The 144,179-nt window shown below is 36.1% G+C and overlaps 2 protein-coding genes, 1 long non-coding RNA gene and 2 other non-coding genes across 5 annotated transcripts; 3 read left to right on the top strand and 2 right to left on the bottom strand.

Annotated features, from left to right (window-relative positions):
• The first annotated feature begins 31,952 nt into the window (after positions 1 to 31,952).
• On the top strand, positions 31,953 to 38,271 carry LOC112754915 (apyrase 2). The gene is made up of 9 exons (XM_025802739.3): positions 31,953 to 32,901; positions 33,002 to 33,130; positions 33,224 to 33,280; positions 33,366 to 33,458; positions 36,525 to 36,730; positions 36,910 to 37,001; positions 37,188 to 37,405; positions 37,503 to 37,692; positions 37,799 to 38,271. The coding sequence occupies exons 1-9, from the start codon at positions 32,590 to 32,592 to the stop codon at positions 37,909 to 37,911; spliced, it is 1,410 nt and encodes a 469-aa protein (XP_025658524.1). The 5' UTR covers positions 31,953 to 32,589; the 3' UTR covers positions 37,912 to 38,271.
• A 1,870-nt stretch (positions 38,272 to 40,141) lies between these two features.
• On the bottom strand, positions 40,142 to 40,897 carry LOC112754916 (uncharacterized). The gene is made up of 3 exons (XR_003178845.3): positions 40,708 to 40,897; positions 40,556 to 40,609; positions 40,142 to 40,477 (listed from the first exon to the last, which is right to left on the bottom strand). It is a non-coding gene; the product is annotated as an uncharacterized lncRNA (long non-coding RNA).
• Positions 40,898 to 50,711: 9,814 nt separating this feature from the next.
• Positions 50,712 to 50,818, top strand: LOC112761776 (small nucleolar RNA R71). The gene has a single exon (XR_003182153.1). It is a non-coding gene; the product is annotated as a small nucleolar RNA R71 (small nucleolar RNA).
• A 10,232-nt stretch (positions 50,819 to 61,050) lies between these two features.
• On the top strand, positions 61,051 to 70,002 carry LOC112754914 (nucleoside-triphosphatase). The gene is made up of 9 exons (XM_025802738.3): positions 61,051 to 61,351; positions 62,444 to 62,572; positions 63,015 to 63,071; positions 63,186 to 63,278; positions 67,151 to 67,356; positions 67,807 to 67,898; positions 68,398 to 68,615; positions 68,761 to 68,950; positions 69,684 to 70,002. The coding sequence occupies exons 1-9, from the start codon at positions 61,064 to 61,066 to the stop codon at positions 69,824 to 69,826; spliced, it is 1,416 nt and encodes a 471-aa protein (XP_025658523.1). The 5' UTR covers positions 61,051 to 61,063; the 3' UTR covers positions 69,827 to 70,002.
• A 16,547-nt stretch (positions 70,003 to 86,549) lies between these two features.
• Positions 86,550 to 86,657, bottom strand: LOC112761209 (small nucleolar RNA R71). The gene has a single exon (XR_003181615.1). It is a non-coding gene; the product is annotated as a small nucleolar RNA R71 (small nucleolar RNA).
• Positions 86,658 to 144,179: the final 57,522 nt, after the last annotated feature.

Below are 144,179 nucleotides of genomic sequence, written 5' to 3'. Positions count from 1 at the left end.
AGAGCTTCTTTCTGGCGTTTAACGCCCAGATGGCTATCCTTACTGGCGTTCAACGCCCAGTGGATGCTTCTGTTGGGCGTTGAACGCCCAAAACAGACTTTTACTGGCGTTTTCTTGCCAGTGAGCTCTTTTTCTCTGTTTTGTGTGCAGAATCCTTCTGTAACCCTGTGAACTTATACAATTGACTCTTTTACCTTAGGATTAGTGAACTTTATATAAACAAATAAAAATAAAAATAGGGCAAATTGCTTAGAGGATTGATGCCCCATGGCTGGGTTGCCTCCCAGCAAGCGCTTCTTTATTGTCTTTAGCTGGACCTTGCTGAGCTTTTAGTCTAGCTTCAGCCTTGAGCATTCTTGCTTAATATTGCCTTCAAGATAGTGCTTGATTCTCTGTCCATTGACAATGAACTTCTTATCAGAATCACTATCTTGAAGCTCCACATAACCATATAGTGATACACTTGTAATCACATATGGTCCCCTCCACCGGGACTTCAGTTTCCCGGGGAATAGCCTGAGCCTAGAGTTGAACAACAAGACCTTTTGTCCTGGTTCAAAGATTCTAGATGACAGCTTTCTGTCATGCCACTTTTTTTATTTTTCTTTATAAAGCTTGGCATTTTCGAAAGCAGTGAATCTGAATTCCTCTAGCTCATTTAGCTGGAGCAATCTTTTTTCTCCAGCTAATCTGGCATCAAAGTTCAGGAATCTGGTTGCCCAGTAGGCTTTATGTTCCAGTTCCACGGGCAGGTGACATGCCTTACCATAGACCAGTTGGTATGGAGAGGTCCCTATAAGAGTCTTGAATGCTGTTCTGTATGCCCACAGAGCATCATCCAAGCTTCTTGCCCAATCCTTTCTACGGGTATTTACAGTCCATTCTAGGATTCTTTTTAGCTTTCTGTTAGAGACTTCAGCTTGTCCATTAGTCTGTGGATGATATGGAGTCGCCACCTTGTGGCGAATCCCATACCGGACCATGGCAGAGTAAAGCTGTTTGTTGCAGAAGTGAGTGCCCCCATCACTGATTAGTACTCTAGGGACCCCAAACCTGCTGAAGATATATTTCTGGAGGAACTTCAGCACTGTTTTAGTATCATTGGTGGGTGTGGCAATGGCTTCAACCCATTTTGATACATAGTCAACTGCCACCAGAATATAAGTATTTGAGAATGATGGTGGGAAAGGTCCCATGAAGTCAATTCCCCATACGTCAAACAACTCAATCTCCAAGATTCCTTGTTGAGGCATGGCGTAACCATGAGGCAGATTACCAGCTCTTTGGCAACTGTCACAGTTACGTACAAACTCTCGGGAATCTTTATAGAGTGTGGGCCAATAGAAGCCACATTGGAGGACCTTGGTGGCTGTTCGCTCACCTCCGAAATGGCCTCCGTATTGAGATCCATGGCAATGCCATAGGATCCTATGTGCTTCTTCTCTTGGAACACACCTACGGATTATTCTGTCTGCACATCTCTTAAAGAGATAGGGTTCATCCCACAAGTAGTACTTTGCATCAGTGATTAATTTTTTCTTTTGTTGCCTGTTGTACTCTTTGGGTATGAACCTTGCAGCTTTATAGTTTGCAATATCGGCAAACCATGGTGTTTCCTGAATGGCAAATAAATGCTCATCCGGGAAAGTCTCAGAGATCTCAAGAGAGGGGAGGGACGTCCCTTCTACTGGCTCTATCCGGGACAGATGATCAGCCACTTGGTTCTCTGTCCCTTTTCTGTCTCTTATTTCTATATCAAACTCTTGCAGAAGCAACACCCATCTGATGAGCCTGGGTTTTGAATCCTGCTTTGTGAGTAGATATTTAAGAGTAGCATGGTCAGTATACACAATCACTTTTGATCCTACTAAGTATGATCTGAACTTGTCAATGGCATAAACCACTGCAAGTAACTCTTTTTCTGTGGTTGTGTAATTTTTCTGGGCATCATTTAAAATGCGACTAGCATAATAAATGACGTGCAGAAGCTTGTCATGCCTCTGTCCCAATACTGCACCAATGGCGTGATCACTGGCATCACACATTAGCTCAAATGGTAATGTCCAGTCTGGTGCAGAAATAACTGGTGCTGTGACCAGCTTAGCTTTCAGCGTTTTAAACGCCTGCAAACACTCTGTGTCAAACACAAATGGCGTGTCAGCAGCTAGCAGATTGCTTAGAGGTTTTGCGATTTTTGAAAAATCCTTTATAAATCTCCTATAGAATCCTGCATGCCCCAGAAAGCTTCTGATTGCCTTAACATTGGCAGGTGGTGGTAATTTTTCAATTACCTCTATTTTTGCTTGATCTACCTCTATCCCCTTGTTTGAGATTTTATGCCCAAGGACAATCCCTTCAGTCACCATGAAGTGACATTTTTCCCAGTTTAAAACTAGGTTGGTCTCTTGGCATCTCTTCAGAACAAGTTTCAGGTGATCAAGACAGGAGCTGAATGAGTCTCCATATACTGAGAAGTCATCCATGAAGACTTCCAGAAATTTTTCCACCATATCAGAGAAAATAGAGAGCATGCATCTCTGGAAGGTTGCAGGCGCATTACACAGCCCAAATGGCATCCTTCTATAAGCAAACACTCCAGATGGACATGTGAATGCTGTTTTCTCTTGATCCTGGGGATCTACTGCAATCTGGTTATAGCCTGAGTAGCCATCCAGAAAGCAGTAATAATCATGACCTGCCAGTCTTTCTAGCATCTGGTCTATGAATGGTAAAGGAAAATGATCCTTTATGGTGGCTGTATTGAGCCTTCTGTAGTCAATACACATGCGCCACCCTATAACTGTTCTTGTAGGAACCAGTTCATTTTTTTCATTATGAATCACTGTCATGCCTCCCTTTTTTGGGACGACTTAGACAGGGCTCACCCAGGGGCTATCAGAAATAGGATAAATAATCCCAGCCTCTAGTAATTTGGTGACCTCTTTCTGCACCACTTCCTTCATGGCTGGATTTAGCCGTCTCTGTGGTTGAACCACTGGTTTAGCATTATCCTCCAATAAGATTTTGTGCATGCATCTAGCTGGGCTTATGCCCTTAAGGTCACCTATGGACAACCCAAGAGCTGTCTTGTGTGTCCTTAGCACTTGAATAAGTGCTTCCTCTTCCTGTGGATTTAAAGCAGAGCTTATGATCACTGGAAAAGTGTTATCTTCTCCCAGAAATACATATTTCAGGGATGGTGGTAATGGTTTGAGCTCGGATTTAGGAGGTTTTTCCTCTTCCAGAGGAAATTTCAGAGGCTCTTTTATCTCCTCTGAATCCTCCAAATCAGGCTGAACATCTTTAAAGATGTCTTCCAACTCTGATTCGAGACTCTCAGCCATGTTGATCTCTTCTACCAAAGAGTCAATAGGATCAACTTTCATGCAGTCTTTTGATGTGTCTGGATGCTGCATGGCTTTGACAGCATTCAACTTAAACTCATCATCATTGACTCTCAGGGTTATTTCCCCTTGTTGGACATCAATGAGGGTTCGTCCAGTTGCTAGGAAGGGTCTTCCTAGAATGAGAGTAGCACTCTTGTGCTCCTCCATTTCCAGCACTACAAAGTCAGTGGGAAAGGCGAACGGCCCAACTCTGACAATCATGTCTTCAATCACGCCTGATGGGTATTTAATGGAGCCATCAGCAAGTTGGAGACATATCCGGGTTGGTTTAACTTCTTCAGTTAAGCCAAGCTTTCTGATGGTGGATGCAGGTATTAGGTTAATGCTTGCCCCAAGATCGCACAAAGCTGTCTTGGTGCAATTACCTTCTAATGTGCATGGTATCAGAAAACTCCCAGGGTCTTTAAGCTTTTCAGGAAAGCTTTTTAGAATGACTGCACTGCATTCTTCAGTGAGGAAAACTCTTTTTGTTTCTCTCCAATCCTTTTTATGACTCAAGATCTCTTTCATGAACTTGGCATAAGAAGGTATTTGCTCAAGTGCCTCTGCAAATGGAATCTTTATTTCAAGAGTCCTGAGATAATCTGCAAAGCGAGCAAATTGCTTATCCTGTTCCTCTTTCCGGAGTTTTTGAGGATAAGGTATCTTGGCTTTATATTCCTCAACCTTAGTTGCTGTAGGTTTATTGCCTACAGAAGTGGTTGAAGAAGCCCTTTTAGAGGGGTTGTCATCAGCACTTGTGTGTGTCTGATCCCTTACTGGCAGTTGAGTGCCAGAGTTAGAAGCTGGAGTGACGTTAGACGCCAACTCCTTGTCTGTTTCTGGCGTCTGAACGCCAGAACTGTGCCCATTTTGGGCGTTCAACACCAGATCCTTGCTTGTTTCTGGCGTTGAACGCCAGTTCTTGCTTGTTACCGGCGTTGAACGCCAGTCTTGGGCATGGTCTGGGCGTTCAGCGCCAGCCTTCCACCAGATTGCTGGCGTTTTAATGCCAGAATTACTTTTCCCTGGGCTCTTACTGTCCTCAGGTAAATTTTGGGTGATTTGCTCATTTCTTGGCTCTTTGCTGCTTTGAGGTGGGGTATTTAATGTTTTCCCACTTCTCAATTGAACTGCTTGGCATTCTTCTATTATTTGTCTTGATAGCTGCTGCTTTATTTGCTTCAATTGTTCTTCCATATTTATATTAGCCATCCTTGTTTCTTGTAGTTTATCCTTGAATTCGGCTAACTTCTTTGTTAGAAAGTCCAATTGCTGATTGAATTCAGCAGCTTGTTTTACAGGGCTGAGTTCAGCAGTTACTGTTTTAACCTCTTCTTTCATGGAAGGGTCACTGCTTAGGTACAGATGCTGATTCCTGGCAACTGTATCAATGAGCTCTTGAGCCTCTTCAATTGTCTTTCTCATGTGGATAGATCCACCAGCTGAGTAATCTAGAGACATCTGAGCTCCTTCTGCAAGCCCATAATAGAAGATGTCTAACTAAACCCACTCTGAAAACATTTCAGAGGGGCATTTTCGTAGCATCTCTCTGTATCTCTCCCAGGCATCATAAAGGGATTCCTTATCTCCTTTTTTAAAGCCTTGAATGTCTAGCCTTAGCTGTGTCATCCGTTTTGGGGGAAAGTATTGATTCAGGAATTTTTCTGTCAGCTGTTTCCATGTCCTTATGCTGGCCTTAGGTTGGTTATTTAACCACCTCTTAGCTTGATCTTTTACAGCAAATGGAAACAGTAATAGTCTGTAGACATCCTGATCTATTTCCTTATCATGTACTGTGTCAGCAATTTGTAAAAATTGTGCCAGAAACTCTGTAGGTTCTTCCTGTGGAAGACCAGAATACTGACAACTTTGCTACACCATGATAATGAGCTGAGGATTCAACTCGAAGCTACTGACTCCAATGGAGGGTATGCAGATACTACTCCCATACGAAGCAGTAGAGGGGTTAGCATATGACCCCAGAGTCCTCCTGGACTGTTCATTTCCACTTAGATCCATGATGGAGAAAGGGAGATGGTGTAAAATAAAAATTTTTATTTTTATTTATTTATTTATTTATTTATTTCGAAAATAAAATAAAATAAAATAAAATAAATAAAAATAGGTGAAGATTTTCGAAAAAATGAGGGGAGAGAAAGTGGTAAGGAAGTTTTGAAAAAGATATGATTTGGAAAAGATTTTTAAATTTTGAAAAAAAAATCTGAAATTTTTTTTTAAATAATTTTCGAAAATTTGTTTTAAAAATTAGAGATAAAAGATATTTTTGAATTTAGTGAGGAAAGAGAAAAACAATAAAATAGCACAAGATTTAAAATTTTTAGATCCAATGCTCCTTGTTTTCGAAAATTTTGGAGGGAAAACACCAAGGAACACCAAACTTAAAATTTTAAGATCAAGACACAAGGAAAACTCAAGAACACTTTGAAGACTCACAAGAACACAAGAACATGAAGAAAGAACACCAAACTTAAAATTTTTAGAAAACCAAACTAAAATTTTCGAAAATCAAAGGGAAATCAATAAGAAAACACCAAACTTAAAGTTTGGCACAAAATTTAATAGAGAAATTATTATTTTTGAAAAAGATTTTAAAAAAAAGTATATCAAACTGCCACGGACTTAGACCAACGCTCTAGCCAATTGGACAGTAAATGTAACACTTGTTTTGAAGAAGGATATTTTTAACCAAGAACATTAATAAGAGACTCTAAACCAAAAAGAAAAATTTTCCTAATCTAAGAAACAAAATAAACCGTCAGTTGTTCAAACACGAACAATCCCCGGCAATGGCGCCAAAAACTTGGTGCACAAAAATTACTTCACAATGTAATTTCGCACAACTAACCAGCAAGTGCACTGGGTTGTCCAAGTAATACCTTACGTGAGTAAGGGTCGAATCCCACAGAGATTGTTGGTTTGAAGCAAGCTATGGTTATCTTGTAAATCTCAGTTAGGAGGTCAATTATAATTATCAGTTGACTTGCAAATGAACAAGGGAGCATAAAATAAATACTTGGTATGTAATAATGGAGAATGCGTTGGAGTTTTGGAGATGCTTTGTCTTCTGAATCTCTGCTTTCCTCTGCCTTCTTGTTCACGCATGCACGTTCCTCCTATGGCAAGCTGTGTGTTGGTGGATCACCGTTGTCAATGGCTACCATCCATCCTTCCAGTGAAAAGGGTCCAAGTGCGCTGTCACCGCACGGCTAATCATCTGCAGGTTCTCAAGCGTACCGGAATAGGATTTACTATCCTTTTGCGTCTGTCACTACGCCCAGCACTCGCGAGTTTGAAGTTCGTCACAGCCATCCAATCCCAGAATCCTACTCGGAATACCACAGACAAGGTTTAGACTTTCCGGATTCTCATGAATGCCGCCATCAATCTAGCTTATACCACGGAGATTCTGATTAGAGAATCTAAGAGATATTCATTCAATCTGATGTAGAACGGAAGTGATTGTCAGACACACGTTCATGGATTGAGGAAGGTGATGAGTGTCACTGATCATCACCTTCTCCATAGTTAGGCGCGAATGGATATCTTAGATAGGAACACGCATGTTTGAATGGAAAACAGAAATACTTGCATTAATTCATCGAGACACAGCAGAGCTCCTCACCCCCAACAATGGAGTTTAGAGACTCATGCCGTCAAAGAGTACAAAATTCAGATCTAAAATGTCATGAGATCCAAAATGAATCTCTAAAAGTTGTTTAAATACTAAACTAGTAGCCTAGGTTTACAGAAAATGAGTAAACTATAACAGATAGTGCAGAAATCTACTTCTGGGGCCCACTTGGTATGTGCTGGGGCTGAGACTAAAGCTTCTCACGTGCCTGGGGCTGTTTTGGGCGTTCAACACCAGCTTTGGATCCTTTTCTGGCGTTGAACTCCAACTTGCAACTTGTTTCTGGCGCTGGACGCCAGAATTGGGCAGAGAGCTAGCGTTGAACGCCAGTTTACGTCGTCTATCCTTGAGAAAAGTATGGACTATTATATATTTCTGGAAAGCCCTAGATGTCTACTTTCCAACGCAATTGGAAGCATGCCATTTGGAGTCTTGTAGCTCCAGAAAATCTATTTTGAGTGCAGGGAGGTTAGAATCCAACAGCATCAGCAGTCCTTTTTCAGCCTGAATCAGATTTTTGCTCAGCTCCCTTAATTTCAGCCAGTAAATACCTGAAATTACAGAAAAATACACAAACTCATAGTAAAGTCCAAAAATATGAATTTTGCCTAGAAACTAATGAAAATAAACTAAAAACCAACTAAAACATACTAAAATCTATATGAAATTAACCCCAAAAAGCGTATAAAATATCCGCTAATCAGCATTGCAACATGGGATGATATGGTGAATAAGAAATATGGAGAATCTCATTATGAAGCTTGAGAGAGGTACAAAGAGATGTTGAGAAAGTGCACCCAAAATATGTTTGCCGACTGTGTGCAATTACAAATATTCTATAATGGACTCACACCTGCTTCTAGTACCCTATTAGATTCTTCAGCTGGAGGATCCATGCATATGAAGACCATTGAAGAGGCACTAGATTTGATTGAGATTGTGGCTAACAATTAGTATTTATACTCCTCTGAGAAAACAATGAAGAAAGGTGTGATGGAGTTGGATACTTTGGATACTCTTTTAGCACAAAATAAGATGATGTCCCAACAAATTGCCCTACTCACAAAGTAAATGGCGCACATGCAAGTCTCAACAGTGAGTTCATAAGTGAGTTGTAACTTATGTGGAGGAGTTCACAAAGATGAAGAAAGTGGGTTGTTCCAGAAGGAGCAAGTTAACTACATGGAAATTTTTCCAAAGCCACCACCTAATGACCCTTATTCCAAAGCTTATAACTAGAGATGGAAGAATTACCCTAACTTTGTTTGGGGGAACCACAACCAAAATAAAAAAACCAACGATTTTAATACCTTTAACTATCCTCACCAACCCCAGACACCACCCACACAACCACCACAAAATCCACCAAGAATAAATTCCCTGGAAAATGCCTTAGAAACACTCACCCAACATACGTCCCATTCATCCAAAGAAGCAACAATTTTTTGGAAAATACCTCCAATTTTATGAAAGAAACCATATAATTTTAAGAACCAAAAAGCCTCCATCAGAAACCTAGAGATGCAAGTGGGTCAACTTGCAAAGCAATTTGTGGAGAAACCAAGCACTAGCCTTCTCAGCGACACAATTCCAAAACCCAAGAGAAAAATACAAGGCTATTACCTTGAGAAGTGGAAAGGTATTGGGGAAAAAAGTCAAGGAGGATGCCATTGACAAACAAGAGGAGGAAGCCCAAGAGAAAGCCAATTCTCAGAAAGATTATATGACCACAACCCCTTAAGTACCACCAATTCAATCTTCAAAGGAGAAACCCAAAGAAAATTTTCTAGTGCCATAATAAAAGTCCAAGATCCCATATCCTCAAAGATTGCAAAAGGAAGCCAAGGACAATCAATTTTCAAAGTTCCAGAAGGTTTTTCACAAGCTACAAATCAACATTCCTTTTACAAAGGCTTTAGAGCAAATGTCTCTTTATGCCAAATTCATGAAGGAGTTATTAGCAAAGAAAACGAACTGGAAGGGGGTTGAGACAATGGTGTTTACAAAGGATTGTACTGCAATAATTCAGAAAATCTACCCCAAAAATTGAAAGATCCTGGGAGCTTTTTGATTCGTTGTATCATTGGAGAAGTTACTGTTAAAAGAGCTCTATGTGACCTTGGGGATAGCATCAACTTAATGCCACTTTCTTTGATGAAAAAAGCTCCAAATTAATGAGGTAAAACTGATAAACCACTATTTTATGGTTTATCTTGTGCTCAATTGAGTGGATTTTATCAATCTTTCATACACTTATTCATACTATTTGCATGGTTTTACATTTTCTTTCCTGATTTTGTGCTATGATTGAAAACATGCTTCTTTGGTCTTAATTTTGATATGTTTAATCTTCTCTTATTATCATTCGATGCCTTGATATGTGTGTTAAGTGATTTCAAAAACCCAAAAATTCTACCTTTTTCATAGCTAATAATAAGTCATACTTCCCTGCAATTCCTTGAGAAGACGACCCGAGGTTTAAATACTTGGTTATCAATTTTATTGGGTTTGCTTAAGTGACAAACAAAACTTTTGTAAGGAAGGAATTCTTGTTGGTCTAGAAGCTATACTTACAACAGAAATTTATTTTTAGAAAATTCTAGATCGCGTGAAAGTTTCGTTCTTCAAAATGGCGCCATTGCCGGGGAATCGCAAACGTGTGCCTTATTATTGATTATTATAAATATTTGCTTTTTACTTGTTTATTTGTTTTTATTTTTGCTTTTTCATAAATTAAGAGGTTATTGGTTTTTATTTAGTTATTAAAAATTTTTCAAAAATTTGTTCTTCGTGTTCATCTTAACCTTCAAGTTGTTCTTAGTTGTTCTCTTTGTTTTGATCTAAAAATTTTAAGTTTGGTGTCATTTTATTGTTTTTCTCTTTCCTCATTTAATTCAAAAATATCTTTTCTCTTTATTTTAATTGAATTTTTGAAATTTGCATAAAAAAATTTCAGATTTCTATTTTAAAATTTTTATCTTATTTTATCTTAGTTTTAAATTTCAAAATTCAAATCTTTTTCAAAAATCATATCTTTTTCAAAACCTTATCTTATTTCAAAATCAAATTTCAAATTTCAATATTTAAATTTCAAATTTCAAATTTTAAAAATTCAAAAATTCAAATTCAAAATTTAAAAATTCAAATTTCAAAATTTAATTTTCAAATTCAAAATTTAAATTTCAATAACCTTTTAATTTAAATTTGTTTTTATTTTCGTTTTTAATTTTTATTTGCTATTATGAGTTTTCACCCCCATCGCTTTAAGTTTGGTTCCAATGTTGTTGTAAGGAATGGAAACTATAATGAAAATAGGCATCAAGGTTGAAAGAATCAAAGATGGGAGGAGCCACAAGGATTTGATCAACCCTCTTGGCAACAACCCCCTCCAATGCACTATAACCAACAACCATTCTGTGATGCATACCAAAATGATGACTATGGTGGACCCCTTTGTAGTTACCAACAAGTCCCGCCATATGCTTATGAACCATCTCCTCAACACAACTCTGGACCACCATACTCACAAGCCCCTTACCACCAAACACCACCATATGACCCTAACCTATATCCACCACACCAACCACCATATAAACCACACCCAGAACCACCACCTCAATATTCACCATATCCATATCCTTATCAAGAAGAACCACTTTCTTATTATGAACCCTTTTTCCAAAATAATAAACCCTGATATCCACCCCAATCTCCAATGGATGACATCCTTCGTGATCTTCTTCAAGGGCAAGCGAAGATGAATAGGGATGTACTGAAATTAGTGACTGCCTTAACCGAGGTAGTAAATCAATTAGCTTCCCAACATCTGAGCACTCAAGGAACCCCCACGGTTTCATGTGGAGAATCTACTGAAGAACGCAGCATGAAGGAGACACTAGAAACTCCGGTGGACAGTGAGCAGCATGACTTGGTATTGGAGCAATTGGAGGAAGTCGTGATCGTTGAAGAGGAAGAAGTAGTTGAAGACTTGGGAGATGCGAAACCTCAATGGGAAACTCAAGTCATAGAGCCCCCTTCTAAGGAGTTTGAAATTGATGTTGAGGAGGGTGTACAACCTCCAATGCATATCGTGGTTGAAGACTTTGAAGAGGTTGATCAAGAGATGGATTCAATCATTGACGAATTCTTATCTACAATTGAATCCTCTCCCATGGGACTTGACATGAAGATTAAAAAAGAAGAAGGAAAACCTCCCATGCCCTTGGTGAGCAATGAAGAAGAGATTAAATTGGAAGAAAGCTACCAAGAGGAAGAGGTTGATATTGAAGAAGCTTGCAAAGAGGTGGAAGTTGTCAAAGAAGAGCCCAAGGGAATGGAGCTGGAAATCACCTTGCCAAAGCTGTTGGAGACCTCTCTCCCAAAGCCATCACCATCCATCCCTTTATTCAAGTGGATAAATCTCTCATCTCTAAGCTTAATTAGCTCACTTGAATATGCTTTGCTTGAGACAGATGGTCAACTTAGAGCTCTTTGTGGCTATAAGAGCAAGAGGGAGATGGTTAGTGGTAGGAATTGTCATGCAAGGTTCAATATGATTGCATGCTCCAAATTGAAGTACAATGGTTGGTGCAGATCTCAATTGAATGGGTCTAGGAAGCTGTTTGGATGTCTTAGTGAGAATTTTAATTGTGTGCCACCCGGATGGAATCATGATGATCAATAAGAAGACGGGTGCAAAGGCAAGGTCTGGGACCCCGGAATTCAGTCTAGAAATCAACACTCTTGGGGACTTGTCACTTGCTTTACCTTGCTTGAAGGCTTTCTGTGCCTAGTTTGGGATCTCGGAGGCTATTGGAATTACAAACATTGGTGGAGATTCCTGGATGAGTTCAAGCACAAGCCACCATGACAAGGAGCTCACCAAATGTCCAACTTAAGGACTTTAACTAAAAGTGCTAGGTGGGAGACAACCCACCATGGTATGATCGTTCCTTTTTTCAACCATAATTTTATTTAGTTTTGTTTGCTTTTGAATTTTATTTTATTTCATTGAACCTGGAATTATTCATAACATCTGCATACTGCATTCTTCATTTTGCATTAAAAAAAAGAAAAAAATTTGCACGCGACGCGGAAGCGTCGCTGACGCGTCCGCGTCACAAGTGCATTAGGAAGAAAAGAAAAGTGAATAGAGAGTCACGCAAGAGCGTGGCTGGAGGCGTGCCTTAGGCACAAATATGCCCACGCGACCGCATCGCCGACACGGCCGCGTCATTTGAAAATAGCTTCCCCACGCGTCCGCGTCACCCACGCGAACGCGTGGCTCTGTAAAATTGACGTAAAGAGGTGTATGGCAGTATGTTGGGCTGGAATGGGGCTGGACTCGTGCTGGAAGCCCAAGCCCCACCCTCCCCATGCAAACGCGTTCCCTACGCGGCCGCGTCGTTTTCCAAAAATGGCCATCCACGCGATCGCGTCAACCACGCGACCGCGTCACCCAAACAAATTTGGCAAAAAGAGTTTCGAACAGAGAGTTGCGCGAACGCGAGGCTGCACTCGCGCCAATCATCTTATCTTTTCTTTTTTAATCCTAATTTCTTCTATCTTTCCTTCTTTCTTCTTTCTTTCTTACTTTATCTCTTTCACTTCTCATTCTTTTTCACCTTCATTCTATTTTACTTAATTTATTTGCATACTTTCATCCATTGCATTTTAATTTTGGGTATATTTTTATTTTCTTTTCTAAAATTATTATTTTTTCATTGGTGTTAAAATTTTCTCATTCAACTGTTACATCTTTTTGAATTATTCTGGTGCTTCATAACTTGTTTTATTCTAATTGGGTATTATTATTCATAAGTCAATGCTAATTTTATAATACTGATATTCCTTTTGCATTGATATGCACTTACACTATTTTGCATTACCCACACCCTCTTCCCCATTGTTGCAATTCTTGCACTATTGATATGCCGTATGCTTCTACTGTTTTCTCACTGCATGTTGTAGCTACCATGTAATTGAGACCTTTATTATTTGACATTACAAACCCATATTTTATTTATTTTTCTTATCTTTTATTTCTGGGTTACTTTTCTCCCTTTTCCTCTTCTTTTAGGATGGCCACCGAGGAAGGGAAAAGGAAGAACTTCTATATGGGGAGACAGGCAAGTCAATCTGCACAATCTATAGAGAAAGGCATCAGTTGGAGCAGCTCATCCACTTGTACATCTTAGCATGCACCGAGGACGGTGCAACCTTTAAGTGTGGGGAGGTCGATACCGATCTCCATGGGTTAGTTATTCTCTTCTCAACACCAATGTCTTATTTTCTTCATTAGTTCATTGTTGCATTGCATAATAGATTGTATGTGTAGTTGATTGTCTGCATTTAAATACTACTTGGTTGAAAAATAATAAGTTTCTTTCTAGGACCCTATTTTTGAAAAAAAAAATCACTAATTTAAATAAAAAAATTAAAATTTTCTATGTGTTAAATTTGTTTGAAGTTGTATTTGGAACATGGTTTTTGAGCCAAAAGACACACAACCTGTGAGATTTTGAGCTTATTTACATGGTTACATTATTTAACCATAAATTTTTATTCTTGTGTGTTTCCTTCTCTATAACTGCAATCTAGATTTTGTTCCAGTCTATATGTCCATTATTTAGTATATTTACATGCTTGCATATGATTGAGGCCATTATTTGTATTTTTGCTCACTTATCCCAAATAAACCTACCTTTTATGCCATCTTTGTTAGCCCCCTTGAGCCTTTTAACCCCCGTCTATTTCATAACTACATTACTAGCCTTAAGCAGAAAAACAAAATAAAAATTCCAAGTTAAATCTTGGTTAGCTTAAGATAGATATTGTGTATAATTTAAGTATGGGGAATTTTATGGGAACATGGGATGATAGAAAAAAAAGGGGAATTAAATTGAATAAGTTATTTGAAAATTTGGGAAGCATGCTCATGTGAAATCAAAATAATTAAATTACCATGTGCATTGAAAAAAAAATATTAAGTAATTAAATAAGGGGATACAAAAAAAAAAGAAGAAGAAAAATAATATTACCCCAAATGCAAAATAAAAAGAATCAATGCACATGGGACAAAATTCAAAAATAAGTTTGATACATGAGCATGTAATACAAAAGTGAAAAAATTTGGGTAGCTAGGTAAAGCATTTTAAATTATATAAAGTATGTATATGTTAGGTGAGATCTTAGACTAATCAAGGATTCACTTTGTTAGCTCACTTAGCCTTATATATATATATATATCCTTACCTTTACCTCAGCCCCATTACAACCCTGAAAAGACCTCATGATGTTTGCATTGGTATACTAAATATTCCTCTTCACTCCTTTATAGCTTCTCTTGAGCTTAGCATGAGGACATGCTAATGTTTAAGTGTGGGGAGGTTGATAAACTACTATTTTATGGTTTATCTTGTGCTCAATTGAGTGGATTTTATCAATCTTTCATACACTTATTCATACTATTTGCATGGTTTTACATTTTCCTTCCTGATTTTGTGCTATGATTGAAAACATGCTTCTTTGGTCTTAATTTTAATATGTTTAATCTTCTCTTATTACCATTCGATGCCTTGATATGTGTGTTAAGTGATTTCAGAGATTACAGGGCAGGAATGACTTAGAGGATGGAAAGAAAACATGTAAAAGTGGAAGGAATACAAGAAACTGAAGGAACTGCTAAAGCTGTCCAGTCAGACCTCCTGGTACTAAATCAACCATAACTTGAGCTACAGAGGTTCAAATGACGCGGTTCCAGTTGCGATTCGCAACGATATATAATTTGCCATAGCTGCCCCGAAGCCAGGCAACGCGAACACGTGGATCACGCGGACGCGTGACCTGGCAAAAGTGCAATCCGCGCAAACGCATGGACGACGCCTCTGCGTCACTTTGCCGCGACCTGTACGTACCAGAAATCGCTGAGGGCGATTTCTGGGCTGTTTTTGACCCAGTTTTCAGCCTAAAAAACACAGATTAGAGGCTATAAAGTGGGGGAATGCATCCATTCATGATATACAACATACATTCATAATACACAATTTTTAGGATTTAGATGTAGTTTTTAGAGAGAGAGGTTCTCTCCTCTCTCTTAGGTTTTAGGATTAGGATTCCTCTTAAAGGAATTAGGATTTCTTATTATTTCAACTTACAATTTCTTCTGAGTTCCAGGTTTATTTATTTTTTCAATTTAATTTATGAACTTTTCCATGTTAGATTTGAATATTCTATTTAATATAATTTGAGGTATTTTCAGATCTATGATTTGTTTCTTTTATTTATGATATAAATAATTTAGAATTTTTCCTTTTGGCTTTGGTTAAGTGATTAGTAACACTTGAGTTGTCAAACTCAGCAGTGATTGAAATTGGCAGATTACTGATTGATTTGGATCGCTCTGAAGCTAGTCTTCCCACAGGGATTGACTAGGACTTGAGGATTAAATTAATTAGTCCACTTGACTTAACTAAGTGGGATTAAAACCCAATTCTCATCACATCTAATAAGGATAACTGGGATAGAAATTCTAATTCTTATACCTTGCCAAGAGATTTCATTATTATTAATTTATTTTTCTTGTCATTTAAATTACTTGCTCCTTATTTCAAAAACCCAAAAATTCTACCTTTTTCATAGCTAATAATAAGTCATACTTCCCTGCAATTCCTTGAGAAGATGACCCGAGGTTTAAATACTCGGTTATCAATTTTATTGGATTTGCTTAAGTGACAAACAAAACTTTTGTAAGGAAGGAATTCTTGTTGGTCTAGAAGCTAAAATTACAACGGAAATTTATTTTTAGAAAATTCTAGATCGCGCGAGAGTTTCGTTCTTCAAAAACCCACTAAAATTTCTCTACAAAATTAATGCCACTAAAATTCTTTATGTTGTTTTCCGTTGGTTTTAATTATAAAATTGTGTTGAAAGTCTATTCAATTATGCTCTAGCTCGTAGTTATTTATGTTTGCTTATTTATGTCTGTAGGAAAGAATTGTGGAGATTAAGCAATAGGATGAGTCCACTAGAGTGTTGTCTCAAAATGATTCACTTGCTCAAGTCTCGAAAAAGAGCACTTGGGTAGAATGTGTGACGTGGGTATTGGACCGACTCTTAGTCAACTCTTCGGCCTGAATTTGCATAACGGAGTTCAAACCCAAAGGGTATTGCTTGAATTACAAGTAGAGGTGTCAACCAAGAAATTGAAAAGGAAGGCGGTGGAGGATGAAGTAGCAGCAAAGAAAAAAAAAAGTAGGCAATGGAGAGTACTTTGAGATATCTAATTGAACGACATGGTGAGGAGCTGCCACCAGACATCGCTGCAGGGATGAATTCCTTGGAAGGACAGAGCAAACAATAGATATTAGGATAGAATGTTATTTTATTTGAATTATATATTTTTTTAAGGTTGACTATGCAACTCTTAACAAAAGATACACTTTATTGATACTTTTATAAAATTATTAAGTTGTTTCGTAGTTATATCTTCAGTTGTTTTTGCCGTTAATTTAGATTTTTAGATGAAAAATAATAAGATTTGTAATATTAAAAGAATAAAAAAAGGAAAAAATCTCTAGAATATTAAAAAAACAGTGGCAATTTGGGCTGCATGATATAACCATTTGCGGCATTTTATACTGGAATTAGCATAATTGCAGACAATAAGTTTAAAAATTGCGTGGTAGAATTTTCAACGTTTGGTAACTGCCGCAAAATATTTGAAAAAATTAGCCGGTTTGGATTGCGGCGGTTTGTGTCTATTGAAAAATATGAGGTTAATCCTGTCAGTTCTATATTGTAGTTATACCAGTGGTTGTTGAAAACTGCCGCAAAATATAATCCCTGCGCTACAAACCGTGTTGAATTGTGAACCGTTGGAATTGGGTTTTGTGGCAGTTTTAAATCGCCGCAAATAGCAAATAAAATTGCTGCAATTTCCGGTGTTTCTTGTAGTGTTGATTGTTTAAATGTATGGTTATTTCATATGTTAAAAGTGCACCAAATAAACTTATGAGAAAAAGATAAATATGTCCTAACTTTTTAATTAAAAGGCACATAGTCTTTGACTAATTAAAAATACAAAACATTCATGACTTTCTAAAATACGAGACATTTAATTCCTTTCGTCCAAAATATATAAGGATAAGTCAGTCCTCCAAAGGACTAAGATGTCTCGCGCTTTAAAAAGTGAAGAACGTTTTTATATTTTTAATTAGCCAATAATTATTTGTCTTAGAAATAAAAAGTTAAAAACACATTTATTGTTTACTCTAAACTTATTACGTAATAACTGGTGTATCAATAGTCATTAATATTTTATGACTCTACTTTTATATTTATTAAATATCTAAAAGAATAATAAAAATAAAATTCATCGAGATGTCAAGTGATTTATAACTTAATTAAGAGATTTTAGATTCAAATCTTAAAAATAGTTAAACAATATTTTTTATAAATTATATATAATAAAAAGGATTAAAAAGTTTGTAAACTGTTCCGGGGTTTACCTAGAACCGGATGATTAGACTCGAATGGATGGTCCAAATATTGGAAGAAGGTGGTCTCCGACTTGCCTTACGTCTGAGAGCCGGCGTCCGAGTTGTGTATTTGAAAGAATGGGGGGTGGTACCTGCAAAGATACTTCGATGCCTAAGTCAGCAAGGGGGCAAGCATGTTTTTAGAGAATTGGAACTTAGGTTTACCTGAGTGTTTCAGTGTATTTATAAGTGATGAACCAATAACCACTGTTTGAAGTAGTTCCACTTCTGATGGTGGATAACCGTCCCTTTATCTTAGGGTTGTTAAGATCTCTCTTCTAGAAGTGGGTGAGAGATTTAAGGAGGCAGTTACTTATTTGAATAAGTATTATCTGCCAGCTCATGACGAGTCCGACATCTTTGGGGAGGTCGGGTGAACGGTGAAGGCCAACCCTTTGGATTGGGCCTTTTTGATTTAATTGGGCCTAGCCGTTGCATTGGGCCAAGGTATGAATAGTGCCCCTACTCAAGTCCAATCTCTTGGTTACGAGTTGGATTCGAGTATTGTCTGAATTTGGCGATATTCAAGTCGTCGTCTTCCCTTAAGTCGGAAAACTGACGTGATTTTGGTTTTAGACCCAACGTGATTTTGGTTTTAGACCCGACGTGAGTTTAGATTATCAATCGTTGTGTCTTATCAACCGTCGCGTCCGTTTGGCTTTTGCATTTACACGTGGGGGGCAGTTACATTGGTAACGGCGCGTTCTTTTAATGATTGCATCGTTTTACCATTATGCCCCTAGTATATTATAAATACCTTTTGCCTCTTTCTCTTCCTTCTTTTCGAATTTTTGCCTCGTACTTTCTTCCCTATTCGATAGATCTTCGTGCTCTAGTGCTAGCTGTTTTGTTCCTAGAATTTTCAATACTTTTCGGCGCCTCTCTCATTCTTGCTGCCAGTTTTCTCCTCCAAGAAAGGTTAGTTTTTCTTTACTCTTTATTGGATTTCACTATTTGTACTGTATGATCGAGGGAGAGTTTTTAAGTAGGTTCTATGGCCCCTTCGTTATCTTGTAGTAGGAAATTTTTTTATTTTTCTTTTTGCAAAAGATTATTTCCTCTGATGTGGTTAACTGTTTTTGCTTGAAGAAGGACTGTCTTGTTTCAAAACTTGTTTTTTATGGTTTCTTTTTGCTTTGTGCAATGTAGGTTTTGTCACTTTTATATACATCTCCGACTTCCGAAAATGTCTTCTCGTGTTCCCGAGGCCTTATTGAGATGGGTAGATTCTTCTGTCTTATTTGAACACCCAATAGTGGATGATGTTTTCATAACCGAACTTAGGAAACACCATAGGATATGTAGCCTTGATGCTGATGAACCCAAATATGTATTAGTGGCCCCAAACTCTGAGGACCAGGTTTGCTGTGGGAGGGTTGCTGATTCCGACCCTCATTTTATCTTTATGTATGACTGTCTATTTACCCGTCAAGGGGTTACCTTCCCGTTCTCCAACTTTGAGATGGAGGTGTTGTCTCATTGTAGGGTAGCTCCTACCCAGCTCCATCCCGATTCCTGGGGTTTTGTAACACCCTACTACACAGAGTCTTATGCTTAAGTCATAAAACAGTGGTGGTGAGGTATTACACAACCTCTAGAAAAATAAAATTTAGTATATATAGTAGTGTGAAAATGTTTATAACTAGGAGCCTTTGAAGTAAAAGGGGTAAATCAAAATCGTTAAACAGAAAAGCACAACACTCACGAGTGTGATAACGTAAGCAAAGCGGGGTAAAGGATAAGTTAACATGAGTATATGTACAAAAGAGTGCCAACAATACAGATATCAAAGCTCAAGACTCGGTTTGCGAAGATAACCGGTCCGAGCATAGAAGTATACATACATATATAAAGTAGGAGAACCCAAAAAAAAAAATCCAAAAGACAAGTTACAGAACCTGTTTCTCCAAAATAACCTCTAAGAGGAGTCAATACAGTATATATATATAAATATACAATAGAGATAATAAGTATCTAAGTAAGTACGTAAAACTAAAATAAAGTCCCGAGAGCTAAGGATCTTCGCTACAATAGAAGTCTCCAGCATGCCTCAGCGAGGAGCCTCACGTCCTGCATTTGAAAACCACAAAATCCGCATGGGTGAGAACCAGAGGTTCTCAGCATGATAACAGTGCCCACATATCTAACATATAATGTCCTGGAAAAGCCTAAGGCAATCCTAGAACTTCCAACATATAATTTAAAGCTTATAAACATAACTAAACCATGAGAAATGAAAATAGGCAACTAACTAAGGGTCTTCATTCTAACTAAAAATCCCCTTTCCAACTCCTCTGAACCTCCCAACCGCCACTGGTAATTTTATATTACAAACACAATTATATCAAGCAAGGAAATCACAAACAGGAAGCAAATACAGTAGTTAAACAAGTAGCAAGTATTTATGCAGTCAATTAGGCATTCCGAACAAATCACACCAAACAAACATATAGATGCATATGATGCATGCCTCTCCTAGTGGTTGATGAGTCTCATCTGTCGGTTATAAAGCCAACCCGACAAGTCCTGGTAGCTAACCGTTGGACTGTCCCTCTGTTGCGCATTCTCAACTCGAGTTTTTCACAAACATAATCATAATCACATACAACACCCTCACTGGTGTTTATCCACGGGGGTGAGCTCATCCAAAACTTTCACAGTGTCCGGCCACACTTACAACATAGGGTCAGCAGAGTATCGAGTCTCAACCTAGAGTACGTGGTGGCTAGCCACTACTTTCACCCAGGGAAACTCGTATCTCAGATAGGTGGAAGTGCAACAATCACAATATCAATCAACCAGCATATATGCATTCATACTCAACCATAAATCAATATTTATCTCAGCCATCCGGCTTATAATCATAATTCATAACCAGCCATAACTTATTATCACATACAGCATTCGGCTCATATCATTCACAACACTTTCACCATCATCCTCAACAACTCATACAATCATCATTAATCATAATTCCTCATAATTTACCCTTTTCTTTATTCACAAGTTACCCCCTTCCCTAGCTTCTTCTAATTATTAGGCAATTTATAATGATTTAGGACTTAAAGGATGAAAATGGGGCTTAAAAGCTTGAAATTGGGTTTTAAAAACACAAAAATCATACTTGCTGGAAACAGGGTCCCTAGCCTAAGTTTTCACATTACATTACATTTTAGATACAGGAAACTGAAACCATACCTTGGCCGATTCCCCTGCTCAACCCGGAATACTTCAAATTTCACCTTTTCACAAGCTCTCAAGGCTTCGACACTTCCAAGAACAGATTTTCAATACCAAAAGCCCATTCCAAGCTTTCCAAGACCTCAATTAAGCTTTAACATACAAATACACACTACCTAAACTACAATTATCACATCCAAATATAACAACTCAATACCCAAATGCCTTAATTCAAAATTTCACTAGGGTTGAGATCTCTTACCTTACCCAAGGATCAAAGAGGCAAGATCCTCTAAAACTAATTGGATCTTATAACATCAAAAACTCAAAATCTCAATACTTTTTACCCAAAATTTTCGAAATTAAGGGCTGAAAAAATGGGAAGGAAAATATGGCTTACCTCTTACACCACCTTGTGGCTTTGTAGAGCTCGACGCCGCGGTCGCATGGTCGCAAATGGTGCGACGATCGGAGCTCCGGATCAAAAGTTATCAAAGATTGAAGTTTGAATTGAATGAGGGCAAGGGTTTTCAAGCTCCCTCCCCTTTTCAGCGTGTTCTATGTTTCATTTGGCAGCAAGGAAGGTTGTTGCCTTCACTTATGTGTTATTGGGCTGGGCCTTGGGCCCAATACGGGTCCGGTTTGTCCGGTTTGGCCCGTTCGACTCAATCTTAGGCCAAATTCTTTAAAATTAGTGTTGAAATTCTCGTTTTAATTTTTTCTATCATATTAAACCATAAAAATCACATTTTTTATTTTCTAGAATAAATTTTAATTTGTGGGTTAATTACTCATTAATTAACCAGGTTTTACAGGTTTCATCAAGATCTACCAACTTGTCAGCCGAGAGCTGGATTTCCCGATTTCTTTAAAGATCTTCTTCTATCTTTTTCATTTGACAAAGCCCTTTAGTGCTTTGAATAATAAACAACAATGGGTTTCCTTCCGAGCTATACAAGGCCGAAAAGTCTTTTCTATTTTTGACGAGTCTTTTCATGATTTCAAAAATTTCTTTTTCAAAGTTCAAGTCGTTGAAGGCCATCATTCTTTCTTTTTGAGTGAAAACAATGAGCCCCGATTTCCTTTGTACTGGGTAGAAACAGCTCCTATAGAGAAGTATGGCCTAGTAAATTTGGAAGAGGTTGAGGAGGCTGTGGTTGAGTTTTTTCGAGAGGCTTGGGGGCAGGCTCCAAACCTAGACACAAAAAAATTTCTTCTTGGATCTTCGAGCTTCGTCAGGACCGAACTAGGTAGTTTTTGTGTTTGATTTTGTAGGCAAATTTTCTTGCTCCTGACTTATGTACTAATCACTTTTATTTCTTCTTTTTTTTCAGAAAAAAAAAATGAAAAGCGGGTCGAAAGTAGCCAACCAGAGGGTGTAGGAAGCTCAGAGAAATGCTCGTGCCCGAGCTACTGCGCAAGAAGTCAGAGCTTCCACCACTCCCCCTCATTGTCAAAGCTCAGTTTTGGAGACTTCTTCTCAGCCCATTTTGGTAAACCCTATTTATACTCCTCCTCCTCCTGCCCCCATCCCCCCAGTCCTTTCCTCCTCAGAGCCTGAGAAGAAGAAGCGCAAGATCTCGGAAGCCGGTACCTCCAATGTCGGGGACATCGGTTTTGACGGAGTGAAATTTACTAGGAAGCACATTCTTCCCTATAGCCAAATTGCTATGGATGATGCTGCTATCCACAATCATTTACAAATTTTAATCTAAGGAGGAATTCGGACTGCTGGGGTCTGTACCTCCCTTCTTGATATATTGGAAAAAATCCCTCTGAGTGCTACCCAGTCTTCAGTGGAGCAGCTTGAAGAGCGAATTACTTTATATCAAGAAGAGGAGAAGAGGTTACAGGAGGAGAATGCTCAGCTGAAGGAAGAACTCTCCCATGCCCAGGAAAAAGAGAAGTGCTTATTGGCTTCTTGTGCAATGTTTGAGGGCTTGAGGGAGAAGGCTGAGTAGAACTATGTTAGGGTTTTTTCGGTGAACCTTGACTTGAAAACAGAGGTGGAACAACTTCGGGCGGGTTATCAGGATTTGGAGGACTCCATTGTTGAGGGTACTGAGGAGGTGTTCAGGGTTCTGAAGGAACAAGTCGGGGTCCTTGCTCCTAACTTGAACATGTCACCTCTTCACCCTGACAAGGTTGCTGTTAATGGAGAGATAGTTTCTCCTCCTCGTCCTGCGACAAACTCCGAGTTGAAGACGGAGGGGCAGCATATAATTGACTCCCCTCCTCGTGAGGTTGATATGTCGTTTTCTTCTGCTGCTCCCAAGGTGATTCCAGCTCCTGATGCCGAAGAGATCCCTCTGACCCCTCTGACTTTTGCAGCTGAGCCGACCTCTGTTCCTGCTGCTGACCTGAATCCACTTCTTGGTCCTAAGTGATTTGATGTTTATGTGGCCCGACTTGTGGGTCCTTTTGTGAACACTTTTTATGTACTCTTATATTTATTTTGTGGATGGATTATGACATTTGATCCTTTTAATAGGATTATAAACAACAATTTTTGTTTTTGGTCCTTTTTGGATTGGACCTTTAACAAAGTAGTCATTTTATTATGCATGTGATGTTTGTTTCTTTCTCACTTACTTTATGAAACTTTTGTTTTCAAAGCTTATTAGTTTACAAACTTTTTGTTGAAAACCCTGGCTGTTTTGGATTTTGGTTTCCTAAAGCTTTCTGAGAGAGCTTTTCATCGAATGGACTTTTTATTATCTAAGTTAGATAATTTTGTTACTGTATGGTGAAACTAGAAGAAAACTTTTTGTTAAGTAATCTTTTGTCTTGGCAAAGTCTCTATGAAAAACCCTTACCATTGGTTCCTTTAAGGGACTTTCGTATCTCTTTGTTTTCCATTAGCTTAATCTTATATGTTCAATTTTGCTTTACTTATTGAATCGTTACCGTAACTTAGGTTATTCTTGCGATGCATTTTGATCTGCTTGGACTATAAGTCGTTAGCTCTTATTTCTGGGCTCTCATGACCATCTTTTATAACCTCTTTACACTGACTTGTACCTCATCGCTTTATCTTGCCGACCATATAGGTTGGTCAACAGATTTTTACGTTTTTTTTAGCTTAAGTTGGTGCGTGTCGTAGTAATGGTAAATGAAAATTCTTAAAGAGAAAGATAAGAAAATAATATAAAGAGAGATATTATTACTAATGAAATGTGGCTTTGTAAGGGTGCCTTTGCTACTAAGGGAATGGATTTTCTGCCCCTAGCCCTCGCTTTGATGCCTCATTAAAACTCCCTCCAGGAAAACTCTCTTTGGGAAAAAACCATGAAGTTGGGAAAAAGAGTACATCAGGGAGCGAGGTTTGCTTCTAGCTGTAATATCTCTTCATATTGCAGGCGTGCTATGACCTTGAAAGTTCGGATCCTCCTAGATCTGACACTTTATAATAGCCTTTCCTCAAGACCTCAACTATCTTGTAAGGTCCTTTGCATTTTGTAGCGAGCTTTCCTTTGCCTGACTTATTTACTCCGATGTCATTTCGAATGAGGACTAAGTCGTCTAAGGCAAAGCTTCTTCGAATGACCCTTTTGTTGTATCTATTCGTCATCCTTTGCTTCAACGTTGCTTCTCTTATCTGGGCTTGTTCTCGAACTTCTAGGAGCAACTCGAGTTCTTCTTTGTGGGCTTGAACGTTACCGACTTCATCGTAAAATCTCACCCTAGAACTTTGCTCGATGACTTCCACAGGGATCATGGCTTCTATGCCATAAGCAAGTCGGAAGGGTGTCTCGCCGGTAGTGGAATGAGGTGTAGTTTGGTAGGCCCACAATACTTGAGGAAGCTCTTCGGCCCAACCTCCCTTTGCTTCTTGAAGTCTTTTTTTAAACCTTTCCAGTATAACTTTGTTAGCTGCCTCGGCTTGCCCATTTGCTTGGGGATGCTCTACCAAAGTGAATTGGTATTTTATTTTCGTACTGGCTACTAAGTTCCTGAATGTAGAGTCGGTAAATTGAGTACCATTATCCGTGGTAATAGAGTTGGGAACTCCAAACCTAGTAATGATATTTTTGTAAAGAAACTTCCAACTTCTCTGTGCTGTAATGGTTGCTAAAGGCTCTGCTTCAATCCATTTTATGAAATAATCTATCCCCACTATACGGTATTTTACTTGTCCAGGCGCTTGAGGAAAAAGTCCGAGTAGGTCCAGTCCCCATTTTGCAAAAGGCCATGGAGAAGTTATACTGATGAGTTCTTCGGGGAGAGCAACATGGAAATTTGCATGCATCTGGCATGGTTGACACTTCCTCATGAAGTCGGCAGTGTCTTTTTGCAAGGTCGGCCAGAAGAATCCAGCCCGGATAACCTTTCTAGCTAAAGATCTTGCTCTGAGATGGTTTCCATAGATGCCGCTATGTACTTCATCTAGGACTTCTTCCGTCTTAGAGGTCGGGACGTACTTCAACAATGGTGTAAATATCCCCCTTCTGTAAAGGACATTTCTTACCAGCGTGTAGTTCTGTGCTTCCCTCCGGATCTTCTTGGCCTCTTTTTGTTCCTCGAGTAAGGTGTCAAATTTTAGGTATTCAACCAGAGGAGTCATCCATCCGAGGTTTGATCCGGAAACTTCTAAGACGTCTAACTTAGTATCTATCTTCATAACTGATGGTTCTTAGAGAGTTTCTTGAATCAGGCTTCTATTGTTTCCTTCGGGTTTGGTACTTGCTAACTTGGAGAGGGCGTCTGCTTTGTTGTTAAGTTCCCAAGTTATATGTCTGACCTCGGTTTCGGGGAATCACCTAAGATACTCCATAGTTTTTTCTAAGTACCTTTTCATATTTGGGTCTTTGGCCTGTTATTCTCCATTAATTTGAGAAGTCACAACTTGAGAGTCACTAAAGACTACTACTTTGGTTGCTCCAACTTCTTTGGCTAGCTTTAGTCTGGCAATCAGAGCTTCATATTCTGCCTGATTGTTGGAGGCTATAAATTCAAATTTCAAGGAAACCTCTATTTGAGTTCCTTCCTGATTAATCAATATTATGCCTGCACCACTTCTGACTTTATTGGAGGAGCCATCCACATACAACTCCCAGGTTGTGGAGGTCTCCTCTTGATCTCCTACGTACTCGGCCACGAAATCGGTGAGGCATTGGGCTTTGATGGCTGTCCGAGTTTCGTATCTCAAGTCGAACTCGGATACTCTATAGCCCATTGAACCATTCTGCCCGCAACATCCATTTTTTGAAGGATTTGCTCCATGGGTTGGTTCGTCCAAACTCTTATAGTGTGAGATTGAAAATAAGGCTGAAGCCTTCTAGATGCGAATATTAAGGAATATGTGAACTTTTCAAGTTTTTGATACTTTAAAATAGACGGGACGCTGTCCGACTGATGTGGGCGGAAATTGGCCGATTAAGAATTTATAATAATAGAACAGCGTTGTAAGTATAGTTCTTAACCAGCAAAATTCGCTTATCAATTTAGAAAGGTTGTCACAAAATTAGAATAAAAATACTGGGAGTATGAATCCCAGGTCGTCTCCCAACGAGTTGACAAAAGGGTGCTATCTTATTAATCACGAGTTTTCTGAGAATTTTTGAGAGTTGAATAACAGGAAATAAATAATTGGAAATTAACACAGTAAAAATTAAAAGATATTTATGTATTCGAAATAAAAAGCCTTGACTGAGAGAATGATTAATTGGAAGTTCTTTCCTTGTTAGAATTCTCTCAAGTGTAGTATAAAGAGGTTGTTATTTTTACTTAGTTAACCCTTACTAAATAAAGGAAAGTCAAGTGATTGAGCTAACTCTTATTCGCAAATCCTAGTCCTCTCCCTTGGGAAGGTCTAGCATTAGTAAATAGAGAATTAGCCAACAACTTCCAATTTAACTAATCACTTGAGCATTTCAACTCTAGGGTCTCCATTTAATCAACCCTCCAGTCAAGTTGGAAGTCTACTCCATTGACATGAAAATTACTTGCACATAATTAAAAAGGGAATAAAAGGAAGACATGATAGACAATAACTAAAATTTAATTAAAAGTAAAAGTAATCCTTTGCATTAATAAATTCTAAAAACAATCCAATTGTAACTCTGAACAAAGATTAAGGATCTGGAAGAGTAAGGGAATAAGAAAACAAACTAGAATAATAACTTCAACGGAGGTAATGACTCTTCTCAATATCCCAAGCAAAAGCATAAAACTAAAAATTATGAATGTGTAGAAAACCTAGAGAAAGAGTAATTTCTCTCTAAGATTCCAATCTAAAAACCTAAAAACTATGCTAATGAGAATGTCTGTTGAGTCTCTGCATGTTCCCTGGCTCTAGTCTGTATTTCTGGGCTGGAAACTGGGTCCAAACTCGGCCCAAAATCGCCCCCAGCGTTTTCTGTAATTTCTGCAGATCGCGCATGTCACGCGTACGCGTTGCTGGTCATCTTCACATTTCACGCATGCGCGTAAGGCATGTGCACGCGTCGTCGTGCAAAACTCCAATCCACGCGCAGGCATCAGGTACGCGCGCGCGTCGCTGTGTAGATCTTCAAATCACGCGCACGCGTGATCTATGCGTGCACGTCGATGCTCGCTAGTTATCTCCTTTATTTCTTGTGCTCCTTCCATTTTTGCAAGCTTCCTCTCCATTCTCTAAGCCATTCCTGCCCTATAAGGCCTGAAAACACTGAACACACAGATCACGACATCGAATGGTATAAAGAAGGATTAAAATACCCAAATTAAAGGCTTAAGAAGCAAGTTTTCAACCATAAAACAAAACTAGGAAGGAATTGTTAAACCATGCAATTCGTATGAATAAGTGTGCAAAGACTTGATGAAACCACTCAATTGAGCACAAGATAAACCATAAAATAGTGGTTTATCACCGACCTCATCTTCCCGTATTAGTACTGACGCTACAGCTTTCTCGGCGACAGCTAAGTATAACACGAGTTCTTCCCCTGCTTTTGGCCGGGTAAGAATGGGAGGTTGGCTCAGATACCTTTTGAACTCTTGAAAAGCTTCTTCACATTCAGAAGTCCATTTGAACTGACATCTTTTTCTTAGTAGAGAAAAAAATGGTAGGGATCTTAACGCTGATCCTGCCAAAAACCTGAATAGAGCTGCAAGTCAGCCGTTCAACTGCTGGACTGCCTTTAAACAGGTTGAGATTTTCATCTCCAGGATCGACCTACACTTATCGGGGTTATCTTCAATCCCCCTTTGTGTTAGCATGAATCCTAGAAATTTTTCAGCCTCCACTGCAAAGGTGCACTTATCAGGATTTAATCTCATCCCATGCAATCTTATGGTGTTGAAGACTTGCAAGAGATCGTTCAGGAGGTTGGCGCCATCCTTGGTCTTCAACAACATGTCATCTACATATACCCCCATTAATTCTCCCAGGTGAGGTGCGAACACCTTATTCATTAGCCTTTGATATGTGGCCCCTGCATTTTTAAATCCAAATGGCATGACCATGTAGCAATAATTCGCTATGGGCGTGATCAATGATGTCTTCTCTTGGTCCAACTTGTACATCAGGATTTGGTTATATCCCCTGTAGGCATCCATGAATGATAAGCATTGATATCCTGAGCTGGAATCTACTAGGGTATCAATATTGGGTAGAGGATATGGGTTTTTTGGACACGCCTTATTAAGGTCGGTGTAGTCAACAGATATCCTCCATTTGCCATTTTGTTTCTTAACCAACACCACGTTTGCCAGCTAGGCCGGATACTTGACTTCTCTAATAAAGCCTGCCTCTAACAGGGCTTGTACTTGCTCTTCGACCACTTGAGCCCGTTCAGGTCCTAGCTTTCGTCTTCTTTGTTGAACAGGTCAGGATCCCGGGTGAACAGCCAACCTATGTAACATGAGTTCGGGATCTATCCCAGGCATGTCAGTAGCTTTCTAGGCGAAGAGATCGGAATTTTCTTGTAGGAGTTGTACCAGTTTCTACTTCAGATCCTCTTCTAAATTAGCTCCTATGTTGGTCTTTTTCCCGATCTCTTGCCTGATCTGTATTTCTTTGGTCTTTCTTCCGGGTTGTGGTCGTAGTTCTTCCTTAACTCGTATTCCTCCAAGCTCTATGGTATTGACTTCTTTGCCTTTACCTCTTAGGTTCAGGCTTTCATTGTAACACTTTTTCACCAGCTTCTGGTCTCCTCTGATGGTAGCAATCCCTTCTGGTGTTGGGAACTTCATGAAAAGATGAGGGGTAGAAACCATTACTCCAAGCCGATTTAGGGTTGTTCTGCCTATCAGGGCAATGTAGGCAGAGGCTACATCGACGACAATGAAGTCGATTCTTAAAGTCTTAGATTTCATGCCCTTTCCAAAAGTTGTGTGCAGGGGAATGAAGCCTAGTGGCTTAATGGGAGTGTCCCCTAGTCCGAAGAGAGTATTAGGGTAAGCCCTTAGGTAGCGTTTGTTTTGAGGTACTGAGATAGAGACTAGGAGACTGAGACACAGTATCATGTTTGTTGGCTCAGAGACTGGTACTAAAATTTCTGTCTCTGTCTCTAAAATTTCAGTTTTCAGTACCTCCAAAAAGTAGGGACACAGGGAACTGAAATTTTTAGAAACGGAGACTGAAATTTTAATAATATTTTATACCTAAAATACCCTCATTTCAATTAATTAATTCCAATTCTATCCTTTGTGCAAATTAAATTAGAGTTTTATTTTTGTTTCAATTTCTGTCTCTCACTTTGTACTAAATAGAATACTGAAATTTATTTCAGTCTCTGTCTCTTAGTCTCTGTCTCTCAGTCTCAATCTTTCAGTCTTTGTCTCTCTACCAAACGCTACCTTAGTTCCTTCTCGTCCAATCCCAATTTATCAAACTTCTTCGTCCGTGACTTTCATCTCTTTTTCTTTTCCCATGATTGTCCGACCTTTCCATGAGATATCTATCTAGCCGACCTTTCTTGGCCAGCTTTTCTATCACATTTTTCAAGTCGTAGCAATTATTAGTGGAGTGTCTATACAATTTGTGATATTCACAGTATTCATTATGGCTTCCCTCCTTTTTGTTCTTAATAGGTCGTGGGGGAGGAAGCTTTTCAGTATGACAAATTTTCCTGTAGACGTCGACTAGAGAAACTCATAGAGGAGTGTAGGAGTGGTATCTTCTGGGCCGCTCGGACCCGACTTCTTCCTTTTTCTTGGGCTCCCTTTCCTTTTCTTTTGACTGGTGGGGGTGCCCTAGCCGCCAACTGGGTTCTCGTAACCTGGCATTTTCTTCCATATTGATGTACTTCTCAGCTCGCTCTTGTACGTCACTCAAGAAAGTCGGGTGTCTCTTTGAAATGGACTGGGAGAAGGGTCCTTCTCGAAGTCCATTAACGAAACCCATTATCACAGCTTCAGTAGGCAAGTCTTGAATTTCCAAGCACGTCTTGTTGAATCTTGCCATATAGTCTCTCAGGGATTCGCCTACTTCCTGTTTTACTCCGAGTAGACTGGGCGCATGCTTGACTTTGTCCTTCTGGATTGAAAAACGTGTGAGGAACTTGCGTGAGAGGTCGTCAAAGCTGGTGACCGATCTGGGGGGGAGGCTATCGAACCACTTCATCGCTACCTTTGTCAAGGTCGTTGGGAAGGCTTTGCAGCGGGTAGCATCCAAGGCGTCGGCCAAGTACATCCGACTTTTGAAATTGTTGAGGTGGTGCTTCGAGTCAGTCGTTCTGTCATACAGATCCATATCAGGGCTTTTAAAGTTTCTGGGAGCCCTAGCCCTCATAATATCTTCAATGAACGGATCTTCTCCCCCTAATGGGGTATCCTCTCGATCGGTACGAGAACCCTTATTCGGAGATTGGATTCTATCCTTAAGAGCTTTTCTTCAAACTCATTTCGTCTCTCGACTTCTTTCCTTGGGTTTCTCTCCGCTTCGCGCTGTCGTTCCAGTTCTTGTTCTAGCTGTTCGAGGCGACCTTGATGGCCATGTAACAGCCCCATGAAGTCGGTAGAATGAGGTTGTCCCTACTTCTCTGACTGATGAACCACAAAGGAGATTCTTATTTGACCTTGAACGATTGAGGGGCCCTCACCATGTGGTCCCTCGGTTCTTTGGGGAGGAACTATTAATGCTTGGTCGTTATTGACCCTATCTTGATATTCCTATTCTGATTCGGATGCAGTGTGTTCGTCCTCGTATTGGTTATTCGCCATTGTGCGTTGATCTTCCAGGTCCCCAGCAACGGCACCAATGTTCCGGGATTTACCTAGAACCGGATGATTCGACTCGAATAGATGGCCCAAGCATTAGAGGAAGGTGGTCTCCGACTTGCCTTACGTCTGGGAGCCGCCGTCCGAGTTGTGTATTTGAAAGAATGGGGTGGTACCTGCAAAGACACTCTGATACCTAAGTCAGCAAGGGGGCAAGCATGTTTTTAGAGTATTGGAACTTAGGTTTACCTGTGTGTCAGTGTATTTATAGGTGATGAACTAATAATCACCATTGAAGTAGTTCCACTTCTGATGGTGGATAACCATTCCTTTATTTTAGGGTTGTTAAGATCTCTCTTCTAGAAGTGGGTGAGAGATTTAAGGAGGCAGTTACTTATTTGAATAAATGTCATCTGCCAGTTCATGTCGATTTCGACCTCTTTGGGGAGGTCGGGTGAACAATGAAGGTCAACTCTTTGGATTGGGCCTTTTTGATTTAATTGGATTTGGCCGTTGCATTGAGTTGGGATATGAACATAAACTAACCTTTTTATATCTTTATTATATGTATAAATATATTAGAGATAATAGTTTATTGTCTAATTTTAAAAATAACAAGGGAGTAATTATCATAAGTTTATATTTATAAAGTAGAAGAAAATTTTATAAATATTGATATCCAAATCTGTATTTTTTAATAAGAATAAATTATTATTTATACTCAAAAGATATGTATACTGACAAATGTATTCATATAAGAATCAAACGATAATTGTAACTATCGAAGATGGTCTCTGTGTGCCAAAAGTATCGAGACGTTGATTATATAATTGGTCTGTTAGGATATTTTTGACACAAAAATTATCTTTTCGATAATTACAATTATCATTTTATTCTTATACAAATGCATTTGTCAGCGTCTGTATATTTTATGGTACAAATGATAATTTATTCTTCTTAGTAAAGTCAAATCTCAAAAGTTCATTCTTCGTAAGCACTTTACAGTTTACACTCGAGATCGTATAAAACTACGTAACCTTTTACCTCTATATACGTACATAAATACAGACGACGCTACAGAAACGCGGAAAGATTCAGAGCGGAACAGAATATCAAACAACTCGCTTTATCCCTTCCTCCGACATCGAGTCCGACTCGGTGGGCTTCCCTTTCAACTTACAGTTACATACACTATTTAACCATTTTTCCCGCAACACATACACAGACACTGCCACAATTACACAAACATTTCTCTCACAATACACACAGTGTTAGAGAGAGAGAGACACACGCGCGCACTTAAACCACAAAATCGAAATCGTTTATTTTCAGTGCCAAGCGAAACGTGCATTTTGTGTCGTTTAATCCCCGTCTCCGTCGTTTAATACGACGGATCACTGTGACACGCCGTTTTCACAATCCCCGCCGTCGTTTCGCGATCTCCGTCATTGTTGTCGTCGTTGTCGTATTAAATTATAGCAATAACAGTTGAAAACCCCAAGGAACAGAGCTGGAGCCGCTACAAGATTCCAAGCAGTTGAAGGCTCCGCCAGTCGCCGCCGCCAACGGTCAGATCCGTTATCGATCGCCGTCCTCCGCCGAGCTCTTCGACGGGCAGTCCAGCGGGAACTCACCTCCGTCACACGCCGCCGACCACAACTCGTCGGAATTCGAGCACTCCGGAAAAATGCTGAAGCGCCCTGGCCGCCAGGAGTCCCTCGCCGACAAGATCTACCGGTTCCGAGCAACGCTGCTCGTGGTGTCGATCCCGCTTATCCTCATCACCTTCGTTCTCTACATGATGCCTTCTTCTTCGTCCAATGAGTCCGTCGCAGAGTTCACCCTCGTCAACAGGAAGATTTCGCCGGAGAAGAATCCCGGCGGATCCTATGCCGTTATCTTTGACGCCGGCAGCTCCGGCAGCCGCGTCCACGTCTTTCACTTCGATCAAAACATGGATCTCGTCCACATTGGAAAAGATCTCGAGCTCTTCATTCAGGTCAAAATTAAATTGCTGATCTGTTTGCGGCTTTTAGATCTTGCAGTTTTCTTTTTTTATCTTTTAACTTAATAGTGTTTGATTTTGTGTATTTTTGCAGATTAAACCCGGTTTGAGCGCGTACGCTCAGAATCCGCAGCAAGCAGCGGAATCTCTGGTCTCGCTTTTGGATAAGGCGGAGAGTGTAGTTCCAAGGGAATTGCGATCCAAAACACCAGTGCGAGTTGGGGTGAGTGTCTTCCTTTTACTGCTATCTTTTGTGTGTTAGTTTTGCATGAGTTTTCTGAAGGAGGCTTGAATTTGGATTTGTTTGATAATGCAGGCAACTGCTGGTTTGAGGGCTTTGGAAGGAGATGCATCTGATAGGATCTTGCAAGCGGTGATTATTGCTGTGTCCCTCTCATGTTGAATTATTTAAGCAGTTAACCGAACCTTCTCATTGATCTGAATTTCATTGATTTAAGGTGAGGGACTTGCTTAAACAAAGAAGCAGCTTGAAATCTGAGGCCGATGCGGTTACAGTGTTGGATGGAAATCAAGAAGGTGCTTTTCAATGGGTATGACTTGTAAACTTAATCTTGTTTGTACCATTATGTATCCTGAATAGAGGAGGATTGTCAAGCTTTTCATTGACATAGAACGGATTGATAAATCTGAGACCAGGTTGGGGACTAGAGGAGCATCGGCTTTCTATTACTTATGTAGGTCATAGAGCATATTACTAAAATTATCCCTTGATTTACCTGATGGTGATTGTTGTGGTGGTTGTGGGATTCGAATTCTATACAACAGGGTTTAGTTGCTAGTGGTTGGGCAAACTAGATCCAAATGCCTCCTGGTCAAACTTTGTCCATTTCCAACCATAAAACAAGCAAGCCTATAGGATGTGAATTCTCCAAAAAGAATGAAATGTTTTAGAATTACTATACTTCAGTTCATTGGCAGTCCACTTTAATTGCTGATTCAGTCTATAATGAAATAGCAGTCAGATGTACAATCGATACTATTACAGTTCGAGTTAGTGCATTTTTTCTATAATAAATATTTTACAGGGAATTAAATTAAAATTAATGTATCATTTGTAAAGAAAATTTGAGATTTGGGGGGTTCTCCGCCACTGGCAGTGGCTAGCTTGGTAGTCCTATCCTAGTTGAAGCAACCTTTTAACAAACATGCCCCCGGTATCTACTATCATGATGGGGAGCATGTTTACAACTTAAACCAACTACATTGCATCTTTTGAAAAACCTGCAGGCCGAAATTGAAACATTAAACAAACATGCGGATCACTAGTGTGTTTTTAATGTATACTAGGCCAAAAGCTATTGTCTACAATCGCATCTTTGCTGGGTTTCAAAAACTGTTACGGCAACTTTTACAACATGATTTGTTTGAGTTTGTGTAGTGCATAAAAGTTGAGCCAGACCTGTTTTGACAGCTCCAATTTTGCATCCAAATTCCAATGGATTGTGATTGCATCTATTACTCATTGCCTCGGGGAAAATGAAAATACGGGTGTGGAGTGTTACTCGCTCTACGATTTTTGGGTAATTTAGTGAAGCTTGAATTATTATCTATTAATGCCATTCTGCATAATGAGAAAATATTTTTTGTAGTTGAAGAATGGGTTAAAAAGTTTGCTGGTTTACATATATTACTAGCTCTTCCATGGAATATCCGCTTGCAAATATTCTCTTAACATGCAGAAGTAGAATAACCTGCTTCTATGCTTGCTCTAGAGAGTTTCATTCTTCCTAATTCATTTTGATCTCCTGTTCCGTATAGGAACTTTTCATAATTTTATCCATCCTATTTGTATGATGGAATTCTTCTTTATTTTGACATGCAGTCCTTGTTGAAAATGTCTAGCTTGTGAGTAATCTTAATGCATGCACTTTGTACTTTGGATTGTAATTGCATCACCTTTCTGCGACTCTATGATTTTCCTCTGTAGCTTTAACTTGAGTTTTACCTGCTCCATATTCTCTTGAATTAGTGAACGCTTTGTTAACCATTTTCTTATTGATCCAAAATGTTTTAAAGCCTATTAATATTTTACTAACGACTGATGTATGTATAATAAGATTTTTCCAGGTAAAATTGATTTTGTAATTTAACTATTATCTGTTGATTTGCAGCATCAATTTTCATATATTTTCTTTAATGTAATTTAATATTTTAGTTATTAAAAACTATTCAATCTGAATTAATATAGTGTTCATATTAATTCAATTTTCCTAATTATTACTATAGCAATCAGCCAACGTTTAAGATCCCTTACTATTTTTGCAGGGTGTGATTTTCGTTTTTTTTTTATTATTAAAGAAAGTAAGAGAAAGAGAAGGGAATGGATCCTCTCAATTGGAACTCAATTGTAAAATCCAATTGAGAGGGCTGGTTTAAATGAGAGTTGTCTTATATAAGACTGATATGATTTAATATGATCCTCTTGCATTAATGATCTAGACCAGAACAAAAAGTCATGTGAGCATTTTAAGTGATCATCTAACCTTTTGATAACTTTTGATCCTGCCAACCATGTATGGTTATATGTTTATGTGTAAATGTGTGTGTTATGTACTGAGCCAATCAGAAATTAAGGACCTAATTGTAATTGTGTGGGTTGGGTAACTAACTTGCCTAGTTGGGAATGGGAAGTGAGGAGGGTGAGCATTCTGTTATGAGAGAGAGGGGTGAGAACTATAAAGGACTATGGGGAAGTAGTGGGAAGGGGTTAAAAAAAGAAAGAAACAATGGGATCAGAAGCTAGGAGAGAATCAGATCTCTCGAATACGTGATACTTTCTTACACCTTTTTACTAAATAATATAAACAAATACTAGGAAATTGGGTGATATCTCATTGATGAACTCCATCTTTCCTTGCCCTTTTATTACTGCTTCATTCTTCTACTTACTCTAGAGGCCAGGTTCTTACATTGTTAAGTACCTAAAGAAAGTAGGCAACACAACTTAAAAACTAGCTATTAAGGGGAAGACTACTCTCCTTAAATACAACATCAAGCGTCTCATACCAACCGATGTAGGACTTTAGGCACTCTATAATACCCAAGTCCCTAACAATACGCACTCTATAATACCCAAGTCCCTAACAATACACCGCCCTTGGAAAGCCGAGTTCTACAGTGGCTTCACTCTATCTACGCTGACCAAGTGATAGCCACCTTGCTACTAGCTATCCAGCCTATGGGTAGCCCTTTCTATGACGCTCACAACCAAGGCTCCGATGCCATTCTAAAGTACCTAGGAAAGTGGGAAGCTACACCTTAAAAGCTAGCTATTAAAGGGAAAGAACCACTCTTTTTAAATACAACATCAAGCATCCCATACTACCTGATGTAGGACTTCGGCCATCCCATAATACCCAAACCCCTAGCAGTGTGTGTGTGTGGCATCAGGAAATTATTATTTATTTTAGATCTCCAAAATTTAGAAAATAGATTTGTTTAAAATAACAGAAAGACCAAATTACTACAATAATTCGGTTGTTGGGTACAAAATTTTGAGTTGCAGCTTTGAGGGAATTAGGATATTGTATATTCTATCCCTTCTAAGAGAAGATTCAGTAATTTGTTGATCTGACCTGGTCCTGTTTTTATTTTAGGTGACTATCAACTATTTATTGGGAAATGTAGGAAAAGATTATTCAAAGACTGTTGGTGTAGTTGATCTTGGGGGTGGATCTGTGCAAATGGCATATGCCATTTCAGAGACGGATGCTGCCATGGCTCCTAAAGTATTGGAAGGAGAGGACCCATATGTTAAGGAGATGTTCTTGAGGGGAAGGAAATACTACCTCTATGTTCACAGGTTTCTACTTACTCTTGATATGCTATTTTGAGATGTTATCTTCTACAGCTTCTAGGAGCATTAACTTTTGGACCTGAATACTTCCACCTTTTGGTCTTTATCATGATATATATTCAGATATATAAGTTTTCCATGAGTACCATGCTCCAAGGCTAATATATTTTATAATGTTGTTTCAGTTATTTGCACTATGGTTTACTAGCAGCCCGTGCAGAGATTTTAAAGATGTCTGATGATGCAGAAAACCCTTGCATCTTAGCTGGCTTTGATGGTAAATATAGCTTCTAATTTTTGTATGCTTATTGTTTGTTTTGATGCCCCTTTTTCTTTTAGTTTTAACCGAATAGGGACAAGAAGCTCTTGAAGTCAGTTTTTGTTCATATTATTGTCATATGTATATATTTTCCCTTTGCACCTTATAATTTTGATAACAAGTAAATGTTTCAATTCTTCTTAGGATCATATAATTATGGGGGAAAGTCTATTAGGGCCTCATCTTCCCCTTCTGGTGCAAGCTTAAATGAATGCAAAGGCATAGCTCTTAAGGCTCTCAAAGTTAACGAGTCGACATGTACTCATATGAAGTGCACTTTTGGTGGGATATGGAATGGTGGAGGTGGGGATGGACAAAAGAACCTTTTTGTTGCCTCGTTTTTCTTTGATCGCGCTGCTGAGGTATTTTATCATTTTATCCAACCTTGGAACAATTGCTGATAGTCGTCATTTCTAATGCCTCCTGTATGGCCATTCTAATCATGCTATTCATTCACAGGCTGGTATTGCTGACTCAAACTCACCCGTTGCAATAGTTCGCCCAGCAGAGTTTGAGGATGCAGCTAAGAAAGCTTGTCAAACAAAACTTGAGGATGCCAAATCCAGTTATCCACATACTGAGGATGGAAACCTTCCATACATTTGCATGGATCTTGTATACCAATATACATTGCTTGTTGATGGATTTGGTAGGTTTTATTCAGATGCTTGTATAGTTGTGCATGAGATGGTATTCGTGCGAAGTCTGAGTAACAGTGTTGTCTTCCTGCACTGATTTCTTCCATTTGTTGGCAGGTATCTATCCATGGCAAGAGATTACATTGGTGAAGAAAGTAAAATATAATGATGCCCTTGTTGAGGCAGCATGGCCCCTAGGCAGCGCCATAGAAGCTGTATCATCTACGTAACTGATACAAATATCGTCTAAATTGTTGGGGCACGAGTTTTATATGAACGTTGTTGAGCCAAAATACTGCCATCAATTTATGATCAGAAATTGCTTTCAGGCTGAATTGACATTGGATATGAATATGAATTGTGTCGACATTTTGGGAATAATGGGAGAAGGTTAGCTTCATTAATTTTTCACATGTAATTAATTCAGATTATACCACCTGATTTATGGCCTTGGAAGATTCATTCGATTCATTAGTGCATCTAGATATATGTTGTTTTAAGAGATGAATTAAATGGTGATACTTATACCATTTCATTTTTGTTCTATAAATGATTGTATCCGTGGTAATAGTCAATCCTTTCTTTTCTCTCGTTTGGTTGTTGAGCTTTAGCAAACGTTAAGCATGCCAGCCAGTGGAGTATCAGATAACTCATCGTTGTTTTACTCATACAATTAATTCGCCAATTGATACAAACCACAATGGCACAGACTCGTTAATTTGGTGTGATGTTTAAAATTTTCTCGATACTTCTGGCTGAGCAACATAGCATTTTATCCACTTTTGATTGGTGAATGTCAATTTTTTTCATTCGTTTCTATAGTACCTGTGGTGGGTGTCTACCAGATATCAAAATGGTGCCTTACTTCATATCACGAGCCATGATGAGTCCCGTTGGAAGTGAATTCATTGATTGCTTAAACTATATCTGCTGGGATGCAAGTTTTGAGTAGGATTGTAATGAATCTTCCATATACAAAATAATATGCTAATATCTCTCGGAATCAACCACTTATTTTGTAAGAAGCCTCCTAGATATATGATATTACTTGAGGGGTTAATTAGGCACGTGAAAGAAGCTGTCAGTCTCATTAGAACAATGGAAGCTAACAATGTTACTCCAAATTTCGTTAGCCTGTTACTTACAACTCCCTCTTGAAGCTTTTCTACAAAGCCTGCAAAATGGATGAAACTAAAGAAGTCTTTGATGCCAGAAGTATTTGAGCTTTTGGAGAAGACGAGGGAAGTTGGGAGTTAGTCATGATATATCCTGGATTATCAATATCTGTTTCAATAATGTTAGAGAATAATTTATATTAAATTATAAATGATTTATTTTTTAATATTATAATTTTTATCATAATAATAAAATTTTAAATTTAATAATTATATTAATTCTTTAATTGAATAATATATATAATAACAAAGAATTATTTGACACATAATAAATTGAATTTTGGATATATTTATTATTTCAATATAATAATCTTCTATTAGAGACAAATCAATCATGTGTTTAGTTTTGTAATTCAAAGTTGATGTTGGCTAAATATATCTAATGTATAAGCGATATCAAGTTGTAATCAAAATATGATATCTTGGGAGAAGGTTTTTACGGACACTAGGTGAGAATTATGGATAGGAGCACGGAAATGCCACTCTTGAGAAGGGAAATTAAAGATCGTAGTGCTTTCCTAATTAAATGACTTTGTTTACGGTTTTTGTAACTAGACTGAGTTAACTCTCGCTTAGCTGTCTAAGTAGTACTGCCTGTATTCTAATATTATTTGCTGCTTGCAGCTTAAGGACGTGTAACTCTAAATATCAATATTTGCTTGAATTTTCTGCTCAATAGAAAGACTTCAACTCTCAATCTCAATAGTAATGAAATCAATCTCTTTAGGGCTTCTGACTTCGAAAGTAGAAGATAGAGTAAATGCTGTTGTTGAAGGCCTTCTCTTGAGGATTGATGTGTCCATGGAACAATCTTTTGCAAGCTGACTCTTGCTAACCAACTCGGCTAAACTTTCTATATTTTGAGGGTTCACATAGTTGAATATCTCTTTCTTGAGTCCCCTTTTATACTGGGTACAGGCCCATTCTTCATAATTGGCTGAATTTTTCTGACAAGTTCTTGAGAAGCGGCACAAGTTATTAAATTCTCAGGTATACTCAGCAACAGACATACCCTCCTACTTCAGCTGCATTAGCTCCAGTTCCTTCGCGGTACGAATTGCTTGCAAGAAATACTTCCCATAAAATTTCATCTTGAACTTATCCCAAGTCAAAGCTTATTCAATTTCACCATAAAACACTATAAATGCACTTTTCCATCACAATTCAACCAATTCAACACCTATATCAATCAATTCCTCCTTCATAAACTCAACAATTCCACAATTCGTACATCAATATTCCAATATTAACAACATGAACACAATCTCACCACTCATATGCATCATTTATCATACCACATCAAAATTCTCATAACTACAATAATTCAACCTCAACATCAACAATTCCATCACAAGTCATCAAAACTATCACAAGCATTAACATCATCACACATTATCAATTTAACAACTGTCAACAACCAAATTCAATCCTATCGTAAGGTCCACTAGTCTAAGTTTTCAGAAATATTACATATTACATAGAGAAAATTGAAACCATACCTTGGTCGATTCTCAATATGCACAATACCCAAATTTGAGTCCAAACAAGCTTTCAATCACCAACAAATCACCAATCTCACATTCAAAGCTCCAAATCAACTCCAACAATTGTAAGAACTCAACTAAAATTATACCAATTACCACAAGTCAACCTAGAGTTTCCAAAATTACAATTTCACAAAGGCAAAGAGTTTTCTTACCTTTTTTGATGGTGTTTGAGGCGCAAACCACCAATAGCCCAATCTTAGATACCACTTAATCAATTGAAAACACAAAATCTATTCAAAACCAAAACTTTAATTTTTGAATTTCTTAGGGCAGAAAAATGGGCAAGAATTCTCGAGATTCTTACCATTTTGGTTAGATGAAACTAACGGGCTCAGAGAGAGTTTCGCGTAGCCGCAAACAGCTCATCAATCGGAGCACCGTAGCTCGAATTATGGCCTCCAGAAGAGAGGCGTGAATAGTAATAATGGTGGAAAAGCTCTCACCTCTCTCCTCATTCCTTTCAGCTGTGTTTGTGTTGTTTAAGTGATGAATGGGTTGAATGAGGTTCATTTAAGTGGTTATATATGTTGGCCTTGGGTCCAACTTGGGACCAGTCCAACCCGTTAGTGTTTTTGGCCTGTTTGGCCTAACTTTGAGCCAAACCTTTAAAATTAGCGCCCGATTTTTAACTTTAACTAATTTTCTAAATTTTTTTACTATTTTTACTACTCTCACACAGTACCAGATAGATTTAAGCTGGTACTGCCGGCTAATTTACCGATACGCATTTTTACACAAATTTTCACATAAAATTATATTTTCCAACTCAAAAAAATCTACTGAGTCCAAATATCATATTCAAATTTTCTAATTAATATTCTAAATTTTTAGATCCTATTTCAGGCAACTAATTTATTATTATTTTATGTTAATTAATCAGTTAATTATTTTCAATTCTTACAGATGTTATTGCTGACCAAGTATATATAAAATAAACTTAACTTCTAACCCCGATCCTACTAAGAACTTCCCAATTCTTACTCCCTATTTTTACCCCTTTCAGCTACATGTGTGAAGGTTTAGTGCGAAGCTAAAAGCGCATAGAAGATTATGTTTATTGAGTTGTTAGATCTTATTTTTCTCTCGTCGTTTACTATTTTTAGTTTATAGAGGGGATAGGACTTGTATTTGGGAATGTGTGTGTGTGTGTGTGTGTGATAAAGTGATTAAAAGTAAAAACTTTCTATTTTCTTAATTAAAGTTTCGGTACGTATTCGCGAAGGCTCAATACTAAATAAACATAGTATATAATTAATGGAATAGAGGTAAGTAGCGCCTGAACTTTTAGTACGATCATGAGGTGCTAAAAGTTATGGTGTTACATTATGGTATCAGAGAAGTTCGTTCTTGTTAGAGTCTTGTATACTTCACTGCGTACTTAGAGTATCTATCATGCAATAGGACTTATCCTAGTGACAAGAATTTGGGTTTCAGATGAATGATTATCTGTTAATTAATGCTGTTAGTCGACCGTTGCATCTCTTATGGTATTAGGTCTGGCCAATTTAATACTAATGATTCATGTATATGGAAACACTAATGAATTATCATAGACGAAATAGAAACAATAGGTTATGCGAATCACAAGGTTTGGGAACATTAGAAGTATATTCTTTATTCGTGCTATGTGACTTGGTGTCATCTTTTCTTTCACTGTTTGTTCATTTATTTTTCATCTCTTCCATCCCTTGTTTCAATTCTTTTTAAAACTAGATTTGATTATCCATCTTTATCATTATTTGTATACTTCTTCATAAATCCTTACCCTTCGATCTGATTTTGAATTTGTTTCGACGCAACACATAATTCTCAATATCTTCTTTTGTTTTGTATTCCTTTGATTAAGCTTGAGCTTGTTTATGCCCATGAGCAATTTCTGGATGTGACAAGCAAATACGATAGTTCTGCGGGATACAGTTGTCACGAAAAACAGACTGTTCTCTTCGTCGAAATGGCCTAAAGGAAATAGATCGCTTGCAGATAGATCCTTTCTGAACTTTTATCTTTGGCATTGCTTATATTCTTCATCAAGCATCTTGTACCATTTGATCTTGAGCTAGATTTGGGGCAATAATCAATCTTTAATTCTTCCAAAATAATGTCATTGACTTTGGTTATCTATATTTGTGAATCTGGTAATTCAACTTGGATTTGTTTCGACTTATTCTACTACCTTTTCTTTTATTGTTCCTATCCAAGTTTCTTTTTTCAGATTTCTCCTTAGGGTACAATTTAACTCTCTTTCTAATGGATTTTGTGTTTTTGTGCACTTCTGTTTAATTTCGATTATACTCATCTTTTCGACTTCTTGTAACTATTATCTGTGATGTTCAACCTTTTTCTTTCTGAATTTTGAATTTCTTTGTTCAAACTTGAGTTTATTTGTTAAAATTACAAGTCCTCGAATTCTAAGTTTAATTTGCATTAAACCTATCATACAATTTCTGTACCACACTACACTTTTTCAATCATTTTCACACGATATTATTTTTTTCATGTTTGAAAACTGAACATGTCAAATCTTTCTATTTTTCATTGACATGTTTGAAAGGGAAGTTAGTATAAATCTTTTTCCTCTTGTATGAATTTTCGAGGACAAAAATTTTTGTAAGGTGTGTAGAATGTAACGACCTATAATTTAAAAAATATAAATATAAATAAGTTATAATTCATTTCATAAATTGAAATTCTTTATTTTAGAAATTATTTTATTATAAGTAATTAAATACTTTAAATTTAAAATCTATTAAATTTTTTAAATAATTTTTATTATAATTAGATATTTCAAAAAATTAATAATAAATACCACAACCAAGAAAGGAAGGAAGAAGTTGGCCGAAGCCATTATGGGAAACAAAAACAAAGAAAGCAACATGGCTTGTGTATAATCTATATATATATATATATACATATTAACATGACATAGCTTTAATAAAATAAATCTTTGCCTCATTCAGTTTCTTTCATCACCGCATAAGAAAATAAGAGAAAGAAAGAGAGGAACCGAGTGAGAGAGAGAGCGTGAACTTCATGGAAACATAAATTTTTTGGCTTTGATTTTTTGTGATCTATAACTCCAATAAAAAATCTAATTCGATAAAAGTGTTTGTATCCTTCTTTTTTACATATTGGCTTTACTTTTGTCCGGTAGAAATTGACGGTGATGTAACTCTTTTTCTTCTTGAGTTCGGCCAATTAGAATTCTAGGAGGCACAGACGATTTCTGACATTTTTTTCTTCAGCCGCTTAGTCAGAAAGCTTATCCAGAGCTTCCGTTGTTTTGATTTCATATGGAGGTAGGATTTGATAATTTTATAATAATTAAATATAAAATTTATAAGTAAATGTTGGATTGATTGATTATTGTTTTGAGTTTGGTTGAGTTTTATGTTGAAATTTTGTTGAATTATTGTTGTTGCTTGTGAATTATGGTTCGGCCATGAAGAACAGCCCAGTTGGGGTTATTTTCATAATTTTGGGGCTGTTGTGAATAAGGATTATTGATTAAAATTGATTAGATTTGATGGCTGAGAGATTAAACTAAAAGTTCTGAAAAATCAGTAAATGAAAAACTCAAAAACAGATTAAAATACAAGTAATATTTTGAAAGGAAAGGGTTAAGAGTTTCGGTTTTGGTATAAAAGAAAGATTAGTAATTACATTTTATTTTTGAAGGGTAATATTGTGTTTGTATATAAATATCGAGGTATAATTTGTATAAGTTTTCGGGTATTTTGGGTAATAAGTAAAGTTCAGGGGTGGTGCATGAAATTGTGATCCCTGGGCGAAATTCTTACTCGAACAATCCCTGGTAATGGCTCCAAAAACTTTGTGCTCTAATCTTAATTCATAAATTGTCACAACTTCGATATAACTAACCAGCAAGTGCACTGGATCGTCCAAGTAATAAAACCTTACGTGAGTAAGGGTCGATCCCATGGAGATTGTTGGTATGAAGCAAGCTATGGTCACCTTGTAAATCTCAGTCAGGCGGATATCAAATAGTTATGGAGTTTTCAAAAATAAATAATAAATAAATAGAAAATAAAGATAGAAATACTTATATAATTCATTGGTGAGAATTCAGATAAGCGTATAGAGATGCTTTCGTTCTTCTGAACTTCTGCTTTCCTGCTGTCTTTATCCAATCAGTCCTACTCCTTTCCATGGCAAGCTTTATGTAAGGGCATCACCGTTGTCAATGGCTACTTCCCATCCTCTTGTAAAAAAGGTCCAAATGCTCTGTCACAGCACGGCTAATCATCCGAGGTTCTCGATCATACTAGAATAGGATTCACCCTCCTTTTGCGTCTGTCACTACGCACAGCACTCACAAGTTTGAAGTTCGTCACAGTCATTCAATCCCTGAATCCTACTCGGAATACCACAGATAAGGTTTAGACTTTCCGGACTCTCATGAATGCCGCCATCAATCTAGCTTATACCACGAAGATTCTGATTAAGAGATCCAAGAGATAATCATCCAATCTAAGGTGGAACGGAAGTGGTTGTCAGGCACGCGTTCGTGGGGGAATGATGATGATTGTCACATTCATCACATTCATGTTGGAGTACGAATGAATATCTTAGAAGCGGAATAAGTTTAATTGAATAAAAAACAGTAGTACTTTGCATTAATTCATGAGGAACAGCAGAGCTCCACACCTTAATCTATGGAGTGTAGAAACTCTACCGTTGAAAAATACATAAGTGAAAGGTTCAGGCTTGGCCGAATGGCCAGCCCCCAAACGTGATCAATATGATCTAAAGATGAACTAAAAATCATAAGATGATCAAAATACAATAGTAAAAAGTTCTATTTATACTAAACTAGTTACTAGGGTTTATAGAAATAAGTAATTGATGCATAAATCCACTTTTGGGGCCCACTTGGTGTGTGCTTGGGCTGAGCTTTAGCTTTCCACGTGCAGAGGCTTCTTTTGGAGTTGAACGCCAGGTTGTAACGTATTTCTGGCGTTCAACTCTGGTTCGTGACGTATTTTTGGCGTTTAACTCCAGACTGCAGCGTAGAATTGGCGTTCAACGCCCTTTTGCGTCGTCTAAACTCGGCCAAAGTATGGACTATTTTATATTGCTGGAAATCCCTGGATGTCTAATTTCAAACGCAATTGAAAGCGCGCCATTTTGAGTTTTGTAGCTCCAGAAAATCCACTTTGAGTGCAGGGAGGTTAGAATCCAACAGCATCAGCAGTCCTTCTTCAACCTCTGAATCTGATTTTTGCTCAAGTCCCTCAATTTCAGCCAGAAAATACCTGAAATCACAGAAAAATACACAAACTCATACTAAAGTCCAGAAATGTGAATTTAACATAAAAACTAATGAAAACATCCCTAAAAGTAACTAGAATCTACTAAAAACATGCTAAAAATAATGCCAAAAAGCGTATAAATTATCCGCTCATCACAACACCAAACTTAAATTGTTGCTTGTCCCCAAGTAACTGAAAATAAAAAAGGATCAAAAGAAGAGAATATACTATAAATTCCAAACTATCAATGAAACATAGCTCCAATAAGATGAGCGAGACTTGTAGCTTTTTGCCTCTTGAATAGTTTTGGCATCTCACTTTATCCATTGAGGTTCAGAATGATTGGCATCTATAGGAACTCAGAGTTCAGATAGTGTTATTGATTCTCCTAGTTCAGTATGATGATTCTTGAACACAGCTACTTTATGAGTCTTGGCCGTGGCCCTAAGCACTTTGTTTTCCAGTATTACCACCGGATACATAAATACCATAGACACATAATTGGGTGAACCTTTTCAGATTGTGACTCAGCTTTGCTAAAGTCCCCAATTAGAGGTGTCCAGGGTTCTTAAGCACACTCTGTTTTTGCTTTGGACCTTGACTTTAACTGCTCAGTCTCAAGTTTTCACTTGACACCTTCACGCCACAAGCACATGGTTAGGGACAGCTTGGTTTAGCTGCTTAGGCCAGGATTTTATTCCTTTAGGCCCTCTTATCCACTGATGCTCAAAGCCTTGGGACCTTTTTTATTTACCCTTGCCTTTTGGTTTTAAGGGCTATTGGCTTTTTGCTCTTGCCTTTTGGTTTTAAGAGCTTTTGGCTTTTTCTGCTTGCTTTTACTCTCTTTTTTTTTCGCTATTTTTTTCTTTTTTTTTTCTGCAAGCTTTGTTCTTTGCTGCTTTTTCTTGCTTCAAGAATCATTTTTATGATTTTTCAGATTATCAAATAACATGTCTCCTTGTCATCATTCTTTCAAGAGCCAACATATTTAACATTCTTAAACAACAACTTCAAAAGACATATGCACTGTTCAATCATTCATTCAGAAAACAAGAAGCATTGTCACCACATCAATATAATTAAACTAAGTTCAAGGATAAATTCGAAACTCATGTACTTCTTGTTCTTTTGAATTAAAACATTTTTCATTTAAGAGAGGTGATGGATTCATAGGACATTCATAACTTTAAGACATAGTTACTAAATACTAATGATCATGTAATAAGACACAAACATGGATAAACACTTAACATAAAGAAAACGAAAAATAGAAAATTTAAGAACAAGGAATGAGTCCACCTTAGTGATGGTGGCGTTTCCTTCTTGAGGAACCAATGATGTCCTTCAGCTCTTCTATGTCTCTTCCTTGTCTTTGTTGCTCCTCCCTCATAGCTTTTTGATCTTCTCTAATTTCATGAAGGATGATGGAGTGCTCTTGATGTTTCACCCTTAATTGTCCCATGTTGGATCTTAATTCTCCTAGGGAGGTGTTGATTTGCTCCCAAAAATTCTGTGGAGGAAAGTGCATCCCTTGAGGTATCTCAGGGATTCCTTGATGGTGAGCTTCCTCATGCGTTTCTTGAGCTCCATGAGTGGGCTCTCTTGTTTGCTCCATCCTTTTCTTAGTGATGGGCTTCTCTTCCTCAATGGGAATGTCTCCTTCTATGAAAGCTCCAGCTGAGTAACATAGATGGCAAATAAGATGAGGAAAAGCTAGCCTTGCCAAGTGAGAGGACTTTTCGGCTATTTTGTAGAGTTCAAGGGAGATGACTTGATGAACTTCTACTTCCTCTCCAATCATGATGCTATGGATCATGATGGCCCGATCCACAGTAACTTCAGATCGGTTGCTAGTGGGGATGATGGAGCGTTGGATGAACTCCAACCATCCTCTAGCCACAGGCTTAAGGTCCAGTCTTCTAAGTTGAACCGGTTTGCCTTTTGAGTCAATCTTCCATTGAGCTCCTTCCACACATATGTCCATGAGGACTTGGTCCAAACTTTGATCAAAGTTGACCCTTCTAGTGTAGGGGCGTGCATCTCCTTGCATCATAGGCAAGTTGAATGCCAACCTCACATTTTCCGGACTAAAATCTAGGTATTTCCCCCGAACCATTGTAATATAATTCTTTGGATTCGGGTTCTTACTTTGATCATGGTTCTTAGTGATCCATGCATTGGCATAGAACTCTTGAACCATTAGGATGCCGACTTGTTGGATGGGGTTTGTTAGAACTTCCCAACCTCTTCTTTGGATTTCATGTCGGATCTCCGGATACTCATTTCTCTTGAGCTTGAAAGGGACCTCAGGGATCACCTTCTTCTTGGCCACAACATCATAGAAGTGGTCTTGATGAGCTTTGGAGATGAATCTTTTCATCTCCCATGACTCGGAGGTGGAAGGTTTTGTCTTCCCTTTTCCTTTTCTAGAGGATTCTCCGGTCTTGGGTGCCATCAATGGTAATGGAAAAACAAAAAGCTTATGCTTTTACCACACCAAACTTAGAATATTGCTCGCCCTCGAGCAAGAGAAGAAAGAATAGATGAAGAAGAGGAAGAAAATATGGAGGAGAGGAGGGAGAGGTGTATTCGGCCAAGAAGGGGAAGAGAGGGTTGTGTTGTGTAAAAATGAGGAAGAATGGAGGGCTTTATATAGGGAGGGGAGGGGGGTTTAAGGTTCGGCCATATGGGGTGGTTTTGGGTGGGAAATTGATTTTGAATTTTGAAGGTATGTGGAGTTTATGAGGTAGGTTTATGGGGAAGAGTGGATGGATGTGAGTGGTGAAGTGGTGATAGGGAAGAGAGATTGAGGTGATTGGTGAAGAGTTTTGGGGAAGAGTGTTTATTGGAAAGAGATGATGAACATTGAGAAGAGGGAAGAGAGTGAGTGGTGGTAGGTGGAGATCCTGTGGGGTCCACAGATGCTGAGTTGATCCTGTGGGGTCCACAGATCCTGGGGTGTCAAAGGTTTGCATCCCTGCACCCATTAGGCATGTAAAATGCCTTTGCATGTAATTCTGGCGTTTAAACGTCGGATTGATGCTTGTTCTGGGCGTTCAGCGCCCAGATGCAGCATATTTCTGGCGTTGAACGCCAGTTCTATGCTTGTTTCTGGCGTTCAGCGCCAGCTTTTCTCACTGTGCATTTCTGGCGTTCAACGCCAGATGCTCCTTACTGGCGTTTAAACGCCAGTAAGATCCTCATCCAGGGTGTGATTTTTCTTCTGCTGTTTTTGATTCCATTTTCAATTTTTATATTTATTTTGTGACTCCACATGATCATAAACCTAATAAAATATGAAATAACAATAAAAATAAAAATAAAATTAGATAAATAAAAATTGGGTTGCCTTCTAACAAGCGCTTCTTTAATGTCAATAGCTTGACAGTGGGCTCTCATGGAGCCTCACAGATGTTCAGAGCATTGTTGAGACTTCCTAGTTCCCAACATCAAACTTAGAGTTTGACTGTGGGGGTTCTGGTTAACTCTGCAGTGGGAGAAGCTTACTGTGCCTCTTTTCCATGTTTACAGAAGGATAACCTTGAGTTGTAAACACAAGGGAGTCCCCATTCAATTGAAGGACTAATTCACCTCTGTTAACATCTATCACAGCTCTTGCTGTGGCTAGGAAGGGTCTTCCAAGGATGATGGATTCATCCTCATCCTTCCCAGTATCTAGGATTATGAAATCAGCAGGGATGTAAAGGCCTTCAACCTTTACTAACATGTCCTCTACTTGTCCATAAGCCTATTTTCTGGAATTGTCTGCCATCTCTAATGAGATTCTAGCAGCTTGTACCTCAAAGATTTCCAATTTTTCCATTACAGAGAGTGGCATGAGGTTTATCCCTGACCCAAGGTCACATAGAGCCTTCTCAAAGGTCATGGTACCTATGGTGCAAGGTATTAGGAACTTTCCAGGATCCTGTTTCTTCTGAGGCAATCTCAGTTGATTCAATGCATTTAGTTCATTGGTGAACAAGGGAGGTTCATCTCCCCAAGTATCATTACCAAATAAATTGGCATTCAGCTTCATGATTGCACCAAGGAACTTGGCAACTTGCTCTTCAGTAACATCTTCATTCTCTTCAGAAGAAGAATACTCATCAGAACTCATGAAGGGCTTAAGGAGGTTCAATGGAATCTCTATGGTCTCTAGATGAGCCTTAGATTCCTTTGGTTCCTCATAGGGAAACTCCTTGTTGATCACTGGACATCCCAGGAGGTCTTCCTCACTGGGATTCACGTCCTCCCCTTCCTCCTTGGATTCGGCCATGATGGTTATATCAATGGCCTTGCACTCTCCTTTTGGATTTTCTTCTGTATTACTTGGGAGAGCACTATGAGGGGTTTCAGTGATCTTCTTACTCAGCTGGCCCACTTGTGCCTCCAAATTCCTAATGGAGGACCTTGTTTCATTCATGAAACTCAGAGTGGCCTTAGATAGATCAGAGACTAAGTTTGCTAAATTAGAGGTATTTTGTTCAGAGTTCTCTGTTTGTTGCTGAGTGGATGATGGAAAAGGTTTACTATTATTAAACCTGTTTCTTCCACCACTATTAAAGCCTTGTTGAGGCTTTTGTTGATCCTTCCATGAGAGATTTGGGTGATTTCTCCATGAGGGATTATAAGTGTTTCCATAGGGTTCACCCATATAATTTACCTCTGCTATTGCAGGGTTCTCAGGATCATAAGCTTCTTCTTCAGAAGATGCCTCTTGAGTACTGTTGGATGCAGCTTGCATTCCATTCAGACTCTGAGAAATCATATTGACTTGCTGAGTCAATATTTTATTCTGAGCCAATATGGCATTCAGAGTATCAATTTCAAGAACTCCCTTCTTCTGAGGCGTCCCATTACTCACAGGATTCCTCTCAGAAGTGTACATGAACTGGTTATTAGCAACCATGTCAATGAGTTCTTGAGCTTCTGCAGGCGTTTTCTTTAGGTGAATGGATCCACCTGCAGAAGTATCCAATGACATCTTAGCTAATTCAGATAGACCATCATAGAATATATCCAGGATGGTCCATTCTGAAAGCATGTCAGAAGGACACTTTTTGGTCAGTTCCTTGTATCTCTCCCAAGCTTCATAGAGGGATTCACGTCCTTCTGTCTGAAGGTTTGAACATCCACTCTAAGCTTACTCAGCTTTTGAGGAGGAAAGAACTTGGCTAAGAAAGTCGTGACCAGCTTATCCCAAGAGTTCAGGCTATCTTTGGGTTGAGAGTCCAACCACACTCTAGCTCTGTCTCTTACAGCAAATGGGAAAAGCATGAGCCTGTAGACTTCAAGATCTACTCCATTAGTCTTAACAGTATCACAGATCTGCAAGAATTCAGTTAAGAACTGAAAAGGATCTTCAGATGGAAGTCCATGAAATTTGCAGTTTTGTTGCATCAGAGAAACTAATTGAGGTTTCAGCTCAAAATTGTTTGCTCCAATGGTAGGGATGGAGATGCTTCTTCCATGTAAATTGGAATTAGGTGCAGTAAAGTCACCAAGCATCCTCTTGCATTATTATTATTTTCGGCTGCCATATCCTTTTCTTGTTCGAAAATTCCTGTAAGGTTGTCTCTGGATTGTTGTATTTTAGCTTCTCTTAGTTTCCTTTTCAGAGTCCTTTCAGGTTCTGGATCTACTTCAACAAGAATGTTCTTGTCCTTGCTCCTGCTCATGTGAAAAAGAAGAGGACTAAAGATACCGGGGATCCTCTTTACCACAGTATAGAGGTTTCCTTGTGTGAGTAGAAGAAAAGAAGAATAAGAATGTAGAAGAGAAGAATTCGAACTCAGAGGAGAAGAAGGGGTTCGAATTTTGGGTGAAGAGAAGTGTTAGCAGATGAATAAATAAATAGAAGAGGGTGAGAGAGAGAATTTCGAAAATTAAATTTTGAAAAAGAGTTAATGATTTTTGAAAATTAAAGGAGAATTGAAATTAAAATTAAAATTTAAACAATTAATTATTTAAAAAGAATTTTTGAAAAAGAGGGAGGTATTTTCGAAAATTAGAGATGGATAGTTAGTTAGGTGGTTTTGAAAAAGATAAGAAACAAACAAAAAGTTAATTAGTTAGTTGAAACAAATTTTGAAAATCAAATTTTAAAAGATAAGAAGATAGGAAGTTTAGAAAATATATTTGAAAAAGATAAGATAAAAAGATATTTTTGAAAAGATATGATTGAAATTAGTTTTGAAAAAGATTTGATTTTTAAAATCACAATTAATGACTTGATTCACAAGAAATCACAAGATATGATTCTAGAACTTAAAGTTTGAATTTTTCTTAACAAGCAAGTAACAAACTTGAAATTTTTGAATCAAAACATTAATTGTTGATGATATTTTCGAAAATATGATATAAAATTAAGAAAAAGATTTTTGAAAAATATTTTTAAAATTTTCAAAAATAAATAAAAAAATAAAAAAAGATTTGATTTTTGAAAAAGATTTTGAAAAAGATAAGAATTTTAAATTGAAAATTTGATTTGACTCATAAGAAACAATTAAATTTTAAAATTTTTTGAAAAAGTCAATCCAAATTTTCGAAATTTATGAGAGAAAAAAGGAAAGATATTTTTTTGATTTTTGAATTTTTAATGATGAAAGAGAAAAACATGAAAAAGACTCAATGCATGAAAATTTTAAATCAAAACAATGAATGCATGCAAGAATGTTATGAATGTCAAGATGAACACCAAGAACACCTTGAAGATCATGATGAACATCAAGAACATATTTTTGAAAATTTTTATATGCAAAGAAAACATGCAAGACACCAAACTTAAAAATTTTTCATGCTTGGACTCTAACAAACGAAAAATGCATATGAAAAACAAGAAAAGACACAAAACAAGAAAATTTAAAGATCAAACAAGAAGACTTACCAAGAACAACTTGAAGACCATGAAGAACACTATGAATGCATGAATTTTTCGAAAATTTTATGCAAAAATTAAAACATGCAATTGACACTAAACTTAAAATTGACTCAAGACTCAAACAAGAAACACAAAAAAAAATATTTTTGATTTTATGATTTTATAATTTTTTTTGGTATTTTTCGAAAATTATTTGAAAAAGAAAAATAAGAATTCCAAAATTTTTAATATGAATTCCAGGAATCTTGCACTCTGAGTCTAAAGCTTCGGTCCAGGAATTAGACATGGCTCACTAGCCAGCCAAGCTTTCAATGAAAGCTCCAGTCCAAAACACTAGACATGGCCAATGGCCAGCCAAGCTTCAGCATGTAAATCAGATATACTGCTCCTTAGTTATCAAATTAACTTGCCTCTATGCTGATGGTTTGGAAGCCTCAGTCCAAAAGAATTTAGACATGGCTTTACAGCCAGCCAGGCTTCAATGTGCTTCATGAAACACTAGAATTTATTCTTAAAAATTCTGAAGAAAAATATAAAAAAATTTTTAAAAATTTTTTTAATTTTTTTTGAAAAGAAAACGAAAAGAAAGTTACATAATCTGAGCAACAAGATGAACCGTCAGTTGTCCAAACTCAAAACAATCCCCGGCAACGGCGCCAAAAACTTGGTGCTCTAATCTTAATTCATAAATTGTCACAACTTCGATACAACTAACCAGCAAGTACACTGGGTTGTCCAAGTAATAAAACCTTACGTGAGTAAGGGTCGATCCCACGGAGATTGTTGGTATGAAGCAAGCTATGGTCACCTTGTAAATCTCAGTCAGGCGGATATCAAATAGTTATGGAGTTTTCAAAAATAAATAATAAATAAATAGAAAATAAAGATAGAAATACTTATGTAATTCATTGGTGAGAATTTCAGATAAGCGTATAGAGATGCTTTCGTTCTTCTGAACTTCTGCTTTCCTGCTGTCTTTATCCAATCAGTCCTACTCCTTTCCATGGCAAGCTTTATGTAAGGGCATCACCGTTGTCAATGGCTACATCCCATCCTCTTGTGAAAAAGGTTCAAATGCTCTGTCACAGCACGGCTAATCATCCGAGGTTCTCGATCATACTGGAATAGGATTCACCCTCCTTTTGCGTCTGTCACTACGCCCAGCACTCGCGAGTTTGAAGTTCGTCACAGTCATTCAATCCCTGAATCCTACTCGGAATACCACATACAAGGTTTAGACTTTCCGGACTCTCATGAATGCCGCCATCAATCTAGCTTATACCACGAAGATTCTAATTAAGAGATCCAAGAGATAATCATCCAATCTAAGGTGGAACGGAAGTGGTTGTCAGGCACGCGTTCGTGGGGGAATGATGATGATTGTCACGCTCATCACATTCATGTTGGAGTACGAATGAATATCTTAGAAGCGGAATAAGTTGAATTGAATAAAAAACAGTAGTACTTTGCATTAATTCATGAGGAACATCAGAGCTCCACACCTTAATCTATGGAGTGTAGAAACTCTACCGTTGAAAAATACATAAGTGAAAGGTTCAGGCATGGCCGAATGGCCAGCCCCCAAACGTGATCAATATGATCTAAAGATGAACTAAAAATCATAAGATGATCAAAATACAATAGTAAAAAGTTCTATTTATACTAAACTAGTTACTAGGGTTTACAGACTGCAGCATAAAACTGGCGTTCAATGCCCTTTTGCATCATCTAAACTCGGCCAAAGTATGGAGTATTATATATTGCTGGAAAGCCCTGGATGTCTACTTTCAAACGCAATTGAAAGCGCGCCATTTTGAGTTCTGTAGCTCCAGAAAATCCACTTTGAGTGCAGGGAGGTCAGAATCCAACAGCATCAGCAGTCCTTCTTCAACCTCTGAATCTGATTTTTGCTCAAGTCCTTCAATTTCAGCCAGAAAATACCTGAAATCACAGAAAAATACACAAACTCATAGTAAAGTCCAGAAATGTGAATTTAACATAAAAACTAATGAAAACATCCCTAAAAGTAACTAGATTCTACTAAAAATATGCTAAAAATAATGCCAAAAAGCGTATAAATTATCCGCTCATCAAGGGGTAAAACGAGTATTTTATAAAAATTCAGGTTATTTTTATAAATATGAAAATAAGTGAGGGTTTAAATATAATTTAATAAAGTATTGAAGTTGAAAATAGAATATTAAAATGTTCGTGATTTAGAAAGTAATTAATAAAAGCTTAAAAATAAGATTTTATAAACTAAGTTTTAAAAGAAGATTATAAATATTATTTTAAATACTTCTTTAAAATTACTCATTTATATTAAAATAAATTATTATTATAATTAGTATTTATCAAAGATATTATTTTGTAAGAATATTATAATGTGTAATATTAATGAGAAAGCAAGCAAGTAGAGTAATCTTAAAAGCTTTAGAGAACGCAGACTTAATTAAAGAACTTTATAATTCTTTTCCATAAGACACTTAGGGAGAGGCGGGGGAATAATGCGAAGATAATTTATATTATGGAATAATAGGAAAGAAAAGAAGAAGAAAGAAAAGAAAAAGGAAAGAAAAATATTAAAGAAACCTCTGCTACAGAAGATCAGAGCAGAGAGCAAAGATTAAAAGAATCTAAGAGAATCCCTATCACAGGAGGGCAGAGCACAGAAAAAAAAGAAAGAAAGAAAGAACGAAAAGAGAAGGAGATAAGAAGAGATATTGTTTGGTATTGAGAACGAGCTGAGATGATTGTATACCTGCTAGAAATGAGCAGAGATATGGTGGTGAGTCCATTGAGATTTGCTTCCAAAGATACATCGACCAATCCAGGGGATGGTCGCACCTGTAAGACAGAGGTTGCTTACAGAGGTTATCGATACATATATTGGCTAGAGAGAGCCTCAACTGTAAGACCGAGGTTGCTTACAGAGGTTATGTTTGCATATATCGGCTCAAAAGAGTCGCACCTGTAAGACAGAGGTTGCTTACAGAGGTTATGGCACTGAAAACCAAACTCAGACAAAGGTTGCTGAGTTACGTCAAGAGCGGGTCGAAACCGACAGATGAGCTCATTACCTGCACTAGGGATAGACATGAATCATACTTGTTTGTGCATATTTGTTTGTGAGTATTTTCTGTGATTGTGGGTGTGCTAAATGATTGTTTAAATTCTGTGTTCTATAATTGTTGATTTGGATTGCTGACCAAGTATATATAAAATAAACTTAACTTCTAACCCCCAATCCTACTAAGAACTCCCCAATTCTTATCCCCTATTTTCACCCCTTTCAGCTATAGGTGTGAAAGTTTAGTGCAGAACTACAGGAGCATAGAAGATTATGTTTACAAGTTGAGTAATTAGATTTTAATTTCCCTTCGTCGTTTACTGTTTTTAGTTTTTAGAGGGGATATGACTTGTATTTGGAAATCTTGAAATAAGTCTATGTATATAATGCTATGTGAATATATATATATCTTTGTGATAAAGTGATTAAAGATAAAAACTTTTTGTTTTCTTAATTAAAGTTTCGGTTCGTATTCGCGAAGGCTCAATACTAAATAAACATAGTATATAATTAAAGGAATAGAGGTATGTAGCACCCGAACTTTTAGTACGATCATGAGGTGCTAAAAGTTAGGGTGTTACAAGTGCCACTACCACTAGCAGTGCCGCTGCCACCAGCAACGGCATTGCCACTGGCGCGCATATCATCTTAGTACACCGCCATCTGTTGCTCTAACCGTTGAAGTCGCTCCAGCTCTCGCCTCCACTCCAGTCTGAGGGAATTTGTGTCTGACACACATGTGAGGATCTCTTGATACCTCTCCTCCAACTGCTGCAGCCACTAAGCCTAGTGGTGAAGGCTTTGGGTGAGCTCCAGCATCTGCTTCTTCAAATCAACGCCGTCCTCGAGATCGACGAGCTGGTTCGTGGCAAAGGTAGATGAAGGCCTCAATATGAAGGTGCAGAGGTTGTCGGCGAAGAACGACCCCAACCCATAGATGCAATTCTTGTACGGCTCTGATGCAGTCTCGTGCCAAACCGTGTTAGGATCGACTTCTGATGTAGCGGAATTGTTGCCATCGTCTCGAATATGTTGAGATTGCTAGGTTGCGGCCTCCAATCTCTGCGTGTAGGACTCCTATGTAACATATGGTTATGATTACGACTACATTTAATTGAAAACTTTATATCACATGATGTTTACTCACATAATGATCTGTAGCCCGTTGATCAGCAAATATCTCCTTATTCTCCTTTAATATGTGAGTATACTTGAAGATCTTCGCTATCATCGCATCACGATCTAATGACTTAGACTACACTTATTGAAACAATATATTTAATCAAGTAATAATGACATAAGACAAAGAGAAATTAATAACAAAATGAAGCAAGTTATATACCAACCTGGCCGTTGTCTTCATGAAAGTTGTTGGACTAATGGTATACTTTGACGACCTGGACAATGCTCTATTAGCTTTGTTCGTGAGACGACGATACATGAACCCCTCATCAGTCTCCCAATGGACGTACAGTGCCTTCTTGATGTCAGAGTGGAGCCAAATAGTAAGGTGGTTGCACCTCTCACGTATCTTCTCCATCATCTGCTAAAGCCACCTAGCCATTCGATGGTCGAAGATTTTTCTGATGATGGCATCGTGAGTCTTATCTCATATAAATTTTTCCTACACAAAGAATATTTAGCACTAGTTAATCAAAATTAAATATATAATTAAAAAAAATAGAAGATATAAACTAAAGTTTGAATATGTTGAGTTTTTACTGCCCACTTATGAAACTATCGTTCTCTGGTCTCAGTAGGGATCTTCTTACAGCTCGACCATGGGTGGTCGTACATCAGTTTGATGACATTAGTACACTCTTGTATACATGCATTGTTATTTGGCGCAAACCTATCAATGAAAAACTTAAGATTAGTAGTTTACTAAAAAATTATTTGAAATGATCTATAAACTTCAATTATATTTAGATTTTTTAGAAATTTTGACAAAGTTTCATCTATAACTAGAAGGCGCCAAAAACTCTATCCATCAACAATTCACTTAAAAAATTCACAAACAAACCAATATAGAATTGTATGATTTAAGCAGCAACATCCATTAACAATTAAGAATTCTCAAACACTTTCAGCAGTTCAAACCTACTAACCTAAATCGAACCTATCTTAACAACCTAAATCCGCTAAAACTAGAAATTTGAGTGTAACTAAATTAAACTAACAAACTAAAATGAAAAACTTAAGATTAGCAACCACATATGTTGAATAAGAATGTCAAAATAGTTTGCATATAAAAGACTTAAAATAGTACTCACACCGTCAAACCATTAGGCTAAATCGCCATCCATACGATGGGAGGTGGTGGAGGGACATCTGGTTAAAATCCGTGAGAGGATTCTGGCACCGCGGTGTTTGTCATTGGAGGCATTGTCGTCGAAATAGTGGGCTGCTGAACGTATAGAGGTGGTGGTGGAGGAATTCACTCTGGTGAAGCAGTCGGCCGATGTCCTGGGGTAGAGAGTGAGGATTGAGAAGTCGTAGGGGTACTAGTAGACATCCTCCTGCTACCACGACTACAAGGTCGATTCGTGATACCTCTGACTGTCGTCATGTCTACAAAGAGAAACACATTAATTGAAATCAAGTACATAGCAAGCATGGTTCAATATAACTTGAAAAGTTTTCAGAAAGATATTAACAGACCAAATCATCAATCCAACTTCACAATTCAATGCATGCCAAATCAATTACCTAAACTATGCGAAGTATTAGCATTCAAAAAGTTTAAGTTCTAGTATGTCCACAACAATTAGGTGTACAAATTTGATAACTAAAGCAATAATCTACCGATAAAGCCGTCACTAACTTGCGACGCTAAATTCGCCGATAAATCCGACGGTACTCAATGGTTTTTTTTGTAGGAAAATTTTTTTATCTGCACATCAAAATCAACTCCCAAAATTAGTTATTGTGTATTTATGTATAAATACATATATAGTTTAACTTATTTTTAATATATATTCTATACTAGTAATTGATTTTAGTATATACGCATAGTATAATTGTAATCACTAATATATATAAACAATTAACCATAGAAGTATATATTTTATCTTATATTACAAATCTTATTTATGGCACAAACAAAAAATTACACTGTAAATCAAATAAGAAATATTTTTTTTATATTTTGTTTGCAAATAAAATAAAAAAAATCGCGTTTGCATAATACCTATTTCATTTGTGGTGTGAAACAGATTTGTAATACAGAATAAGTGTAATTTTTCTATAAATATATTGTTAAATATTTGATTTATTTCATTTATAAGAAATAAAAAGCCTACTTGTCATCCTCTTGATGTTGAATTTCTAAAACAACGACCAATTTTGTGTGTTCTCTCATCAGTGACGATAATTGTAATGGTCTGCGAATTATAAGATGAACTTTGTAATGGTCTGCGAGACAACTTTTACATGATGCAAAAGTGGAGCTAGAGGCGCGTCTAAAGAGGTAGGGAACATGTGATATATCCTGAAAATGACGTGAGAATTATTTTAAGCGGACGATATATATCCCAAACTAGATACAATTATTTTCAATAAATTAATCTTTTGATATACAATATTCGTGAAAATGAATTGTGTTTTTATTCATCATACATAAGATCTGTTTGTTAAATAAAATAAAATTGTTTTTTAATAAACATAAGTCATACAAATATTATTTGATAAAATTATTCTTAAAATTTAAAATTGATTAATAGTGAAATTCGTTCTTTAAAAATAATTTATTTTTTAAATTAGTTTTTAAAAAATTAAATTAGTCATATTAGTTCTTAAAAGATAAGATATAAGTCAAATTGGCCTTTCTATTAGTCAGATAATGACGTGTCATATGAAATGCCACGTGTCATGATGACGTGGTAGATTAATACCACGTAACATAAGATGATTAGCCGATGTGTATCACGTATTATCTAATATGTCATAAATTTATTTAAGTCAAATTAATTCTAAAAGTACACACGCAAATCATTTTCATTATTAAAATTTTAAAAATTAATCAAATTAGTTCTTATATAAATCTCTTTTATTTTTTTTATAATATTAAATTTTAGATAAATTCTACTATACTCTTTTTAAAGTGACATGTAATTGTAAATTACTCTGAGTGATCATTTTATGATCGAATACTATCTTAATCATAATTAGGCCATTTTATAATTAAAAAATTATTTGAAAAGGGTGAATGTATAATTTAATAAAATATTAAAAATTGAATCCTATTTTTTTTTTCAAATCAATCTTTTAAAAAATGTATCCTAACTCTCTTTAATGGTTGTCGCTCCTTCTCTATTCATTCTTTGTCGTTGCGCCTCCGAAACATGACCATTCCATTGTGTGTTCTGATATTCGAACTAGAAGTAGAATTTTTTGGCACAAATTTTTTGGCCTATATCTTTGCCATTGATGCTTAACTTAACCTTGATTGCACCTCTAAGCACGATGTCAATGGTGGATACCCTTTGAAATACAATTCGAGCGAAAAGAGACTGATGGTTTGATGGGTGCTATACCTCCTGCATGTACAATACTTCAATGCAATCTCCATACGCTATTGTCAAAAACTCTTTCTCTTTCACTTCCCTCCCCTCTCGTCCATTCTGTATCCTTTCGAAAACGTCACAAACATCGTCCTTGTCTCGTCTCTGCGAAAACACTTCACCACCACCACCACCGTAGTTCCTCTTATCCATTTTAAAAAATTATTTAATTATAAAATTGTCCTATTTTAATTAAAAAATTAATTTTTATTAGATTAAATTAACTTAATTTAAAAAGGAACATTCCATTAAAATGTATCATATCATAAAAAATAATTTATATGTTATTTAAAAAGAGTTGAATAGAATTTATCTAAATTTTAATATTTCTTAATTCAACTAATTTTAATATCATCTTTTACACTTTGAAAAACAATATTTTTTAAACAAAATAATAAAAATAATCAAATTATTACAAAATTATTTTTTATTTGTATCTTTAGATTTTATATTTTTGAATTCTAGTTCTGGTGAAATTTTTTCATATAAATAATTTTATCAAATTATTTCTAATTATATATTACAAGTTTTAATTTTCTGAATCTTATTATTTTTTTATTTTTTTATTTCTTATGGTATTTTTTAACTCGACAAGATAAAAGATTAGTCAGCGGTATATTTAAACTATATTCAAGAATTTGTCTAACTAATAAATTGTTATATACATAAAACAAAAATTTAAACTTCCGATACTTACTTAAACAAATAAATAAATTAATAACTACTCTAATAACCAAATAAGTTAATCGACTAATCCAAATTTGTTTATTCCCTCTGTATTTAGTAAAGAACAATGGCACCATATATAATGGTGTATTTCGCACGTGGGAGCTAATTAAGTTACTCGAGCAATAATATATAGAGGTAGAGACTACCGCATGCAAGTGCAAATTGAAAAGATGGATCTCAAAAGCCTCTTCACATTTTTACTCTTATTGATGCCATCATTCTGTTCCTCTCAATCCCTGACGATTAACAACATTTTCTTTACTCATCGTAAGATACTTCCAAAACAAAAATCCAATGATAATAATAACAATAACGATGTTACTTCTTATGCTGTCATCTTTGATGCTGGTAGCTCCGGATCTCGTGTTCATGTCTTCCATTTTGATCAGAATCTCAACCTTCTTCATATTGGCAACGAAATTGAGTTTTATAAGAAGGTACTGACTAAATTTCATTGTGTTTTTTCTTGCGTCTCTTTTTTCTTCTCCCGAAGTTTAAAACTAAGAAATTTGTTACACTATTTTGTTGGTGCAACTTGAGTAATAGCAGTCATATTACATAAGTATTAATAAGTAGTAATATTATATGCTCTATTTTTTTTTTATATATTTTTTGTATGTTCTTATTTTATATTGAAATAATTGATATGCAAAAAGAAAAGAAGTGCACATAAAGATACAAAGATCGTTTTTCTAAATAAGATGATATTTTCTCTTTCTCTCTCACATTCACTCACTCACTCTTTCTAAATGTATTCTCCATTTATGGTTTCAAAAAACTGAATCGAATCGGTCTGATTCAAAACCATTAACTGAGAATCAGTCACCAAATTAATTTGGTTCAAATAAAAAATTGATTGGTAATAAATTTGTCAAAGAATAAAAAAATCAATAAAAATTAGTTAATTGATCGAACTAATACAATTTTTTTGCAATTAACTGATTTAAAATAATCAAACACAAAAATTATTTTTTTATAATATATATATATATATATATTATTTTATTACATTTAATTTAATTCTAATTAAAGCTTCATTAAACCTTTAAATTTTTAAATTTTTATTTTTATCGAATCAATGATCAATTCGATTTTCAAAACTTGCTTCCACTACTTGAAAGGTGAAACTTAATAATTTTTTACAATGATAGTAAATCAAATAAATATATAAAGATTACAGAATATCTTAAGAATTAATATTGCACATCTAAGATTGCAGATAGCATTTAACATATAGAAAAAAAATTTCAAAATTCTTAAAAGCAAGAATATTCAAAACTCAATTAGAAGAAACATCCAAAATCCAAACTCAACAAGAAGTTATCTATAATGGATTTCGTATTGAACTTATTCGGCAACTTACTATAATGCTGGCTAAAATTAACTGCTATAATATTGATTTCCTAGTATTATTCTAAAATAATTCACAAAAAACATTTATTAATCCTTTTGTTTGGAATTTGATGATTGTTAATTATATTTCTTTAATTACTTTATGAATTAATAATAAACATTGTACTGTGGTGTAGATCGAACCCGGTTTGAGTGCATATGCAGATAATCCAGAAGAAGCAGCAGAATCTCTGATTCCACTCTTAGACGAAGCACAGGATATTATTCCACCGCAACTCCAACCCAAAACACCCCTTAGGCTTGGGGTATCAATCTCTATCTTTTTTTCTTTTTTTTTTTTTTTTTAATTTTTGCATCGTGGATCTCAAAATATATAGACTCTCTTAATTTGAAATCTAATTGATCATGCCAAAGGTATATCTTATGCATACTAGATTAAAGATTAAAATAAAAGTAGGCAAGACTTTCTACACGGCCAACAATAATGTTGAATCGAATTTTTGTCTGAAAATCAGTAGTTGATACGACCTAATTTATTTTTTTAATAAATAATTCTATTAAAGATGTCAAAATAATTGGTGATTATAATAGTATATATGATTCAATTATTAACAAATAGATTAGGTTACGTTTAAAATATGTTATCTGAGGGGTCATCATGAATTTATTATAATTTAAAAAACATTATTCCATGTCTTCTCAATTATTTTGTTTTTAGTCTTTTTTTTTTTTATGTTGCAAATAAAGGCAACTGCAGGTTTAAGGTTGTTGGAGGGTGATACTGCTGAAAGAATATTGCAAGCGGTAACTAAGCATGACGAGTTCTTCATTATCAGTACAATACAATTATAATTAATTAATTAATTAAATCTTCGAATTTTAATTAATTTAACCTTCATATTCATGTATGTCTTGAAGGTTAGGGATATGTTCAGGACAAGAAGTAACCTGAACGTTCAATCTGATGCAGTAACTGTTATTGATGGAACCCAAGAAGGTTCTTATATGTGGGTATGATTATTTACTAGCTACCAAACTATATATATTTAAAGTTTTGTTTCATGCCAAGTTTATTTTTCTTAATAATATGTTGTTCGTTTAATTTAACTCAGGTAATAATAAGGGTAGTTATGGTAATATTCATTAAAGAGGAGGTTTCTTCTTTTGTTTTTTTTTTTAATATCAAAATCATGAACAAGCTAACACTACTTTAATTTATATTTGGTAAATAATCAAGAAATTCATGTGCTTATGTTTTTTTTTTTTCAAATTAGTTAACTTTTATTTTTAAAATTGAAAATCTATTATAAGTATTTCTTTTATACTGAGGTTTATTATAGTCATGTTAAATTGAATAAAGTATTGATTTAATTTTTAAGGTTTGTGTTAAGTTTTAATTTCGTCCCTAATATTTAGAATATCTTTTTTTTTTAAATGTTATATTTCATCATATTTTAGTCTTTTGATTAAAATTAATTTTCTAAAAAAAATACTCTTTTTTCATTATTATGTTATATTTACTCTCAAATCACTACAATCATTATTATAACCACTATAATTATAATTTTTGTCATTATCTAAAAAAATAAAAAATATATTTTTAAAAGAAACATTTTTAATTTTAATCAAAAGACAAAAATAGAATGAAATAAAATGTTTCGTACAAAAATAAAACATTTTAAACGTTAAAGGATAAAATTATGATTGAATTCAAATGTTAAAGACTAAAATAATATTTTATTTGTATACCAAAAAAAACAATACTTTATTTTTTTAATTTTAGAAATATTCTTACTATAGATTATTATTGTATCTTGTATTTATTAAAAATAATTTCTATTTTATTGTAACTAATTAAATGATTATAACTTCGGAGAAAAAATATATTTTAAAGGTCATAAATTAAAGATAAATTAAATAACAGTAATATAATACCAATAATGCAAATGAACCCAAGTCTTGTGTTCACATCTGGGTCTCTGTACAATAGATTACAATTAGATTCCTTTGCTAAAAGCAAGATTTGATTTCTCTCGAGATAAATTCTTTTATTAAGACCAATTATTTCTTAAAATAAAGTTAAAACAAACCAACATGGTCGACAGGTTAATTTTTGGTTTTGCTAACTTTTGAAAAAAATATAAATAATAAATTTTAAAATTAACTCAATAAAATAAAAAATACTTTATTTTCGAATGATCTCATAGATTCTAACCTTAAGATAATTATTTGCACACCTAGTGAATTAAACATCCAATCATTATTACTGAATCAAAAAAAAATCTATCTAATTAAGAATCAACATAATCATCTACATATCTATTGAATTGAACATCCGACATATCCATTGTTCACCTTATTTAGTATTCTCATTGTCTCCTTGTACTTTTTCATTAATTTTTATTAGAATTTTACTAGGAAAACAATGATTTTTGTGAATAGTGGGCTCTAAAATTGACCCAATAAAATAAAAAAACACTCCACTCTTAAATTATCTCCTAAACTCTAATATTAGGATAACCATCTACACACTTAATGAATTAAACATCCGATATATCTATTATTTACATTATTTAGTATTCTCATTGTCTACTTATACTTTTCTTTTTTATTTAATGACAACAAGAAACATGATAATGGCAGTCTGCCACAAATCATCAATACCCTTTCTCTCTCCTTCATTTTTCTCATCTTTACTTTGTTAATTAATTGTAGGTTAAAAAACTTGGTTCCTAACAAAGCATATTTGTTTATATATATATATATATATATGAGACTTGATTTTTGTTACATTCATATAATATAGTTAAATGTATTAATAGACACAAACTTCCCTATTAACGTACTACTTTATTTATTTGAATACCCAATAATGACAAATATATAATATTGCTCAATATAATAAATACTTTATTATACTTTAGTTAAAAATATTGAGCTCAAACTTTAGAAATAGTAAACAAAATATTTTATGATGAACATATATGACAAAAGATATTTTAAAAAGAAAAGTTAATATACTGAACACTTTGGATCTCTATTATATACAGAAGATTAATGTATGTATACTTTTAAAGGTTGGGGCTTTTATATAAAATATTTTTCACTTTGTTTTGTCGTTCATAAACTTTTGGCTATAAAGTATGCAAGTTAATCACGAAAGAAATTTAAGTGTAGAAGCAACGGGGAGAATAAAGAGAGGTATAGAAAACGAGAAAAGGAAAAAGGATTTCTTTTATGTAAGTTGGTTATTTAATTTGAGGGGAAACAACATGGAGTTTAGGGGGAAAAAATTAAGTGGTCACGAAGTTTTGTGCAAATTAAAATAGGAATAGGGAAAAGGAAAACATGTGATATACACGAGGTAAAAAATGGTTTTAGTTACAAGATAACCACTCTCAAATAGCTTATTATTTAACGGTACTTTTCAACTAACTTCAAAAGAAAACATGTGATAAACACTCTTTCCAATAAAAAATGTGATAAACGCTCTTTCAAAAAACACATGTGATAAACATACTTAAAAAACAAAAAGGGAAAACAAACAAACATATGTGATATGCACAATACTATAGTCTGGTAAAGATATGATAAAAAATGTTTGATATGTAAAATCACACTTAATAATATCAAATAACAAAAAAAGGTTAAAAAAATCTATTTCTGTGTCGATCAGTAAAGATAATGACGTTCATATTGTATATTATCTAATTGGATAAAAAAAATAAATTTATTCGTTTGTTTAAATAATATTAAAAATTTAAATTTTATTTTGCATATACATATACAATAATTTATTGACTAATTTTATATTTATTATTATTATTATTATAATATTTAATATATAAAATTGTGGATTAGTAAGTACGTTAGTTTATTGTTACACTAGTTATAATAAAAATACAAATTTAATATATATAAAAAGTTTGATTACTATACTATATATAGAAAAGATTAATTATTCTAATATGAAATTTTAATTATTCTATAAAAAATTAATTATTTTAGTAACTAATTATTTTGTTAAAAAATATATTTTGATAATATCTAAACTTTTGGTATTAGCTTTTGTTTTTTATAGAATTTGTAATACAAAGAAATACTACAAAGCATTTGTTAATGGGTATGATAATTATATAATATAATATAATATAATATAATATAATATGATATAATATTATATTATATTATATTATATTATTATTATTTGGAGATATTTGAGGGGGAAAAAAATCTCAACTCACCAAACGAGGCCAAGTGTAGGGAGAGGATAATTTGATATTTGAAAGGAAAAGACAACAAATACAAAATACTTGAAAAAAAAAATTATATATCCTTTCCCAAATATATATAAATAATTGATTACATAGATTTCGTATAAGTTTTTGTTGAATTTTTAATTGGACCCTTCTTTGTCTATTCGGGTGAGCTTCACTTCCTTTTAGTGGAAGATAGTAGTGTTGTATTATAGCATATTTATTGTTACCATAATAAAAATGTGTGCATTCTTCAAGAGTGTGGTTAAAAATTAAATTATATGTAGGATCATTCTAGTATGCTTATACTATACGACAATAATAGTAGCTATAGTATTTTAAAAATGTTATTAAAATTAAAAAAATATTTTTAAAAATATATTGTTAAAAAAATGTTATCAAAATATAAAAAAATATTATTTTAATTTAACAATACTTATATATATAACTATCGTAGTTACTATAGACATAGATATGCTAGAATTCACCCAATATGCGCATTACTCAAGATCTACCGTGATGAACAAATTTCTGTTATTTATTAGAATGTTCTATTAAATTCTATTTCTTAAATTTATCAATAAAAGGCAAGATTATTTGAATCTAACTTTTGATTTATGTATATAGGTGGCACTAAACTATCTACTGGGAAACTTGGGAAACAAGTATTCAAGGACGGTGGGAGTGGTTGATCTTGGAGGTGCATCAGTTCAAATGGCATATGCTATTTCAAAGCACGCAGCTCAAAATGCACCATTACCACCAGATGGACAGGACCCATACATTAAAAATGTCATTCTTAAAGGAACCGAATATAACCTCTATGTTCATAGGCACGTTTTCCCCTCTCTCTCTCTCTCTCTTGTTATAATTAAAGCTTAAGTCACATTTTTTTTTAAATATTTTAGTGATACCTTTGCAACACTTTTTAAAATTTTATAATCACTGTAATTACCATAGTATAAACATAAATATACTAGAATATATATATATATATATATATATATATATATATATATTTTAAGATTTAAAATTTATTTAAGAATTTATTGTTGGTCAATAAATTACTCCATACATAAGTTGTGATTAAAATTTTTAACATTTATTTAAATAGACGAATGAATTAATTACTTAACCAACTTAAATTGATGATTAAAAAAAAAATAAGAAACGTGATCTCTTTTCTTATATTTAGAAAAAAATTTTAAATGTAAGATTTTTGTTAGTGTATAAATATTTTGGCTAATGCATTTCTTGGTTTAAAAATCTTTCTTTAATTTCAGTTACTTGCGCTATGGTAGTGATGCTGCTCGTGCTGAAATTTTGAACATCACTCATAATTCTGCTAATCCTTGCGTTTTAGCTGACTTTGATGGTAATATATTGTATATATAACGCCCTAACTCATCATTTGCATTTGATACTCTAAACTGTAACTATATAGAAAAGCTAAAGATAATGGTTATAGATTGTAACTATTGAAATATGGTCACATATTTTACTTTGTAAGAAAAGGACCATGAAAACCGAATAGACGGTTTTTTATACCTATCATCACTGTTTTAAAATGTGACTTAAAGTTAAAAATGTTATAATATTCGAAAGATTTTTAGGTTCAATTTAGTAAAATTTTGAATTAGCAGAATTTTTTTTTCGTGTCTAAGCTTAGAAAAATTTGTATTATTCCAACTACTAGCTACTTCTTTCAAAACAGTAGAAATATTTTCTCAAATTGAAAATGCTTTAAAACTTCCAATTTTAAAACCTTAATCAATGACCTTATTACTATTGTTGTTGTTGTTGTTGTGTGATGGTATGTAATACATTATTTTTTTTAGACCTGACACATTGTTGTTTTTGGAATCCTTTTGAAGGGACATATGCATACTCAGGAAATGAGTATAGGGCATATGCACCAAGTTCAGGGTCCAGCTTTGAAAAATGCAGGCATATAGTGCGTAAGGTCCTCAAATTGGACGCACCATGTCCATATAATAAAGATTGCACTTTTGGTGGAATATGGAGTGGTGGAGGTGGTAATGGACAAAAAAATCTCTATGTTGCTACGTCTTTCTTTTATATGGCATCACAGGTAGATACACACAAAAAAAAAAAATCTTCATGCTACTAACTGCTAAGTTTTCTTACAATAATATTTTTTATATTTAATTGCCTTGTAATAAAATTTGATTAAACATTTATTTGTATTAAGATGTTGATTACTATCATTCTTGTAGACGGGTATAGTTGATCCGAACAAACCCAATTCGAAGGTTATTCCGGCGGATTACAAGGTTGCAGCTAAGAAAGCATGTAATACAAAATATGAGGATGCTGCATCTATTTATCCTCTTATTACCATTGACAGACTTCCTTATGTCTGCATGGATCTCACATACCAATATACATTGCTCGTTGAGGGATTCGGTAAGTTATATATACATCTTAAATTGGTGGTTAATATGGTTACTAGATTGTATGTAACTAAGATAGAAAGCCGACAAGCAACTAACTCTAACCGAATTCAGTTATTCCACTTATATTATTATGTCATTATGTTAGAATATGAGAAAAAATCTTAGTTGCTTTGGATGTAAATTATAAGTTTTATACTGATCTATTAGTGGTAAGAGTCTCTGTCACACGTCAGTATCTGAGTGGTTATATAAGTTCATTAGTACGCATTTTAAATGAAGGTGTTTCCTATTGAAGAGAAAAAAGATAAATAGATGCTTGACCTTTTAGCTACATTTTAGTTTTTGAAAATTTGAAAATACATTTAAGTTTCGGACATTTTTAAAATTTGGACAAATTGATCGCTCTATTCATTTGGGTCTGTCAAACTCAACAGAAAAATTAAACGTAATTTTCGTTGTACTAACTTGGCCGATATACGAATGTACAAGTGGAAGAGTTTTTAAAATGAAACAAATTAGACTCAATGATCGATATGTCCAAATTTTGAGAAGGTCAAGGATTTAAGATATTTTCAAATTTTTAGAGATTTAAATGTCTATTATCAAAAAGTCAAGAACCTATTTGTACTTTTTTTCATATTTAATAATGTCTAGTATTAGCAAAATTACTATAATTTACCATTGTGTGTAACATTATATATATTTTTCTTCCAATATTTGTTGATAATTTTATTTGTTGGCAGGCATAGAACCATGGCAAGAGATTACAGTCACTCAGCAAATTGAATATGAAGATGCTTCCGTAGATGCAAGCTGGCCTCTAGGGAGTGCCATAGAAGCCATATCTTCATTACCTAAATTTGAGCGATTGATGTATTTTATTTAAGCTTCTACAGTAATAATATAAGTAGGCATGTGACACATTGACGCCTATGCCTTCTATATTAAATAAAAGTCATGTGCTCGTATAAAAAAAGTTTGCTATATATAACGTATTGTTGTGTATGTGTTAGTTCGCAATATTGGTAAAGAATATGAAATAAATGCTCTATTTTAAGACAAGTCCAGAATTTCTTATTTATTTTGGATCTACACTTATTTTAATAGTAGAATTTTCATGTTCTCTTGATGGAGGTTAGATGTAAACATTTTAATTATCCAGTATATATCATTATATACATCTTCTGAATTCTTAATTCTTTATACTCCATATTTATTATTTATTATATTTAAGAGAGGTTTATCCTTATGGTTGTCACAAATTATATGGATATATCTCTGATTTTTGTCTAACTTAATATGAAGTCTTTCAATAACCTCAAAAACTATCTCATAAAATGAAATATTTTAGAAGGCACTATTGAAAGTATCTAAACTTGTTATTTAAAACAACTCTGATCTTTTCAAGATTACAATGTTTTTTCTTCAATCTTGGAAGTTGTTTTAAATCAACTATAAAAAAATCTCTTAAATTATATGCTTGCAAAAAATGCACTAAATACCGATGAATTTACTATTAGATTCTGTAAGAGATAATAGTGACGATTTTACCAGCAGATTTTGCTACGGATAGATGCCTAATTTTATTGAGCGTGAAAAGTTACCATCAAATTCATATTTCTGCCAGAAAATTCATCGGAAACAGATGACGCATAATATTTAAATTGGCGCGCGTTTTATCGTAGGATATTTTGACAAAAAAGTTTTGACGGTAATCCATTTTAGTGGAACACACCATTTCATTCAATGAAACCAATATTACCGATGAATTTTCCGTCGAAAAATCTGACGGTAATTTGAATACTTAAGGTTTGTATAGTGAACCTCTCTCCCCATTCTTCAAACTCTTCTTGCTCTCTTCTCTCACCAACCCCTCCCTACTCCCACGTTCGCTGCCACGCCACCACCCTCCATCCTGGCCGCTGTCTTCCTCATCGCCATAGGTGTCGTCGTGAGTAGATTCACTTACCATTGTTGTGCTCTCCCTCTCTCTCACCGTAACACCTCCCATCGGCTGTAACACCCTACCATACAGAGACTTATGCTTAAGTCATAATTCAGAGATTGCAAGGTATTACGACCTCTAAAACAAAAATTTAGTATGAATAGTATTGTGAAAAATAATTATAACTAGGAGCCTTTATAAAAAAAAGGGGTAAAACAAAAATCGTAACTCGAAAAGCGCAACACTCCGATCGATAACGTAGTGAACAAGAATGAACCAACGCGAGATTATATATATATACAAAAGAGTGTCAAAAACTTGGAATATCAAAACTCAAAATCCGGTTGCGAAGATAATCGGTCCGAGCATAGCAATATATACATATAATAAAATAAGGAAACCCCAAAGAAAACCCAAAGGGACACAAATACAGAAAACCTATTCTCCAAAAATCCCCTATAAGAGGAGTCATCACAGTTGGTATTATGTAATGGAGATAAAAGTATCTAAGCAAAACATATAAACCAAAACAGAGTCCCAAGAACAAGAATCTTCGCTAATCCAGAAGCCTCCAGCATGCTTCAGCGAGAAACCTCACGCCCTGCATCTGAAAACCACAAAATCCGCATGGGTGAGAACCAGAGGTCCCCAACATGGTAACAACTTCCACATATATAATACATAATAATAGAGGAAAGCCGAAGGCAATTCTAGAACTTCCTTCAGATAAAATCAGAGCTTATAAACAAGCTAAACCATAAAGGGCATCTGACTAAAGATCCTTCAGTCTAACTAATACTTTCCTTTCCAATTCCTTCAGACCTCCCAACCACCAGCAGGAGTATAATATAGCAAACAGAGTTATATCAGACAAGAGATTTACAAATAGGAACAGATAAGGCATTTAGACAATTAGCAAGTAATATGCAGTCAAATAGGCAATCTCAGACAATTCATATAGTATGCATATGATGAATGCCTGTCCCTAGTGGCTGATGATATCATCTGTCGGTTATAGAGCCAGCCCGACAAGTCCTGGTAGCTAACCATTGGACTGTCCCTCTGTCGCGCATCCAACTCGAGTTATACTCATCATAAACTTGATCATAATCATGATCCATATCCATCACCCTCACTGGTGAATATTTACGGGGGCAAGCTCATCTGGGACTTTCACAGTGCCCGGCCACACTTACGACATAGGGTCAAAAGAGCTTCGAGTCTCAACCTGGAGCACGTGGTGGCTAGCCACTGCTTTCTCCCAGGAAAACTCTCATCTCCAGTAGTGGAAGTGCAACATTCACAAATTATTCAACAGCATATATGCATTTATACTTAGCCAAAATCATGGCTCCGCCGTAACACGGCAATAATCTAGCCATCCGGCTCACGGTTAAATCCATAACCAGCCAATTCATTAACAATTACGGCCCTTCGGCCCATGGCATAACAAGCACTTCCACCGCCATCCTCCGCATCTCACATAATCATCTTTGATCTTCATTGATCATTCATTTTTCCCCTGCTTCACTCGCAAGTTACCACATTTACTAGCTCCTTGTCTCATTGCTAGGCATATCATAATGATTTAAGGCATAAGTGGTGAGATCGGAGGCTTAGAAGTATGAAATTTGGCTTTTAAAACTCAAAAAAACAAACTTTGGGATGAAAACAGGGCCACGCGTACGCGCACTCCACGCGCACGCGTGGATGGCCACAAAGCTTATCGGCACGCAAGCGCCATACACGCGGACGTGCGGATTGAAAAATAGCCAAACGACGCGTACGCGTTAGCCGTGCGTACGCGCGGGTACATTTGTGCCCCAGGCACAAAACTGGCACAACTTTGGCACAACTCTCGGGAAAAAGGCTGGGCATTTGGTGCAGCGCATCGACGCGCCCGCACACACCACGCGCACGCGTGGATTGTTCCTTCTTGAAGAACGACGCGCACGCACCAAGTGCGCCTACGCGTGGGGGTTATTCTGCTAAAAATTTTCTAAGTTAAAAGCTGCAGAATTCACAGATTCAGCCCCCAATCTTCCGAAGGACATAACTTTCTCGTTTTAAATCATTTTTCGCCCGTTCTTTGAACGGCATGGACATCCCAGATCCAATTTCATTTCTAAACAAGTTTGGTACAAAACGGGGATCCGTAGTCCAAGTTATGTCCCGTCAAAGCATGCCCAAAAACCATATTTTCATACAAAACCACAAGTGCCATTTTCAAAACAAGCCACTTTCAACTATTTTCAAAATCAACCAAAACATGCCAATTTCAACCCTTTTTGAAATCAATCAAAATGTACCAAAATTAACATCAAGCCATCCTCAACTCACACATGACACTTTACCAAAATTCCCAAAACCACCATCCAACCATTTTAACACTTCTCAATCAAATGGCTAAAGGACAAACACAATATCATGTCATACATCCTTCCTCATCCCAATTTTCAATAATACCATTTCCAATCAAACATAATTATACATACTCATCATCATACTCACCATCAACATAGTACCACCCACCAATTCAACCTAAATCATTCATCAAGCATATATCACAACATGCATTTTCTCATATATCACACAATCAAGGCATCAATATTCATAGTCACATATATGATCAGATCATATATCTCAATCATTCAACAACATCATCGATTCAATGCCTATCTTAGGGCCTCTAGCCTAAGTATTTCCTACCACATTACATATTAGATACGAGAAACCGAGACCATACCTTAGCCGATTTCCCAAGCTCAACCGGAGTACTTCTAAATCACTTTTCCTCAATCTTTCAAGGTCTCAACACCTCCAAGAACAGATTTTATCACACAAAACTCCCTTTTCAAGCTTTCCAAAGTCACCAATCAAGCTCCAATATTCACATATACACAACCTAAGCCACAATCATCATACCCATACACAACATCTCAACACCCAATCATCATAGAACAACAATTTACACTAGGATTGAGAATCTTACCATACCCAAGGCCCAAGGAGACAAGATTAACCTTCTCCTTCAAGAGAGTTGGGTCCTATAACATCAAAGAGTCCAAAATCTCAACATTTCACCCATGAAACTCGAAAACAAGGGCTGGAAATTCGAAGAGCAAAACATGGCTTACCTCAAGATTGATTGTATGGGTTTTATAAAGCTCTTCGCGGTGAACGCATGGCCATAAATGGTGCGGCAATCGGAGCTCTAGATCAAAAGTTATGGTGGTTTGAAGATCAAATGAAAGAAAGAACTTGAGGGAGTGTTCTTCCCTCCATGGCCTCCATTTCAGCGTGTTTCTTGAGTGTAGTGAGGAGAGAGAGTGCTGAAATGAGTGTATTAGGTTTAGTTTAGTTGGGCCAAGGGCCCACTTTGGGTCCGGTTGGCCCGGTTTGGCCCGTTCGATCCAATCTTGGTCCGATTTCTATAAAATTGGTACCGAAATTCTCGTCTCAATCTCCTCTATCATCTTTAGCCATAAAAATCACATTTTTGGCTTTCTAGAATAAATTTTCATTCATGGGTTAATTAGCCGTTAATTAACCGGGTCTTACATTCTACCCACCTAATTGGAAATTTTGCCCACAAAATTCAAATTCAATTACCTGAGAATAAGTGCGGATAATCCGATCGCATCTCCGACTCAAGTTCCCAAGTGTGTTCCTCAACACCGCCTCGACTCCATGCCACCTTGACTAATGAAACCTCTTTCCCACGCAACCGTTTGATACTAGTATCATCAATTCTGACTGGAGCCACTGGAAGCGTCAAATCTTCTCTTAACTGAACCGATTCAGGTTTTAACACATGGCTAGCATCAGGAGTGTACTTCTGAAGTTGTGACACGTGAAACACATCGTGCAGGTTCGAAAGATGAGGTGGTAGAGCCATCCGATACGCCACCGGTCCAATCCTTTCCAGGATTTGAAATGGACCAATGTATCGAGGATTCAACTTCTTCGCTTTAATCGCCCTACCTACTCCTGTGGTCGGAGTAACCTTCAGGAAAACATGATCTCCTTCCTCAAATTCCAAGGGCTTTCGCCTCTGATCGGCGTAACTCTTCTGGCGACTCTGCGCCATAAGCATCCTATCTTGGATTTTCTTGACTTGTTCAGTGGTCTCAGCTATCATCTCCGGCCCCAACAAGCCTTTCTCTCCAGCTTCATACCAACATAGCAGAGACCGACATTTCCTCCCATACAATGCCTCATACGGAGCCATTCCGATATTCGCATGGTAACTATTATTGTATGCAAACTCCACTAACGGCATATACCGATCCCAACTCGCCGGTTGGTCCAAAACACAAGCCCTCAACATATCCTCTAGTGTTTGGATTGTCCTCTCGGATTGACCATCTGTTTGAGGATGGTAAGCTGTACTCAAGCTTAATCGGGTTCCAAAAGCTTTCTGAAATGCACCCCAGAACCTCAAAGTGAAACGAGGATCTCTATCAGAGATTATAGTAGCACGTACACCATGAAGTCTCACAATCTCCTTTATGTATAACCGTGCTAGATCCTCAAGGGTGTAAGTCATCCGAATGGGCAAAAAAAGTGAGCTGATTTCGTCAGTCGGTCCACAATCACCCAGATAGCATCAAAACCAGTCCTAGTCCTTGGCAATCCTGACACAAAGTCCATTGCAATACTTTCCCACTTCCATTGTGGAACCTCTAATGGTTGCAACATCCCGGAAGGTCTTTGATGTTCAATCTTCACCTTTTGACAAGTTAAGCACTTTGAAACATATTCCGCCACATCATTCTTCATACCTGGCCACCAAAACATCGCCTTTAAATCATGGTACATCTTAGTACTTCCCGAGTGAATGGAGAATCCGCTTTTGTGTGCCTCCTTTAAGATATCTTGCCTCAAAGTGCCAACATCCGGCACAATGATTTCTACCCTTGAATCTCCATAACCCATCTTTTTCTTCCGACACTCTCCATTGTTTTCCTTGCTCGATAGTCGGTAACACCTTCCATAACGCTTCATCATTTTCATGAGCCTTTAGGAGTTCGGACTTAAAGTCACTTGAGATTTCTAATTGGCTCAAACACAAAGTTCCAGATACTTCTCGAGCACCAATTTTTAGATTCTCGAATCCCTTGAGCAACTTCAGCCACATATAATGACTTCTGACTTAACGCATCCGCCACTACGTTCGCCTTTCCTAGATGGTAATTCAACTCAAAGTCGTAGTCCTTCAATAATTCCATCCACCTTCTCTGCCTCATATTAAGCTCCTTCTAATCAAAGAGATATTTCAAGCTCTTGTGATCGGAGAAGACTTGGAACTTAACCCCATAGAGATAATGCCTCCACACCTTCAAGGCAAACACAACCGCAGTGAGTTCTAAATCGTGCGTAGGGTAACCAACTTCATGAGGTCTCAACTGGCGTGAGGCATACGCCACCACATTATGATGCTGCATCAGCACGCATCCTAGTCCCTTTAGTGAGGCATCACAGTACACCTCAAACTGTTCGTTCGGCTTAGGTAACACCAACACAGGTGCAGTGGTCAACTTTTTCTTCAACGCCTGAAAGCTCTCCTCACACTCAGGAGTCCAAACAAATGGTGTGTCTTTGCGGATTAACTTTGTCAACGGCAAGGCTAATTGTGAAAAGCCTTTGATGAATCTTCGGTAATAGCCAGCTAAGCCCAAAAAACTCCTTATCTCAGTTACTGTGGTTGGTTGCTTCCAATCCATCACAGCCTCCACCTTAGCTGGATCTACGGCTATTCCCTTCTTACTCACCACGTGACCCAAAAACTCCACCTCACTCTTCCAGAACTCACACTTAGACAGTTTCGCATAGAGTTTCTTCTCCTTTAAAATCTGCAACGCGGTCCGCAAGTGTTCCGCATGCTCTTCTTCAGTCTTGGAGTAAATTAGTATATCGTCAATGAAGACAACAACGAATTTATCCAGAAACGGACGGAACACTCTATTCATGTAATCCATAAACACTGCAGGAGTGTTTGTCAACCCAAAAGACATTACAGTATACTCGTAATGACCATAACGTGTCCTGAAAGCGGTCTTAGGGATATCCTCACCCCTCACCCTTATCTGGTGATAACCGGATCGCAAATCGATCTTGGAGAAAACCCCAGCTCCTTGTAACTGATCCATGAGATCATCAATCCTCGGCAATGGGTACTTATTCTTTATGGTGACCTTGTTCAGCTGCCTGTAATCCACACAGAGCTACATACTCCTGTCCTTCTTCTTTACCAGTAACACTAGAGCACCCCACGGGGAAACACTTGGTCTGATAAAGTTCTTACCCAACAAGTCCTCTAACTGAGACTTTAGCTCGGCCATCTCTAATGGTGACATTCTATAAGGAGCACTTGAGATTGGTCCCACCCCAGGCACCAATTCAATAGCAAACTCGACCTCTCGGTCAGGTGGAAATTCATCAATGTCATCGGGAAACACTTCCGGAAACTCACACACCACCGGAATCTTTTCCAACCTTTGATCATCACCCGAAACACCCGCAGTTAACAACAGGATACCCTGACATTCGATTCTGGAACAGTTCACCATCATCGAATTCAAGTAATAATTATACACCACGACCGGCCCTTCTGTATCTTCCGGCATAAAGTACACCGACTTTGTAGAACAATCAAGCAAGACATGGTTCTCAGATAACCAGTCCAATCCCAAGATAAGATCAAGACCGATCATCGGTAAGCAGATTAAGTTATGTACAAAATCACGCTGCTTGAACCTAAACAAAACTTTCGGGCATCCTAGCCTAGTTACCATGGCCTCATGGGTAGCATTATACACTTTTAGGTCATAACCTAAGGTTACGATCTTCAATCCTAACTCATGGGCTTTCTCAAATGCAATGAATGAATGCGATGCTCCCGAATCAAATAAAGCATTTAAAGTTCGACCAGCTATTTCACAGTTACCTCGGATAAGTGCCTCAGATCCCTCAGCACCTATAGCTGAAGTGGTGAACACCCGACCAGTCTACTGTGCCTTCCCGGCACCTTGTTTCTGCTTCTCCGGACAATTTGCGGCTCTACGCCCCGCCTTTCCACAATTGTAGCACAAACCCCATCTGGCCTTGCACGGTACTCCCGGATGGTGACTTCCACACCTAGTACAAGCTTGATCATTCTGAGGCTGCTTCCCAAACCTTTTCCCTTGGGAGTTGTTGTTGTTGGGCCTCCTAAAAGAACCTCCCCTCTTGAAAGGTGGTCCTCTAGGTGCAAAGCTCTTCCCTCGGTTCTGTGGGAATGATCCTTTGTGATTCCCTCTCTCAGTAGCCGCCTTCTTCACGCACTCTTCAGCAACTCTACACTTGTTCACCAACTCGGAGAAAGTTCTGATCTCCATTGGTCCCACTGAGCTGAAAATATCAATCCAGAGCCCTCCTTCGTACTTAACACACTTCCATTCCTCATATTTCACCGGAGTCCCTTAACACATACGAGAAAATCTGAACAGCTCCTCAAACTTGTCAGTATACTCAGATACGGACATAGTACCCTGCTTCAGCTGCAATAATTCAAGCTCTTTGGCCGTCCTAGCAGAAGTCGGAAAGTACCTCTTATAGAACTCCTCTTGGAAGACATCCCAGGTGATATAATCATCACCCTGCTGCAGGAGGCGTCGGACTCCTTGCCACCAATGCGATGCTTTCCCAGTGAGCAAATAGGTAGCAAACTCAACACGCTGTCCTTCAGGCACCACCTGCACTTGTAGTGCTCGCTCCATAGCCTGAAACCATGTATCGGCTTCAGTCGGGCTAGTGATTCCCTTGAACTTAGGAGGATTAACCTTCAAAAAGTTTGCCAGTGTCATCGGGTCCTGAACTCCACCTCCGTCATTACCATGGTTGTTCATCTGTTGACCAAGAGCCTCAGCAGTGGCTTGCATAGCAGCAGCCATGTTCTCCAACGCAGTTGATGAACGGATATTTTATACGTTTTTTGGGGTTAATTTCATGTAGTTTTTAGTATGTTTTAGTTAGTTTTTAGTTTATTTTCATTATTTTTTAAATAAAATCATATTTATGGAATTTACTATGAGTTTGTGTGTTTTTTTGTAATTTCAGGTATTTTCTGGCTGAAATTGAGGGAGCTGAGCAAAAATCTGATTCAGACTGAAAAACGACTGCTGATGCTATTGGATTCTAACCTCTCTGTACTCGGAATGGATTTTCTGGAGCTACAGGAGTCCAATTGGCGCGCTTTTAATTGCGTTGGAAAGTAGACATCTAGGGCTTTCCAGAAATATATAATAGTCTATACTTTGCTTAAGGATAGATGACGTAAACTGGGGTTCAACGCCAGTTCCTTGTTGTAGTCTGGCGTTCAGCGCCAGAAATAGCCCAAGCACGTGAGAAGCTTAAGTCTCAGCCCCAGCACACACCAAGTGGGTTCCAGAAGTGGATTTCTGCACTATCTATCATAGTTTACTCATTTTCTGTAAACCTAGGTTACTAGTTTAGTATTTAAACAACTTTTAGAGATTTATTTTGTAACTCATGACATTTTGGATCTGAACTTTGTACTCTTTGACATCATGAGTCTCTAAACTCCATTGTTGGGGGTGAGGAGCTCTGCTGTGTCTCGATGAATTAATGCAAGTATTTCTGTTTTCTATTCAAATACGCTTGTTCCTATCTAAGTTGTTCATTCGCGCTTCATTATGACGAAGGTGATGATCCGTGACACTCATCACCAATCTCAACCCATGAACGTGTGCCTGACAACCACCTCCGTTCTACATTAGATTGAATGAGTATCTCTTAGATTCTTTAATCAGAATCTTCGTGGTATAAGCTAGAATCCATTGGCAGCATTCATGAGAATCCAGAAAGTCTAAACCTTGTCTGTGGTATTCCGAGTAGGATTCAGGGATTAGATGGCTATGACGAGCTTCAAACTCGCAAGTGATGGGCGTAGTGACAGACATAAAAGGATAGTAAATCCTATTCCAGTATGATCGAGAACTGACAGATGATTAGCCGTGCGGTGACAGCGCACCTGGACCATTTTCACTGAGAGGACGGATGGTAGCCATTGACAACGGTGATCCACCAACACACAGCTTGTCATAGGAGGAAACTTGCGTGTTTGAAGAGGAGTACAAGAGGAAAGCTGAAATTCAGATGACAAAGCATCTCCAAAACTCCAACATATTATTCATTACTGCATAACAAGTATTTATTTTATGCCCTTTCACTGTTTACAATTTAAACTAAGAATTATTATTGATATTATATCCTAACTAAGAGTTACAAGATAACCATAGCTTGCTTCAAGCCAACAATCTCCGTGGGATTCGACCCTTACTCACGTAAGGTATTACTTGGACGACTCAGTGCACTTGCTGGTTAGTTGTGCGAATTTTTAAGAAATAGTAATATTGACATTGACATGTACAAATTCGTGCACCAAGTTTTTGGCGCCGTTACCGGAGATTGTTGAGTTTGAACAACTGACGGTTCATCCTATTGCTTAGATTAGAAAAATTTTGTCTTTTGGGTCAGAGTCTTTTACTTTCTTTTCAAAAATCTTTCAAAAAAAATTTTATTTTTGTTTATTAATCTGTAATTTGTCTTTGAGTCTTTTATTATTGTTCTTGTTAGAATTTTAGAATCCTTATTTTCTTTTTCAAAAACTTTTTTTCGAAATTTTATTTTTCTTTTACTAATAATTGAATTTTTCTGTTTGAGTTTAGTTTCATATTTTAAGTTTGGTGTCAATTGCATATTTTATATTTTCCTTTAAATTTTTGAATTTGTGTTCTTTGTTTTTCTTGGATCTTCAAGTTGTTCTTGTTAATTTTTCTTGTTTGATCTTTAGTTTTTCTTGTTTTGTTTCTTTTCTTATTTTTCTTGTGCCTTTTCAAAACATTAGTTTTCAAAAAAAAAATTTATTCTTAGTTATTAAAAATACTTCTTCAAAACAAGTGTTACATTTACAGCCCAATTGGCTAGAGCGTTGGTTTATGTTCTTGGTAATTTGGAATCTTCCTTTTAAAACTTTTTCAAGAATAATTTTTCTTTGATTAAATCTTGTGCCAAACTTTAAGTTTGGTGTTTTCTTGTTAGATTTTCTTTAGTTTTCGAAAATTTTATTGTGATTTTCTAAAAATTTTAAGTTTGGTGTTCTTTTTATGTTCTTGATTCCTTTGAGTCTTTGAGTTTTTGTTCTTCGTGTTCTTGTGAGTCTTCAAAGTGTTCTTGAGTCTCCTTGTGTTTTGATCTTAAAATTTTTAAGTTTGGTGTTCCTTGGTATTTTCCCTCCAAAATTTTCGAAAACAAGGAGCATTAGATCTAAAAATTTTAAATCTTGTGCTATTTTATTATTTTTCTCTTTTCTTATTAAATTCAAAAATATCTTTTCTCTCTATTTTAAAGCAAACTTTCGAAAATTGCTTTTAAAATTCAAATTTTTATTTCAAAATTTAAAACCATTTTCAAAAATCATATCCAAAGTTTTTCAAATCTTCTTAATTAAGTAATTATTTTAATTTTAAAATTTTTATTCTTAATTTTTGAAATCTATATTTAATTTCTAGTTATTTTATTTCATTTTTTTATTATTCATTCTCTTTTTTATAAAATAAAAAATAAAAATATATTTTAATTGCAATTCACATCAATTCCCTTTTCTCCATCATGGACCTAAGTGGAAAAGAGCAGTCCAGAAGGACTCTGGGGTCATATGCTAACCCCACTACTGCTTCATATGGGAGTAGTATCTGTATATCCTCCATTGGAGTCAGTAGCTTTGAGTTGAATCCTCAGCTCATTATCATGGTGCAGCAAAGTTGCCAGTATTCCGGTCTTTCATAGGAAGAACCTACAGAGTTTCTGGCACAGTTTTTACAGATTGCTGACACAGTACATGATAAGGAAGTAGATCAGGATGTCTATAGATTATTACTGTTTTCATTTGCTGTAAAAGACCAGGCTAAGAGGTGGTTAAACAACCAACCTAAGGCTAGCATAAGGACATGGAAACAGCTAACAGAAAAATTTCTGAATCAATACTTTCATCCAAAACGGATGACACAGCTAAGGCTGGACATCCAAGGCTTTAAACAAGGAGATATTGAATCTCTTTATGATACCTGGGAGAGATGCAGAGAGATGCTAAGAAAATTCCCCTCTGAAATGTTTTCAGAGTGGGTTTAGCTAGACATCTTCTATTATGGGCTTACAGAAAGAGCTCAGATTTCTCTAAACTACTCAGCTGGTGGATCTATCCACATGAGAAAAACAATTGAAGAAGCTCAAGAGCTCATTGATACAGTTGCCAGAAATCAGCATCTGTACCTAAGCAGTGAACCTTCCATGAAAGAAGAGGCTAAAATAGTGACTGCTGAACTCAGCCCTGTAGAACAAGCTACTGAGTTCAATCAGCAATTAGATTTTCTAACAAAACAGTTAGCCGAATTCAAGGAGAGACTACAAGAGACAAGAATGACTAATATAAACATGGAAGTACAATTAAAGCAAACAAAGCAGCAGTGATGAGCGGATAATTTATACGCTTTTTGGCATTGTTTTTAGTATGTTTTTAGTAGGATCTAGTCACTTTTAGGGATGTTTTCATTAGTTTTTATGTTAAATTCACATTTCTTGACTTTACTATGAGTTTGTGTATTTTTCTGTGATTTCAGGTATTTTCTGGCTGAAATTGAGGGACTTGAGCAGAAATCAGATTCAGAGGTTGAAGAAGGACTGCTGATGCTGTTGGATTCTGACCTCCCTGCACTCAAAGTGGATTTTCTGGAGCTACAAAACTCGAAATGGCGCGCTTCCAATTGCGTTGGAAAGTAGACATCCAGGGCTTTCCAGCAATATATAATAGTCCATACTTTGGCCAAGAATAGACGACGTAAACTGGCGTTCAATGCCAGCTTTCTACCCAAGTCTGGCGTCCAGCGCCAGAAAAGGAGCCAAAACCAGAGTTGAACGCCCAAACTGGCACAAAAACTGGCGTTCAACTCCAAGAAGGACCTCTACACGTGCAACACTTAGGCTCAGCCCAAACACACACCAAGTGGGCCCAGGAAGTGGATTTATGCATCAATTACTTACTCATGTAAACCCTAGTAGATAGTTTATTATAAATAGGACCTTTTACTATTGTATTAGGCATCTTTGGTCTCAGTTTTATTCCATTGTTCACCTTAGGAGACTATTTATCACGCTTTAGGAGGCTGGCCATCTCGGCCATGCCTGGACCTTCACTTATGTATTTTTAACGGTAGAGTTTCTACACTCCATAGATTAAGGTGTGGAGCTCTGCTGTTCCTCAAAGATTAATGCAAAGTACTACTGTTTTCTATTCAATTCTTCTTATTTCTCTTCTAAGATATCCATTCGCACCCAAGAACGTGATGAAGATGATGATTATGTGTGACGCTCATCATCCTTCTCCCTTATGAACGCGTGCCTGACAAACACTTCCGTTCTACATGAAATAAGCTAGAATGAATATCTCTTAGATCTCCTAACCAGAATCTTCGTGGCGTAAGCTAGAATGATGGCGGCATTCAAGAGAATCCGGAAATTCTAAACCTTTTCTGTGGTATTCCGAGTAGGATTCAATGATTGAATGACTGTGACGAGCTCCTAACTCGCGATTGCAGGGCGTTAGTAACAGATGCAAAAGGATAGTAAATCCTATTCCAGCATGATCGAGAACCGACAGATGAATAGCCGTGCCGTGACAGGGTGTGTGAGCATATTATTCACTGAGAGGATAAGATGAAGCCATTGACAAGGGTGATGCCTCCAGACGATTAGCCATGCCGTGACAGGGCATTGGATCATTTTCCCGAGAGATGACCGAAAGTAGCCATTGACAGTGGTGATGTATCACATAAAGCCAGCCATGGAAAGGAGTGAGACTGATTGGATGAAGATAGCAGGAAAGCAGAGGTTCAGAGGAACGAAAAGCATCTCCATTCGCTTATCTGAAATTCCTACCAATGATTTACATAAGTATCTCTATCCCTATTTTACTATATAATATTCGAAAACACCATTATCACTTTATATCTGCCTGACTGAGATTTACTAGGTGACCATAGCTTGCTTCATACCAACAATCTCCGTGGGATTCGACCCTTACTCACGTAAGGTATTACTTGGACGACCCAGTGCACTTGCTGGTTAGTTGTATCGAAGTTGTGACATATTATGAATGTGTAATCACGATTACGCGTACCAAGTTGCTCACGTTGCCAGGGATTGTTCGAGCCTGGACATCACAATTTCGTGCACCAAGTTTTTGGCGCCGTTGCCGGGGATTGTTCGAGTTTGGACAACTGACGGTTCATCTTGTTGCTCAGATTAGGTAATTTCCTTTTTATTTTGTTTTCAAAAATTTTTCAAAAAAATCTTTCAAAATTTTCTCATCTGTTTTCGAAAAAAAAATAATAAAAATGTTTTCAAAAATTTTATTCAAGATTTTTAAGAATGAATTCTAGTGTTTCATGAAGCATGTGAAGCCTGGCTGGCTGTAAAGCCATGTCTAAATTCTTTTGGACTGAGGCTTCCAAACCATCAGAGGCAAGTTACATATTTGATAAATAATGAGCAGCAATTTGTTATCAAGAGCAATATACTCTGGTGTTACATGCTGAAGCTTGGCTGGCCATTGGCCATGTCTAGTGTTTTGGACCGGAGCTTTCATTGAAGGCTTGGCTGGCTAGTGAGCCATGTCTAATTCCTGGACTGAAGCTTTAGACTAAGAATGCAAGATTCCTGGAATTCATATTAAAAATTTTGGAATCCTTATTTTTGTTTTTCAATTAATTTTCGAAAAAAAAATACAAAAAAAATAGAAAATCATAAAAATCAAAAATATTTTCATGTTTCTTGTTTGAGTCTTGAGTCATGTTATAAGTTTGGTGTCAATTGCATGTGCATCTTGCATTTTTCGAAAATTCTCATGCATTCATAGTGTTCTTCATGATCTTCAAGTTGTTCTTGGTAAGTCTTCTTGTTTGATCTTGATGATTTTTTTTGTTTTGTGTCTTTTCATGTTCTTCATATGCATTCTTGAATTCTTAGTGCCTAAGCATTAAAGAATTCTAAGTTTGGTGTCTTGCATGTTTTCCTTGCATTAAAAATTTTTCAAAAATATGTTCTTGGTGTTCATCATGATCTTCATAGTGTTATTGGTGTTCATCTTGACATTCATAGCATTCTTGCATGCATCACATGTTTTGATCTAAAATTCTCATGCATTGCATCATTTTTCTTGTTTTTCTCTCTCATCAAAAAATTTCAAAAATCAAAAAAGTATCTTTCCCTTTTTCTCTCATCAAATTCGAAAATTTGGATTGACTTTTTCAAAAATTTTTAAAATCAAGTTGTTTCTTATGAGTCAAATCAAATTTTCAATTTGAAAATTTTATCTTTTTCAAAAATCAAATCTTTTTCAAATTTCTTAGTTATTTTCGAAAATAACATAATCAATTAATGTTTTGATTCAAAAATTTGAAGTTTGTTACTTGCTTGTTAAGAAAGATTCAAACTTTAAGTTCTAGAATCATATCTTGTGATTTCTTATGAATCAAGTCATTAATTGTGATTTTAAAAATCAAATCTTTTTCAAAAATATCTTTTCAAAATATCTTTTCTAACTTTCTAACTTCTTATCTTTTCAAAATTTGTTTCAACTAACTAACTAACTTTTTGTTTGTTTCTTAACTTTTTCAAAACTACCTAACTAACTCTCTCTCTCTCTCTAATTTTCAAAAATATCTTCCCTCTTTTTCAAAAATTTCTTTTTAATTAACTAATTATTTTTATTTTTAATTTAAAAAAAAATTTTCGAAAAAAATACTAACAATTTTCAAAAAACCATTTTCGAAAATCACTAACTCTTTTTCAAAATAATTTTCGAAAATTATCCCTCCCCCATCTTATTCTATTTATTCATTCATATCCTAACATCTCATCTCACATCTCTGCCATCCTCACAGTTGTGTTTCTTCCATTATATTACATTCTTTGTCTCCCCCTCTTCTTCTACTCACACAGGGATCCCTATACTGTGGTATAAAGGATCTCTATTATTATTATTATTTTTCTGTGCCCTCTTCTTTGTCATATGAGCAGGAGCAAGGATAAGAACATTCTTGTGGAAGCAGATCCAGAACCTGAAAGGACTCTGAAGAGAAAATTAAGAGAAGCTAAAATACAACAATCCAGAGATAACCTTTCAGAAATTTTCGAACAGGAAAAGGAGATGGCAGCCGAAAATAATAATAATGTAAGGAAGATGCTTGGTGACTTTACTGCACCTAATTCCAATTTACATGGAAGAAGCATCTCCATTCCTGCCATTGGAGCAAACAATTTTGAGCTGAAACCTCAATTAGTTTCTCTGATGCAGCAGAACTGCAAGTTTCATGGACTTCCATCTGAAGATCCTTTTCAGTTCTTAACTGAATTCTTGCAGATATGTGATACTGTTAAGACTAATGGAGTAGATCCTGAAGTCTACAGGCTCATGCTTTTCCCTTTTGTTGTAAGAGACAGAGCTAGATTATGGTTGGATTCTCAATCCAAAGACAGCCTGAACTCTTGGGATAAGCTGGTCACGGCTTTCTTAGCCAAGTACTTTCCTCCTCAAAAGCTGAGCAAGCTTAGAGTTGATGTTCAAACCTTCATACAGAAAGAAGGTGAATCCCTCTATGAAGCTTGGGAAAGATACAAACAGTTGACCAAAAAGTATCCTTCTGACATGCTTTCAGAATGGACCATCCTGGATATATTTTATGATGGTTTATCTGAGCTATCAAAGATGTCACTGGACACTTCTGCAGGTGGATCCATTCACCTAAAGAAAACGCCTGCAGAAGCTCAAGAACTCATTGACATGGTTGCTAATAACCAGTTCATGTACACTTCTGAAAGGAATCCTGTGAGTAATGGGATGCCTATAAAGAAGAGAGTTCTTGAAGTTGATACTCTGAATGCCATATTGGCTCAGAATAAAATATTGACTCAGCAAGTCAATATGATCTCTCAGAGTATGCATGGAATGCAAGCTGCATCCAACAGTACTCAAGAGGCTTCTTATGCAGAAGAAGCTTATGATCCTGAGAACCCTGCAATAGCAGAGGTGAATTACTTAGGTGAACCTTATGGAAACACCTATAACTCAACATGGAGAAATCATCCAAATTTCTCATGAAAGGATCAAAATCCCCAACAAGGCTTTAATAATGGTGGAAGAAACAGGTTTAGCAATAGCAAGCCTTTTCCATCATCAACTCAGCAACAGACAGAGAACTCTGAACAAAATGCTTCTAATTTAGCAAATCTAGTCTCTGATCTATCTAAGGCCACTGGAAGTTTCATGAATGAAACAAGGTCTTCCATTAGAAATCTGGAAGCACAAGTGGGCCAACTGTAAAAGGATCACTGAAATCCCTCCTAGTACTCTCCCAAGCAATATAGAAGAGAACCCAAAAGGAGAGTGCAAGGCCATTGACATAAGTACCATGGCCGAACCTGTAAAAGAAGGAGAGGACGTGAATCCCAAGGAGGAAGACCTCCTGGGACGTCCAGTGATCAATAAGGAGCTTCCCTCTGAGGAATCAAAGGACTCTGAGGCTCATCTAGAGACCATAGAGATTCCATTGAACCTCCTTATGCCCTTCATGAGCTCTGATGAGTATTCCTCTTCTGAAGAGAATAAGGATGTTACTGAAGAGCAAACTGCCAAGTTTCTTGGTGCAATCATGAAGCTGAATGCCAAATTATTTGGCATTGATACTTGGGAAGTTGAACCTCCCTTGTTCATCAATGAACTAAGTGATCTGGATCAACTGACATTGCCTCAGAAGAGACAGGATCCTGGAAAGTTCATAATATCCTGCACCATAGGCACCATGATTTTTAAGGCTCTGTGTGACCTTGGTTCAGGAATAAACCTCATGCCCCTCTCTGTAATAGAGAAACTGGGAATCTATGGGGTGCAAGCTGCTAAAATCTCATTAGAGATGGCAGACAGTTCAAGAAAACAGGCTTATGGACAAGTAGAGGACGTGTTAGTAAAGGTTGAAGGCCTTTACATCCCTACTGATTTCATAGTCCTGGATACTGGAAAGGAAGAGGATGAATCCATCATCCTAGGAAGACCTTTCCTGGCCACAGCAAGAGCTGTGATTGATGTTGACAGAGGTGAAATATTTCTTCAATGGAATGAGGACTCCCTTGTGTTTAAAACTCAAGGATCTCCCTCTGCAACCATGGAGAGGAAGCAGAAAAAGCTTCTCTCCAAGTAGAGTCAACCAGAGCCCCCACAGTCAAACTCTAAGTTTGGTGTTGGGAGGCCACAACCAAACTCTAAGTTTGGTGTTGAACTCCCATATCCAAACTCTAAGTTTGGTGTTGGAGAGTCTCAACAAAGCTCTGCACATCTGTGAGGCTCCATGAGAGCCCACTGTCAAGCTATTGACATTAAAGAAGCGCTTGTTGGGAGGCAACCCAATGTTTATCTAATTCTTATTCTTATTGTTTTTCATGTTTTCTTAGGTTCATGATCATGTGGAGTCACAAAATAAATATAAAAATTGAAAACGGAATCAAAAACAGCAGAAGAAAAATCACACCCTGGAGGAGCATCTGTCTGGCGTTCAGCACCAGAACAAAGCATGGTTCTGGCGCTGAACGCCCAAAATGGGCAGCTTCTGGGCGCTGAACACCAGAACAGGCATGGTTCTGGCGTTCAACGCCAGAAATGGCACACAAATGGGCGTTGAACGCCCAAAATGGCCACCAACCTGGTGCTGAACGCCCAGAGTTGGGTACAAAGGCATTTTTACATGCCTAATGGGTGCAGGGATGTAAATCCTTGAACACCTCAGGATCTGTGGACCCCACAGGATCTACTCAGGATCTGTGGACCCCACAGGATCCACTCAGGATCTGTGGACCCCACAGGATCCCCACCTACCTCCACTCACCTCTTCTCACCACTCTCTTTCACACAACCCCATAAACACTCTTCCCCAAAAACCCTTCACCAATCACCTCAAACTCTCTTCCCCATCACCTCTTCACCACTCACATCCATCCACTCTTCCCCATAAACCTACCTCACAAACTCCACTTACCTTCAAAATTCAAAACCAATTTCCCACCCAAACCCACCCATATGGCCGAACCTTAACCCCCCCTCCCTTCCCTATATAAAACCCTCTATTCTTCATCAAATTCACACAACACACCCCTCTACACTCCTCTTGGCCGAAACCACATCTCCCTCTCCCTCTCCATATTTCTTCTTCTTCTTCTTCTATTCTTTTGTTTATTGCTCGAGGGCGAGCAATATTCTAAGTTTGGTGTGGTAAAAGCATAAGCTTTTTGTTTTTCCATTACCATTGATGGCACCTAAGACCGGAGAATCCTCTAGAAAGGGGAAAGGGAAGACAAGAGCTTCCACATCCGAGTCATGGGAGATGGAAAGGTTCATCTCCAAAGCCCATCAAGACCACTTCTATGATGTTGTGGCCAAGAAGAAGGTGATCCCTGAGGTCCCTTTCAAACTCAAAAGAAATGAGTATCCAGAGATCCGACATGAAATTCAAAGAAGAGGTTGGGAAGTTCTAACAAATCCCATCCAACAAGTTGGCATCCTAATGGTTCAAGAGTTCTATGCCAATGCATGGATCACCAAGAACCATGATCAAAGTAAGAACCCGAATCCAAAGAACTATGTTACAATGGTTCGGGGGAAATACTTAGATTTTAGTCCAGAAAATGTGAGGTTGGCGTTCAACTTGCCAAACATGGAAGAGAACGCACGCCCCTACACAAGGAGAGTCAACTTTGATCAAAGGTTGGACCAAGTCCTTATGGACATATGTGTAGAAGGAGCTCAATGGAAGGTTGACTCCAAAGGCAAGCCGGTTCAACTAAGAAGATTGGACCTCAAGCCTGTAGCTAGAGGATGGTTGGAGTTCATTCAATGCTCAATCATTCCCACTAGCAACCGGTCTGAAGTTACTATAGACCGGGCCATCATGATCCATAGCATCATGATTGGAGAAGAGGTGGAAGTTCATGAGATTATACCTCAAGAACTCTACAAGGTGGCTGACAAGTCCTCCACTATGGCAAGGTTAGCCTTTCCTCACCTCATCTGCCACCTATGCAATTCGGCTGGGATTGACATAGAGGGAGATATCCTCATCAAAGAGGACAAGCCCATCACTAAGAAAAAGATGGAGTAAGCAAGAGAGCCCACTCATGGAGCTCAAGAGGCGCAGGAAGCTCATTTCCATCAGATCCCTGAGATGCCTCAAATGCACTTTCCTCCACAAAATTATTGGGAGCAAATCAACACCTCCCTAGGAGAATTGAGTTTCAATATGGGACAACTAAGGGTGGAACATTAAGAGCACTCCATCATGCTTCATGAAATAAGAGAAGATCAAAAAGCAATGAGGGAGGAGCAACAAAGACAAGGAAGAGACATAGAAGAGCTCAAGGACATCATTGGTTCCTCAAGAAGGAAACGCCACCATCACTAAGGTGGATTCATTCCTTGTTCTTATTTCTCTGTTTTTTCGTTTTCTATGTTATGTGCTTATCTATGTTTGTGTCTTCATTACATGATCATTAGTAGTTAGTAACTTTGTCTTAAAGATATGAATGTCCTATGAATCCATCACCTCTCTTAAATGAAAAATGTTTTAATTCAAAAGAACAAGAAGTACATGAGTTTTAAATTTATCCTTGAACTTAGCTTGATTATATTGATGTGGTGACAATGCTTCTTGTTTTCTGAATGTATGCTTGAACAGTGCATATGTCTTTTGAAGTTGTTGTTTAAGAATGTTAAATATGTTGGCTCTTGAAAGAATGATGACTAGGAGACATGTTATTTGATAATCTGAAAAATCATAAAAATGATTCTTGAAGCAAGAAAAAACAGCAAAGAACAAAGCTTGCAGAAAAAAAAAAAGGGGCGAAAAAAATAGGAAAAAAAATTTAGAAAGAAAAAGAAAAAGAAAAAGCAAGCAGAAAAAGCCAATAACCCTTAAAACCAAAAGGCAAGGGCAAATAAAAAGGATCCCAAGGCTTTGAGAATCAGTGGATAGGAGGGCCTAAAGGAATAAAATCCTGGTCTAAGCGGCTAAACCAAGCTGTCCCTAACCATGTGCTTGTGGCGTGTAGGTGTCAAGTGAAAACTTGAGACTGAGCGGTTAAAGTCAAGGTCCAAAGCAAAAAAGAGTGTGCTTAAGAACCCTGGACACCTCTAGTTGGGGACTTTAGCAAAGCTGAGTCACAATCTGAAAAGGTTCACCCAATTATGTGTTTGTGGCATTTATGTATCCGGTGGTAATACTGGAAAACAAAGTGCTTAGGGCCACGGCCAAGACTCATAAAGAAGCTGTGTTCAAGAATCATCATACTGAACTAGGAGAGTCAATAACACTATTCGAAATCTGAAGTTCCTATAGATGCCAATCATTCTGAACCTCAATGGATAAAGTGAGATGCCAAAACTATTCAAGAGGCAAAAAGCTATAAGTCCCGCTCATATGATTGGAGCTATGTTTCATTGATAGTTTGGAATTTATAGTACATTCTCTTCTTTTTATCCTATTTGATTTTCAGTTGCTTGGGGACAAGCAACAATTTAAGTTTGGTGTTGTGATGAGCGGATAATTTATACGCTTTTTGGCATTGTTTTTAGTATGTTTTTAGTAGGATCTAGTCACTTTTAGGGATGTTTTCATTAGTTTTTATGTTAAATTCACATTTCTGGACTTTACTATGAGTTTGTATGTTTTTCTGTGATTTCAGGTATTTTCTGGCTGAAATTGAGGGACTTGAGCAGAAATCAGATTCAGAGGTTGAAGAAGGACTGCTGATGCTGTTGGATTCTGACCTCCCTGCACTCAAAGTGGATTTTCTGGATCTACAGAACTCGAAATGGCGCGCTTCCAATTGCGTTGGAAAGTAGACATTCAGGGCTTTCCAGCAATATATAATAGTCCATACTTTGGCCAAGAATAGACGACGTAAACTGGCGTTCAACGCCAGCTTTCTACCCAAGTCTGGCGTCCAGCGCCAGAAAAGGAGCCAAAACCAGAGTTGAACGCCCAAACTGGCACAAAAACTGGCGTTCAACTCCAAGAAGGACCTCTACACGTGAAACACTTAGGCTCAGCCCAAACACACACCAAGTGGGCCTAGGAAGTGGATTTGTGCATCAATTACTTACTCATGTAAACCCTAGTAGCTAGTTTATTATAAATAGGACCTTTTACTATTGTATTAGGCATCTTTGGTCTCAGTTTTATTCCATTGTTCACCTTAGGAGACTATTGATCATGCTTTAGGGGGCTGGCCATCTCGGCCATGCCTGGACCTTCACTTATGTATTTTTAACGGTAGAGTTTCTACACTCCATAGATTAAGGTGTGGAGCTCTGCTGTTCCTCAAAGATTAATGCAAAGTACTACTGTTTTCTATTCAATTCTTCTTATTTCTCTTCTAAGATATCCATTCACACCCAAGAACGTGATGAAGATGATGATTATGTATGACGCTCATCATCCTTCTCCCTTATGAACGCGTGCCTGACAAACACTTCCGTTCTACATGAAATAAGCTAGAATGAATATCTCTTAGATCTCCTAACCAGAATCTTCGTGGCGTAAGCTAGAATGATGGCGGCATTCAAGAGAATCCGGAAAGTCTAAACCTTGTCTGTGGTATTCCGAGTAGGATTCAATGATTGAATGACTGTGACGAGCTCCTAACTCGCGATTGCAGGGCGTTAGTGACAGACGCAAAAGGATAGTAAATCCTATTCCAGCATGATCGAGAACCGACAGATGAATAGCCGTGCCGTGACAGGGTGCGTGAGCATATTATTCACTGAGAGGATAAGATGAAGCCATTGACAAGGGTGATGCCTCCAGACGATTAGCCGTGTCGTGACAGGGCATTGGATCATTGTCCCGAGAGATGACCAAAAGTAGCCATTGACAGTGGTGATGTATCACATAAAGCCAGCCATGGAAAGGAGTGAGACTGATTGGATGAAGATAGCAGGAAAGCAGAGGTTCAGAGGAACGAAAAGCATCTCCATTCGCTTATCTGAAATTCCTACCAATGATTTACATAAGTATCTCTATCCCTATTTTACTATATAATATTCGAAAACACCATTATCACTTTATATCTGCCTGACTGAGATTTACAAGGTGACCATAGCTTGCTTCATACCAACAATCTCCGTGAGATTCGACCCTTACTCACGTAAGGTATTACTTGGACGACCCAGTGCACTTGCTGGTTAGTTGTATCGAAGTTGTGACATATTATGAATGTGTAATCACGATTACGCGTACCAAGTTGCTCACGTTGCCAGGGATTGTTCGAGCCTGGACATCACAATTTCGTGCACCAAGCAGCTGTCAAAACAAATAACAGAAGAGTGCCAAGCAGTTCAATTAAGAAGTGGGAAAATATTAGATGCCCCACCTCAAGGTAGCAGGAAGCCAAGAAATGAGCAAACTACCCAAAATCCATCTGAGGACAGTAAGAGCCCGGAGAGGAATAATTCTGGCGCTCAAACGCCAGAAATTGGGTGGAAAGCTGGCGTTGAACGCCTAAACCATGCTCAGTCCTGGCGTTCAACGCCAGAAACAAGCAAGGACTTGGCGTTGAACGCCCAAAGGAAGCACAGTTATGGCGTTCAGACGCCAGGAACAGGTGAGGAGTTGGCGTCTAATGTCACTCCAGCTTCCAATCCTGGCATTCAAATGCCAGTGAGGGATCAGACATACACAAGTGCTGATAACAACTCCTCTAAAAAGGCTTCTCCAACCACTTCTGTAGGAAATAAACCTGCAGCAACTAAGATTGAGGATTATAAAGCTAAGATACCTTATCCTCAAAAACTCCTCCAAGAGGAGCAGGATAAGCAATTTGCTCGTTTTGCAGATTATCTCAGGACTCTTGAAATAAAGATTCCGTTTGCAGAGGCACTTGAGCAAATACCATCTTATGCCAAGTTCATGAAAGAGATCTTGAGTCATAAGAAGGATTGGAGAGAAACTGAAATAGTTCTCCTCACAGAAGAATGCAGTGCAGTCATTCTGAAAAGCTTTCCAGAAAAGCTTAAAGATCCTGGGAGCTTTCTGATACCATGCATATTAGAGGGTAATTGCACCAAGACAGTTTTATGTGATCTTGGGGCAAGCATTAACCTAATACCTGCATCCACTATCAGAAAGCTTGGTTTAACTGAAGAAGTTAAACCAACCCGGATATGTCTCCAACTTGCTGATGGCTCCATTAAATACCCATAAGGCGTGATTGAGGACATGATTGTCAGGGTTGGGCCATTCGCCTTTTCTACTGACTTTGTAGTGCTGGAAATGGAGGAGCACAAGAGTGCTACTCTCATTCTAGGAAGACCTTTCCTAGCAACTAAACAAACTCTCATTGATGGGGGAAGTCACCCTGAGAGTCAATGAGGATGAGTTTAAGTTGAATGCTGTCAAGGCCATGCAGCATCCAGACACACCAAAAGACTGCATGAAAGTTGATCTTATCGACTCTCTGGTGGAGGAGATCAACATGGCTAAGAGTCTCGAATCAGAGCTGGAAGACATCTTTAAGGATGTTCCGCCTGATCTAGAGGATTCAGAGGAATTGAAAGAGCCTCTGAAACTTCCTCAGGAAGAGGAAAAACCTCCTAAACCCGAGCTCAAACCATTACCACCATCCCTGAAATATGTATTTCTGGGAGAAGGTGACACTTTTCCAGTGATCATAAGCTCTGCTTTAAATCCACAGGAAGAGGAAGCACTAATTCAGGTGCTAAGGACACACAAGACAGCTCTTGGGTGGTCCATAGGTGACCTTAAGGGCATAAGCCCAGCTAGATGCATGCACAAGATCTTATTGGAGGACAATGCTAAGCCAGTGGTTCAACCACAGAGGCGGCTAAATCCAGCCATGAAGGAAGTGGTGCAGAAAGAGGTCACCAAATTACTGGAGGCTGGGATTATCTATCCTATCTCTGATAGCCCCTGGGTAAGCCCTGTCCAAGTTGTCCCCAAAAAGGGAGGCATGACAGTGGTTCATAATGAAAAAAATGAACTGGTTCCTACAAGAACAATTACAGGGTGGCGCATGTGTAATGACTACAGAAGGCTCAATACTGCCACCAGAAAGGATCATTTTCCTTTACCATTTATAGACCAGATGCTAGAAAGGCTAGCAGGTCATGATTACTACCACTTTTTGGATGGCTATTCGGGCTACAACCAAATTGCAGTAGATCCCCAAGATCAAGAGAAAACAACATTCACATGTCCATCTGGAGTGTTCGCTTACAGAAGGAAGCCATTTGGGCTGTGTAATGCGCCTGCAACCTTTCAGAGATGCATGCTCTCTATTTTCTCTGATATGGTGGAAAAATTTCTGGAAGTCTTCATGGATGACTTCTCAGTATACGGAGACTCATTCAGCTCCTGTCTTGATCACCTGACACTGGTTCTGAAAAGATGCCAAGAGACCAACCTGGTTTTAAACTGGGAAAAATGTCACTTTATGGTGACTGAAGGGATTGTCCTTGGGCATAAGATTTCGAACAAAAGAATAGAGGTGGATCAAGCTAAAATAGAGGTAATTGAAAAATTACCACCACCTGCCAATGTTAAGGCAATCAGAAGCTTTCTGGGGCATGCAGGATTCTATAAGAGGTTTATAAAGGATTTTTCAAAAATTTCAAAACCTCTAAGCAACCTGGTAGCTGCTGACACGCCATTTGTGTTTGACACAGAGTGTCTGCAGGCGTTTGAAACTCTGAAAGCTAAGCTGGTCACTGCACCAGTTATCTCTACACCAGACTGGACATTACCATTCGAATTAATGTGTGATGCCAGTGATCATGCCATTGGTGCAGTATTGGGGCAAAGGCATGACAAGCTTCTGCATGTCATTTACTATGCTAGCCGTGTTCTAAATGATGCCCAGAAAAATTACACAACCACAGAAAAAGAATTGCTTGCAGTAGTTTATGCCATTGACAAGTTTAGATCATACTTGGTTGGATCCAAAGTGATTGTGTACACTGACCATGCTGCTCTTAAATATCTACTTACAAAGCAGAATTCAAAACCCAGGCTTATAAGATGGGTATTGCTTCTGCAAGAGTTTGATATAGAAATAAGAGACAGAAAAGGAACAGAAAACCAAGTGGCTGATCATCTGTCCCGAATAGAGCCAGTAGAAGGGGCGTCCTCTCCCTCTATTGAGATCTCTGAAACCTTTCTGGATGAGCATTTGTTCGCCATTCAGGAAACACCATGGTTTGCAGACATTGCAAACTATAAAGCTGCAAGATTCATACCCAAGGAGTACAGCAGGCAATAAAAGAAAAAATTAATTACTGATGCAAAGTACTACTTGTGGGATGAACCCTATCTCTTTAAGAGATGTGCAGACAGAATAATCCGTAGGTGTGTGCCTAGAGAAGAAGCACAGAGCATCTTATGGCATTGCCATGGGTCATAATATGGAGGTCATTTCGGAGGTGAGCGAACAGCCACCAAGGTCCTCCAATGTGGTTTCTACTGGCCTACACTCTACAGAGATTCCCGAGAGTTTGTACGTAACTGTGACAGTTGCCAGAGAGCTGGTAATTTGCCTCATAGTTACGCCATGCCTCAACAAGGAATCTTGGAGATTGAGTTGTTTGATGTATGGGGTATTGATTTCATGGGGCCTTTCCCACCATCATACTCAAACACTTATATTCTGGTGGCAGTTGACTATGTATCAAAATGGGTAGAGGCCATTGCCACACCCACCAATGATACTAAAACAGTGCTGAAGTTCCTCCAGAAACATATCTTCAGCAGGTTTGGTGTCCCTAGAGTACTAATCAGTGATGGGGCACTCACTTCTGCAACAGACAGCTTTACTCTGCCATGGTCCGGTATGGGATTCGCCACAAGGTGGCGACTCCATATCATTCCCAGACAAATGGGCAAGCTGAAGTTTCTAACAAAAAACTAAAAAGAATCCTGAAATAGACTGTAAGTACCCGTAGAAAGGATTGGGCACGAAGCTTGGATGATGCTCTGTGGGCTTACAGAACAACATTCAAGACTCCTATAGGGACCTCTCCATACCAACTTGTGTATGGTAAGGCTTGTCACCTGCCCGTGGAACTGGAACATAAGGGCTATTGGGCAACCATATTCTTAAACTTTGATGCCAAATTAGCTGGAGAAAAAAGATTGCTCCAGCTAAATGAGCTAGAGGAATTCAGATTCACTGCTTTCGAAAATGCCAAGCTATACAAAGAGAAATAAAAAAGGTGGCATGACAGAAAGCTGTCATCTAGAATCTTTAAACCAGGACAAAAAGTTCTGTTGTTTAACTCTAGGCTCAGGCTATTCCCCGGGAAACTGAAATCCCGGTGGAGGGGACCATATGTGATTACAAGTGTATCACCATATGGTTATGTGGAGCTTCAAGACATTGATTCTGATAAGAAGTTCATTGTCAATGGACAGAGAATCAAGCACTATCTTGAAGGCAATGTTGAGCAAGAGTGCTCAAGGCTGAGGCTAGATTAAAAGCTCAGCAAGGTCCAGCTAAAGACAATAAAGAAGCGCTTGCTGGGAGGCAACCCAGCCATTAGCTAAATTTTTCTGTTATTTTATTTTATTTTATTTTATTTTATTTTTCATTTTAATTATATGAGCTTAATATTAACAAGGTAAAGAATCAATTGCATAAGTTCACAGGGCTACAGAAGGATTCAGAGCACAAAACAGAAAAAAGGAGCTCACTGGCAAGAAAACGCCAGTAAAAGGTTGTTTTGGGCGTTGAACGCCCAAAAGAAGCATCCACTGGGCGTTGAACGCCAGTAAGGATAGCCATCTGGGCGTTAAACGCCAGAAAGAAGCATCTTCTGGGCGTTGAATGCCAGAAAGAAGCACCTTCTGAGCGTTTAATGCCAGATTTACAGCATCCTGGGCGTTCAGAAAAACGCCCAATGACAAAGGAGTTCTTGGCGTTCAACGCCAGAAAGAAGCAACAGCTGGGCGTTGAACGTCCAGGAGAAGTAGCATTTGGGTGTTAAACGCCCAAAACATGCAGCATTTGGGCGTTTAACGCCAGGATGGTGGGGAGGAGGTTAATTCGTTTTCACTTCACAATTTTTATTTTAATTTTAATTTTCATATTTCAATTCATGATTTCTTGCATAAACATGTTACAAACTCTCAATTCCAAAAATCCTCTAACCCTAATTTCTAAAAACCCTAATTCAGAAATATCAAATGTATCTTAATCCATAAACACAAATCCTTTTTTTTCAATTCAATCCAACTCTTTTTCAAATTTTCCAAAACAAATCTATCTCTTTTCCTTCTAAAATCTTTTCAACTCATCAATATCTTTTTCAAATCTTCACATTATCTTTTTCAAAATCCACATTTATCTTTTTCAAATATCTTTCATATCTTTTCAATTTTAAATCACATCTTTGCATATCATACTTATCTTTTCCAAATCACTTTTTCTATTATATCTTTTCCAAATAATTTTCGAAACCCACCCCCTACCCCTTAAATATTGGCTCGGCCTCTCCCCCTCTCCTCCACAAGTTGCGCCTAGATCTCCTTTTATCTCTCTCCTTTCTTTTCTTTTGCTTGAGGACAAGCAAACCTCTAAGTTTGGTGTGTTTATCCGTGATCACTAAACCATACCCACTAAGATCATGGATCCTAAAGGAAAACAACCCACTCCAAGAGGCAAGAAAGAGAGTATTCCAAAATCACTTTGGAATCAAGGGAAGTTCTTAACCAAAGAACATTCAGACCATTACTACAAAATAATGGGTCTAAGATCAGTGATCCCGGAAGTCAAGTTCGATCTGAAAGAAGATGAATATCCGGAGATCCAAGAGCAGATTCGAAATAGAAACTGGGAAATCCTAGCTAATCCTGAAACAAAAGTGGGAAGAAATATGGTTCAGGAGTTCTACGCTAATCTGTGGCAAACAGACAGGCAGAGAATATCTGGAACTGCCCTCTATGACTATCGGACTTTGGTCAGAGGAAAGATTGTTCACATCCACCCTGACAAAATCAGGGAGATGTTTAAGCTACCTCAGCTGAAAGATGACCCAGACTCCTTCAATAGGAGAATGATGAGAACAAACAAGGGCCTGGATAAGATTCTAGAGGATATATGCATCCCTGGAGCCAGGTGGACCACCAGCAGCAAGGGCGTCCCAAATCAACTTAAGAGAGAAGATCTCAAACCAGTCGCCAAAGGATGGTTGGACTTCATTGGGCGCTCTATATTGCCCACTAGCAAATGTTCTGAAGTCACCGTTAAAAGAGCAGTGATGATCCATTGCATTATGTTGGGAAAAGAAGTGGAAGTTCATCAACTGATTTCATGTGAATTTTACATAATTGCAAACAAGAACTCCAAAGATGCCAGACTGGCTTATCCAAGCTTAATCTCTATGCTCTGCAAAGATGCTGGAGTAAGGATGGGAATAACGGAGTATATCTCAGTGGAGCAACCAATCACTAAAACCACAATGGAAAAACAACAAGTGCAGGATGACCCCCATCAAGAGAAGAGCACAGGAATTTCTCCCAGAAATCCCTCAATTTGAATATTGGGAACATCTTGAAGTATCTGTTACCAAGTTGCAAGAAGCTATGGACCAAATAAAGGAAGAATAGCAAAATCAAAACAGTATGCTCTGCAAACTGCTCAGAGAACAAGAAGAGTAAGGGCGTGAACTGAAGGAATTAAAGCGTCAGAAGCTATCTCTTGAAGGACCAAGCACTCCACAGGCTAAAGAGGCATCCACTTCCCAAAGTCAAGGTTGTTAAGTTCTAATCTTAGCCTTAACTCTGTGATAATTGTTCTTATTTGAGTTTTACCTTAGAAGTTATATATAAATAGTAGTAATTAGCATCTATATTTTGATTTTATCTCTAATTAAGCTATAATTTATTTTTCTCATCATCATTAAACATGAATAAAATAGCAAATTTTCTTTAGAATAAGGAGGCAGTTTTCTTTCGAGTTTTTAATAAGAAAAATTCTAATTATTTACATGTGGTGCCAATGCTTTTTATCTTCTGAATGAATACTTGAATACTGCATATGTCTTTTGAATTTGATGATTATGAATGTTAAATATGTTGGCTCTAGAAAGAATGATGAAAAAGGAGAAATGTTATTTGATAATCTAAAAAATCATAAAAAAAAAAATTGATTCTTGAAGCAAGAAAAAGCAGTGAATATAAGAGCTTGCAGAAAAAAAAAAACGAGAAAAAGAAAAAGAAAAGCAAGCAGAAAAAGCCAATAGCCCTTAAAACCAAAAGGCAAGGGTAATAAAAAGGATCCAAGGCTTTGAGCATCAGTGGATAGGAGGGCCTAAAGGAATCAAATCCTGGCCTAAGCGGCTAAACCAAGCTGTCCCTAACCATGTGCTTGTGGCGTGAAGGTGTCAAGTGAAAATTTGGGACTGAGCGGTTAAAGTCAAGGTCCAAAGCAAAAAGAAGAGTGTGCTTAAGAACCCTGGACACCTCTAATTGGGGACTTTAGCAAAGCTGAGTCACAATCTGAAAGGGTTCACCCAATTATGTGTCTGTGGCATTTATGTATCCGGTGGTAATACTGGAAAACAAAGTGCTTAGGGCCACGGCCAAGACTCATAAAGTAGCTGTGTTCAAGAATCAACATACTGAACTAGGAGAATCAATAACACTATCTGAATTCTAAGTTCCTATAGATGCCAATCATTCTGAGCTTCAATGGATAAAGTGAGATGCCAAAACTGTTCGGAAGCAAAAAGCTACTAGTCCCGCTCATCTAATCAGAATCTGAGCTTCACTCAAAAACTCTGAGATATTATTGCTTCGTGACTTATTTGTATTCTATTTTATTTGTCTAGTTGCTTAGGGACAAGCAACAGTTTGTGTGTTTTTCTGTAATTTCAGATATTTTCTGGCTGAAATTGAGGGAGCTGAGCAAAAATCTTATTCAGGTTGAAAAAGGACTGCTGATGCTGTTGGATTCTGACCTCTCTACACTCGGAATAGATTTTCTCGAGCTACATGAATCCAATTGGCGCGCTTTTAATTGCGTTGGAAAGTAGACATCCAGGGCTTTCCAGCAATATATAATAGTCCATACTTTGCTCAAGAATAGACGATGTAAACTGGCGTTCAACGCCAGTTCCATGTTGCAGTCTGGCGTCCAGCGCCAGAAACAGGTTACAAATTGGAGTTCAACGCCAGAAACAGGTTACAACCTGGCATTCAACTCCAGAAATAGCCCAAGCACATGAGAAGCTTAAGTCTCAGCCCCAGCACACACCAAGTGGGCCCCAGAAGTGGATTTCTGCACTATCTATCATAGTTTACTCATTTTCTGTAAACCTAGGTTACTAGTTTAGTATTTAAACAACTTTTAGAGATTTATTTTGTAACTCATGACATTTTAGATCTGAACTTTGTACTCTTTGACGGCATGAGTCTCTAAACTCCATTGTTGGGGGTGAGGAGCTCTGCTGTGTCTCGATGAATTAATGCAAGTATTTCTGTTTTCTATTCAAATACGCTTGTTCCTATCTAAGATGTTCATTCGCGCTTTATTATGATGAAGGTGATGATCTGTGACACTCATCACCATTCTCAATCCATGAACGTGTGCCTGACAACCACCTCCGTTCTACATTAGATTGAATGAGTATCTCTTAGATTCCTTAATCAGAATCTTCGTGGTATAAGCTAGAATCCTTTGGCAGCATTCATGAGAATCCAGAAAGTCTAAACCTTGTCTGTGGTATTCCGAGTAGGATTCAGGGATTGGATGACTGTGACGAGCTTCAAACTCGCGAGTGATAGGCGTAGTGACAAACGTAAAAGGATAGTAAATCCTATTCCAGTATGATCGAGAACCGACAGATGATTAGCCGTGCGGTGACAGCGCACCTGGACCATTTTCACTGAGAGGACGAATGGTAGCCATTGACAATGGTGATCCACCAACACACAGCTTGCCATAGGAGGAAACTTGCGTGTTTGAAGAGGAGTACAAGAGGAAAGCTGAAATTCAGATGACAAAGCATCTCCAAAACTCCAACATATTATTCATTACTGTATAACAAGTATTTATTTTATGCCCTTTCACTTTTTACAATTTAAACTAAGAATTATTATTGATATTATATCCTAACTAAGAGTTACAAGATAACCATAGCTTGCTTCAAGCCAACAATCTCCGTGGGATTCGACCCTTACTCACGTAAGGTATTACTTGGACGACTCAGTGCACTTGCTGGTTAGTTGTGCGAATTTGTAAGAAATAGTAATATTGACATTGACATATACAAATTCGTGCACCAGTAGTCATAAAGTTTACCGGGTCATTAGGGTTAACCTCCGGCGCACGAGCATTCGTATGACCTCTCCTACGACCTCTACCGCGTCCACGAGGCGCCATCTGATTCCTATACACACCAAACAATCGATATTAAGTTGATCAGTCTCAATATCGGAAGTCTAGTGCTTCAAAGTCCCAAATGCATGCTCATGAGCGTTTATGCCAATTATATCAAGTAGATATACTAACAGCACATAACACACATACCATGCACAGAAGCATAGTCAGTCCGTCCCTCAGGCTCTACAGGAACGAACTGCTCTGATACCATAATGTAACACCCTACCATACAGAGAGTTATGCTTAAGTCATAATTCAGAGATGGCAAGGTATTACGACCTCTAAAATAAAAATTTAGTACGAATAGTATTATGAAAAATAATTATAACTAGGAGCCTTTATAAAAAAAGGGGTAAAACAAAAATCGTAACTCGAAAAGTACAATACTCCGATCGATAACGTAGTGAACAAGAATGAACCAACGCGAGATTATATATATATATATATATATATATATATATATATATATATATATATATATATATATATATATATATATATATATATACGAAAGAGTGTCAAAAACGGGAATATCAAAACTCAAAATCCGGTTGCGAAGATAACCGGTCCGAGCATAGCAATATATACATATAATAAAATAAGAAAACCCCAAAGGAAACCCAAAGGGACACAAATACAAAAAACCTATTCTCCAAAAATCCCCTATAAGAGGAGTCATCACAGTTGGTATTATGTAATAGAGATAAAAGTATCTAAGCAAAACATATAAACCAAAACTGAGTCCCGAGAACAAGAATCTTCGCTAATCCAGAAGCCTCCAGCATGCTTCAGCGAGAAACCTCACGCCCTGCATCTGAAAACCACAAAATCCGTATGGGTGAGAACCAGAGGTCCCCAGCATGGTAACAGCTTCCACATATATAATACATAATAATAGAGAAAAGCCGAAGGCAATCCTAGAACTTCCTCCAGATAAAATCAGAGCTTATAAACAAGCTAAACCATAAAGGGCATCTAACTAAAGATCCTTCAGTCTAACTAATACTTCCCTTTCCAATTCCTTCAGACCTCCAAACCACCAGCAGGAGAATAATATAGCAAACAGAGTTATATCAGACAAGAGATTTACAAATAGGAACAGATAAGGCATTTAGACAATTAGCAAGTAATATGCAGTCAAATAGGCAATCTCAGACAATTCATATAGTATGCATATGATGAATGCCTGTCCCTAGTGGCTGATGATATCATCTGTCGGTTATAGAGCCAGCCTGACAAGTCCTGGTAGCTAACAATTGGACTGTCCCTCTGTCGCGCATCCCCAACTCGAGTTATACTCATCATAAACTTGATCATAATCATGATCCATATCCATCACCCTCACTGGTGAATATTTATGGGGGCGAGCTCATCCAGGACTTTCACAGTGCCCGGCCATACTTACGACATAGGGTCAAAAGAGCTTCGAGTCTCAACCTAGAGCACGTGGTGGCTAGCCACTGCTTTTTCCCAGGAAAACTCTCATCTCCAGCAGTGGAAGTGCAACATTCACAAATCATTCAACAGCATATATGCATTTATACTTAGCCAAAATCATGGCTCCGCCGTAACACGGCAATAATCTAGCCATTCGGCTCATGGTTAAATCCATAACCAGCCAATTCATTAACAATTACGGCCCTTTGGCCCATGGCATAACAAGCACTTCCACCGCCATCCTCCGCATCTCACATAATCATCTTTGATCCTCATTGATCATTCATTTTTCCCTTGCTTCACTTGCAAGTTACCACATTTACTAGCTCCTTGTCTCATTTCTAGGCATATCATAATGATTTAAGACATAAGTGGTGAGATCGGAGGCTTAGAAGTATGAAATTTGGCTTTTAAAACTCAAAAAAACCAACTTTGGGATGAAAACAGGGCCACGCGTACGCCCACTCCACGTGCACGCGTGGATGGCCACAAAGCTTATCGGCGCGCAAGCGCCATACACGCGGACGCGCGGATTGAAAATAGCCAAACGACGCGTACGCATTAGCCGTGCGTACGCGCGGGTACATTCATGCCCCAGGCACAAAACTGGCACAACTCTCGGGAAAAAGGCTGGGCATTTGGTGCAGCGCATTGACGCGCCCGCGCACACCACGCGCATGCATGGATTGTGCCTTCTTGAAGAATGATGCGCACGCACCAAGTGCGCCTATGCGTGGGGGTTATTCTGCTAAAAATTTTCTAAGTTAAAAGCTACAGAATTCACAGATTCAGCCCCCAATCTTCCGAAGGACATAACTTTCTCGTTTTAAATCGTTTTTCGCCCGTTTTTTGAATGGCATGGACATCCCGGATCCAATTTCATTTCTAAACAAGTTTGGTACAAAACGGGGATCCGTAGTTCAAGTTATGTCCCGTCAAAGCATACCTAAAAAACCGTATTTTCATACAAAACCACAAGTGCCATTTTCAAAACAAGTCACTTTCAACTATTTTCAAAATCAACCAAAACATGCCAATTTCAACCCTTTTCGAAATCAATCAAAATATACCAAAATCAACATCAAGCCATCCTCAACTCACACATGACACTTTACCAAAATTTCCAAAACCACCATCCAACCATTTTAACACTTCTCAATCAAATGGCTAAAGGACAAACACAATATCATGTTATACATCCTTTCTCATTCCAATTTCCAATAATACCATTTCTAATCAAACATCATTACACATACTCATTATCATACTCACCATCAATATGGTACCACCCACCAATTCAACCTAAATCATTCATCAAGCATATAACCGAGACCATACCTTAGCCGATTTCCCAAGCTCAATCGGAGTACTTCCAAATCACTTTTTCTCAAGCTCTCAAGGTCTCAACACCTCCAAGAACAGATTTTATCACACAAAACTCCCTTTTCAAGCTTTCCAAAGTCACCAATCAAGCTCCAATATTCACATATACACAACCTAAGCCACAATCATCACACCCATACACAACATCTCAACACCCAATCATCATAGAACAACAATTTACACTAGGATTGAGAATCTTACCACACTCAAGGTCCAAGGAGACAAGATTAACCTTCTCCTTCAAGAGAGTTGGGTCCTATAACATCAAAGGGTCCAAAATCTCAACATTTCACCCATGAAACTCAAAAACAAGGGCTGGAAATTCGAAGAGCAAAACCTGGCTTACCTCAAGATTGATTGTATGGGTTTTGTAGAGCTCTCCGCGGTAAACGCGTGGCCGTAAACGATGCGGCAATCGGAGCTCTAGATCAAAAGTTATGGTGGTTTGAAGATCAAATGAAAGAAAGAACTTGAGAGAGTGTTCTTCCCTCCATGGCCTCCATTTCAGCGTGTTTCTTGAGTGTAGTGAGGAGAGAGAGTGCTGAAATGAGTGTATTAGGTTTAGTTTAGTTGGGCCAAGGGTCCACTTTGGGTCCGGTTGGCCCGGTTTGGCCCGTTCGGTTCAATCTTGGTCCGATTTCTATAAAATTGGTACCGAAATTCTCGTCTCAATCTCCTCTATCATCTTTAGCTATAAAAATCACATTTTTGGCTTTCTAGAATAAATTCTCATTCATGGGTTAATTAGCCGTTAATTAACCGGATCTTACATCGGCCACCCTCCGCCAGCGCCACCTTCACCTACCATGTCACTTTCAGGTAAGAACCCTGACCTAACATTGAATTTTTTTATTTTATTTTTATTTTAAATTATTTACTGCAAACTCTAACTCTAACCTTCCTTAGCTACCAGACCTGCCACCGCTGCCACCCATATGCTGTCGCCACCACTATTATCGTGCTTGAACTGCCACCACTATATCTAGGTTTATTTTATATGTATTTCTACAAATTAAATTAATTTATTTTTTAATAGGATTAAGTAAAATTATTTTTAAATTGTGTTTATATTTTTCTCTTTTAGTTACATTGTAATTATATTTTGTTTCATCTAATAAAATTTTATTTACTTTAGAATATGTTACGTATAGAGTTTTATTAAAATTGAAGGTAATTAGGATTATTTAGGTTGAATATGTTACGTTATGTAATTTAGTGAAATTACTAACTTAATTTCATTTTTATGATTTTGTATTTTTCTTAGAATCTGGTGTAATTTTTTAATCGTGGATTGTTCGTGCTATTACATTTAATTTTATGGGTTGTTCATGCAATGCTCAGGTTGGTCCTCTATCTCTAAATATATTAAATTATTTAATTTTATGTTGGACTTAATTTTTTTGTGATAGTATTTTAGGAAAGAAGTGGGAGAAGGTTCACTACAGCAAAAGCGGAGGATAGTGGCCAAAAATTACCGTCCGTTAATCCAACCGCCGCAGCTAACAGAGATACCAGCAATTGTCACTCTGTCGCCGCAACTTTTGCTTGAATAGCAGCCACTGCGTGAAAAACCGCTGATAATCAAGATTTTTATCCTAATTAACTCAGTTATTCAATATTATTTTATCTAATAACCAACAATTTCCCCCATAGCTACAGCTCCAGAAAATCCGCGGAAATAGATTGAAAGAGCCCGAAACCCTGAAGTCGCTGCTCCACGGTGTGCGAGAAATCCCTAAGATCTGTTCTACCCTTAGCGTTTGTGTGGTTGTGGAGTAGCGCGACTGTCATCCGTCTTTATCTCCCTGGCGTCGATCTTTCACCTCTCCTCCACAGTCCGTGAAACCCCTGCTTCTCCCTCAACGGTGCGTGAAATCCCTAATCTCTTCTCCACTTACTTTCATTACATTCTTGGATGAACAGGCACCATATTATGGAACCCATATTTGGAATATTTTCAATTATTTTTGCTATAAGGCTTGTGATACCCGTTTACTCCACCTTTAAGACTATTGAGAGTAAAGACGAAAATGACCAACACAAGTAGTTATTGTATTGGGCAGGTTCCTAATTTTCCTTCCTTCTCAATGAATCCGAAATTGCTTACATTGATCCCTGTCATATACTTGTCGTGAAATCTTGTAATTGTTAGTTTTTATAAGTTATAATAATTAGTTGTGCTGTATCATTTAAATTTGATTGAATATGTTAAAAGAATTTCCAACTGAATGGAAATAGCTTTTGATAATCATCTGTGCAAGTTTAAGTTTTTAGTCCTTTTGGGTTGCCTAGTTGAACTTGATATTCTGCACATTTTATTTTTTATTTATATTTTTTGTAAGAGTTCATTGAGTTGATGATTTTATCTATAGAATGGGTATGTGTATTAACATTGATCTCTCTTATGATTTTCCAGATTATGGATCTTTTAGTGTAGCAGAAATGTTTGCAGAAAAGTTACTTTTCTGGTACGGTCGAGTCGTCAATAACTCCACATGTTTATTTCATTTGTCTATGTTAACGGTAATGGTTCATATTTTTTTTCTTCTTGGAAATTTGCCTATGTATTTATTTCAGGTCATCATAGTTAAAGTGGCTAGTTCTTTGTTTTCTTGTTATTTGCTTCCAATGTTTTCTTCTTGTGATCTTCCACAATTAATGCTCTCCTAATACCTCGAACCAATTACATTGAGAATTTCTATCTTGCTTTGATTATTTTGTTTTTATATTTTAACATTTTGTAATTTCATTTAGTAATGTCCTTTCACTCTTTTGTTTATGATATGTAATTGATTTTTCATGTATGCTCTGTGCAGAGTTGAAATATACTCATTGAGAGTTGTCTCAAAACGATTGTCAGGAAAATCGCAGGAATGGAATAGTGAGTCAACTAAATAATTTGTTGGACTTTCCATGTAGGATGTTAATTTTTCACCAATCTTATTTACCTATAAATTTTTATCAGTTGCTTTTAGTGCTTTCTGTAGTATGTCTTGTTCTCTCTTGATGATACCATAGGATAAATACACATGCATTTTAATCAAGCACCCTTATAGCTAGCAATTTTTGTGCTCGAGGAGATTTATTTATTTATTGGTTGAGTGTTTTTTTGGAATTCAATGTTTAATTTATTTTTCAGTTAGAATTTTAGTTATTCAATTAGCCATCCAATCTTGTGCAATGTGGCTGATTTTTGGAAAAGGTAAAATAATATTTATTTATTTATTTATCGTCTCGAAGGACTATAGAGGTCGCCAATTCAGGATTCTAAATCAGACGAAGAGTGATCTGTTTGTTTTTTTTTTTTTTTTTGTCATTAGACAAGTATCGATTGGATAGTTTTAAAACGCATGAATATTGCAATATGTGTGTAGTTTTGTCTTAGTTTTAAGCTTTAAATTTTCTATTTTCTTTCATTTTTCCTTTGTTTCCATCATTGTATATAGGAAATTTACATATTGTATCCAATAAGAACAATGTTCTTGGCTATTAGTTGAACCTGGGAGTGAAATAGAAATATAATTAACAAAAGTAATATACATGCATCATTAGTACCTCACCTAAAAGTATGGGAGAGTATATATAAAGCCTGTGTGATGCATCTGATTGAGGATAACTAAGCATGCTTCACATGGTTTATGCTTGCGGTTTTACTTTATTAGTTCTTAGTAAGAGATTTACTATGTTGATATTTTTATAAATATATTATTTTATTTTTTAGTTAATTTTGTTGTTTTTATCACAAGTTTAAATTCAATAGATAAAAAATATTAAAAAAGGTCAAAAAATATATCTTTGAAATTAAACCAAAAAATCAGGGTTTTTTAAAAGGAAAATGCAATTTTTTTTAAATTTGTATTGAAATTAGCGACGGTTTTATAATTGCCACAAATAGCCCTAAATTAAAGAGCGTAACAACATTGCGGCGGTTCGTAACCGCCGGTAAAAAATGGTCTAAATCCTAATACTTGTATATCGTGGCGGTTTAAAACCGCCGCTAAATTAGTTGCCACAAAATATTGATTCCGCGGCGGTTATACCAGCGGTTGCTGGAAACCGCCGCCAAACCTAATTCCGGCGCCCATAACTAGGGCGGTCTGATGAGACGTCGGCCTTTGATTTTGTGGCGGTTTAAAACCGCCGCTAATCATGAAAAAAACTGCCGGTAAGTAGCGCATCTCTTGTAGTGGTTATCTAGTAGCGCCTTCTCAAAATCCTTATTTGTTGAAAAATTGTGAATTAATAAGGGGATGCACACTAGAACGACTAGGATTTAAGATTTATTTGAATATTGAATATATACTTGCTTTAATTTATGCTAGCAATTGTTTATTTTGTGAAAATTGAGATTTTTGAACTTGGTAAAGGCCTCTGAATTAAGAAAAAAATTCTACCAAATTTTTATTAAAATTGTTTAAAGACATCTGTTGAATTATAAATATGTTGTTGAGTTTGTCTTGTTTGTAAGAATTGAAAATTATGTTTGGTGGAGGTGTTTAATTATAGGCAAAACTCTATCAAAATTTCTAAAAGATTTAATAAGTGGTGTTTTTGGTTGAATTGTCGATAAACTCCAATTTTAAGGTTTATCTTGTGTAGAATTTGGGGGTTTTATCAATATTCTATCACACTTATCCATATAAAATGCATAGTTTTGTGTCTTCTTCCTAATTTTGCTTGATGGTTGAAAACATGCTTTTTAGGCCTTAAATATGCTATATTTTAATTCTCTTCTATTACCATTCGATGCCATGATATGTTTGTTGAGTGATTTTAGAGTTTATAGGGCAAGAATGGCCTAGAAGAGAGAAACGAAGCATGCACAAATGGAAGGAATATGAAAGAATGGAGCTTTGGAGAATTGGTTGCGACGCGCACGCGTGGGAGCATGATGCTGGGATTGGCGCGCAAAAGTTGACGCATTCGCATGGCTGGGCGAAAATCTCATTGACGTGTATGCGTGCTTGACGCGTACACGTGGCTCACAAAAATCCAGACGACGCATACGCGTGACCGATGGGCACGCATGACGCTCGACACGTGACTTCATTAGTGAAATCGTGGCTGGCGATTTCTGGAGAGCTCCAGGCCCAATTTGAGCAGAATTCTGGAGGGAAAAGACCCAAGGGACCAAGGAGGAAGGGGGATTCACACATTAGAGAATTTTTTAGCTAGTTTTTGAGTTGATGATTCTAGAGAGAGAAACTCTCACTTCTATCTAGGTTTTGGCTTTCTCAATTGCAATTTCACTTAGATCTTTTAGTTAGATCTGTTTTGAATTCAATTTTATATTGCTATAATTTGTAGATCTCATTCTTCTACTCTCAATTTAGTGTTCTTCTTACTCTAGTTATTTTGGATATAAGATTTGGGTCTTGTTTACATTGATTTCTAATGCATTGAGAAATTTCATGTTCATTGTTGTTAATTGCTTGATTGTCGTTAATTGCTTGTAGTAGATAGCTTTAGTTTTGAATTCTCTTCTTAATTTCATAATGTCTTTCATTATTATTCACCAAGTGTTTGAGGAAATGTCATTTATAGCTATGGAGTAGATTTTCACTCTTGGCTTGGGGGTTGGGTAATTGGAGACACTTGAATTGTCAAAGTCTTTTGTTGATTGACAATTAGAAATTGCTAGTTGATTTGAATGCCACTAAAGCTAGTCTTTCCTTAGGATTTGACTAGGACTTGTGGACTCAAATTGATTATCTCCACTTGACTTTTCTTCATAGTTAGAGGCTAACTAAGTGGAGCAATAACCAATTATTATCACAATTGATGGAGGCAATGAGGATAGGAATTCCAATTCTCACCCCTAGCTAAGGATTTTACATTGATTAATTGTCATTCACTTGCTAGCTTAAGTTCTTGTGTTCCTTAGTCTAATTGTTAGTTGCTCATTATTTTAATTCAAGTCCATTTACTTTTCTTGTATTCAATTCTAAAATACCAAGAGAACTCCTAACCAATGATGTGCATCTTAAGGCAACTCCTAGGGAGAACGACTCGGGATTCTACTCCCGGTTATTGATTTTGAATTGTGTGGTGACACATTTTCTAAATTTGGTGCGTTATAACTTGTTGGTTTAGACTATACTCAAGACGGAATTCTATTGGAAAATTCTATACCGACAAATATAGCACATCAATTGTCTAGGTTGTTTGTGGCAAAATAATTCCAGGTCATCGTTTGTGGATGTATGATATGGATAACAGTCAATGGAGGATTAAAACCTAAGTTCTTTGAGGGAGTTGATCAATTTGTTGCATATGTGTTCAACATAGAATCTTTTAGATATCAAGGGGTATTTAGATGTTTGTGCTATAATTATCAATAGACTAAGTGGTTAGGAGCTTCAGATATAACCATTCACCTTTACTGTAACAGGTTTAAGGATGGATATTGGGCGTAGACTGAATATAGAGAAGTTGATGAGTAGGAAATCAATCAGTCTACACCGACTGACAATAGGTCTAAGGGTCGATCAAGGAGGTTAAACTTGGTTAGAGAAGTGAACATAAAATAGGTGAATTAAGGATAACCAAGAGAGATACAATGAGATGGTATTTGATGCAGTTGGTGTTAATTTTATAGAAAATATTGAAGAAGAGCCTAATCCAAACACAAGAAGTTATAAGGTAATAGTAGTACAATTTTCAGAAAAGATGAGAGTGGAGAAGATAAGGGATTGAAAAAGAAGCGTATTTTGTTCGAAATGATGATTTTAAAACAAAATGTAATGTTAGGGACGATTTTGAACGCAAAAAAAATTTAAAAATTATTTTAATTTTTCACTAAAAATTAGAGACTAGAATCATACTTAACCTTTTTTTTTATGTTTTATATTTATTGTTCCTTATACAATTCCTCTGCAACCTCTTGTCTGTGTGTGTTCATACTAGGTTAAGATTAATAATGTTCACTTGACATTTTTTTAATTATATATTCATAATTTTATGAATGTAAAAAAAAAAGGAGTGACATTATCAAAATATGAATGTGAACATCCATTTCCTTAATTAAATAATCTATTGAATAATATTATATTAAAAATTAAACTATTTTAAAATTCATTTTAGATATAATTAGATTATTTTAATTCTATAAAGTATTATTGTCGAATATATTTTAAATACCAAAATCTTTAAAATATATTTTTGAGATTTAATTTTTATATAAAATAAAATATAACTAATAATTTAAAATATAATTATTTAATAGATTATATTTTGTTTTTATTTGACTTCCTCGCATGAAATTTCTAGTTCTGTCGCTAAAAAGAAATACCTCTTTACCATATAGTAAATTGAAAATAAGTCAAACTTCTACATACAAAATGCAAATCAAGAGAGTCAAAGTATAAGACAAACACACAATGCATAAAATTATGAGTTTTTTTAAGATAGATTAAGTGAATACCAAAATTGGGACAAATATTTGGGCATCATAATGAATATGTACAATCTTTTTAGGGTGTCGTGCTTTGAAGCATTGGGCCTCAGATGGTCATGAAATCACTTTTCTTAAAAATTAAAACTAATAAAAAGATATAATATAAATATAAGTTTTTTTTATTTGTTTGATTTTTGTACATGCATTTCTTTTTTTTTTTTTTTTTATGTTATTTTCTATGAAGTACGGATACTTTGCTGAGTTACCGTGTCTATGTGTCAGACACATTTCGAACACGACATTCACCAATATTCGTCCGACATGTGTGTCTGTTGTGTCCTAATTGTGTCTTAAAAAAATAAAAAATTCTTAACTACACACACTTGAACACACCTAAATACCATCACGTATCAGCGTGTCCAGTCTTATTCTTAACATATATTCTTAAAATAAATTTAGATATAGCATATGTTATTGTTTATTAAAATAAAAATTATTTTAAAAACTTGATATAATTAAAACAAGACATTAAAAATAATTAAAAAATTAATATCAATAAAATATCAAAATATTATTACGATTTATCTAAAAAATACTTTATATTTTATATGTATGTGTGTCTCTGTGTCTTATAAGATTTTAAAATTCGCGTATCGATGTGTCTCGTGTCTGTGTCAGTGTCCATACATGACAAATTATTTTATTTTTTTGGATTCATCAAGAATCGAATTCTAAACTTTTTGAACATAAACTTTTGATAATATATCATAAAATTACTTCTCCCAAAAATAAATTAATAGAAAAAATAACATAAATAATTATCTATAACATAGAAAAATGCAAGAATCCATACATGTCTTGCTCTCAAATATAAATAATATGAAATTTGACAACTATTCTATAAATGTCCACATTTCAACATGTCTATTTTTTTTTTTTTGAACAAATATATGCTAGAACGAAGACCACAATCATTATTAAGAAGATACTAGTTATACATGCCAATTAATCATTGTTACTAACTCCTTGAACTTTTGTTTTATACTTTTATTACATGATCCGAGAAAACCTTGCCTAATGCTCACGCGCAAACCCACAAAAATCATCTAGGAGGATTTTTTAAATAAATATAATAATTACTAATTAGATTAATCTATTGTGATAAGTGTGAAGTGGATATAAGGTAGATGATCATTTTTTTATATTATCGAGAATATCAAAAGAGGTTGTATAATTAATTGAGTTTGAAAAGGTGATCCCTTATATGTATATAAACAGGAGTTTGCTCTGAAGGAAGATACACACACAGAAGTAATAAAACACCCTTCTCTCTTTATACATTCTCTCTCTCCCTTCTTTTCAGCATATATTAATAAATATACAAATCATCTTTATTGAGCTAATTATACTAGAGTCTTCTATTTACGCTTCTTTATATTATATATCTTTCTTATTTATTCTACAACACGTTATCAGCACGAGACTCTAATCAAATTTTAGGAAGACTCTAGGTAACAAATTTTCATTATGTCGAAACTCTCTCATCTTGAATTTAATGTTCTTGATATATTTGGAAACAATTATTTATCATGGATACTAGATGCTAAAATCCATCTTGATTCAATGGATCTTGGAGATACCATTAAGGCTGAAAATAACACATCCCAGAAGGATAAAGCCAAGGCCATGATTTTTCTTCGTCGTCATCTTGACGAAGGATTGAAAAATGAATATCTCACATTAAAAGATCCTGCAGATTTGTGGAAAGACCTTGAAGAAAGGTACAATCATCAAAAGACGGTGATACCTCCTCAAACCCGATATGTTAGAGAAAACTTTCTCGACCTTCTATGCCCTGAATGTGCTCCTGCAGCAGCAGTATCGAGAAAAAGGATTTAAAAAATATTCTGAGATAATTTCTTGCCTTTTTGTTGCTGAACGCAACAATAAGTTGCTCTTAAGAAATCATGAAGTGCGCCCAGCTGGCGCTGCCCCATTTTCTGAAACAAATGCTGCAAATCATAACCCTAGAAGAGGTAAATAGCAAGATTTTGGTAATAAGAAAAATTATGGAAGGAAGAAGAATTATATTCACAAGAAAGGATCTCACCAAAAGTGGGATAAAGAAAGAAACAATGGAAAAAGTAAATCAATTGAGGATAAATGCTTCCGTTGTGGTGGAAAGGGCCATTGGTCACGTACCTGTTGTACCCCAAGGCACCTAGTTGATCTTTGTCAAGCATCCTTGAAAAAGGATGACAAAGGAAAGGAAACAATTTTTGTTTCAAATGATGAAAATTCCACCACTCATTATGATGTATCTGATTTCTTTGAGGATCCTGAAGGAAATATTGGCCATTTGATCAATGATGGAATATTTAATATGTGTGTTTGTTAAGTATTCATGTGAATAAATAATGTAAGAAACTTCTTGCTAAGTTTTATGCATTTGAATTTCAAAATTACTGAATGTACCAAGATAATAATAATGAAATTTTTAGTATATACTATACTTCTTAGAAAAATTTTTTCAATCAAGAAAATAATTTTACTGTGTAAATATTTCTATTCATTTTATTATTATTTGTCTTTGAAGAAAAATGGCAAGGACATATTGTGAAGATATTTGCCTTGCGGATAGTGCAAGTTCGCACATTATTCTTAAAAGTATTGATATATATTTTACCCATCTTGTGCCAAAAGAAGAATATGTTAATACTATTATTGGCTCGGGCAATGTGATAGAAGGCTCCGGAAGAGCTATAATTTTGTTTCTTGGAGGAACAAAATTCATAATTAATAATGCACTATTATCTACTAAGTCTCTGAGGAACTTGTTGAGTTTCAAAGATATTTACCGAAATGGATATCATATTGAAACTATGAAGGAGGAAAATCATGAGTACTTATGTATCACAACTCATGATTTAAATAAAAAGGTTATATTAGAAAAGTTACCCTCATTTTCATCTGGGTTATATTATACCAAGATTAGTATAATTGAATCACATGCCACTGTAAACCAGAAGTTTACTAGCTCGAATGAATTCATAACTTGGCACGACCGATTGGGTCATCCGGGAACAACCATGATGTGAAGAATTATTGAAAACTCCCATGGACATTCACTAAAGAACCAGAAGATTCTTAAATCTAGTGAATTTTGTTGTGCTGCATGTTCTTAGAAAAGTTAATTTAAGGCCATCACCAGTAAAGATTGGATTTGAGTCCCCTGAATTTCTAGAAAGGATTCAAGGTGATATATGTAGACCTATTCATCCACCATGTGGATCTTTTAGATATTTTATGTCTTGATAGACGCATCTTCGAGATGGTCACATGTGTGCTTATTGTCTTCTCGCAACCTGGCATTTGCGAGATTACTGGCTCAAATTATTCTATTAAAAGTACAATTTTCAGAAAATCCAATCAAAGAAATTCATCTTGATAATGCTGGTGAATTTACTTCCCAAGCTTTTGATGCTTATTGTATGGCTAATAGAATAAGTGTTGAACATTCAGTAGATCATCATGTTCACAAACAAAATGGGTTAGCAGAATCACTTATTAAACGCCTCCAATTAATTGCTAAATCCTTACTTATGAGAACAAATCTCCCAACCTCTGTTTGGGGTATGCTATTTTACATGCCGCAGCACTTATTCGTTTAAGGCCAACGAGTTACCATCAGTTCTCTCCTATGCAATTAGCCTTTGGCTAGCAACCAAATGTTTCCCATTTAAGAATATTTGGTGTGGAATATATGTTACCATTGCACCACCTTCTCGCACCAAAATGGGAACCCCAAGAAAATTGGGGATATATGTTCGATATGATTCTCCCTCTATAGTAAGGTATCTTGAGATACAAACTGGGGATGTATTTAAAGCCCGATTTGCGGATTGTCATTTTGATGAATCAAAATTTTCAACATTAGGGGGAGAGAATAAGCTTCCTGAAAAGGAACTTAATTGAAATGTATCATCCTTGATGCATTTAGATCTTCGATCAGGGTAATGTGAACTAAAAGTTCAAAAGATTATACATTTGCAAAGAATAGCAAATGAATTGCTTGATGCATTTTCCGATACAAAAAGGATGACCAAATCTTATATACCAGTAGAAAATGCCCCAATTCGAATTGATGTCCAGTAGGACAAGTAGCCGCTGAAGCAAATTCACACCAGAAGCGTGGCAGGCCTGTCGGTTCCAAAGATAAAAATCCTCGTAAAAGAAAAGAGCTAAATACTATTCCTGTTGAAAAAGACATAGTAAAGACACCTGCAGTTGTCCAAAATTCTGATATAATTTTAATGCCAGAAGACGTTCAGGTACCTAGAAATTGTAAAAATGATGAGATCTCGATAAATTATGTCTTTACAGGAGAGAAATAGGACCGAAATAAGACAATTGTCAATGAAATATTTGCATATAATGTGGCATTAAATATCATGCATGAAAGTAAGGATCTTGAGCCAAGATCAATCGAAGAATGTCGACAAATAAATGATTGGCCAAAATGGGAAAAAGCCATAAAGGCTGAGTTAGACACACTTGCAAAACGTGAAGTCTTTGGACTCCGTACACCAGAAGATGTAAAACCTGTTGGATACCGATGGGTATTTGTGAGAAAATGAAATGAGAAAAATGAAGTTGTGCGCTACAGCCCGACTTGTGGCACAAGGTTTTTCACAAAGACCTGGTATAGATTATGAAAAAACGTATTCCCCTGTAGTGGATGCAATAACATTATGTTATTTGGTCAGTTTATCTGCATATCATAAACTGCATATGCATTTAATGGATGTGGTAACAGCCTATTTATACGGCTCATTAGATCGAGATTTCTATATGAAAGTCCCTGAAGGGCTAAAGATATCTAAACCATCCAATGAATATTCACATGGGTTATACTCAGTTAAATTGCAAAGATCTTTATATGGTCTAAAGCAATCTGGACGAATGTGGTATAATCGTCTTACTGAGTATCTGACCAAAAATGGATTTAAGAATGATGATATCTGCCCATGTGTTTTCATAAAGAAATCTGCATCTGGATTCATTATAATTGCTGTGTACGTTGATGATTTAAATATCATTGGAACTCATGAAGAGATTCCAGCAATTATAAAAACTCTAAAAGAAGAGTTTGAGATGAAAGATCTTGGAAAGACTAAATTTTGTCTCGACCTGCAGATCGAGCATACAAAAAATGGGATCTTTATTCATCAGACAACATACACAGAAAAGATCTTGAAGAGATTTTATATGGATAAGTCACATCCATTAAGTACTCCAATGATCGTAAGATCTTTGGATGTGGAAAAGGATCAATTCCATCCTAAAGAAGAGAATGAAGATATCCTTGGTCCTGAAGTACCATATCTTAGTGCTATTGGAGCGCTAATATATTTTGCTAATAATACACGACCTGATATATCATTTGCTATGAATTTACTAGAAAAATATAGTTCCTCTCTAACCAGAAGACATTGGAGTGGAATCAAACAAATCTTTCGATATCTTCATGGAACGGTTGATATGTGATTGTTTTATCCCTATGGATCCAAGTCACAACTAGTTGGCTATGCAGATGCATGATACTTGTCTGATCCATATAAAGGGAGATCTCAAATAGGATACCTGTTCACATAGTGTGGTACAACTATATCATGGAGATCCATGAAACAAACGATAGTGGCAACCTCCTCTAATCATGCTGAAATACTAGCGATACATGAAGCTAGTCGCGAGTGTTTTTGGCTCAGGAGTCTGATCCAATATATTCCATTATCATGTGGACTGATTGATCATAAGATAGCTCTAACTGTCCTGTTTGAAGATAATACAGCATGCATTGCTCAATTTAAGGGCGGATATATCAAAGGCGATAGAACAAAGCAAATTTCTTCCAAATTCTTCTTCACTCATGATCTTCAAAATCAAGGGACAATTTATGTCCAACAGATCCGCTCAAGTGATAATCTGGCAGATTTATTCACAAAGTCACTCCCAAAATCCTCTTTTGAAAGATTGGTACATCAGATTGGGATGCGCCGATTTTGATATATTAAATGATGTCGACGAGAGGGGGAGACTGTACTCTTTTTTCCTTGGTAAGGTTTTTTCCCATTGGGTTTTTCTTGACAAGGTTTTTAATGAAGCAGTCCCCATCACAAAGAATTTTGTACTCTTTCTCCTTCGCTAAAGTTTTTTCCATTGGGTTTTCTTTAGTAAGGTTTTAACGAGGCATAATCCTAAATGGTCATTGATGAGCGGATAATTTATACCCTTTTTGGCATTGTTTTTACATAGTTTTTAGTATATTTTAGTTACTTTTTATTATATTTTTTATTAGTTTTTATTCAAAAATCACATTTCTAGACTTTACTATGAGTTTGTGTATTTTTCTGTGATTTCAGATATTTTTTGGCTGAAATTGAGGGACCTGAGCAAAAATCTGATTTAGAGGCTGAAAAATGACTGTAGATGCTGTTGGATTCTGACCCTCCTTCACTCGAAGTGGATTTTCTGGAGATACAGAAGCCCAATTGGTGCGCTCTTAATTGCGTTGGAAAGTAGACATCTTGAGCTTTCCAGCAATATATAATAATCCATACTTTGCCCGAGATTTGATGGCCCAAACTGGCGCTAAAATCCAGCCAAAAACTTTCTGGCGTAAAACACCAGAACTGGCACCAAAACTGGAGTTAAACGCCCAAACTGGCACCCAAGCTGGCATTTAACTCCAAGAATGGCCTATGCATGTGAAAGCTTCAATGCTTAGCCCAAGCACACACCAAGTGGGCCCGAAAGTGGATTTCTGCACTATCTGCACTTAGTTACTTATTTTCTGTAAACCTAAGTTACTAGTTTAGTATAAAAACTACTTTTAGAGATCCATTTATTAACTCATGATATTTTACATCTCATATTGTATTTTCTACGGCATGAGTCTCTAAACCCCATAGGTGGGGGTGAGGAGCTCTGTTGTGTCTCAATGGATTAATGCAATTACTATTGTTTTATTCAATCACGCTTGATTCTGTTCTAAGATACTCACTCGTACTTCAATATAGCGAATATGATGATCCATGACACTCATCATCATTCTCAAACTTATGAACGTGTGCCTGACAACTACTCCCATTCTACCTGAGCTCAACGTAGTCATTGGGCAATAGCTTGAGTGCGTATCTCTTGGGTCTCTAATCCACGGACTGAGTCCATGGGATTAGAACCTTCGTGGTAGAGGCTAGAACCAATTGGCAGCATTCTTGAGATTCGAAAAGTCTAAAACTTGTATGTGGTATTTCGAGTAGGATCTGGAAAGAGATGACTGTGACGAGTTTCAAACTCGTGAATGTTGGGCGCAGTGATAGTGTGCAAAAGGATAGAGAGATCCTATTCCGACGCTAGTGAGAACCTATAGATGATTAGCCGTGCGGTAGCTGTACTTGGTATTTTTCATCCGAGACGAGAAATCTGACAGTTGATTAGCCGTACAGAAACCGTACCTGGTATTTTTCATCCGAGAGGATCATACAGCTTGCCATGGAAGGAAGCCATGCGTGCTTGGAGAAGAAGACAGTAGGAAAGCAGAGATTCAGATGATAGAGCATCTCCGGAACCTCAACCTGTTCCTCATTACTGAATCACAAGTACCATTTATTTCATGTTATTTACTTTTCATAAACAAAAATCATTTTTATCATTAATCTCCTGACTAAGATTTATAAGATAACCATAACTTGCTTCAAGCCGACAATCTCCGTGGGATCAACCCTTACTCACGTAAGGTATTACTTGGACGACCCAGTGCACTTGCTGGTTAGTTGTGCGGAGTTGTGAAAAGTGTAATCACAATTTCGTGCACCAGTCATCTAAGGGGGAGTGTTGTGATAAGTGTGAAGTGGATATGAGGTGGATGACAATTTCTCTATATTATTGAGAATATCAAGAGAGATTGTATAATTAATTGAGTTTGAAAAGGTGACCCTTTATATGTATATAAATAGGGGTTTGTTCTGAAGAAAGATACACACAGAGAAGCAATAAAACACTCTTCTCTCTTTATACATTATCTCTCTCCCTTCTTTTCTGCATATATTAATAAATATACGAATCATCTTTATTGAGCTAATTATACTAGAGTCTTCTATTTACGCTTTTTTATATTATATATCTTTTTTATTTATTCTACAACATAATCTATATAGATAAACATGAGACTATTCACATTTTTACCCTATATTACACATCTCATTTATACTATTAAAAAATAAATTGTACACATATTTTCAGTATAAAAAAATATAGTATAAACAAAGATCAAATTATTGGACAACTAAAAAGAGAAAGTTTGCCGTATAATTTAGACAACCAAAAGATAAAAATTGATATAATCTATTATGGTTGGATTGATTGCTTTACTTTTTTTTATTTTGTCAAATTTTGTTTACACGATTTCTATTTATAGGATAAAATTTGAATTTATCTTTTAATTCGATCCGATTTTAAATTAGTTTGGTTTATCTCAGATCCAAATTTTAAATTTTAATTTTTTAATTTAAATCATAATTATTTATTCGATTTGTTAGTTTGCTAGTCACATGCTTAAGTTTTGGGCATTATTATTGCTTATGTATCAAAGAAAGGTCTATGTTTCATCTCATTCTCATTTAACTAAGTCAGACCATTTAAATTTCAAAAGTTTGTAATTTTTAATTATTAATTCTTTTTTAAGTTTTTGTGTGTTAAAATAGAAGCAAAGATAACCAATTTTAGACTGGTTGAATAGTCAACTCACTCGTCTTCTTAAGCAAGTGACGAGAGTTCGAATCCTATTTAAGTTATGTTGTATATGCAGTAATTCATTGACTAACAACAAATCCTTAAATAGAGCTTAGATCTTTAAGATAGAAAATGAATTAAACCGAAGTATATCTATCTAATAAAATCGAATAAAGATCCAATGTAAATCATAATAATTTGAATTATATTAAATTAAAAAATGAACTCAAATCAATATAATGCAAATAGTAGTTATTTGAATAAAATTAAACTAGATTGAAGAAAAAAATTAAACCGATATAATTTAAATCATAATAAATTATACTTATTTTAATTTATTTTTTAAATCGATCCAGATCATCATACTACAAATATTTTTTTTAATGGTATAATGGTTTGATTATAAATTGTCATCAGTACATACATATATCATTTATACTGAAAATAAAATAGGCATATACATATTTTATTTGCAAACAACATATATAAAAAAAATTTGTGAAAGGACAAATAGCTCTTTGCCTTTTTGTCTTGCTGATATTTTTAGTCTTTGACTATTTAAAAATATTTTTTAAGTTCCTGACTTCTTTAAAAGTTGGACATATGTATCCCTCCATCCGTATGGGTCTATCATACCTAACGAAAATACGTGATGTGGCTCCCATTGTGCTAATCTAGTTGTTACGGATGCACACGTAGAAGGGAAGATTTCAAAACAGAACAAATTAATCCCCCTTTTTAAAAATAACGTCGTTTGATTAGTAACCCTAATAATTCAATTAGAGGGATTGTTTGTGTAGGTTGTTCATGAAGAGTGCTAATTTCAATAACAATGCCCACCAATGGAGTATTCTTAAGCTCAAGAAGAAGTGGAGGTGGGGCAAGATAAGAAAAGCCGGCTTCGACTTCGGTTCTATGTGTTGCACATGTCGGAGACCTTAAGAATGGCGTCATCCCAAAATGCTTCTTTGGAGTTTATGCAATAATGTATATGTCGATGACCATTAGCAACCCTAACAGACTCTTCTTGGATTGCCCATTTTATATAGTAAGTAAAACAAATTATTGTTCTTTAATCCAGCATGAGTTTAGATAGTATGTGATTTATGAATTTTGACTTGTTGTATAGGGAAAGCAATCATATTACAAATTTTTTGTTGGGTCGATGAGCATGTTTCTAGAATTAGAAGCACTGATTGAGTGCATTTTGGTGAGAAAGATATTGAAGTTGTTGAAGAGAACGATTGAAAACATGATTGGATCATAGGATGACTCTTTTGGAGAAGAAGATGGTTTCTCTAAAGAAGAAGAAAAATTCATTAGCTTGGTGTATTGGGATTGTTGTGTGTGATGTTTGTGTTGATTTTTTTTTGTTTGTAGTGCTTGAGCAATGAATTAAAGAAATCAAAAAGGAAAAATGTTATTCTAGTATTTGTTATGTATTGAAACATTTCATTTAGCTATTTATATATCCTGTAACTAGCAATTGGTTTGTCTAAAATGCAATTGAAATTATAATGTAAATATGTATAGAAACAATGAAGAAATAACATTCAACTTGCATACATAAATTTACAAATTTAATGTTCAATAACATAAACAAGTTTGTCATAGGCAGAGTTTAATTTTGCTAAACTTTCCAAAAGAAGCTTCCAACATAAAACAGGTCTCCTAATATACAGAGTTTTAGTTCTTCACTTCTTTGCATTGGTGGAGGGTGGGTTAGGAATAAATTTGAAGAATCTTGTTGTGATAGTGCTCATTGCTGCCATTGTCTTCTCGGTAGCTGTTGTACTTGGTGCTGGGGTGACTTGTGGCAAAAGAGGATGTGGCCCAACTTAAAGTTGAGGTGGTTATGGAGAAATTTGATATTGAGGTTGTGGTAGACCAGGCTGAGTTGGAGTTGGTAGTGGACCTGGACAAAGAGGAGCTGGTGATTTGAAGATCTTTTACTTGGGCTTGAACTTCAATGGATTGGGTTGAAGTTTTTGGTGGGTTGTGGATGAAACTCGGGTAGGAGTCCTAAATGGAGTCCTTCTTGTTATAGGAACTAGATTGATTTGATTTGCTGCTATTCCTTTTGATGCCACTAGAGTTGTTGCTGCATGCCTTGGTGTTGCTACCACAGAGGTTGAAGGACTTGGTGCAATAACATTTGAGACTAGTTGACCTATAACACAAAATTTCATAAAAAAAATACAAGGAACTCATGAAATTAGTAAAACTATTAACAAGATTAGAAAACTTCAACAAAGGATTGCTACCTATTAGTGTTGTCATCCTGGCTGGGGTAATTCATGTTAATAAAATGAATGGATATTAAAATTACACATGTCTTAAAAATCTTATTACATGCATGTCCAAAACATCTCTATATAAATCGAATAAACTTAATTCGATTTAGCAATTTACATGAAAATCGAATCAAACTAATTCGAATTAGCATGATACAAAATAAATCCAAATAGGGTAATTTGATTTACTACAGGAAGAGCTCGAATATACTAGCATCTTAGTAAATCGAACTAGATGAGTTAAATTTATTATATGAAACAAACCTCTAAGAAAAATCGTATCACCCTTATTTAAATTAGTAATAAATAGTAAACTGAAATTACTTAATTTGATTTAGCAACGTGTATGTCCTATAAATACAACCAGAACATTTGATTCTGATCAGAGTGGCGCTCACAATAGCTAGTGATGATAGTTTTTAGTTCTTGTGCGCTACAGATGGGCGATTAAGAAAAAAACGCAAGAGGGAATAAAATTTTACTAATAAGGATCTAATAAGTTTCTTTATCAAACAGTCTATGAGTTTTGTTAAGCTACAAAGTATTATAATACAGAAACTGGAATTTCATGGCATTAAACATGTGGAGAAATTATTTTATAGGATTCTAATTTTTGTTGTGTGAGATTTTGTGAACTAGACTCTTTTGTAATAGATAGTGATGAAGATTTGTAAGTTTTGTTTTACTGTCATCATTAGTTTCCTAAGGTGAGAATCCATGAATTATTAGCCAAGCTTGAAGATGTGATTGCTAGTTCAGGAGGATCGAATCAGAATTCTCAATCTGTAACAATACTAGGAGTCTCTAGCTCAATGGTTGTTGTTGCCTATACATCTGTGGCTACAATTATACCCGAAGCAGTGTTGGTGGTAATTTTTGTCCTCACAATTAATCTAAACTTTGTTAATAATGGAGAATTGATGATAATCGTGCTTGTGATTGCGATGGCTACTTTTTCTGGGATGATACCAGCTTCAACGGGGGGTGGAGAACCAGATCCCATGAAAGATGTGTTGTAGGATGATGATGAAGTGGAGCTCGCCATGATAGCTGAGGATAGCAATGATGATTTAAGAAGGAGTATTCTAGTTGCTCAGGATGGCCCATCGAGTTTTGGAACTCAGCAATATTCGTCGCACTTTTTGACTTTGAACTTGGAGGTCACGTCATAGTAGAGTTGTTTAGAAATAGAATCCAAATTTGGGGCTAGATATTCATAGGATACATCAGCTCCAATTGAGTTTCAAGTTAGTCAAACACATAAATCCCTAAGCATTATGAAATAGACATGTTAATCCCTAAGTTGATGCTACTTACATTATCAATGGGAACTAACTGTGACAATAGGAGTACCACCAATGATTGAGAAGGGGTGAAACCCTTCTTGATCCTCTTTTTCTTTGCTTCCAATTGGGGTTAGATGGAGCACCTTTGCATGTCTTGTAGTTATGACCTTTTTTTCACCACATTTGTTGCAAGTGACCTAAAATGACTTCTTAAGCTTGTCACTTTGCTACACATTGCCTCAGCAGGGTCCATTTATATGTTGTGAACTTTTGGTTTTTTTATTGGTCTCTTTATTATGGATGGATCTGGCCTTGTGTATTCAGTGCTTGTCCAGTACTCCTCACTTGGCACAGGTTAAATGCAATGTGTATATGTTTTGTGGATTGACTCTATGCATAGCCATAGATGCACATATTTTTGTGGATGATCATGACTCTTTCTGATTGCAACAATTGCATGGATACATGACATGCCTAAAATTTAACAAGATAATAAAGTATTAATAAGCAATTAGATTATTAGAAATATGCTTAACAAATAATACAAGCTAACTAGTCATTACCATTTGTTGCATGAGCAAGTATGTCTTATGAGATATACATTCACATCGGTTGCTTTGCGATTCACTTCAAATCTCTAACGTTCATTGTTACTTATCCACTCTACACATCAATTGTTGCTAGGCCTGATGAGTTGTTCATCCTCTCTTGATGAACAGGTGCAAGTTTACTAGAATAATTGGCAAATATCTCCTTGTGCTTAACCATTCTCCTCATCAGATAGCACCTAATTTCTTCACAAATAGTGAGAATAGGCTTGGCTATGTAGTTTACAGTCTTCTCATTAAACACCTCACACATGTTATTTGTGAGGTTGTCCAACTTTGGACCCTGTGAGAAGCATGCTTTGATCCAAGTAGCTGGCTCAAATTTGGATAGGTACCTCCTTTAAGCTTCTCCATTTGTTCCTTGAATTCTGGTATAGCGGTGTACTTACCACAATCCTATACCACCTCTCTTATGTATAAATTTTTGAATCGATTGATGGAATTTTTTCAAGTGTACATCACACAGTTTTAGTGATACGCATTTGGCAAGACTTCTTTCAATACAAGTAGCAACCCCTACATTAAGAAGTTAAATAATAGTAAACCATTATTAGTCTAGTCAGTAATAAAAGCTAACTAAAATCATACCTCAAATAATAGTTTAACTCAAATAGAAACTAACCAAGGTCATATAGAATTTTACCTTTTGTTGGTCGAACATCAAGTTTCAACCATGGTTCATGACATCTTCTAAGTCTTCTTGAAGTAGAATGAGAAACCATTTCCAAGACTCCTTAGTTTCAGACTTTGCAACACCATAAGCAAACACAGAAAATTGGTTATTTGTATAATGAGCCACTGCTGTTATAAGTTGTCCACCATAGTATGTTTTGAAAAAACAACCATCAAGGTGTAACAGAGGCCTGCATCACTCTTGAAACCTTGCTTACATGCTTCTAATCATATGTAGACTTTATAAAAAAATAAGGGAGACTATAAAATAGGATTGACATAAAATTGTGTTTGGAATCCTAGGTTGCGTCCTAAATTCTCAAACAAATAATCCTACAACTTACTATACTACCCCTTTTCATTTCCCATTATCTTCTCCCTTGCCTCCCTAACTGTTCTGTAGACAATCTTTTGAAGCACAGTAAGTTAAAATTCTTCTCTTAAGAAATCAATTGCCTCACTTGTCTTCATGTGAGGCTGAGTACTCATCATCTTCTCAACCTTCTTGCTAATCTAATGTTGATCAATAGCATTACTTCTCAAGTTCCTTGCACATGTATGCTCATTTTTGTATGTCTTTACCTGATAGCATTGCAGAATTTTTTTTTATGACAAATCAACCAACCAAAGGCACTCCTCATCCCACTTTCACCCTCTCCTTGTCATTCTTAATCCACTTAAGCTCTTTGTCTCTAATTTAAACCTTCCCTCTCCAAAAGCATAATCACCATCAAACTTAGAAAAAAATGCTTGCTTGCTTCATCTATATAAAGGGATATGTAAATCCTCAGATTGATAATCATATATGGGATCATCATTATCTTATTGGACTTTACTAACATAAAACTTAATATTTGGCTCTCTGTTGGGCTGTACATTAGGACTAGGCCCAATATGCTGCTCATTAAGCCCAGTTCTAGCATGCTACTCAGTAGTAGTATTAGATACATCTATTCACTTATCAATATTTCTACTATTTTTACCATGTTGTCCCTTTTTTACTCTAGTGTCCCTATTACTTCTTGTAGTTTTCTTCTTTACAAATGGCTTCTTTGGAGACACAACTTTCTCTTTTCTTTAAGTACTCTTTTTCTCTATGACCATTGTCATATCCATTACTATCATCCTCAACACTATCACTTTCAAACCCGGGTCATGAAGGTTTATAAGGCTCATCCTCTGTACTCTCGTACCCATTATCAAATGAGAATGTCTGAAGTTCTACTAAAATCTCAATTAAAATAGGACTCTCACTCTGGTTCCCAACATTCTCTACAATCTCAAACTCATCAATGGAGTGGTCAAAGTATATGTAGTATTCATCTGTATCTGCATTTTTCATTTTGTTGTCTTGAATGACATTGATTCCTGTATCCCCTGTCAAGATGTGCAACCCCACCTCAATATTAGGAATTGTTAGATCATACTAATATACCACCTTATATGATTGATACCACAAGCCTCTTAAACAATGTGATCAAGTCCCCAAAATTTACAAAATCGAAGTCCATTTTAGAGAAATTCTCTTCCTTACAATTTTGATAAATAAGAAAATCATTACTTGTTCTCACAAAATTACCTCCATGGTGAAAAATCAGTACCACAAACACATCCACTATCTAAAAAAAATTGATGAATGACTTCATCAAAGTCAACTGTACACATGATGAAGTCTAATTTCATGTGAATTATTGTATGTAATTTTAAAGATTTCATGCAATTTTCTCTACTTTTGTGTTTAATAAACTAGATTTGTGATTCTTGATTCTAATTGTGATTAATAATAAATTAGTATGATTATTGACCATAAATTGAAGTTTGAATCTTTAGTCATCCACTTGGTACCTTGATATGTTTGTTAGTATTTCAAGTTAATTTAGGTTCAAGTGGAAGAATGGAACATGGTTAAAAGAGGAAAGAATCACAAAACAAGAAGTTCAGCATAACTGACCTCGCCCAAGCGAGAAAATGTCGCCCAAGCGAAATCTCGCCCAAGCAAAGTGTCGCCTTGGCGAGTTTTTTCACTTTGGCAACAGTGTTGTCACATGCCTGGGTTGATGAGCACATGGGCTTGCGATTTATGCCCCCAAAAGGCCCCCCAAGTATCAGATTTTTGAAGTATTTCAAGGGAGAAAACAAGGGAGAACACTAAGTAGTCTTCAGATTTTAGTTTACAGTATTTTTAGTGAATTCTAGAGAGAGAAGCTCCAATTCTCTCTAACATTCTTAAGATTTCTACTTTAATTCTTTCTAATTTTAGTTTTTAATCTTGTTTTAGTTTATTTTTATTTTTATTTATATCTTCTTTCTATTATCTTAGTTTACTAGAATTTTCTTGTTAGTTTATTTTTTATATGATTTTAGTTTATGAACTCATGTTGAATTTATGTTTTTCATGAATGAATTTGATGTTTTATCTTTATTGTTGCTTACTTGAGTTGATATTATTGAATTCTTGCATTGGATAATTGTAGATTTTATTAGGGTTAAGTACTTTTTTTATCCCTAAGGTCTTGGGTCAAAATCAAAAACACTCCCGACCTTTTTTTCTTATTAAAATCATCTCCAACGTTACAAAATGTTATAAAATCATCCTTTTGTCCATAAACGATATTTTTTTGGACAATTTTACCTTTAAACAAAAATAAAGAACTCTATCTACCCTCACCACAAACCTCTGCATCATCATCACCATCGCTACGTCAGAACCATAAAATAAATAAACAATCCAGCAAACGCAACAACCATAAAATTAGCAACAACATAAATTAAAAAAATTAAAAAGAAAAAATTCATGTATATGTTCTTCAAAAATTTAAAAAAAAAAGGAAAAAAAGGAAGAACGAAGAAGAGAGAAAGAAAGCAAGAGAAGAAAATCGAAATTACAGTGTCTCCTCCTTCCATTTTCTGCCTCTGCCATTTACTCCCCACCCTCAACACTCCTTCCACCTCCATCACACCACTGCCTTGCCCCTTTCTTCTCTTACTGCAACAAAACCATCACAAGTCTAACCTTAACTCTATCCAAAATCAACAACAACAACAACAACAACAACAGAGGCAAAGAAAAAGTAAATCAAAGAAAAATGATACAGAAGAAAAGAAATTAGAAAAAAAATAAAAGAATGAAGAATAAATTAAAATCCAGAAAATCAAGTAAAAGGAAGAAAAAAGGGAGTAGAGGTTTGGCTAAAATCTAGGAAATAATAAACTATCACTACAAGAAAATAAGCTTTCTGCCACGCTTTTAAAGCGTGCCGAAAAGTGCTAAAAAGGGTGCCAACAGCTTTTTGCCACGCTTTTTGAGCTATCAGCACGCTTTTGAAAGGGTCACATCCGCCAGCGTGCCGGTTGCTCTATCGCCACGCTTTTGTGGATCTATCGGCACGCTTTCTTTTTTGCCACGCTTTCAACTCTTGCCACGCTTAACCTATCGGCACGCTTTAAAAGCGTACCGAAAAGTGAAAGATATCAGCACGCTTTTGAAGTGTGCCAATAGTCGAAGAAACATGGACCTAAAGCGTGGCTATATCCCTATCATTAAAAAAAATCTGACATGTGCTTTTACACATACTCTAATGCAATCCAAAAACGATAAAAAAATATTGACAAAAATCATTGAATATCGTTTAAAAATTAATTAATGAAAATTAGTATTACATTAATAAAATTCAAACCAAATTAGCTATATCAATCTCTTATAACCAAAGTAGTTATAAAATACATTGGAATAAAAATATCAATACATATAAAACTTATTAAAAGTCATTAACTTATTCTATCTCTTGGAAGAACTTCTATCATTTTTTTAGCGCTTGAGGATTTTATATTCTTCATGCATGAATATCAATGCAGTTTCTTTACTTCCTATTCTTCTTACCTGCAACAAGTTTAAAAGAAATGCCATGAAAATACACTCAACCATTTTATCTTCATTTAATAATGATTTCAACAAGTCTAAGCACAACTACATAAAACATACTGTAGTTTTGTATTATAACTATCAGCTTGAAAATGCTGTTATACCTTTCTGAAACCACAATCGCCAGACAGTACGCCGTATGTGTCGCTCATGTCTTTCTAAGATCTCATGGACAGGTGTGCATTTGAGATATTAAGGGTCCTGAAAAATCAACCGTGTCTCCTTGATCCTGTGAACTCTGTAATGAAGGAAGTAAATGAAAATAAAGTCTCAGGAAGGATGCATAAATTGCATAAAGCTAAAACAAAACAATGCTTGATCCATTTATGCTCTTGAGAAAATCAAACTTTCTCTTTGAAATCAAATAATTGCCTAGCGTATAGCATTACAAGTTCCAAATTTCATATAGATCAGATACAATAAATCACCTATAAACAGTTTGTAAAATATATTTATATATAAATATATATAATGTAGATGAATGCCAATATTGAAACAAGATGAATGTCGTTATCATTCTAGGTGACAGAAACAAAATAAATGCCAATATTGAACCAAAGAACATCTTGACCAAGTACCTAAGTGGGTCATGCTCTTCTTCAGAAGTGCTGGTAGATGCATACATTGCTTTTCAGATGGAAGAGCTTCTATCACTATATCTGCCAGGTCTGTAATGAATGAAGGGCTGAGATGACGAACGGATTTTTTGCTAGTAAAGAATTTCAAAAATAAATCCTTGTTGCTAGTATAGTTTCTAAACCAACAAAGAATCCTTCCATGCAAAAACTTGTTTGTCACTAAAGCAAACCCAATAAAAATAATAACCGAAGTATTTAAACCTCGGATCGTCTCTCAAGGAATTACAGAGAGGTGTAGTTATTATTGGTTATGGAAAAGTATATTTTTTGGGTTTTTTAAAGGTTGAACAAGGAATTTAAATGATAAGAAAATAAACTAATAATTAAGTGAACTCTTGGCAAGGTATGAGAATTAGATGTCCTATCCTAGTTATCCTTATCAATTGTGATGAGAATTGTTTGTTGCTCCCACTTAGTTAACCCTTACTAAACAAAGAAAAGTCAAGTGGACTAATCAATTTGATTCCTCAAGTCCTAGTCAACTCCTAAGGAAAGACTAGCTTTAGAGGTATCCAAATCAACCAGCAACTCTTAATTATCAATCAACAAAGGAGTTTGATAACTCAAGAGTTTCCAATTACTCTACCAAAGCCAAGAATCATAACAATCTAACTTAAAACCCTCCCAATCAATTTGTCAAACACTTGGAAGGCATAACATAAAAATATAGGAAACTAATAGAGAATGTAAAATCTGAAACCAACAATTACAAGCATCAATGATAACAATTAAAGCAAGAAGCAATAAATCTAAAATACCTCAATTTGTATTAAATAGAAAATCAAGTCTAACATTAGAATTCATAAACTAAATTGGAAAAATAAATAAATTAACAAGAGAAATAGCTAAACTAAAGGACTAGAACAATTAAGAGTAGAAGAAAACTAAATTGAGGCAAAGTAGAATCTAAAATTAAGAAAAGCTAATCCTAAAATCCTAAAACCTAGAGAGAGGAGAGAGCCTCTCTCTCTAAAAACTACATCTAAAACCTAAAATTATGTGAATTGATGAATGAATGAATGATGTGTGATTCCCCCATTCTGCAGTCTCTATTCTGTGTTTTTAGGCTTGGAACTGGGCCAAAAAGGAGCCCAGAAATCGTTCCCAGCGCTTTCTGCAACTTTCTGCATGTGGCGCATGTCACGCGTACGCATTAGTCACGCGTGTGTGTCATTCGGCGAAATTCCTGGTCACGCGTACGTGTCGCTTGTCTTCTGCGCTAGGCACACATACGCGTCGCCCATGAGTGTGCGTCGCTGCCAGTTTCTCAAATACTTTATTTTTCGCGTTTCTTCCACTTTTGCATGTTTCCTTTCCATCCTCTAAGCCATTCCTGCCCTCTAAAGCCTGAAAGTACTCAACACACAAATCACGACATCGAATGGTAATAAAGGATAATTAAAATTGACAGTTTAAAGGCCTAGGCAACATGTTTTCAACTAAATCACAGAATTAGGAAGGAATTGTAAAACCATGCAAATTATATGAATAAGTGAGCAAAGAATCGATAAAAATCACTCAAATTAGCACAAGATAAACCATAAAATAGTGGTTTATCATGAGACCAAGAGCAGGAACACGCGCCCAAATCTTGATGCCAGATTCAAGAGCCAACTTCCTGTACACCATGTCAATTTCATCAGGGTCTCTATGTGCTCACTCACAAAGTTGAGATACAAGGAGGAGGAGTGTCTTTTACTCTTAAGGCTATTTCACAACTTTCAACAGTGTCTAACATAAAACACAATTAAAAATGGGTAAAAGTCCAAAAACAATGTACCTCACTGGAACAGCTAAAAGACTCATTACACCTTTCTGACCAAGCTCAACGAGAGTTTCATCTGTATATGGTTTCAACCACTGTACCGGGCCCACTCGACTCTGGAAATTCATCCAACAATGCCATAAGAAACAGAGGCTCGAAAAGGTAAGCCAACAATTCAGCAATTAAAAAGCAAGTTAATGAGGTCCAAACTAACCTGATAAGCAAGAGTGTGCTCATTGTTAATTCCTCTAGCTTTCAACTCCTACATGATCAGATTTGACATCACTTTATGCACTAATAAAAATAATAATAGCAGTAAGTAAAAGCAGAAGTAAAAGTATTGATATGAGGTGCTCCATTAAGTAGAAGCAGAAGAATTTTAATTGATCACAAATCATTAGGTTTTAATGTTTTAACATATATGCTCCGACCAAGTATGAAGTAATTGTATGAATAGCTAAATCGAAAATATCAAACAAACAAGCTAGATAGAAACTCTCGACCATGCCATGCAAAGAGAGAAACTCTCGACCGCTTGGGAGACTTCGGTCGAACCAAGTTAAAACTAAGACATCAAGTTAACAGATTTCTGATTTAGAAGAGCAATATGTACCCTTCTTCTTAAGCACGTTCAAAACCTTCTTGGTAGGGCCTGCTATCATCAAACTCCGAAGTCCAAGCTCCTTGGAACTATTTCTTCCATGCTGGAATCTTCTTATCCCCTTCACCAATTCAACAAACCATAAAAGAAAAAGCAGTCTCAGAATCACCGCCAACATCAATTAAACAGCATAAGAACTCCAATTGAACATTTTGAGAGGAAGAAATTATCAAAGACTAAATATTAAATTTAAAAAAAATCAAAATTTGAACAAAAATATTTAGAGTGTTCACTTTCCTGGCCAAGGAACTAGGGATGGGGTGCTACATGCCTCTACGTCAACGAGAGCTAGGGATTTTGGGACAACCTTACGGATGCACTAGAAGGGAGTGGGGCGAAGAATGTAAAGGTTGGATTTGGAGGCGAATTTGACAATTGATTTTAGTCAAATGCATGATGTATCACAACATCAACAAACCATTTAGTAACATATGAATCAAGAACACAAATCCAATAGTAAAATAGGAATACTTGTAAATAAAATTTTCTCATTTCAATAGTAAAATAGGAACACTTCCATACCAAACAAATTTTAATTACGAAAATTAGCATCAATGTTTTATTTTAATAAAAGTCCTTAAAAATTTTTAAATTCTCAAATTAGTCCATTCAGGTAGTAAGCAAAATAACTTGGAGAAATTCAAAGACTAATTTAATAATTAAAATTTATTGAAAATTAAAATATCCGATAAAATATTCCTTTGAAAACTAATTTAGGATATTACTTTTATTAATGAAGATAGTAAACACCAAATTTTTACCTTATATTGTTTATACTTTTTACATATAGTATTCAGGGAATTGGCCTTGGTGTTGAGTTGCAAATATACAAGTGCAAGAACAACAGTTTCAAGCTCTGAGGCTTTGTAGTTTGTATAGTGTCCAGGGTTAGATTCTGCAAAATTAAAACATAGATTTAACTAACTAAATAATAATTATCAAAACAAGTCAAGGGGAGCCCAACAAACAGAACCTAAAATATTAAACAAAGAAGGAAACAAAGACACAGGGAGCAATAACATTGCTGCACAAACGTTCACATTCAGAGAATTATCTGCTACTACAAAGAACTTCAGGCAGGAGTGCCTAATTGGGGAAAGACTTCTCTTTCTGTTAATTAGTTCAAAATAGAGACACAGAGAAACAGAGAATCAGGGAAGAAAGGCTTACCAGTGCTTATGGTGCTGATTGAGACAGAGACAGAGGGTTCCGAATCCAACGAGGGTTTGCGAGACAGAAACATTGAGGGAGTAGGAGGGCACGCCGATGCCTGGGAGGGATAGAGAAGAGGACAGCGGCTTGGCTGCGACACTGGTCAGACGAAGGCGGTGATGCTCAAGACGAAGAGAAAACGGAGCTTGAGGCGTAGTGAATCGTGCACCGCAGAGCTCGAGGCGCGGTGAAATGAAGACGGCAGAGTTCCAGGCATAGTTAATCGTGGAATAGTGATGAGAGTGGTGAATGAGAAAGTGATTTAGGGTTTGGGTGCGACAGAGAGAGGGTTGGGTGTGAGGGTCATCGCGATCGGCTTGGTGCAACGGCAGCTTCCTGGGTGTGACGGCAGCTTGCTTCTAGGTTAAAAGTAAATTTGGGAATAACAGTGAAGTGTATAAGCTGTTATCAGATCACTTTTAGCTGGGTTAAAAGTTAACTTAGAAAAAAAAAGGGTGGGAAATCAAATTTTGGGGTGAACTCTATGGGTACGCTTTTGTAGGGTGCCTAATTAAACACAGCATATCGGCACGCTTTAAAAATGTCACCGTTAGAAGACAAATTAGCCACACTTTTAAAGCGTGTCGATTTCTCTCTATGGCCAGGCTTTTAAAGCGTGGCAAGAAAAAAGCGTGGCCAAAGCACAAATTAGTAGCCACCCTCGTAAAAGCGTGCATATTTCTCTCTATGGCCAAGCTTTTTAAGCGTGACAAAAAAAACGTGGCCAAATCACAAATTAGCTGCCACCCTCATAAAAGCGTGCCCATTGACCACTTTTGGCCACGCTTTAAAAGCGTAGTAAGAAAAAAATGTGCCGATAGGCCTTTTTCTTGTAGTGTGTTATTTTGACCTAGTTAACCACATCTTCTCCTCTTCTATAGACAGCACCATCCCTTAGCCAAAACCCTTTTGTTTTTTCCTTTGTTGGCATCCCCTCTCTATTCGCAATAGCTCCCTCCCCGTTGTTCTCTCATTTCTTAATATCGTAACCTTCTTCTCAAGAAGCGCTTCCAATTTGTCATTCAATTCTGCTGTGGAACTCTCTTCGATGACTGCCGCATCTTTGGGCAGAATGAAGACCGGATCGACTTCGTCGTCGACGTCTCCCTCCCCTACCGTGTCGTTCGCAGCGCTGCCACCATCTATTGCGGCTTCTCCTCCGATAGCAGCAATATCCACCTATGGTTTAAGCTCTTAAAAAAGTTTCTACTGGATGAAGTCTCTTTATTTTGTGATTCTTTAATTTGTTTGTGTGATTCAATCTTTGTTTTTGTGATAATGGCGATGGTGATGAGAAGAAAATGAGTGGGGTTAGTGGTGAGGGAGAGTAGGAGTTTGGGACAAAGAGAGAGAGAGAGAGAGAGAAAGAGGTTTTGGTGATGATGATAAATGGGGTTGGGGTTAGTGATGAAGAAGAGTAGGAGTCTGGGCGGGAGAGAGAGAAAGAGAGAGAGAGAGAGAGAGAGAGAGAGAGAGAGAGAGACTCAGTGATGATGATGACGGGGGTTGGGGGTTAGTGGTAAAGGGAAGGATTTTTTTTAAGGGCAAAATCGTCTGAAAAAAATGTTGTTTATGGACAAAATGATGATTTTATAACGTTTTGTAATGTTGAGAATGATTTTAATAAGAAAGAAGGTTGGGGACGATTTTGATTTTGACCCAAGAGCTTAGGGACAAAAAAAGTACTTAACTCATTTGATTATTATTGCAATTTATGAAGTTTTATTTTTATGTCTTCAAGTATTTGATAAAATGTCTCACTTAATTATAAAGTAGATTTCATTCTTTGCTTGGATTAGGAACTTAGGGTGACTTTGAGTTATTAATGTCTAAGTTGATTGATAATTTAAAGATATTAATTAATCTTGTTTCCACTAATGCTAATCTTTTACTAATTCAATTAGTAAGTTAGTTAGGACTTGTGAATTAGGGTTAATTAAGCCTAATTGACTTTCCTCAACTTGTAGAGGTTGATGAATTATGTTTGCTCTTTGTAATTATTATGTTATGGTTAGTATCAGGGATAATGATCCTTAACCCTCAACCATTGCCAAGATCTTTTAGCATTTGAATTTACTTTCATTTTCTAGTTAATTGTCTTAATTATCCTTAGTCTAATTTCTCTTGATATTTAGTTACTGAATTACTTGCTTCTTTAAATTCTTGCTATTTAAATTTTTGTCAATTGCGAATAAACCCGTAATTTTTCTATAAACAATGATAATGCACTCAATTGTAATTTCAAGAGAGAACGACCTGAAATTAAACTCTCAATTATTGATTTAAAACTTTGTGACACTTTTACTAAACTATGAAAATGTTAAATTCCGATTTAGAAATACAACAAATCTTGAACTTTAAATTTGTTAATTTTTTAAATTGGTCTTAACACTCGTCAATACATAAGTAATTTGGGAGTCACATCACATATTTTTATTAAGTTTGACAGACTCATATAAAAGAGAGATACATATGTTTAACTTTTAAAAAAGTCTAAAATTTAAAAATATTTTTAAATAGTAAAAATTAAAATATCTACGTGACAAAATATCAAAGACTTATTTTTTTTTAAATATCTAATTTAAAGTGCAAACAAACGGTAAATAAGATGTGTAATAAAAATATAAAAATATAATTTCTTCTATAAATACATATATTGATAAATATTTGATTCATTTTATTCATAAAAAATTAAAAACCATTGTCTGCGTGCTCCACGAGAAACATTGAATCGAATTAAAATTAGGCCAATCCAAAAAAGAAAACGAAAATCTCATTTGTCATTATTGCACTTTTTCTTCCCTCTCTCTCCTCTATTATTTTCCTTGTCGTAAAAGTTTCTCATGTGAACCGTGAACTTAGTTCAAAGTAACAAGTAATAACTTTCCCTTCTAACTTTAGGGAATGAAATTATTCACCCTTCCACTGCAATAGAATAATTTACAGTTAACAAAGCAGTAAATAATAACTTTCCGCTCTAACTAACCTAACAAATAATTAAAGTGTCCTTCGTGTATTCTTTCGAAAGCACCAACAGAATGATCAATGATGTGAACCATGCATAGTTGCATACCTGAAACTGGCTAGAAAGAGAGCAATGCATCTCTGATCTCTTCGAGTAGTGACTAGTGACCTGGCATCTTTTGTCTTGTTCTCTTTTATTTTTTGGTTGTATATAGTATCTTTTAATTGGCCTGGTTAAAAATTAATCTATTATGTATATCTAATTTTATAACTAAAATATGTTATATGTTATTTTTTATTTTAATTGAAATTAAATTTTTTCTTTTAAAATTAAAGAGTTCTATCATCATTTCTATTAATTTTACAATGAAAATGTGTCATATGTCATTCTTTTATTACAATTAAAATCAAATTTTTCTCTCCAAAATTAAAGAGTTCTTCCCTCATTCCTACTAATTTTACAACCAAAATATATCATATGTCATTCCCTCATTGCAATTGAAATCAAATCTTTCCCTCCAAAATTAAAGAGTTCTCCTCTCCTCCCTCTCTTTTTATCTATCCCTCTCATTTTTTCAACCATTCTATCTCTTTTATATATCATTATCAATTATCAATGAATAATTATAAATTTGACAATCAAAATGTACATGACATTCTTTAATTATATTAAAATTAAAATTAAAATATTAAAATTGAAATTAAAATATAGCTATATTATATATTATATTATATTATATTATATTATATTATATTATCTAATTTAATAATAAAATGTGTTACATGACACTCTTATTAAATTTGAGAGAAAATATTTTTTCTAAAATTAATAAACTCCATTCCTAAATTCTCTCATATATAGATATGTTTTTAGTTTTTTTATTTAGTTTTAAATTTTTACGTTTATCTTTTTAATCTATATTTTTATTTTTTTTCTTTTAAATATTTATTAAATATAATTTAGAGAGAATACTAATGTTATGATTAAAAATTAAAATCGAGATTCAATTGTTTAAAAAAAATTAATTTTGAGTTAATTTTATAACTATTAATATAATTTTTTCATGCTAATATCTAATTATATTTTTATATACATAGAGAGAAAAATATTATTTTTAAATAGCAAGCATAAAAATTAATTATTTCTATTTGTGCAACAGACTTAACACCTAATCAAAAGTATACAAGTTAAATCGTTTCAAATTTTAGACAACGAATATTAAAATTAATTATTAGTAATAAGTCAAACTCTTTCATATGAAAATAATAACTAAAAATCTTATTCTTTGATTTTTTATCTACGGAGATTCTGGTCTTCTAAGTCGACGGAAACTTTTGTCCCCTACGATCTTTTTTTAAAAATAGTTTGATTCTATAAATTTTTTTTTCTATAATCTATAATGTCAGAACAAAATTAACATAACTTTAAAAGATTTATATTCTTGTAATGTAATTATGAATAAAAATACTAGTTTACTATAAATTTAAACTCTATTTAAGAATCTATTATTAATTAATATTATATACATAAAATAGCTAAAATTTAAACTTTTAATATTTATTTAAGCAGACGAATAAACTAATTTTTCGATCAATCCAAATTGATTGTCTTATTCACTCTCCAATTGATTGAGTACAACTTCTTTTCAAGGAAACAATAGTCTGTAAATGTTTCTAAAAGTGATTGGCCGAAATAGAATAATTACCTGGGATTAGAAAAGCTACAAAATTATGTGGTGATCAGTAATGAAAAGTTAGCTAATTTTTTAAAGATGGACAAACATAATGTATAATCTATTGGTACGGATAGATGGAGTGTTTTTTAATCTCGAGATAAAAATTTGAAGATCAAATTTTATGATGAAATTTTATAAATACACAAATTTAATTTTTAGATTTGTGATTTTAAAATAATAAAAAAATTTATAAACACAAATCTGACACTAAAATTTTTTATTTTAAAAAATTAAAAATTATAAATACAAATTTAATCATCTGTTAATTTAAGAAAAATGTATAAACACAAATCTGACTTTTATATTTTTGGTACCCAAATCTAATCTTTAGATTTTTTTTTAATTGTCTTTTATAATTTTGTGAAACACTCTTCGTCTTCATAATACAACAAAATACATACTTTTTTAATATTAAAAATAAAATGTGGGAAGTGTCCGATCCAAATTACCATGTATTGCTGAAAATTGACATCGGAAGGCCAAAAATAAAAAATAAAATAGTCAATATATAATTAATAAAACTTATGAATCTAAAATTTAAAACTTATATATTAAATTTAAAAAGTTATATATTAAAAATTAATATCATGAGAAGATTTTTCTTCGATATCATATACAAATTCTCATTTGGAATGACCCCGAGTGCTTTATTTCTTCTTTTCCGGAGTCCAAGTTGGCAAACAGTTTCGATCTCACATCCAAGCTATCAGTATAACGAGTAATGTCATCGTCGCCACTCATATGGAAACTGAAGCGATTACTGAATATTGGTTCGAAGAAGAAGTTGAAGGAAGCGATCAGAGTAGTGGACAATGTGGCCATGGAGATGATAGGATAGAGGAGGAGAGAGATGGCGACGACGACGACGAATCTTAACAAGTCGAACTTGCTGTCTAAATTCATGGGATCCATCAAAGACGACAAGTACTTGAGAGACATAATCATTAGTTTCCTGGATATGAATTGGTTAAGAACAAGATGAGGATTTTTCTTCTTATGAACATTGAAGTTGCAGAGTGTGCATTGTGTAGCTTGAAGTTGCAGTGTTAGATTGTTAGAGTTATGCAAGATATGATGGAAATTGGGGAAGAACAATGTCATTTCCAAGTAGAGAGATCAGTCCGTTGTTAGAGTTGTTATGGACTATTTTATCCTCCGTTAGAATTGACGAAGCAAAGGACTTAATTGACTGACGGAGTTAATTGTTAGGGACCAATCGAATAATTAATTTTAGTTGAAGACTAAAATGTCTGATCCAAAATTTTTTAAAAACCAAAATGCATAAATACCTAAAATGATTTCTCATAGAGTAACAATAACTGGATATGAGACTGAAGTTTTTTTCACACTAACTTATTTTTTCCCTTCTAAACTAATTTTTATGCTCAAAATTGGACACTTAATAAATAAATGATATCTAATTTATGAAATGAGTACAATTATATTACTAATAAAATTTATTATTTTTTGTTAATATTTGACTAATAAAAATATTTTATACTAAATTATAAATCCTAAATATTAATTAAGATTGATAAAAAAATATTGTCCCTTAACATTTATGTTATGAAACTAAAGAAATTTTAAATAAATAAAATTATTTTCACATATATGCTTTCTAAAATTAATTATATTTTTTCATTTTATTCCTTATCTCTTTTAAATGAAAACAAAATAGGTATATACATTTTTCGTTTATACTACAAACAAAATAAGTAATATAGGTCGCTTGCTATACATATTTTATTTATACCAAACGAAAGAAGTAATACAGATCTATTACTTACACTACAAAAAATACGCTGAGTATTGTCAGATTTACAGTTGGATTTAATGACGAGTATTACCGGTGAATTCAGCGACGATTTTTGCGTCGGGTACGAGTAAAATTTAATTTTCAGAGCTGATTACCGTCGGATTCTTGTTGCTTCCACTGAATCCAAAGGTAATTAGTGGCGCAAAATTTTGTTTTACTAGCACCAATTTTACCGACGAATTTTTTATCGGTTTATTCCGCTGGTATAACGGTTTAGTAAAACGTGGCGTTTAGATATTTTTCTGGCAAAAATTTCTGCCGATAAATCCGATGATAAAATTGGAGTAAAATTCAAACGCATAACCCTTCCCTCTCACTTCTGCAAAGACTTTCTCTCTCTTCTCGTCTCCGGTGCACCTAGGGGTGGAAACAGGCCAGGCTTTGCTCTTAACAGGCCTGGCCTGTCATACGGTTGATTGGCCTGAGCCTGGCCTGCAGCCTGTTATAGGCTCTTTATAAAGTACTAGGCCTGGCCTGTTATTCAGCCTGGCCTGGCCTGAAGCCTGTTAAAAGGCCTGCTAATTTTTTTTACAAAAATAAAAATATTATTTAAAAAAATTATTTTTTAATAAAAATAGTTATATGTAATATGTCATATATTTAATATTTGTAAAAAATTTTAAACTTTTAAGATATTTAAAATATACAAAAATATATATAATAAAATATAATAAATTTAAAATATCTCATAATTTTATTAATAATAAATAATTATTTATATATTTAATTATATTTTAACAGGCCCAGGCAGGCCTGACAGGCCTATAAGGCTAATTAGTGAGCCTGGGTCTGGCCTATTAATGTATTAAGGCTTTTAAAAGAGCCTGGGCCTGTACCTATTTTATAACAGGCCAGGCTAGGCCAGGCCAAACACAGGCCAGGCTGCAGGCCCCTGACAGGCCGCCTGGCCTTTTTCCACCCCTGCACCTCTCTTCCATTGAGGCCGACGCCACTAGCACCTTGAGCTTCTACTATCGCCGCCGCTATTAGTGTTTGTGGCCGTTGGTGGTGGTCCCGTTTTCGCTATTGCTGTCACCTCTTGTCATTGCTATGCTTTTACCATCCTGCAGCGACCATCAGAAATAATTTTAGTATAAATTTTTTATTTATTTTTAATTTCTTTATGAGTTTAGGAACTATATTCTAACATATATAGCACTAATTGTCCAAGTAAACATGCCAGTATATCGTGTTAACACATCAACATGTGTAACCGACTCTAATTTATGGTCTAAATTAAAGCAATTGAAAATTTAAAAACTAATTTAAAGCTCGGGTGAAAATTAAAGTTCAACTTGAAGTTTAAAGAATAGATATGTAAAGAGACAAATATGGTAACAACTATAATAATGTGTAACAGGGTGGTGTTAGGTGAATAAACTATTGTTGAACTATATTCACAACCAAGAGTACTAAAAGAACCCAAAAAAATGATACACCAAAAAAAAAAATTACCTTATTGTTCTTTTTTTTTCTTTTTTGTTTTTGACTGACATTTTTTTTTAATCCTCCTCTTCTTTCTTTCTTCTATTGTTGAGTTTTTTTTTTTATTTTCTTTTGTTTATCCTTTTCTTATTCTTTTTCGTGAGAGGTATAAATAGAAAAAACAAAGATAATAAACCAAAAAAGAGAAAAAAATATATACAAAAAAACTTATAATTTTTGTAATCTTATCCAAAAATTTCTCTTCGGTATTTTTCTGAAAAATTTATGTGATTTTCTCTAAGAATTTGCTTTTTTTTCTTTTTATATTTTAATTATTTTTATTTCTCCTATTCTTGTTCTTCTTTTGAGAATGAGAAAAAAATAAAAGAAGAAAAAAAAACTTAACAAAATAGAAAAAAAAATAACAAAATTCTGTGTTTTTCCTTAAAGCTTTTTGTGTTTTTCTTTTCAATTATAAACTTTTGATAAGAACAACAGTAGCTTTGTTACAAAAATATTTGTTCACATATATATAGCATTAGCTGAAGCCTATTTGATGAGGGTTCTAACAAGATTATTTTAATTAACTCTAGCTATAGTGGCCAATGGATAACCTAATCCTCATCACTTATAGGGATGTTCATGAATCGGATCCGATTCGCATATTCGCGGTATTTATTCGAATTCGATTAAAAAATTATGGATATAGATTCAATCCGCACACTAATAGGATTGGATTGCGAATTTTGTGTAGGTATCCGCATATCCGCGTATCCGCAAAAATAAATAAATAAATAAATAAATATTCTTTTTATATTTTATTTCAACTAATAATTATCATATATGTTGTATTATTTTAATTTTTTTTTACCAAAGATAGGGAGACTCAAATCCACAACTTCTTTGATGAGTATGGAGAGAATATGTCATTTGAGCTATAACTCATTGGCGTATTATTTTAATTTATTATTTAAGAAAAATATGTTTAATATTATTTTTAGAGTAAACATATTTAAAAGAATAGAAAAAATGAATTTTATTGATATTTTTTAATAAAAATAACCTTTTAAAAGTATTTTTGTGTTTTGCGGATATATCTGATATCCGATTCGATCCAATCCGCAAATGTGTGGATCAGATCGGATCGAAATTTTGGTCATATCCGATTCGATCCGATCCGCGCTCATCCCCCGCCACTTTTGCTCTGACCTTGTTGGTACTTGCAAGTGCAAGCTCTTCCTCCATCTGTGTTGAAGATGGAAAAATAATATTAAATATCCTCTCAAGAATCGTAAAATAATCTCCCCAAACCACCTTTTGTAAAACTCGGTTAATTAATGGCTAATTAACCCATAAATGAGAATTTATTCTAGAGATCTAAAAATGTGATTTTTATGGCTTAATATGATAGAGGAGATTGAGACGAGAATTTCGATACCAATTTTATAGAAATCGGCCCAAGATTGGACCGAACAGAGCAAACCGGGCCAACTGGACCCATAGTGGGCCCTTGGCCCAACCTAACTAAATCTAAAAACCCTAAAGCAGTACTATCTCTCCTCTCTACACTATCAAACACGCTGAAAAATGAAAGGAAAATGGGGAAGAACACTCTCTCAAGTTCTAACCCTTGGTTGATCGTCAAACTACCATAACTTTTGATCTAGAGCTCCAATTGTCATACCGTTTGTGGTGACGCGTTCACCGCGAAGAGCTCTACAAAATTCACTAT

This window comes from Arachis hypogaea, chromosome 16 (genome assembly GCF_003086295.3).
Source record: "Arachis hypogaea cultivar Tifrunner chromosome 16, arahy.Tifrunner.gnm2.J5K5, whole genome shotgun sequence".
NCBI classification, from domain to species: Eukaryota; Viridiplantae; Streptophyta; class Magnoliopsida; order Fabales; family Fabaceae; genus Arachis; species Arachis hypogaea.
Note: the sequence above shows the minus strand (reverse complement) of the source record. Positions and strands in the feature narration are given on the sequence as shown.

Bases quoted from the DNA above. Each gene is read 5' to 3' on its own strand.
- LOC112754914 (XM_025802738.3), top strand. From the start codon at position 61,064: ATGCAAGTGCAAATTGAAAAGATGGATCTCAAAAGCCTCTTCACATTT. The intron at 63,072-63,185 runs GTAACTAAGCAT...TATGTCTTGAAG, and splicing joins CTGAAAGAATATTGCAAGCG to GTTAGGGATATGTTCAGGAC. The intron at 63,279-67,150 runs GTATGATTATTT...TTATGTATATAG, and splicing joins AAGAAGGTTCTTATATGTGG to GTGGCACTAAACTATCTACT.
- LOC112754915 (XM_025802739.3), top strand. From the start codon at position 32,590: ATGCTGAAGCGCCCTGGCCGCCAGGAGTCCCTCGCCGACAAGATCTAC. The intron at 36,731-36,909 runs GTTTCTACTTAC...ATGTTGTTTCAG, and splicing joins TACTACCTCTATGTTCACAG to TTATTTGCACTATGGTTTAC. The intron at 37,002-37,187 runs GTAAATATAGCT...AATTCTTCTTAG, and splicing joins CATCTTAGCTGGCTTTGATG to GATCATATAATTATGGGGGA.